The following is a 105,000-nucleotide window of genomic DNA, read 5'->3' as shown; positions in this document are numbered from 1 at the left end:
AGATAGATAGATAGATAGAGATAGAGATAGAGATAGAGATAGAGATATAAATATAGAGATATAAATATAGAGATAGAGATAGAGATATAAATATAGATAGAGATAGAGATATAAATAGAGATAGAGATAGAGATAGAGATAGATAGAGATAGAGATAGAGAGAGATAGAGATAGAGATAGAGATAGAGAGATAGAGATAGAGATAGAGATAGAGATAGAGATAGAGATAGAGATAGAGATAGAGATAGATAGAGATAGAGATAGAGAGAGATAGAGATAGAGATAGAGATAGAGAGATAGAGATAGAGATAGAGATAGAGATAGAGATAGAGATAGAGATAGAGATAGAGATAGAGATATAAATATAGAGATAGAGATGTAAATATAGATAGAGATAGAGATATAGAGATAGAGATAGAGATAGAGATAGATAGAGATAGAGATAGAGAGAGATAGAGATAGAGATAGAGATAGAGAGATAGAGATAGAGATAGAGATAGAGATAGAGATAGAGATAGAGATAGAGATAGAGATAGAGATAGAGATAGAGATAGAGATAGAGATAGAGATAGAGATATAAATATAGAGATAGAGATATAAATATAGATAGAGATAGAGATATAGAGATAGAGATAGAGATAGAGATAGAGATAGAGATAGAGATAGAGATAGAGATAGAGATAGAGATAGAGATAGAGATAGAGATAGAGATATAGAGATAGAGATAGAGATAGAGATAGAGATAGAGATATAAATATAGAGATAGAGATATAAATATAGATAGAGATAGAGATATAGAGATAGAGATAGAGATAGAGATAGAGATAGATAGAGATAGAGATAGAGAGAGATAGAGATAGAGATAGAGATAGAGAGATAGAGATAGAGATAGAGATAGAGATAGAGATAGAGATAGAGATAGAGATAGATAGAGATAGAGATAGAGAGAGATAGAGATAGAGATAGAGATAGAGATAGAGAGATAGAGATAGAGATAGAGATAGAGATAGAGATAGAGATAGAGATAGAGATAGATAGAGATAGAGATAGAGAGAGATAGAGATAGAGATAGAGATAGAGAGATAGAGATAGAGATAGAGATAGAGATAGAGATAGAGATATAAATATAGATAGAGATAGAGATAGAGAGAGATAGAGATAGAGATAGAGAGATAGAGATAGAGATAGAGATAGAGATAGAGATAGAGATAGAGATAGAGATAGAGATATAAATATAGAGATAGAGATATAAATATAGATAGAGATAGAGATATAGAGATAGAGATAGAGATAGAGATAGATAGAGATAGAGATAGAGAGAGATAGAGATAGAGATAGAGATAGAGAGATAGAGATAGAGATAGAGATATAAATATAGAGATAGAGATATAAATATAGAGATAGAGATATAAATATAGATAGAGATAGAGATATAGAGATAGAGATAGAGATAGAGATAGAGATAGAGATAGAGATAGAGATAGAGATAGAGATAGAGATAGAGATAGAGATAGAGATAGAGATAGAGATATAAATATAGAGATAGAGATATAAATATAGATAGAGATAGAGATATAAATAGAGATAGAGATAGAGATAGAGATAGATAGAGATAGAGATAGAGAGAGATAGAGATAGAGATAGAGATAGAGAGATAGAGATAGAGATAGAGATAGAGATAGAGATAGAGATAGAGATAGAGATAGAGATAGATAGAGATAGAGATAGAGAGAGATAGAGATAGAGATAGAGATAGAGAGATAGAGATAGAGATAGAGATAGAGATAGAGATAGAGATAGAGATATAAATATAGAGATAGAGATGTAAATATAGATAGAGATAGAGATATAGAGATAGAGATAGAGATAGAGATAGATAGAGATAGAGATAGAGAGAGATAGAGATAGAGATAGAGATAGAGAGATAGAGATAGAGATAGAGATAGAGATAGAGATAGAGATAGAGATAGAGATAGAGATAGAGATAGAGATAGAGATAGAGATAGAGATAGAGATATAAATATAGAGATAGAGATATAAATATAGATAGAGATAGAGATATAGAGATAGAGATAGAGATAGAGATAGAGATAGAGATAGAGATAGAGATAGAGATAGAGATAGAGATAGAGATAGAGATAGAGATAGAGATAGAGATAGAGATAGAGATAGAGATATAAATATAGAGATAGAGATATAAATATAGATAGAGATAGAGATATAGAGATAGAGATAGAGATAGAGATAGAGATAGATAGAGATAGAGATAGAGAGAGATAGAGATAGAGATAGAGATAGAGAGATAGAGATAGAGATAGAGATAGAGATAGAGATAGAGATAGAGATAGATAGAGATAGAGATAGAGAGAGATAGAGATAGAGATAGAGATAGAGATAGAGATAGAGATAGAGATAGATAGAGATAGAGATAGAGATAGAGAGATAGAGATAGAGATAGAGATAGAGATAGATAGAGATAGAGATAGAGAGAGATAGAGATAGAGATAGAGATAGAGAGATAGAGATAGAGATAGAGATAGAGATAGAGATAGAGATATAAATATAGATAGAGATAGAGATAGAGAGAGATAGAGATAGAGATAGAGATAGAGATATAGAGATAGAGATAGAGATAGAGATAGAGATAGAGATAGAGATAGAGATAGAGATAGAGATAGAGATAGAGATAGAGATAGAGATAGAGATAGAGATAGAGATAGAGATAGAGATAGAGATAGAGATAGAGATAGAGATATAAATATAGATAGAGATAGAGATAGAGATATAGAGATAGAGATAGAGAGAGATAGAGATAGAGATAGATATATATATAGATATAAAAGATATGTGCTATAATGGCTCAATACACATTTGATCCCTTGCCTCTCTCCCTCTTCCACCTTTGGTCATTCAAAGTTCAAAATCTTTGTTGACGTTGTTACTTTATTGCCCCAAACATCATTCCCACATTTGAACTGTGTTGCACAACATTTCTTTGAATCATTTATAAAACTCTCATCTTTCCCAAAGGCTGGGAAACTCTTCTGGATGGGTAGCTGGTTAGTAAGTGAAGAAATATATTATAAGACGAATGAGGAATACCAAGGAAATAGCCATAAACATCTAGCAGATGGCTTCTTGCTCATTTTTCTTCCCCTAAGAGGGAATACTGCTTTTAAAATGTCTACACTTGATAGTTCCTTTCTCAAACTGTCTTTCTCCCTAAATTTCTCGGTCCAGAAGGTTAACATTTGTGTCAGAGGCCCTCAAGCAGTTTTCTGCCCAAAGGACCATTAAAATTTCAGGCTCAGGGTTGACTCTTGAAGGCTTGCAAATTATATATAGGAGGTTGTTGCAGTTGTGGTCTTGAAGACAATTAGTCTTTCTGTCGAAAACTTCGTCTCCAATAAATGTACAACTTTTCTCACCGCTGAGCGAGATTTTGTATCCTGGACTGAACAGTTTCCCTCATCAAATCCTCATTCTTCCCCGGCAAATATTTAAATAAGGCTACGAGATTAATAATTGGGTCAGTCTGGAGGTAGGCTGAATTCTTCTGAAATCTGACTTAGCGGTATATAACCAACACATTTTCTGCCACTTTCTCTACTGGCAGAAAGGGAAGAGGAACTAAAGAGGCTCTTGATGCAGGTGAAGGAGGAGAGTGCAAAAGTTGGCTTGAAGTTCAACATTAAGAAAACTAAGATCCTGGCATCCAGTCCTCTCAATTCGCAAATAGATGGGGAAGAAATGGAGGTAGTGACAGATTTTAGTTTCCTGGGCTCCAAGATCACCGCAGATGGGTACTTCAGCCAAGAAATCAAAAGAGGCTTGCTCCTGGGGAGGAAAGCGATGGGAAATCTAGACAGCAGACTAAAAAGCAGAGACATCACCCTGCCAACAAAAGTGTGTCTAGTCAAGGCTCTGGTTTCCCCAGTTGCAATGGATGGCTGTGAAGGTTGGACCATAAGGAAGGCTGAGGGCCAAAGAATGGAGGCCTTTGAACTCTGGTGGTGGAGAAGAAGACTCCTGCATTGAGTCCCTTGGACTGCAAGGCCATCCAACCGGTCAGTCCTAGAGGAGATCCACCCTGGCTGCTCTTTAGAAGGCCAGATCCTGAAGAGGAAACTCAAAGACTTTGGCCACCCAATGAGAAGGAAGAAGGACTCCCTGGAGAAGAGCCTCATGCTGGGAACGATGGAGGGCAAAAGAAGAAGAAGGGGACGGCAGAGAAGGAGGTGGCTGGATGGAGTCACCGAAGCAGTTGGCGTGAGCTTAAATGGACTCCAGAGGATGGTAGAGGACAGGGAGGCCTGGAGGAATGTGGTCCATGGGGTCGTGATGGGTCAGACACAACTTCACAACTAACAACAACAGCAACCAACACACACACAGAGACCAGCCTCCAGAAGTTGTGGGTACATCGACGTTGGAGGCTTTTAAGAAGAGATTGGACAACCACATGTCTGAAATGGGAGAGGGTTTCCTGCCTGAGCAGGGGGTTGGACTAGAAGACCTCCAAGGTCCCTCATTTATGTGAAAGACAACTTCTTCTTCTTCTTCTTCTTCTTCCTCCTCCTCCTCCTCCTCCTCCTCCCCTCCTCCTCCTCCTCTCTTTCTCCTTCTTCCCACTCCCTTCTTCTCCTCTTCCTCCTTCCCTCTCCTTCTCCTCCTCTTCCTCTCCTTCTTCCTCCCTCCTCCCCCTCCCTCCTTCTCCTTTGTATTTCTCTTCCTTTTTGCTTGCTTTCTTTGTTGCTTAATAAATACAATGATTAAAGCTCTTTAAGCCCGGGGAAAGTGATTCCAGAGAATGCATTTCAGAAGCTGGGGTAAGAGCACCTAGGAATGCGAAATGGGTCTCCAAGGTGCATTTTCTTCTGTTTTATTGTGATGAATCCACCATAAAGTAGTTTTGCCCTATTTTATTGAACCAATACTGCGACAAAGGGAGGCCGTTTAAATCTTTGTCGATTGCATCCCTAAATCCTTATTCCCACATTTTATATTCAATTTCAAGTCTTAAGCTTTACAATTATACTCAGCTTTGCTCGAGAGATTTTGGCTGTAAGAAAAATGATAGCAAATAGCAATAGCCGTTAGACTTATATACCGCTTCATAGGGTTCTGCAGTTCGGCTGTTCAAATCTCACTGGCTCAAGTTTGACTCAGCCTTCCATCCTTCCGAGGTGGGTGAAATGAGGACCCGGATTGTTGTTGGGGGCGATATGCTGACTCTGTAAACCGCTTAGAGAGGGCTGAAAGCCCTATGAAGCGGTATATAAGTCTAACTGCTATCGCTATTGCTATTGCTAGGTGGCTGTGGACATGGTGGGCGTGGCCTAGTCGACCTCCTGCACCATGGTGGGCAGGGGTGACTTTTTCGCCTTCCCCAGGCTCCAGAGGCTTCCTTGAGCCTTGGGGGCGGGGCAAAACTGCCTCCCCTTGGCTCCAGAAGTCTTCCAAGAAGCCTGTCTTCCCTCCTCCCTGAGCCTCCGCGCGGGCCCTGCATTTAGCTCACATCCAAAATGGGCCACGTGGAGACTCCTGGGAGGGGAGGGGCACGGTGGGAGAGATGTGGTGGGCAGGGCCAGCCAGGGCTGGGATTTTGAGTTTCCAAACTGGCCATAACATTACCTCTGGGTTCTCCCGAACCCGGGAGAACACGTAGCATCTCACCCCCTGGCCCATGATCCTGGACCAAACATTAGATATAAGCAAGGTCCTGATTGACAGCTCTTGGGTTTCTGACACCTTGAATCTCCAGCAGAGGTAGGATTCAGCCGGTTCTGACAGGTCCTGGAGAACCAGTAGGGGAAATTTTGAGAATGGGGAGGGAATGGGGATTTTGCAGTATCCTTCCCCTGCCACGCCCACAGAACCGGCAGTAAAAAAAAAATTGAATCCCAACGCGGATCTCCAGGATATTTTTTTATGGGGGGATGACAAAAGTAGGGAAATGGTTTGCCGGCTGATATTTTTCAGGATACGCTTTGATTTTTTTCCCAATCTAGCCATTATTTTGTGTCTCTCTACTGGCCTCCCACCCCATCTGTTCAATAGACCTGATTCTGTTAAGACGCCAAGCCCAGACAAGGCTTAGCAGCTGCTGTCACAGAAGGAGGAACCTCTTAAATAGATGCCTGGAATGTAATCATTGGATTTTAATTAGGCCTAAATGAAGTTAAAAATCAATGTTTGTCTGAGCCCCAAGAAGTTTAGCTGGCATGCCTGCAAAAAAAAAGACCAAATGCTGCCCATGAATTGGGAAATCATATTCCTTGGGATCTGAAATCATTTTCCTTGGGATCTGGAATAATTTTCCTTGGGATCTGAAATCATTTTCCTTGGGATCTGAAATCATTTTCCTTGGGATCTGAAATCATTTTCCTTGGGATCTGAAATCATTTTCCTTGGGATCTGGAATCATATTCCTTAGGATCTGAAATCATTTTCCTTGGGATCTGAAATCATTTTCCTTGGGATCTGAAATCATTTTCCTTGGGATCTGAAATCATTTTCCTTGGGATCTGGAATCATATTCCTTAGGATCTGAAATCATTTTCCTTGGGATCTGAAATCATTTTCCTTGGGATCTGGAATCATATTCCTTAGGATCTGAAATCATTTTCCTTGGGATCTGAAATCATTTTCCTTGGGTCTGAAATCATTTTCCTTGGGATCTGGAATCATTTTCCTTGGGATCTGGAATCAGAAATTGTGAATGCTCCAACGCTGGAAGTCTTTAAGAAGAGACCTGGACAAACATTTCTCTGTAATGGTATAGGTTTCCTGCTTGAGAAGGTGGTTGAAGACCCCCCAAGACCCCCTTGCAACTCTTATTCTATTATGCTGTTTTCCTCCCTCCCTCCCTCCCTTCTCCATCACTGGAAGCTTTTAAGAAGAGACTGGACAGCCACGTCTGAAATGGAACAGGGTCTTCTGCTTGACCCAGGGGTTGGACTAGAAGACCTCCAGGGTCCCTTCCAACTCTGTTATTCTGTTATGCTGTTTTCCTTCCTTCCTTCCTTCCCTCCCTCCCTCCCTCCCTCCCTCCTTCTCCATCACTGGAGGTTTTTAAGAAGAGTCTGGACGACCATTTGTCAGAAATGGTATAATCTGGGATTTGAAGTCCACACATCTCAAACCCACTGAGGTTGAAAAACCCAGATCTAGAACAAGGCTACTATAAAGATCTCAAAGAGGGAGGGGAAACGCCCCCCTCCCCAGATCCTAAAGTTTTTCACTGAGACTTAGTAGCGTCCCCAGAGGGCTCCCCTTTGCTTACTAGGGCAATATTTATTGTGTTAGCGCTTGTAAATTTATAATTGCGTATAAACAATTTGCATTTGTTTGCCCCGAACAACTCAAAACCCATCGCAGCCATTGATCAGGAATCGAATCCCACGAAGGGAAGCTATGAAAAATTAATAAAACATTCAATAATTGTCACGAGTAAGCAGAGCTGGTCGTTCTGAGGTGGGATTCCACTTACAGCAAAGCCTTGTTGCTTAAGTAGTAAATTTACCCCAGGGAGTAGGTGACTTGCAATTTTCTGTCCGCTCTAAAGTAGCTTACATTGCCTGTACATGTATCAATTGGGATGCAAAAATTCTGCAGAATCTTTCCCTGTAAATCTCTCTCTCTCTTTCTGTCTCTCAATCTCTCCCTCTTTCTCTCTCTGTGTGTGTCTTTCTCTCTCTGTGTCTCTGTCTCTCTTTCTGTTTCTCAATGTCTCTTTCTGTGTGTGTGTGTGTCTTTCTCTCTGTCTCTCTCTCTTTCTCTCTTTCTGTTTCTCAATCTCTCTCTCTCTCTCTCTGTCTTTCTCTCTCTTTCTCTCTTTCTGTTTCTCAATCTCTCTCTCTGTCTTTCTCTCTCTCTCTCTCTGTCTCTCTCGCTTTCTCTTTCTGTCTCTCTTTCTCTCTTTCTCTCTCTCTCTCTGCATGTGTGTGTGTGTGTGTCAGTGGTGGGTTCCAGATCCCATTCCAACCAACTGGCGGCATCCACATGGACATGAACGCAGCGCACGCATACGTCTTAGTGCCTCTACGAGCCTTTGCAACGCTCCAGCTGCTCCGCAGAGCATCGCACAGGTGCTGTACGCACCACGCACCTGCGCAGAAGCGTGGAAGCCTTAAAAGACAGATAGAGATGGGCCCTCCGAAGCACTGTACCGGAACGGTATCTGGTGTTCTGGGCTGGCTCCGGTACGCCCATACCGGGGCGGGGGGTACCACCTGCAACCCACCCCTAGTGTGTGTTTTTCTCTCTGTGTTTCTTTCTATCTCAACCTCTCTCTCTCTCTCTCTCTCTCTCTCTCTCATTCTGTCTCTCAATCTGTCTCTCTTTCTCCCAGTCTCTCTCTCTCTCTCTGTGTGTGTGTCTTTCTCTCTCTGTCTCTCTCTATCTCAATCTGTCTCTCTCTCACTCTCTGTCTTTCTCTCTTCCTCTATTCCTGTTTCTCAATCTCTCCTCTTTCTCTGTCTCTCTGTGTCTTTCTCTCTCTGTGTGTCTCTGTCTCTCTTTCTGTTTCTCAATGTCTCTTTCTGTGTGTGTGTGTCTTTCTCTCTGTCTCTCTCTCTTTCTCTCTTTCTGTTTCTCAATCTCTCTCTTTCTCTCTCTCTCTCTGTCTTTCTCTCTCTGTTTCTGTCTCTCTCTTTCTCTCTTTCTGTTTCTCAATCTCTCTCTCTCTCTCTGTGTCTTTCTTTCTCTGTCTCTGTCTCTTTCTCTCTTTCTGTTTCTCAATCTCTCTCTCTCTTTCTCTGTGGGCCTTTCTCTCTCTGTCTCGTTCTCTCTTTCTGTTTCTCAATCTCTTTCTCTGTCTGTCTGTCTGTCTCTCTCTCTGTCTCGCTCACTTTCTTTCTGTTTCTCAATCTCTCTCTCTCTCTCTCTCTCTCCCTCCCTCCCTCCCTCCCCCCCCGCCTTTTTTTTTTGTCTAGGACCTCAAGCCATGTGATCCTGTCCACCATTAAACCACCTTTCCAAGCAGCCTCCATGTTTCCAGAGTCTTTTCTCCCCACTTGGAGCTGAACCCAGATGGACGTTTTCTTCCAGCATAGCCATATAACACACGATGACATCTGTCATTAAAGCTTGATAGAAAGGGGGGGGGAGAGTTTAGAAAAAAATAAAGCCTTTCCTAGGAGAATGATTTCGTTTTGCATGCGTCTACTTTGAGATTAATTTTTCAAACCCCTCCGCTTTGCAAAAGGACCGCAGGGAGGAGCAGATATGAGGCAGCAGTTTTAAATCGGTTGCAGATGTGCTGGGAGCGTGGTTTTGGGGAGCAGAATCCGAGAGGGCCTGGTCGCGCCTTCGCTTCCTGCCGAAAGCCGTTCCAACAATGACGTGACTTGCAGGAGAGGAGAAGTTACACAGGGTGCAGCTCCCCAGTGCGTTTTGCAGGAATGAATATTGTGATTTTTCTTTCTTTCTTTCTTTCTTTCTTTCTTTCTTTCTTTCCTTCCTTCCTTCCTTCTTTCTTTCTTTCATTCTTTCTTTTCCACTTACCCAAGTTGCGTATTGCGGCCAAAGAGCTGGGAAAACGAGCCGTCCCCCTTTCAATATTGATGGAGAACAGCTTTCTAACTTAATTATCTCCAGATGAGCTGGATGCAATTCCCATGATCCAAGTAGGCCTCAACAGAAGATATAACCTCCAATTTCCCCCCTCCAGCCCGAGGTGGTATGTCTAATTCTATCTTGGAAGACATTGATGTGAAATTCTTTCCTTCTTTCTTTCTTTCTTTCTTTCTTTCTTTCTTTCTTTCTTTCTTTCTTTCTTTCTTCTGATTCTTCTTCTGATTCTCCTCTTCCTCCTCCTCCTCCTCCTCTTCCATCTCTTCCTTCTCCTGATTCTTCTGATTTTTCATTTGTTCTCCTCCTCCTCTTTTCTTCTTCCCCTTCTCTTGATTCTTCTTTTCTTTTTCTCCTTCTCCTTCTTCTGATTCTTCTGAGTTTCCTCATCCTCCTCTTCCTCTTTCTCCTCCCGATTCTTCTTCGTCTTCTCCTCCTCCTCCTCCTCCTTTTGAATCTCCTCCTCTTCCTTTCCCTCTTTCTCCTCCTCCTTCCCCTGATTCTTCTCCTTCTCCTGATTCTTCTTCTTCTTCTTCTATTTCTATTTATTAAATTTATAGGCCGCCCAATCTTCCTCCTCCTCCTCCTCCTCCTCCTCCTCCTCTCCTCCTCCTCCTCCTCCTCTTCTTCTTCTTTCTCCTCCTCCTCCTCTTCCTCCCCCTTCCTCTTCCTCCTCCTCCTCCTCCTCCTTCTCCTCCTCCTCCTCCTCCTCCTCTTCTTCTTCTTCTTCTTCTTCTTCTTCTTCTTCCTGCTTTCAAAATAAACGTTGTTTTCTAATTCTCTTCCTGGCGTGCTTTTCATTCCTTAGGACACCAAATTCTACGACACGCCATGAGAAATTGCGCCTTGAATGAAACAAATAAGGTCAATTGGGCGCGCAGCGTAGATTAGGCTGGAAAGTGCATCGCACAGTTGTGAATTTTTTGAAGCGTTCTAATTTTTCTAGCCATCAAACGGCCCAATTATACCCCGAAAGAGTCATCCGGTTAGTTCCACTGCGGGAAAGCATGGCGGGTGAACAGATCAGCCGATGGGTTTTATGTTTTATCGTCGGTTTATTGTTGGATATGCAAATCTTGGCAGCTTGTATTTATGGACTGGCAAGCTGTAAATGTCAGGGGGAAAAAGGGCATAAATATATCCTTAAAACATCCCAGGATACAACAAATAAATTGAACCTCAATTGTTCTGTATTTAACAAGCAAGCTGTAGGAGAGCAACCCATTGTTGCTTTCTGGAGAACGGGTGTTGACTCGCGCAAGGCGGCTGTGTGTGGTTCGCACACAACACAACAGGCCACCATTTCGGTTTAAATTAATAACAGACGTTGCGATCATTTTTCCCCGGGATGAAATGATGAGGATGCTAATGGAGACTGACTTGCTAATTTATCATCTTTACACAGGCAGATGGGCCTCAATTCCCCAGCAAATGCATTAGCTGACGCACGGTTGGTCCTGGAGTTACGACCGTAATGGTCGTTAAGTCAAAACCATTATAAAATGGGTTGGTCACAGGGATGAGCAGATTTTATTACCTTTCTTTGTCACTAAGCAAATGCTGTGGGAAGGGTCAAGCATGCCATTAGCCTCGAGTCCCTTCACGCTCACAAAATATCTAAGTTCAACCCACCTTGAATTCCTTATCTCCCGCTCATTTCCCTTGACTGTCAGTTGTTCAGATTCTTTTTATTGAAATTTTTTAGAAAAAAAAAAGACTTTTACAAATGTTTACCTCACCCCCTGCCCTCCCCACCCGAACCCCACCCCCCCCAACCTCCCCTCCCCCCCAACTTCCCAGAACAAATACAGGCTATAAATCTTTTAACAAAGATGTTCTAAAATAAACTTAAAGAAAGTTAGTATCATCTTTCATTTGAGCTTTAACTCCTCTTCGCTAGGCCAACTCTAACAGATTATATCATTCCTTGCTTCTTCAGTCATAAACTATCTGGAATTTCTTAGTCCCGTATTTATTTTGAGTATAGTCAATCCATCTTCTCCACTCTAGTTTATATCTCTCAGTTGAGTGGTCCTTGAGATAGGCTGATATTTTAGCCATCTCTGCTAGGTTTGTTACTTTTAATGTCCATTCTTGAATAGTAGGCAAATCTTCCTTCTTCCAGTATTGCGCTACCAACAGTCTTGCTGCCGTTATTAAATGCAAAATCAAGTTAGTCTCTATAACAGTACAATCAGTAGTTATACCTAACAGGAATAACTGAGGGGGAAACTTTATCCTTTTTAAAGAACATTTTGCATAATCCACCATATTTTTATCCAAAATGCTTTTACCTTTTTACAAGTCCACGTATATGGTAATATGTAGCATCGAGACAATCACATCTCCAGCATTTAGGTTCTAAATTCGGATACATACAGGCCAGTTTGTTTGTTCAGATTCTTGTAGAAGACATAAACTAGAAATAAAACCTTTATGCGCATTGGAATTTTCTGAATCTCCTGATTTCCCCTAGTGCTTGAGATTAAGTGAAGTCATCGTTTGCTATGTATGATGAGGTTTTGTTGGAAACTAGAATGGCCAGGTAGTTTTGGGGGAACAAACATCGTAAAACATGGTCCCAGGACTGCAAATAGTCGTAATTGCAGTTATGTTGCTAAGCACCAGAAATGTAAGCACATGACCTCATGAGGTGAGGGCCTGACCATCAGGAATTTGGATCTGGATTGTAATCCCACCCTGTCCAAACAAGTTCCAACTTTGGTCACTAAGTCAAGGATTACCCATATAGGCTGGAGTATTGTCGATCAGAAAGGTCAGCAGTTCGGCGGTTCGAATCCCTAGCGCCGCGTAATGGAGTGAGCTCCCGTGACTTGTCCCAGCTTCTGCCAACCTAGCAGTTCGAAAGCATGTAAAAAATGCAAGTAGAAAAATAGGAACCACCTTTGGTGGGAAGGGAACAGCGTTCCGTGCGTCTTCGGTGTTTAGTCATGCCGGCCACATGACCACGGAGACGTCTTCGGACAGCGCTGGCTCTTCGGCTTTGAAATGGAGATGAGCACCGCCCCCTAGAGTCGGGAACGACTAGCACATATGTGCGAGGGGAATCTTTACCTTTATTGCAAGAATATTTTTTCCATGAAACTTATTTGATTTTTGCCCCTGTACAACCGGTACCTGGAGTCTCCGAAGGAACAGAAATAAAATAGAAAACTTTTCATCAGCAGCTGATGGATAATAAATCCTTGCAGGAACATGTTCTCTATAATCAGATTTAACTCTCTTGATATATATACCTTGGAGCAGATTCATAATGTGGTTTCTGCTGGCACGTACATCTCTTATTTATAGCCGAACGTGTTAATGTCTTGGAAAGACAATTCTGTGGCTGTACTCTACATATGATCCCAAACTATGGTTTGTACAACCATGGCTTGCTGTTCAAGCTACTTGGCTGGGTTCACACACATCGGCCTTCGAGCATCATTTAAAACAACCCCTATCTGGGCCCACGTGTCAAAAGCAAGCCCAAACGAAACCAAACCGTATTATAACCTAGCATTTGCACCAAGCCACGATCTGGGAATTATTTTGAGCTGACTCATTCCATGCAAACCTGTCAACTTAATGTCACTCGCAAACTGAAATGGTGGCCTCAGTGCTCTGCTAGTGAAAACAATAGCAATAGCAATAGCAGTTAGACTTATATACTGCTTCATAGGGCTTTCAGCCCTCTCTAAGCGGTTTACAGAGTCAGCATATCGCCCCCAACAACAATCCGGGTCCTCATTTTACCCACCTCGGAAGGACGGAAGGCTGAGTCAACCCTGAGCCAGTGAGATTTGAACAGCCGAACTGCAGAACTGCAGTCAGGCTCCCGAGCTCAGCTGCGACGGCCTCCTGCAATCCTCTGCCAGTGAAAACGGACTCCCGAGCGCCGTTTCAGCTGCGACGGCCTCCTGCAATCCTCTGCCAGTGAAAACGGACTCCCGAGCTCCGTTTCAGCTGCGACGGCCTCCTGCAATCCTCTGCCAGTGAAAATGGACTCCTGAGCTCTGTTTCAGCTACAATGGCCTCCTGCAATCGTTTGCCAGTGAAAACAGGTTCCCGAGCAACGGCCTCCTGCAATTCTCTTCCAGCGAAAACGGAGCCTGTTTTTGCTAGTAGAGGCACTGTGGGCTGGTCCTTCACTGTTTCCAGGGCCTCCCCGTGGGCTAAACACTCTGAGGCAGAGATTGGTTGCTCCCAGTTTGGCCCAGATCAGACAAACCAGTAGTGGTGGTGGCGGGAGGCTCCGCCCACCCGCTCAGACGCTTCTGCACATGCGCAGAAGGGGCGCCCACGCGTAACGCATAAGCAAACTGGTAGTAAAAAAAAAATGGAAACCCACCACTGCCCTGCAGTCCAGATCCTGCCCCCGAGCCTTGACTTTGGCACTTCAAAATGTTACTTTGGGCCTTGTTCTCCGATGTAGAAGTGCACAACTTTTATTGTTTTAATGCTTCGGAGGAACCAAAGCAGAATTGGCTCCACACATCACCTGAACTTGTTTGATGTCCTTCGGTCAAGACACAGGGTTTTAGGAGGAACTATCCCCGAAAAGGGACGCGGTGGCTCAGCGGCTAAGACGCCAAGCTTGTCGACCAGAAAGGTCGGCAGTTTGGCGGTTCGAATCCCTAGCGCGCTGCGTAACAGAGAGAGCTCCCGTGACTTGTCCCAGCTTCTGCCAACCTAGCAGTTTGAAAGCACGTCAAAAATGCGAGTAGAAAAATAGGAACCACCTTTGGTGGGAAGGGAACAGCGTTCGATGTGCCTTTGGTGTTTAGTGATACTGGCCACATGACCATGGAGATGTCTTCGGACAGCGCTGGCTCTTCGGCTTTGAAACGGAGATGAGCACCGCCCCCTAGAGTCAGGAACGACTGGCACACATGTGCGAGGGGAACCTTTACCTTATACCCGAAGAAGCCTGGCTGGTCTCAACAGCGTCTGGTTTCCATCCTAAGCACTTACCTTCAGCTGCTATCTTGTCACACACAGCAATTCTGGGAACGAATTCTGCATTGATGCTTCCAGGCCGACTCTGTGCTATCAACTCCAGATAAGTTTTTTGTGTACATCGGATGCTCGGCTGTGTTGTCATGCTTGGAAATGCCTCCCCCATCAAGAAAAATGTTGGTTGTGCAGCTGATCTCTCTTGCTTGACAACTGCACGTTGTCGTTACTGGAAACAACACACACCAGAAGCAGGGGGGGAAAAAACCCCCTCCAAGGGATCGTTCCGTCATATAAGGCAGATTCTAGGTAAGAAAGAGGGAAATTTCCCTTGCTACGCTAGTTGTCAACAGCTGCATTTCTCTTCTACTAAACCGTTATTGGTTTAACCATGGTTTGTTGCAAGGACAAGTTTTCTCGACTGGGAATGGAAGCTTCTTATAAAAATCAGCAGCAGCGGAGACCACAGGAGGGTCTGATTTGTGGATAGTTGTGGAAAAAGAAAGGATTTAGGGGTCAGGTGGTCGGAGGTAGACCAAAAAAAATGTAAATCAAAGTATCTTATCAGGGTCCTTGCTCCTCTCCTCCTCTTCCTCCTTCTCCTGATTCTTCTTCTTCTTCCCCTCCTCCTCCTCCTCCTCCTCCTCCTCCTTCTCGCAGACTTTTCATGACCCACTTAGGTTACATTATCAGTGCTAGAAGGGAGATGGATTTGCTGCAGATGCCTCTTCTAGCACTAATGATGTTCCCTAGTTGGGTCATGAAATGTCTCCAAGAAAACCACCAAGCTCAGAGAGCACCAAGGACCCCCCCAGTTGTCCTCCTCCTCCTCCCCCCTCTTCCTCCTCCCCCTCTTCCTCCTTCTCCTCCTCCTCCTCTTCTTCTTCTCCTCCTTCCTTCTCCTCCTCCTCTTCCCTCTCTTCTAGCACTGATGACATTACAGTACCTAGTTAATGAAATATCTTCAAGAAAACCACCAAGCTCACAGACCTCCTCCTCCTCCTCCTCCTCCTCCTCCTCCTCCTCCTCCTCCTCCTCCTCCTCCTCCTCCTCCTCCTCCTCCTCCTCCTCCTCCCTTCTAGCACTGATGATGTTCCCTAGTTGGGTCATGAAACGCCTCCAAGCAAACCACCAAGCTCAGAGAGCACCAAGGATCCCTTCATTTCAACCCTGAGCTACAAATCTTCTCCTCTTTTTATATTCCCGGATACACTGTCAAAGTACCTTATCTAAGATACAACGCAGATGCATATTAACATTCATTTTAGCATTAGCATTCTATCAGGTTAAGATGACCTGGTTTATTTATTTTATTTTTTAAAAAAGGTTTAATAAGAGAAACATGAGTTAGAGCTTCTAAAATTACAAGAGAAAGAATAATTTTATTATTAGGGTTGATTACTGTAACTTACTAATTTTGATTAATTTTGATTAGTATTAACAATTAATATGTGTTAATATTATGAGGAGGGCTCAGTGGCTAAGACACTAAGACGCTGAGCTTGTTGATCAGAACGTCGGCAGTTCGGCGGTTCGAATCCCTAGCGCCACGTAACGGAGTGAGCTCCCATTACATGTCCCGGCTTCTGCCAACCTAGCAGTTCGAAAGCATGTAAAAAATGCAAGTAGAAAAATAGGAACCACCTTTGGTGGGAAGGGAATAGCCTTCCATGCGCCTTTGGCGTTGAGTCATGCCGGCCACATGACCACGGAGACGTCTTCGGACAGCGCTAGCTCTTCGGCTTTGAAACGGAGATGAGCACCGCCCCCTAGAATATTATTATTATTATTATTACTATGATGAATATTACTCAGAAGAATTGTGACCAGACAACACACTGTCTCTATGGATTTTGAACACGTTGCTCTTTCTGTTTCTATTAATAAAAAAAATGAATTAAAAAAGGAAGATGGCATGGCTGAAAGCAGCATTTCTCAACCGATATTATAGACGCCTGGACTTCAACTCCCAGAATTCCTTAAGGCAGGACCAAAATCAGATCCCTTAAAATTGTCCAATTTATTGAAGATGCTAAACTTGAGCAGTTTTTACAAAGTTTGTGTTTTCCCAAAGTAAAAATGCTTTCAAAAGTCACTTTGAGTGGCTTCATCCTTTCAGGGCAATAATAAAGAGCAGAATCCTTTTGGAAGGAAGGAAGGAAGGAAGGAAGGAAGGAAGGAAGGAAGGAAGGAAGGAAGGAAGGAAGGAAGGAAGGAAGGAAGGAAGGAAGGAAGGAAGGAAGGAAGGAAGGAAGGAAGGAAGGAAGGAAGGAAGGAAGGAAGGAAGGAAGGAAGGAAGGAAGGAAGGAAGGAAGGAAGGAAGGAAGGAAGGAAGGAAGGAAGGAAGGAAGGAAGGAAGGAAGGAAGGAAGGAAGGAAGGAAGGAAGGAAGGAAGGAAGGAAGGAAGGAAGGAAGGAAGGAAGGAAGGAAGGAAGGAAGGAAGGAAGGAAGGAAGGAAGGAAGGAAGGAAGGAAGGAAGGAAGGAAGGAAGGAAGGAAGGAAGGAAGGAAGGAAGGAAGGAAGGAAGGAAGAGAAGAAACCTTTCCAGTTTAATTTAGAGCAGTGTTTCTCAACCTTGGCAACTTGAAGATGTCCGGACTTCAACTCCCAGAATTCCCCAGCCAGCGAATGCTGGCTGGGGGATTCTGGAAGTTGAAGTCCGGGCATCTTCAAGTTGCCATGGTTGAGATTTAGAGAAAGTCCTATTTCCCAGCAAGCTTCGCTCTCTTTACTTTCGCTTTCGCTTTCATCCTCTGCGCATCAGCTTCTGGTTGAGGCTGACGCGCAAATCTAAAACACGCGTTCTTTTCCCCACGTGTGGAAAAGAAAAAAAAGACAGCCTTGGTTTAAGAAGCAGCCGCAAAGCCCTGCGCGGATCCAACTTCCACCCACGCACTGTGATCCAAAGCGCCCCAGGCGGGGAAGGACCGGTTGCACACGTGTACGCGCGCGTGCGAGTGTGAAATGAAGGGGAAATCTCCGCCTTAACGGTCTGGAGGAAAAGCAGGATAGGAATTACACGCCAGCCAAGGTGGGGGGGGGGGACACGCATTCCGGGGGGGGGGAAATACCCGCGTCTGTCCTGGGGGGCTTAGAATAACGGGGCTGGGACAACCCCCACGCAGGCCCTTTAAAGCTGCACCAGGAGAGGAGGGGGAATCGGTTCACACGTTCGTAGCCAGAGGGATCTTGCGCGTAGATCTTGCGCGGGGATGCAAGGTCTGCTTGGTTTGGAACGTGTGAATTGGTTCCCTTTCCTAAGAGACCGGCCCACACGTACCTAGCCGAGGCGATCTTGCGTGTAGATCGTGCGGGTGGAGGCAAGATCTCCTTGGCCAGGAACGTGTGAAGCAGCCGCCCCCTCCGCCGGGACCGGTTCAATCTTCCTCACCAAGGGGATCTTGCGTGTAGATCTTCCGCGGGGATGCAAAGGCGCCTCGTTGTAGGAACGTGTGAATGGGTCCCCCACCGCCGGCATCGGTTCACGCGTCCCTTGCTAAAGGGACCTTCCGCGGGGATGCAACATCTCTTCGCCTGAGAACGTGTGAATCCGCCCTTCTCTCCGTCAGGGCCAGTTCACACGTTCTATCCTAGCCAAGGAGATCTTGCGCGGGGATCTCCTCGGCTAGAACGTCTGAAGCGACTTCTCCCCCACCCCCACTCCACCGGTACCCTTTCACACGTTCCTCACCAAAGGCATCTTGCGTGTACATCTTCCGCGGGTGTGTGTGCGTGCAAAATCTCCTTGGCTAGGAACGTGTGAATGGGTCCCCCACCGCCAGGATCGGCTCCCGCGTCCCTTGCTAAAGGGATCTTGCGCGGGGATGCAATACGTCCTGTGGTTTGGAACGTGTGAATTGGTTCCCTCTCCTAAGGGACCGGCTCACACCTTCCTAGCTAAGACGACCTGGCGTGTAGATCTTGCGGGTGGATGCAAGGTCTCTTTGGTTGGGAACGTGTGAATCCCTCCCTATGTTCGCAGGTCCCCCTCCACACGGTCCTCGCCAGGGGGATCTTGCGTGTACATCTTGCAGGAAGGGGAGGGGGGATGCAAGATCGCTTTGGCTGCGGCTTGAAGGTCCGGGGCTGGGGGTCCCATCCCATCCCCGTTACGGGAGGGAGACAGGAGGCAGGCGGGGGCGAGGCGAGGCGCGTGCCCGCGGCAGAGCCGGCAGCGCGCGTGGCGGCAGCGGCGGCTGTAACCCGAGCGGGGCCGGAGCCCGGGCGAGCCGACCGGGGAGGCGCCGGAGCCGAGGGAGGAGCTGGCCGGAGGGTCGCTCCCCGCCCCCAACTCCGCCGCTGCAGCGCCGGCCAAGCTCGGATCCTCGCGGCCGCCGCCGCCGCCGCGCCCGGGAAGTTGGGGGCCGCCGCCGCCGCCTCGCAGCGGGCGAGGGTCTCCGGGGAAGCGGCGCTGGAGCGGCAGGCGGGGAAGTGGGCTTGTGGGGCCGCTTCCTGGCTCGGCTCGGCGGGGTTTGTCCTGGCCAAACGGTAAGGAGAAACTTCGGAGCTCGACCCCCCTCCCCCTCCTCTCTTTTTCCTCCCTCCCTCCTTCCTTCCCTCTTCTTCCTCTTTCCCTCCTTCCTTTCCTCCATTCCCTCCACTTCTCTTTTCCTTCCTTCCTCATTCTTTTTCCTCTTTCCCATCTCCCTTCCCTCCCGTCTTCTCCTTCCTTCCTCCTTCTCCCCTTTTCCTCTCTCCCTCCTCCTCTTCTTCCTTCCTTCCCTCCATCCCTTCCTTCCCTCCTTCCTTCTTTCCTTCATAGGCTCTTTCCCCCTTCCTTTCCTCCCTTCTTCTCCTTCCTTTCCTTCTTCCCTTCTATCTTCCCTCCCTCCTTCCTTCCTTCACAGGCTCTTTCCCCCTTCCTTTCCTCCCTTCTTCTTCCTTTCCTTCTTCCCTTCCCTTCTATCTTCCCTCCTTCCTTCTGTCCTTCATAGGCTCTTTCCCCCTTCCTTCCCTTTTTCAGCCACTGTCTTTTCCCCCTTTCCCGCCTCCCTTCCCTCTTCCCCTTCTGGACCTCCCCCCCCTCCATCCACCTCCGTTTCTCTTGCCTCTCCTCCCCTTTTCCCTCTGGAGAGAGAGAGAGAGAGAAGAGAGAGAGAGAGAGAGAGAGAGACAGAGAGAGAGAGAGAGAGGGAGAGAGAGAGACTTTGCTTTGCCTTCGGATTTAAAGGCTGCGACTTCAGCCGGACTCGAGGCTCGTCTGTACGTCTGTATCCAAAGGCTGCCGAAGCTCTCAAGGGGGCTGAAGGAGACCAGGTAGCCATGGGACCCCCCCGAAATATGTTTCTCTCTTCCTCCCTCTCGTCCTCCGCTCCCTCTCCCCTTCCTTCTTCCTCCCTCTCTTCCTCCCCCCTCTCTCTATCCCCTCTCCCTCTCTCAATCCTTCTCTCCCTCCATTCCTCTCCCCTTCCCGCTTCCTCTCTCTCCCCCCCTCTGACTCCACCTCTCCTTCTCTCTCCCTCATTCACTCTCTCTCTCCCCCCCTCCCTCTCCCCTTCCCCCTCCCTCCCTCCTACTGCCTCCATTTAATGTCTTAACTTCTGAAAATGATAATCAAGAAAATTTCAGTCATTAATCTGGAGTCAAGACTGGCTTGAAAAGGGAGGGGGGGGAGTCAAAAACCCTTCGTGAAATAAGATTTACTTCCAAGTAAACCTAGACCGGGAACAATTGTAAGCAGCCACCCATTCTCTCTTTCTCTTTCCCTCCCTCTCTCCCTCTCCCCACTTCCATTTAATTAAAATCCTTGGACTCCCATCCTCTGCATACTTTCCTGCTAACTCTGTTGAGTTTCCCAGCACTCTGAGTAAGCCTGCATAGGATATGATGGGCCGGGTGTGTGTCTGTGTGTGTGTGTGGGTGGTGGGAGCCAGTGTTGATAGTAGAAGCTGGATCTGATTTTTTTTTTGAATTTTTTAAATTTTGTTTGAGCAAGGGAGGGGGGAGGAAAAAAGATTATTTCTCTGACTCCCCCCCATTTGCAGTTCAAAGTTTGTGTGTGTGTGTGTGGGGGTTTCTGTGTTTTTAATCCTCTGGTGCACATCCCCCCCCGCCCCCAACCAGTCGGATGTCAGGTTGACGTGACCAGCAGCATTGCCTGCCTGCCTGCCTGCAGGAGGAGAATGTGTGAGTGTTAGGAATGTTTATAAATCAAACATGCAATCTGGCCCAGTTACAGTTTTGGGAAATGCCCTGCAGAATTGCGCCTGGGTGGCATGGAAGCTGCCCTTAGCAGTGGGAAGGGGAAGAAGGAGAATCACTGCACTCCGGACCCCAAAACATGTATATGTATGTGTGTGTCTGTCTGTCTGTCTGTCTGTCCATCATATTTCTCTCTCTCTCTCTCTCCTCTCTCTCTGTCTGTCTGCTATATCTATCTATCTATCTATCTATCTATCTATCTATCTATCTATCTATCTATCTATCTATCTTATTTATCCCTCTCTGTCTGTCTGTCATATCTACCCTATCTCTCTCTCTCTCTCTAATCTCTCTCTGTTTGTCTGTCTGTGTCTGTCTGCTATATCTACCCTATCTCTCTGTTATCTATCTATCTATCTATCTATCTATCTATCTATCTATCTATCTATCTTATTTATCTCTCTCTGTCTGTCTGTCTGTCATATCTACCCTATCACTCTCTCTCCTATCTGTCTGTCTGTCTGTCTGTCTGTCTGTCTATCTATCTATCTATCTATCTATCTATCTATCTATCTATCTATCATCTATCTATCTATCTATGTATCTATCTATCTATCTATCTATCTATCTTATCTATCTATATATCATATCATATCTATCTATCATCTATCTATCTATCATCTATCTATCTATCTATCTATCTATCTATCTATCTATCTATCTATCTATCTATATATCTATATATCTATATATCTTATCTATCTATATATCTTATCTTATCTATCTCTCTGCTATCTATCTATCTATCTATCTATCTATCTATCTATCTATCTATCTATCTATCTATCTATTTATCTTATTTATCTCTCTCCTGTCTGTCTGTCATATCTACCCTATCACTCTCTCTCCTGTCTGTCTGTCTGTCTGTCTGTCTGTCTGTCTGTCTGTCTATCTATCTATCTATCTATCTATCTATCTATCTATCTATCTATCATATCTATCTATCATCTATCTATCTATCTATCTATCTATCTATCTATCATCTATCTATCATCTATCTATCATCTATCTAGCTAGCTTATCTATCTATATATCATATCTATCTATCATCTATCTATCTATCATCTATCTATCTATCTATCTATATATATATCTTATCTATCTATCTATCTATCTATCTATCTATCTATCTATCTATCTATCTATCTATCTATCTATCTATCTATCTATCTATCTATCTATCTATCTATCTATCTGCTATATCTGTCTGTCTGTCTATTTGTGTGCCTGAGTTTCAAAAGTTGCATTCTGTGCTTTTTTGGGGAGTTTCTGAATCATGCCAAAGTGGCATCAAGACCAGTTAAAAAAAACGAAAAGCAGGCTGAATGGGTGAACACAGCAGAAGAAAACCGTCGCTCCTTGATTTCCAAAAAGAGGGAAAAAAAGAATCGTGGTTATATATACAAATCATCCCGATGATTTTAAAAAAAAAGTGTATTTTGCAGATGGGAGAAAACAAAACCCTGTGAAATTTCTCTGAAGTAATCCCCCCCCCCTTTCTTCAGGGTGAGGATGGATGGGGGTTGCTGTTGGTTATGGGGGGCGGGGGGGGAATGATCATTTAAAAAGAAAAAAAGTTTTCGTGGCATTGGATAGTTTTTTTTTCTTAATCAGCGGTTATCGCATTTCTCTTTGTGTCTTTCTTTTGCTTGTTGAAAAAAAGAGATCCTTAAAAGCCAAACTTGCTGGTTGTTTTTTCCTTTAGATGATGTTTTGAATGGCTGACCCAGAATTTTTTTTGGGGAGGGGGGGGAATACACAGCTGGGGCGAAAAATGTCCTAATTTCTGCTAAATCTGGTCCCCCATCACCTTGACTGCATTTATGCCTAGAAGTTTTTAAGAAGATGTTGGATAACCATTTGTCTGAAGTGGTGTAGGGTTTCCACTCTAAACAGGGGGGGGGGGGTTGGACTAGAAGACCTCCAAGGCCCCTTCCAACTCTGTTATTCTATTCTATTCTAGCTTGATTGGCCCAAAGGGAGATCTTTTTTTTTTTTTTAAAGAAATTGAGAATTATTTCCATCTGAAAGAAGAAATAGCCTGTGGTCATGGGCAGATTTAAATTTCTCCAGGACTTTGCAGGTAGGCAAATGTGGAATGTATTTATTTCTTTTGATACCATAGGGTTGCAGATGAGTTTTTACAGCTGTTAACATCTGAATGGGACTTCAGATGCAGATGAGGGGTTGATTCCTCAGGTTGCTTCTGGTGCATTGTGACCATTTAAGTATGGAAAAGGGATATGAACTTAGATTTTATTGGGTGAAGATATTTCTCAGAAATGTTCTTTGCAACAAGCCCCCAAATGTTCTGGGGTTTGGACCTGCCTGAAGGTGAATATAAGTGTTCCTTGTTATTCTGCTTATTTATTTATTCTTTATTGGGTTTAAATATATTGGAGTGGAGTTTTTCCCCCCTCTACATGCATTGTTGAAATGCAGTATAGTTTATAGTCCTCATCTTATGACCACAAGTGAGTCCACAAATCTCTTTTAAAAAAAGTTTTTATTTTTTTCTTTCCATATACATCCACAAATATACATTCTTGCAGATACTATTAAGATTTATCCGTTGACTTCTAGCATTTATCACAATCTGTTTAAGAATATTAAAAGCACAATTGGGATCACATTCTTGCCACTTCGCCTCTCTGTCTTATTTTGCAACGACCCTACTCCTTCCTTCCTTCTTCCCAACGTCCCTTCTCTTCTTCTTTCCTCCTCTCCTTCCTCTTTTCGTCTTCCCCTCCCTCTCCCCCACTCCTCCTCTCTCCTTCTCCTTCCTGCCTTCTCTCCAACTCTTCCTTCCCTTCCCTCACTTCCTCTCTTTTCCCCTTTCTTCTTTCCCCCCCTCTTCCTTCCTCCTTTCATTGTTCCCTTTGCTTTTTTCTTTTCCACAATTTCCAAAATCTCTGCTGTTAAGCTATGCATTTGTTTTTACAACTATTTTACAACTTTTCTTGTCATCCTTTTTATATATGTGTTCAGCTTAACCCCCCCTAGTTTTCTTTTCCTCCCCACCTCCATATAAATTATCTTCTAAATATGGAATGTTAGGAATGTTATTCTCATATATTTGTAATCTGGTTTGTTTGTCATTGTTTTATCCGCAAGTTTGTCTTCTAAAAAAAATCTTTCCGTCTGGCTAAGGGTCCTCCAGTTCCTCAGTAGTTCTTAGGTGCTGAGTTTCTTATGCATATAGTCCTCGGCTTACGCCCACAAATTGAGCACCAGTTCTTAAGTGAGTTTCGCCCCATTCTACGACTTTTCTTGCCGTGGTTGTTAAGTGAATGGCTGCAGTCGTTGAGTTAGTCACACGGTTGTTAAATGAATCTGGCTTCCCCGTTGACTTGGCTTGTCAGAAGGTTGACCCCGGGATTTTGCTACCGTCGTAAATATGAATCCATTGCTAAGTGTCTGAATTTGGATTGTGTGATCATGGAGATGCTGCAATGGTCGTTAAGTGAGGGAAACGGTCCTAAGCGCCGTTGTAACTTTGAATGGTCACTAAATGAACTGTAAGTTTGGGATTCCTGTGCTCAGAATTATTATGGAAGCAGAGAGAGTTCCAGGCCATGATGGGGTCCCACTGGAACGAGGCCCTCCGGCTCTTCGCCACCAGCGGTGCTTCCCTCCAGCCTTCGGCCAAAGCCCCCCACCAGAAGGCTGAAGCAGACCCCAAGTAGGAATTTCTGCCCCCCCTCTGTCCCACACAAAAAGACCCCAAAAGGGGAGACTCTTTGCAGCAACACAAACATTCATTGCACGTATCCAGCCCAGTAGCCGTAGTTTGAGGACCTCCGATTTAGTGCAATATTAAAAAATGCAAATAATTTTTCTGCAGACCATCAAAAAATTTTCACAGACCACCAGTGGCCCATGGGCTACCAGTTGGTGACTGCGGTTCTAGTCCAGCCCCCTACTCAAGCAGGAGACCCGTCCTAAACTCAACTCAACTCAACTCAACTCAATATAGCAATAGCAGTAGACTTATATACCGCTTCATAGGGCTTTCAGCCCTCTCTAAGCGGTTTACAGAGAGTCAGCCTCTTGCCCCCAACAATCTGGGTCCTCATTTTACCCACCTCGGAAGGATGGAAGGCTGAGTCAACCCAACCATTCTAGGGAAATAGCTGTCGAGTCACTTGTCCCAAAGGTGTTTTTTCTTTTTCTTTTCAAAAGATGGATGGTGGGGAATGGAAGGATTACTATCCTGTCAGAGCTGAAGAAGCTTCTTGGATGAGAAGCAAAACATCCTCAAGGAAAAAAAGAAAGAAAGTCCAGGTGCCTCTTGAAACAAAAAAGCATATTTGAGACAACCATGACCTGGATGATGACGGAGAATCTCCAGAGATGTCCAGTCTCTTCTTGAAAGCCTCCAGTGATGGAGCCCCCAAAACATCTGGTGGCAAGCTGTTCCACTGGTTAATTGTCCTCATTGTCAGGAGATTTCTCCTTAGTTCTAGGTTGCTCCTCTTCTTGATTAGTTTCCCACCATTGTTTCCTGCTCTGGCTTCTTGGAGCTTTGGGAAATAGTTTGACCCCCTCCTCATCTTTGGAGGAGCCCCTCAAATATTGTAAGATCCTATCATGTCTCCCCTAATCCTCCTTTTTATGAAACTGGACATAAAAATGCAAATAATTTTTCTGCGGACCACCAAAACATTTTCGCGGACCACCAGAGGTCCAGTCAGTGACCGCTGCTCTAGCTCATAAGAGAAAGAGAGAGAGAGAGAGAGAGAGAAGGAGAGAAAGAGAGAGAGGAGGGAAAGAGAGAGAGGGGGGAGAGAAAAAGAGAGAGAAGAAGAGAAAGAGAGGAGAGAGAGAGAGAGAGAGAAGGAGAGAAAGAGAGAGAGGAGGGAAAGAGAGAGAGGGGGGAGAGAAAAAGAGAGAGAAGGAGAGAAAGAGAGGAGAGAGAGAGAGAAGGAGAGAAAGAAAGAGATAAGGAGAGAGAGAGAGAGAGAAGGAGAGAGTAGACAAAGAGAGAGAGGAGAGAAAGAGAAGAAGAGAAAGAGAGAGAGGAGAGAAAGAGAGAGAGAGGAGAGAAAGAGAGAGAGAAGGGGAGCCCCTCAAATAATGTAAGATCCTATTATGTCTCCCCTAATCCTCCTTTTTACGAAACTGGACATACTGCTAGTCTTGAATAGTGTGGATTGCAAGTAATCCTTGTTGTATTATTGAGTCAGTTTGCTTACAATGTAATAATATTATTTAGAATCCTAATTTCTACCTCTGTCATCCAACCATTCATAAAATGAGTTCCAGTCTCAAAAATACTTCTTTTTCTTTGGTCTTCAGTATTAATCTGTCCGTTTCTGCACAGTTTTTAAAAATATATATCGTCTTCTGTAGGTGTGTCCTTGTTTATCCAGTATTGCACAAATACAATTCTTGCTACTGTCAAAACATGTGATATCTGTTCTGGCCGAGGCTTCCAGAGAAAATGGAGCAAACTCCTTGACCTGACAAAAAAACCCTTTTATTAATAGACACTGAATTCGGCTCCTTCACATCCAGCAAAGTCTTTCAAGGGAGGATTTACGGTCACAGACCTTATCTGGCTTGGAGAGCTGCCAGGCCGATCTCTGCAGAACTTGGCAAGGAGTCTCAGAGAGTCACGAACCAATGAAGTGAACTAATGGTCTCCTGCAAACTCCACTCCCCTTTCGCTCCTCTTTTATTCCCTCTGGGAGGGGCCATTCACTGTCCACCTCTGGCCTTACTCCCAAGTCGACCCCTGTTCTTTAGCTCTTCCGTTCGTCTGGCAACTCTGCGCATGCGCACACTGGGAACAGGCTCCAGCTGTTCTTCTGCCTCACTGATGTCTGACTCTGAAGGCAGTTGATAACTGGCACACGGCTCTGGCCCCCTCTCTGCCTCCGACACAGAGCCCTCCTCCGAGCCTTCCCCAGACTCCAGGACTGGCCCATCTTCCTCCCCAACCTCCTCACTGTCTGAATCTGGCGGACTACAACAATATCAAATATACATTTCCTTTATATCATATTTTTCTGGTATTATGCCTATCAAAAGTGCAGAGAGATTCACTTGACAACTGGGTCAAGAAAAGTGTAACAACGGGGCAACCCTTCCTGAATGAATGTCCCACTTAGCAACAGAAATTCTGGGCTCAATTGTAGTCGTAACTCGAGGAGTACCTGCATGGAGTCGAACTATAAACGGGTGAATCCATTCATTTGTCTCCAGCAGAAACAGACCCGTCCGGCCAGCCAACCTTAGAAGCAAGCAAACCTTTTTCCCCCTGCCAATCCTTCTTTACGTTCAAGGGAATGCTGAATGGGCAACTGGATCCTGAAAAAAGATATTTTTAAAAAGGTCCTTTCGATGTCCTTGTGGACTTCTTATTTTCCAAATTAGATTAAGAGTCTCGGAGGTGGTAAAATGAAGGGCAACGAGTTGCTTGGAAAGCACAATCTTATTTTTTTTTAAAAAAAATAGTTTTTGTTAAACATTTTTACCTTTTAAAAACAGAAAGAAAAAATTCAACAGATACAAGACAAACATAACAATATAAAATAGTTTTGCAGCTTTTGTTTAGCCTTTGTAAGTTCTCCATTCTCCGTTGCCTTCCTATCGGTTTTAACCTCTGTAATAGCGTCTTAGCAATTGTACTAACAATTGTAATAATATTAATTGTTCCTATAGTAATTAGTAACTTTGGTTAATTTTTATTCAATACTAGTTTAGGGGGGAAAAAGACTTCTATTTCCTCTTTTTGGCTTCTCTTTTTTTAGCCACTTATAAATTCTATCCCATATTTTGTAAGGATCCGATTCCTCTCTTTCTTTTAACTCCTTGGCCATTCTGTCCATCTCCGCACATTCGAGTACCTTTCGAATTATTTAATAATTTAATTTAGTAATTCTAATTATGGGGACAGAATCTTAAATCACTCTTGGCAGACAAACAGGAAGTAACAATCTAAAAACTCAATTTATGGAGATCTGTTTTGGGGGGAATATTTCACCCACTTTTAAACTGCTGGAAATACTTTAAAAAAACTCCCTTGTTTCAATAGTTTTGGAAGAGGAAGTTGTCAAGTGGCGGGGGGGGGGTCTTTTTGAGGAGGGGGAGTGCAATTCTCAGTCTGATGCTGTCTCCAAATTGTCAAGTTGTTTGTTGATTAACTTATTCCTAGTTGCTTGGCTTAGTTTATCATGGACAATCTCTCCCATTCTTTGACCTTAAGGCGATTTTTCATCTTTAAGGAGGTTCTCTAGGTCTGCACAAGCCCCTTTTTCATGCGTAGCCATTGTTTGTGGCTTAAGCATGGCTAGGGGGTGCATTCAGCGTGCAGATAATCCTGGAATTGATTTTAAAAAAGAGAATATTTGTAGCTCAGGGTTGAAAGGAGGGTGTGACTCTGAGCTGGGTGGTTTTCTTGAAGACGTTTCATGATCCAAACTAGGTAATGTCATCAATGCTCGAGATATTATTACGTAGTTGGGTAATGAAATGTCTGTGAGAAAATCACCCAGCTCAGAGAGCACCAAGGACCCCACAGTCCTCCTCTTTCTCCTCCTCCCTTCTAGCACTGATGATGTTACCTAGCTGGATAATGAAATGTGTGCAAGAAAACCACCAAGTTCAGAGAGCATCAATGCCCCTACAGTTGTCGTTCTCCTCCTCCTCCTCCTCCTCCTCCTCCTCCTCCTCCTCCTCCTCCTCCTCCTCCTCCTCCTCCTCCTCCTCCTCCTCCTCCTCCTCCTTTCCACAAACCCCATTCCCTTCTAGCACTGGTGATGTTACCTTGCTGGATAATGGAAACGTGTGCAAGAAAACCACCAAGTTCAGAGAGCATCAATGCCCCTACAGTCGTCGTTCTCCTCCTCCTCCTTTCCACAAACCCCATTCCCTTCTAGCACTGATGATGTTACCTAGCTGGGTAATGAAACGTCTGCAAGAAGACCACCAAGCTCAGAGAGCACCAAGGACCCCTCAAACTTTGGATGGGACTGTTGAAATTAGCACAAAATCTCCCAATGTGAAGCAATATTCGGAAGGTTTTTGTTTCACAATCTCATGTCCTTCACAGGTTCAAGGTAAATAGGCGTACAGCCGAATTCGTGTATTGTGAAATTTTAAACCCCTCCAGCCACACACATACCCCAAAGGGTCCCCCAAATCCATTTCTGGCAAGGTTACCATAACACCAGACGTGAACCTTTAAACCTGCAGCACAGTTATAACTCCCCCCCCCCCCAAAAAAAAACACTAGTTTTCAGTCCCTGCTTAAATTTCCTGGCTTTGTCTAGTATAGTAGATTTTGTCTGTTAGCTCATAACCCGGCATTGCCTGGGTATTTATTTATTGGGGGGGGGGGAGAAATGTCGGGGCCAAACATAATTTCTAATGTTGGATTTTCCCCCTTACCAGAGGGAGCCCCCTTGTGGAATACTGCGAAGCCATTACCATGGCAACTCCACTGCGCTGCACAGTAGAAGCCATTTACTGCAGTACAGTAGAAGCTGTTTTGAGGCACAACAGGCTGTATCTTAATAGAACACACACCCGAGGGGTGTTAGGAGTGTCTTAACCCCATAGTGTTTTTTTTCCAGAGAGTAAGTCATCTGTGTACTAAGTTTGGTTGAAATTGCTCGAGGCATTCCAGAGTTATGCTGGAACATACACACACACACAACCATTTATATATATCTATATCTAGATTGTGCTTCTCTGCCCTGTAGGATCCGTGTATCATTGAAATCCAGCTGTCAACATTTCTTTGAGTAGAGCTGGATTTTACAGGTAGCTACAATAATTGTAGACTTGTAGTAGAGACGTCCTTAAAACCTTGATCTCTACCCCCAGAGACAGGGGCGCCTAATTCTAATCACGTTAACTTTGAATTAAGTGCAAAAGATTGACTTATAAGGAAGCAGATGTGTAGGCCAGCCCTAAAATATACCAAAATCTCTGTTTGCTAACCTCCCTTCCGTTGATTAACAAAATCACATCTTTTAAAAGTTTTTTAAAAATGGCGCATTGAGACCTCAGATTTCCCCTTTGCCAATTTGCAGAATTCTTATCTCTTAGTCATCCCAAGATAATCTGGAGTTTGCTCCTTTATGTCAGCAAACTCTTTTCTGTCTAGTTGGTTATCTTGTTTGCCGGATCTGGAAAAAAAAAAAGGACAGATCCTGATTTATTTACGGTCCTGGGGAAGATAAATGGGGGCGATTTGATCTATTTAATGCCTTGCTTGAACTTTGTCTCCAGAATAGTACCCATCTCCTCTTTCGCCCTTATTGTTCTTATTCCCAATACATTTTGTCTACTGTCTCATCTAAATAACCCACTTAGATGATGGATATTTTCTAGACTTGACATTTTTAAACATTGCATCAAGCTGTGCTCGGCAATGCTATGCCAGATAAGAGTTAAGGAAAATGGATATCAAGTGATATGGAGGTGATACCTAACACCACGTAAATTAAATCAAATAGATGTTAAATATACAAATATTTGTTGGAGGTGCGAGAGAGAAGTTGGAACATACAAACACATGTGGTGGGATTGTGATAGTGCACAAACAGTGTGGGACATGTTGTTTCGAGAAATTAGAGCACTTTTGAATGTAAATTTAGACACATATCACCGAGAGTTGCGTTACTGTTGCTGGTGGAAAAACTTGATATAATTGAAACAAAAAAGGAATTGATTGTAAATTTGATCATGGCACCATCAATATTTACTGAATATTGGGTACGAAACTGGGATATTCAAAGAAATGAGTGGTATAATGAAATTTGGAGCATGGCAACAAAGGATGAATTAGCAACAGAAGTTAAATTTTATAAAGGGATGATTAAAGCAAACAATTATAATGAAATATGGGGGCTGATTTTATAAAAACAATGTTGGTAGAAGGCAAAGGGAATAAACCTACTGAAGAATATATGTTGTTTTGGAGGGTTTAAGGGCACAATTGGAATACGTTGTATATCTTTTAGTTGTTATACAAAAAAAAATGTAAGGAAAATAATAGTCTTCAGGAGAGTGGGTACACTGTAATATTTGTATTTTTCCCTTTTTTGGGTGATTATTTGTCCCAGCTTCTGCCAACCTAGCAGTTCGAAAGCACGTAAAAAATGCTATAGAAATCCTATAGAAAAATAGGAACCACTTTTGGTGGGAAGGGAACAGCCTTCCATGCGCCTTGGGTGTTGAGTCATGCCAACCACATGACCACGGAGACGTTTTTGGATAGTGCTGGCTCTTCGGCTTTGAAACAGAGATGAGCACCGCCCCCTAGAGTCAGGAACGACTAGCACATATGTGCAAGGAGTGGAACCTTTACCTTTACTTCTTCCATGAATGCAGTCTGCTCTGTTGCTCCTACTCGATTTTTAATGCACTTCATATTTTAAGGTTTATTTAGTTATCCTTAAAAGAAAAGTGGCTGTGCCAACGGATTTTCACACTGTGCTTTTTTTCAGTCTTTAGATTTATAATCTTGGGCCAAAAAGATTTATTTTTGTTTTTTGGATGTTCGGAAGGACGTGTGCCAAGTTTTGCTAGGACTTGGGAAAAAAGAATTGTGCATTAATCACATTTAATACACCATTCATTTTCTAATATATAATGTTATATTCTGCATTTTGCCTCTGTGTGTTTTCAAGTCACTGACTGCATGTACTCTTTAACTTACGACCAACACTTCAAAATGAATGTTGCTGAGCGAGACATTGGTTAAGTGAGCTTTGTCCCATTTTACCACCTCTTGCCATCGTTGTTAAGCGAATCATTGCCATTGTTAAGCTAGTAACACGTTTGTTAAGGGGATCTTGGTTTCCCCGTTGACTTTGCTTGTCAGAAAGTCGCAAAAGGGGATCACAGTGATAGCGGGGACTCTGCAATCGTCATAACAATGAGTCAGTTGCCAAGTGTCTGGATTGTGATCAATGGTTGTAAGTGTGAAAAACCATCATAAGTCACTTTTTTCAGGGCTGTCGGTCCCCAAACAAATGATTGTATGTCAAAGCTGTATATATGAACGTGGTTTATTAATTAATATAATTGCATATTGATCTGAGAAGCTAATCAGGACCAACATATTAGTACTGTGTTTCCCCAAAAATAAGACAGGGTCTCATTTTCTTTTGACTCCTGAAATAAGCGCTTGGCCTTATTTTCGGGGAGGTCTTATTATTTTTGAGGTGCAGGAGGAGGTGAGTGTGGTCACCTCGTGGCTCATGCTTCGTTGCAATATTTTCGGGGAGGGCTTATTTTAGCGCATACGCTTAAAAGCCCAATTGGGCTTATTATGCGAGGAGGTCTTATTTTCAGGGAAACAAGGTATTTGGATAGAAAAGTGACTGAACACTTATGGGTTAGAATGAGAAGTCGGTGAACATTCTAGAAGAAGGTAGAAGTCATTGTAGAAAATCTCATGGAAGCATTCACACACAAAGTTTGAACTTAGGGTGCAAGTGATCGTAATATTGGAACTGTTCTATGGACATGCTTGGAACAACGTTATCTTTGATGGAATTTTACTCTGATCCATGTTGCCAATGTTCTTTGAACATTCAAAATTATGTTGTTGTTAGTTGCGAAGTTGTGTCTGACCCATCACGACCCCATGGACAACGTTCCTCCAGGCCTTCCTGCCCTCTATCGTCCTCTGGAGTCCATTTAAGCTCACACCGACTACTTCGGTGACTCCATCCAGCCACCTCCTTCTCTGCCGTCCCCTTCTTCTTCTTTTGCCCTCCATCGTTCCCAGCATGAGGCTCTTCTCCAGGGAGTCCTTCTTCCTTCTCATTAGGTGGCCAAAGTCTTTGAGTTTCCTCTTCAGGATCTGGCCTTCTAAAGAGCAGCCAGGGTTGATCTCCTCTAGGACTGACCGGTTGGATGGCCTTGCAGTCCAAGGGACTCAATGCAGGAGTCTTCTTCTCCAGCACCAGAGTTCAAAGGCCTCCATTCTTGGGCTCTCAGCCTTCCTTATGGTCCAACTTTCACATCCACCCATTGCAACTGGGAAAACCAGAGCCTCGACTAGACACACTTTTGTTGGCAGGGTGATGTCTCTGCTTTTTAGTATTCTGCTCTAAAGACAGTTTGTAAGGCCATGTAAGATTAACACGTGAGGGTCGTATACAAGTTCAGATGTTGTGAAAAGTAATAGTGTCAGAAGGCCAGTTGGCATAAGAGTTTCAGTTAATGCAATATTTTCCAGTGTGGAGTGTAGAGTTATTAAAGGTCAACTGTCTTCATTCATCACAATTTGGCCTGAGTTGTTGTAAAGTTGTGATTCAAGAAAGGCTTGGAATGTACGAAGCTGGAGAAAGAAAAATGAATGAATTCATGCTAGTTTGAATTCCATATATGACGCAAGCCAACGGTTTTTGGCGTGCTTTTAAAAAAGGTCGATATTTCTTTGGAAAATGGACAGCTATGGAGAAACTATGCAAGGAAAAAAAGATTTCTTTTTTTAAAGAAGAGATTGGACAGCCAAGCATCCAGAATGATGTAAGGTCTCCTGCTTGTGTGTGGGGTTGGACTAGAGGACCTCCAAGGTCCCTTTCAACTCCGTGATTCTGTTAAATTTTAACTGCTGGAAAAATTTTTTGAGAAGAAGGCAGACCTATATATTTTTGGCAGCCACCTTAATTTATCCATACTGCATGATCTCTTCACTTCCAAACTTGGATTGGCTCAAATACACCACTCTCTAATGTCTTCTTCTAGAATGTTCTTTGGCTCGTCGGTCAGCCTACCCCCATAGTTCTCAGGCAGTCTTCCACCCAACTACGTACTAATCACGTTGGTCTTGCTTCATATCTGGGACCAGCCAAGCAGTGGTGGGGTTCAAATTTTTTTACTACCGGTTCTGTGGGTGTGGCTTGGTGGGCACGGCGGGGGAAGGATACTGCAAAATCCCCATTCCCTCCCCACTCCAGGGGAAGGATACTGCAAAATCCCCATTCCCTCCCCACTCCAGAGAAAGGATACTGCAAAATCCCCATTCCCTCCCCACTCCAGGGGAAGGATACTGCAAAATCCCCTTTCCCTCCACACTCCAGGGGAAGGATACTGCAAAATCCCCATTCCCTCCCCACTCCAGAGAAAGGATACTGCAAAATCTCCATTCCCTCCCCACTCCAGGGGAAGGATACTGCAAAATCCCCATTCCCTCCCCACTTCAGGGGAAGGATATTGCAAAATCCCCATTCCCTCCCCACTTCAGGGGAAGGATATTGCAAAATCTCCATTCCCTCCCCATTCCAGGGGAAGGATACTGTAAAATCCCCATTCCCTCCCCACTTCAGGGGAAGGATACTGCAAAATCCCCATTCCCTCCACACTCCAGGGGAAGGATACTGCAAAATTTCCATTTCATCCCCATTTCAGGGGAAGGATACTGCAAAATCCCCATTCCCTCCCCACTCCAGGGGAAGGATACTGCAAAATTTCCATTTCCTCCCCATTTCAGGGGAAGGATACTGCAAAATCTCAATTCCCTCCCCTCTCTGGGGTCAGCCAGAGGTGGCATTTACTGGCTCTCTAAACTACTCAAAAATTCCGCTACCGGTTCTCCAAAACTGGTCAGAACCTCCTGAATCCCCCCTCTGCAGCCAAGGTTCAAACTAGCTGCTGCCCCTTGTCCAATTATCCCTTGAATTAATAAAACCAGTAGTTCAAAAACAGCAAACGCGACAAAACACCCCTGTTCTTTTCGAAACCAGTGTGTAATACAGAGAGTTCTGTCTTAGCCATTGTATATCTGTGAAGGCCACTCCATGACTCATATTCCTATAAGATGGAGGGATGAAGCTGGTAACCGTTGACTCTTGAGACAAAAGAGTTTCTATGGAAATGTCTTCTGAACTTCAGGAACAGCGGTTTCATAAGTCATGAAAAAATATATGCACCAGCTCCCACATCTTCATGGAGTTGGAAGTCTGTGCCATCATATTAAAAATACTCTAGCAAGAGTGCAGAGAAGAGCAGCAAAGAGGGTTAGGGGACTGGAGTCTAAGACATTTGAAGAAGAGTTGTATGTCCAATTTAATGAAAAGAAGGACTAAGGGTGAGATGATAGCAGTCTTCCAGTATTTGAGGGGCTGCCACAAAGAAGAGGGAGTCAAGCTATTCTCCAAAGCTACAGATGCAAGCTAATCAAAGAAGGAACCAATCTAGGACTATTTCATGACAGTGAGAACCATTAACCAGTGGAATGACTTGCCTTCAGAAGTTATGGATGCTCCATCACTGGAGGCTTTCAAGAAAAGATTGGACAACGTTTTGTCCGAAACTTTATTGCTTGAGCAGAAGTTTGGACTAGAAGACCCCCCCAACTCTCTTTTTCTGCTAGGAATCAGGCTTCAGCCTATCTGAGGAGGTTGTCTTCTCCTGAAAACAAACCGCCACGGAGACATCACACACTAATGATGATCAACCGTAGCGGGCATTTTTGGTGCTGATCCTCCCAAAACCATGGTTGGTTGAGCTGATTGGGCCGTGAGAGACGCATGGATGTTGGTAGCCTAATTGGTGAGTGATGGAAAAGAAAATTGAGGTGTATCTAGATCAGGGGTGGGTTCCTGCCAGTTCTAACCCCTTCTATACAAGAGGTTCCACAAATCTACAGTGCCGTTTAGAACCGGTTCCAGCTCCCTCCCCCCGCCCGTCCGCACATCATCAAGATGAAGAGCGAGAGGAGGAATTCTGGGAGTTGAAGTCCACAAGTCTTAAAGCTGTCAATTTTGAACACCCCTGGTTTTTTTTTTCTAAAGGGTTAGGGGTGCAAGGGTGTTGTAACTTGACAACTTTAAGACTTGCATGCTTCAAATGCCAGAGTTTCTGAGCCAACATGACTGGAGGAGGAATTCTGGGAGTTGAAGTCCACAAGTCTTTAAGCTGTCAAGTTTGAACATCCCTGGGTTTTTTTTTCTAAAGGGTTAGGGGTGCGAGGGTCTTGTAACTTGACAGCTTTAAGACTTGCATGCTTCAAATGCCAGAGTTTCTGAGCTAACATGACTGGAGGAGGAATTCTGGGAGTTGAAGTCCACAAGTCTTAAAGCTGTCAAGTTTGAACATCCCTGGGTTTTTTTTTCTAAAGGGTTAGGGGTGCGAGGGTCTTGTAACTTGACAGCTTTAAGACTTGCATGCTTCAAATGCCAGAGTTTCTGAGCCAACATGACTGGAGGAGGAATTCTGGGAGTTGAAGTCCACAAGTCTTTAAGCTGTCAAGTTTGAACATCCCTGGGTTTTTTTTTCTAAAGGGTTAGGGGTGCGAGGGTCTTGTAACTTGACAACTTTAAGACTTGCATGCTTCAAATGCCAGAGTTTCTGAGCCAACATGACTGGAGGAGGAATTCTGGGAGTTGAAGTCCACAAGTCTTAAAGCTGTCAATTTTGAACACCCCTGGGTTTTTTTTTCTAAAGGGTTAGGGGTGCAAGGGTCTTGTAACTTGACAACTTTAAGACTTCAAATGCCACAGTTCCTGAGCCAACATTTTGGTTGCTAAGCAAGAGTGTTGTTAAGTGAGTTTAACCACATTTTACAAGTTGGCCACGCCCACCCAGTCACATAGCTGGCAAGCCACTCCCAAAATGCAGGCCACACCTACAGAAGAGGTTCTAAAAAATTTTGAAACCCACCACTGATCTAGATCCTTCTTTATTGTCCTAGGACTGTGGTGTGTGCTCAAATTGGCACATGAAGCCATGTCGCCCAGCACATGCGGCCTTGCCTGTTTGTCTTCTGGGTTTCTGGCATGCACACTCGCACGACGATCAGCTGTCCGTATGCACAGCAGTGCCAAAAACCAGTGCGCGCATGTGCACTGGCCAACTCACTGCTGTGTGCGCGTTTGCGCGCCAGAACCAGGAAGTCCAGCTTTCCAGGAGCGCGACCCCTTCGTGCATGCAGCAGTGCTGAAAACCGGCCCGCACATGCGCGGCTGCTAGCTAATCGAAGTTAGAACCCGGAGGTTTGGCGCAACGTTTCCGCGCGAGTGCCGAAAAAGTAATAGCAATAGCAATAGCAGTAGACTTATATACCGCTTCATAGGCCTTTCAGGCCTCTCTAAGCGGTTTACAGAGAGTCAGCATATTGCCCCCAACAATCTGGGTCCTCATTTTACCCACCTCGGAAGGATGGAAGGCTGAGTCAACCCTGAGCCGGTGAGATTTGAACCGCTGACCTGCTGATCTAGCAGTAGCCTGCAGTGCTGCATTTAACCACTGCGCCACCTTGGCTCTTGGAGAGTTCGCCATCATGTCCTAGGAGATTTCATTGTCCTCTCATAGTACAATCCTTTCTCTTTCTCCATCCTCTTCTCGCTTCGTTCTCCGCACCCCCTTTTAAATAACATTTTTTGTCTCACGTAGTTTCCCCTTGGCCTACTTTCGAAGCTGTCATTCTCCTGGTTTGTCTTGGTGTGTGATTATCTTTAGATTTTTTCAGCCTGGACATGTAGAGTTTTGCAAATGGATTATGCTGATTGGGCAGCAACTCCGAGTTAAGTTGGAAAGGTTGAAAGCAAGAGTTACTTTCCTCGGAATAAGCATATTTAGTAGCAGCGCAAAATGTTTTTCGCTGCCGTTTTTCGGTGTCACGTCTAGACAAGGTGGACGCAATGTTATGTATTAAAATGTGTAATTTTTTTTTAAAAAAAATTGCAATAAGGGTGATGGACTGCATTGTACAATAAAAGCTTCCCGTAATCAAATTCCATTTTGGATATCAATATATTGAGCAAGAATGAACTATAAAGATACAACACATCTTTTTTTAAAATTAAAAGTTTTAATGAGTTTTACAATTATATACCTTTCCTCTTCCCTCCCTCCCCACCCCACCCCAATCCCACCAACCACCCAGAGCAAATACAGGGTATAAATCTTTTAACAATCATATTCCAAAATAAACTAACAGACTTTAGCATCATCCCTCACTTGTATTTAACTCGCCTTTTGTTAAGCTAACTCTAAACAAATTATATCATTCCTTGCTCCTTCAATCATAACCTATCTGGAGTTTCTTAGTCCCATATTTATTTTGAATATAATCGATCCATCTTCTCCACTCCAGCTTATATTTCTCATCTGAATGATCCTTGAGCTATGCTGATATTTTAGCCATCTCTGCTAAATTTGTTACTGCTATCTGCTATCTGCAGTTCAGCGGTTCAAATCTCACCGGCTCAGGGTTGACTCAGCCTTCCATCCTTCCGAGGTGGGTGAAATGAGGACCCGGATTGTTGTTGGGGGCAATATGCTGACTCTGTAAACCGCTTAGAGAGGGCTGAAAGCCCTATGAAGCGGTATATAAGTCTAACTGCTATTGCTATTGCTATTTTAACGTCCATTCTTGAATGGTAGGCAATTCATCCTTCTTCCAGTACTGCGCCACCAACAATCTTGCTGCCGTTGTTAAATTCAGAATCAAATTAGTCTCTATAACTCTACAATCTGTAATTATACCTAACAAGAATAACTGAGGGGTGAACTTTATCCCCTTTTTAAGCAACACATCTTTATAATGTAAAAGGTAAAGGTTCCCCTCACACATATGTGCTAGATGTTCCTGACTCTAGGGGTCGGTGTTTATCTCCTTTCAAAGCCAAGGAGCCAGCCATCTCCTTCCGAGGTGGGTAAAATGAGGACCCAGATTGTTGGGGGCAAGAGGCTGACTCTGTAAACTGCTTAGAGAGGGCTGTTAAGCACTGTGAAGTGGTATATATGTTTAAGTGTTATTTATTGTGCAAAATCCTGAAGCTTAAGATGTGGCCATTTCGATTAATTTCAGTCTTGGTGTTTGAACCGGCTGATCACCCAACGGCCCACGAGGCACCCCGTTGTGTTAAATGAGAGGTGTGTTCCAACGCCTCAATGCAAGCCAATTTTTTTTCTGGTTGTGCGCAGAGATCTGTAACTTTAAGGGAGGTGGGAATTTGGAGCCGTCTTGCTACGTGAAAAACATGTAGCGATATTTGGACAGGTAAAACATTCCAGAATTAAGTCAGTTGCGTCTCGGCAATTTTGGGTTTAGTCCTTCATGCAATCTGCCACCTCGAACTGTCTTGTTTTGGCAGGAATCCGTAGAATCGGGAATCAACTTTCACGCAGGCATAAAATATTTACTCCGGGAATATGTGGGAGAGCGCGGAGGGCTGGTTTTTTCTTATTTTTAGTGCCCACGCTGTGCATATTTAATGGAGTAGAGATTTCATTCGGAGGTTCCCCCTCTTTGAAAACACACTCCAGTTCTGCTCACGGAGAACAGATTACGGTTCTGTAAAGCGACTGGACTTCGATGCAAAAGCACCTCTGCAATTAATTACATGGAATTAAGGAATAAGAGGGGGGAAGAGCCTTGCTTGTTTTGAGAAAGGTGTTTAAAGAAAAGCCACATTTTCTACTCTGTGTTTAGTTTTATTCTGCAGAGGGAGATTGTTCTCTTCACTTTCACGCAGAAAATGGCTCACATTGAACCTCCCCAAGAGCTCACGAGCCTTATCCGGCCGTTCCCAAGATAATGCAGTCAGCCGGGCGAGATTCTTGTAAATTAAGCACGCAGCAATAATAAAGTAACTTGGAACAGCTCACTGTGACATTCTGGTTTCCTTGAACCTGATGTTAGGTAAAAGGTAAACGTTCCCACACACATGACTGCTAGTCGTTCCCGACTCTAGGGGGCGGTGCTCATCTCCGTTTCAAAGCCGAAGAGCCAGCGCTGTCCGAAGACGTCTCTGTGGTCATGTGGCCGGCATGATTCAACGCCGAAGGCGCACGGAACGCTGTTCCCTTCCCACCAAAGGTGGTTCCTATTTTTCTACTTGCATTTTTTACGTCCTTTCGGACTGCAAGTAACGGGAGCTCACTCCATTACGCGGTGCTTGGGATTCGAATCCCTGAACCGCCAACCTTTCTGATCGACAAGCTCAGCGCCTTAGCCCCTGAGCCACTCTGAAGCCTGACGGTACCATTCTTAAAACGTGATTAAAGCAGGAGCAACTTTATTGTGTGCGATTCCACAAGGCCTGGGTGCCCCGGATGACAGAGGCAGCTGCTTTAACCAGCTGCAGGGCAGCTGTGGCAAATGCGCTCCCATGTTTCATGGGAGTGGTTACCAAGCAGTGGTTCAGTGGTCTAGAGGTGGAGCTCTCACCTCACCATCAGGAAGCTGTGAGTTCCATCCTAGGTAGAGGCAGATGTTTCTCTCTCTCTGGGCACAATGAGAATATATCCGCTGAACAAAACTCCGCACTGGCGACTGGAAAGGCATCCGGCCAGTAAAAACACTCTGCTAGCTCGATTCAGTTGCTCAGACTCCACCTGCAAGTGATTTTGGGGTCATTAAAAGAAGAAGAAGATGATATGTTGAGGACTATCTGTGTTCGACATTGACCATTGCAATTAGTTACAAGTGGAAGTGTGTGTGTGTGTGTGTGTGTGTGTGTGTGTGTGTGTGTGTGTATGTATGTATGTATGTATGTATGTATGTATGTATGTATGCATGCTGGTTTTGTTGTATTCAGGTCTTTTCCTGTGTAAGATTGAGATTGTCTTGGCAATGTTTCGGCAAGGTCTCACTTGCCATCTTCAGGGTGGTGTTTTCGGCTTCGTGTTTGTGTGAGTAAGGCGTGGTCGGAGCTGTCGTCTTTCTTTAAATCTTGGTGGGGGTGTGTGGACTGCTAGCTTTGTTTCAGTAAGTGGGTGGATTGGCTGTGTGGTTGTATCATGATTGGTAGATGTGCTGATTGGTGCTGGCTGTGTTTCCGTTGTTGTTTCGTGTTGTAATGGCCTGGGTGGTGCTCATTTGTTGACTAGGGCTGGTTTCCAGATGTCTGGTAAGCGGGAGGTATCGTCACATTTATACATGTTGTGAGGGCGTTTCTCTATTTCGATAGCTTCCATTAATTCAAAATATATTTCATAAACGTGATGATACCTCCCACCTACCAAACATCTTGTTTTCGGCAGAATTTGCAGGGATTATGCGTGGGGAAAAAAAAATTTTTTTTTCAGATGCAGCCGCTCGATAAAAGCTGTGCTTTCTTGTCACCAGGTTAAGAATGTTCAGGTTCCCTTTAATGAATTTCAGGTATTAATTTACCAGGAAAGGAAAGAAAAAGGGGAAGGAAAATGAATTTACAGTTTTTTGCAAGCTGGATGGCTGGAAAAAATCCAGGCACGGTTGGAAGGAATTCGGAGGCGGGGAGGCAGGCAAGCTACAAAGCCATGTGTGGCTCCTTTATACTCCCAATCACAACCCTGGAGTTGAGTTTACTTTTACCCACTTAGCATTTTACTGCTCCGAGATTACAGAGCATTTTTCTAAAGCGGATCAGACGAATTTACTTTCTCATTGGTTGAATTGCTTAAGACCCGACTGGAAATATTTACCAGGCGTTAATTCCCAAGAGTTCAACAGGTCTCATTTCGGAGGAGGTGTATGAAAGGTTGCGTTGCACAGTTGTTATGGTAGGGATATGTATCAGTGGGCGGGAGTGAGGGGCAGCTGACTTACAAACGCATTTAGATGTGTTTAGATGTACAGATGTGTCTGCCAGACTTCCTTTGAAGAGTAAACTCAGATAAATAGGAGTCCTTCTGGAGTTTAGATGAGATGTTTGATCCTCTGGTCCACAGGAGAGGGACTTCTGCTCTGGGGCCTCCAGGCAGTTGAAATGCACATCCTGAAGAAGGCCCTCATGCCAGAATGCTGGCTGGGGAATTCTGGGAGTTGAGGTCCGGACATCTTCAAGTTGCCAAGGTTGAGAAACACTGTCCTAGATAATGTCTATTCTTCGTATGTCCATTGAAATTATTTGGCCTATTTTAAGTGGGGAAAAAATTCCTGGATTCTAGTCACAAAACTCTTGGATTGCTAATAGATTATTGTTCTCCATCAGAAGAAACAAACTGTTCCCGTGAGGATTTTCTGGAGTAGAAGATTTCCATTTTCGGAACGGAACAATAAGAAATGACAAGAAACAGAAATAGATAGATGGAGGGAGGGAGGGAGGAAGGAAGGAAGGAAAGAAGGAAAAGAATGTGGGTTAACTTAGAAACTTTCTCAACTACAAGCCAACACGTTTGATGGAATTGTCCCATAAGGTTATTTCCTGTCTCCAACAGGAAAAAGAGAGAAAGGTAGCAGGAAGATATATATTTCATATATATTTTGTATTAATGCATTACTGTACAGGTAAGTCCTCAATGTATGAACAGGGCTACCTGTATATAAAGGTAAAGATTCCCCTTGCACATATGTGCTAGTCATTCCCAAGTCTAGGGGGCGCTGCTCATCTTTGTTTCAAAGCCGAAGAGCCAGCACTGTCCGAAGACATCTTCGTGGTCATGTGGCCAGCATGACTTAATGCCGAAGGCGCACGGAACGCTGTTCCCTTCCCACCAAAGGTGGTTCCTATTTTTCTACTTGCATTTTTTTACATACTTTCGAACTGCTAGGTTGGCAGAAGCTGGGACAAGTAACGGGAGCTCACCCCGTTATGCGGCGCCAGGGATTCGAACCGCCGAACTGCCGACCTTTCTGATCGACAAGCTTAGCGTCTTAGCCAATGAGCCACCACATCCCTCCTGTATGTAGCTTCATTTAAATGATTCTCTGTGGGGATTTTCCACGTTAATCTGTTTGACTGTAAATTCTTAAATTACTGTATTTATCGCCGTTCCCAGGAGTTCTTCAAAAAGTGACCGTCGGTTTGGGTTTCTCTCAAGCCGATCAAAAACTACTTATTAAAACAGGCAACGTAATTGCTGTTGCTATAAATATGGGGTAATCTTTAATTATATCCTGCAAATGCACCGAAATCAATACTTTCCCTGTTCTTTGGATTTCGGAGCTTCATTTTATTCCTAGTACTTCATATGATAAGTTTCCGTGGCGTGTAATTTTTGCAATCAAAAATTTGTAGCCTTGTGTTTACGCTAACATTAAAACAAGTTGTAAAGATCTTTTCGTTCTTGGCCATCTTCTTAAAAATACCGGTGTTTTCCACAAAAACCTTTCCCACAATTAAAACGACAGAAGGAAGGAATAAACACAACTTCTAGATTGTTGATTTCCTTAGTTGGTTCCCTGCCCCATAAAAATCTGGCGGAACACGAACAATAATTGGGGAGATCAAAATTCCTTCTCTTAATCTTCTTACTAACCGGGTAAAACTCAATATTAAAAAAAAACGGACAAAAGCTTGATATTATAACAGCCGCAGCAAGAATTAATTACCGAGAATGTTTTATATCAAGTAAGCGAGGTTATACGAAGGTCTGATTGGGATTGTGCTGGCTTCCTCATATTGTCAAGCAGATGGTTAATTAATAAAGAATGGTATTAAAAGTGCTCTAACGAAATCTGATCCCCTAAAGATGAAGCGGTAAAGTCCAATCTGTTGGAAAAATCCCGCTGAGGCTTTTCTTATATTTCCCCTGGTGCTTCGTGTCATAACGTTTAGATTTTTTTTTCAACATGATACGGTGATGCCTTATCTAACATCCTAAATAATAAATAAAGGATGTTTTCGATGATAGAATTTAACCCAGCCATAACTCTGTAGTCTCTGTGGTTTTCTTTTTTCCCCCCACAGTGGAGTTTTCTTTAATCAAGGTATTTATTCATAAATAATTGATTGGTTCTCTTTTAACGACATGAATCCGCTGACGAGCAGCGAAAATGATTAGGAGGCTGCAGGTCAGAACATACAGAAAACAGTTATAGGAATTGGGTATGTCTAGTCTAATGAAAAGGGGGATCAGTGGCTAAGACGCTGAACTTGTCGATCAGAAAGGTCGGCGGTTCGAATCCCTAGCGCTGCGTAACGGAGTGAGCTCCCGTTACTTGTCCCAGATTCTGCCAACCTAGCAGTTCGAAAGCACGTCAAAAATGCAAGTGGAAAAATAGGAACCACCTTTGGTTGGAAGGGAACAGCGTTCCACGGGCCTTCGGTGTTGAGTCATGCCGGCCACATGACCACAGAGACGTCTTCGGACAGCGCTGGCTCTTCGGCTTTGAAACGGAGATGAGCACCGCCCCCTAGAGTCAGGACTGATTAGCACAGATGTGCGAGGGGAAACTTTAGCTTTAATAGTGAGAAAATTAACCAGTGGAATGGCTTGCCTTCAGAAGTTGTGGGTGTCCCATCACTGAAGCTCTTTAAGAAGAGACTGGAGAGTCACTTTTCTGAAATGGTATAGGATCTCCTGCTTGAGCAGGGGGTTGGACTAGAAGACCTCCAAGGTCCCTTCCAACTCCTGTTATTCTGTTATGCTGTCTTCCTTCCTTCCTTCCTTCCTTCCTTCCTTCCTTCCTTCCTTCCTTCCTTCCTTCCTTCCTTCCTTCCTTCCTTCTCCAACACTGGAGGTTTTTAAGAAGAGACTGGACAGAGTCTCCCGCTTGAGCAGGGGCTGGACTAGAAGACCTCCAAGGTCCCTTCCAACTCCTGTTACTCTGTTATGCTGTCTTCCTTCCTTCCTTCCTTCCTTCCTTCCTTCCTTCCTTCCTTCCTTCCTTCCTTCCTTCTCCGTCACTGGAGGTTTTTAAGAAGAGACTGGACAGAGTCTCTTGCTTGAGCAGGGGCTGGACTAGAAGATCTCCAAGGTCCCTTCCAACTCCTGTTATTCTGTTATGCTGCCTTCCTTCCTTCCTTCCTTCCTTCCTTCCTTCCTTCCTTCCTTCCTTCCTTCCTTCCTTCCTTCCTTCTCCGTCACTGGAGGTTTTTAAGAAGAGACTGGACAGAGTCTCCTGCTTGAGCAGGGGCTGGACTAGAAGATCTCCAAGGTCCCTTCCAACTCCTGTTATTCTGTTATGCTGCCTTCCTTCCTTCCTTCCTTCCTTCCTTCCTTCTCCATCACTGGAGGTTTTTAAGAAGAGACTGGACAGAGTCTCCTGCTTGAGCAGGGGCTGGACTAGAAGACCTCCAAGGTCCCGTCCAACTCTGTTATTCCGTTATGGAGCACTGGCAAATTGTCTATTGTAATTGAAGTTTATCTTATGCAGGCCTGTCATTCCCCTTCTTGTGCTTTTCAGTAATCAGAAAATAATCCCCACGCCCTAATCTACTTACATGTTATCACTCTTGTCAATGAATACCCCCAGCTTACTGTGGGAAGCAGGTTATGCCATTAAAATCTGGGCCACGATCCAGTTTGCTGCAGTGGGCGAATCAGTCCATAAGACTCCCTTGCCTGACCTGTCTAAAGTTGGATGAGATCCAAGAAAGGAAATTGCAGCCTGGCAAAGACGAAGCTAAGAAGGAAAGAAGGGACCCTGAAAGGTCATCTAGTCCAACCCCCCCCCCCCTGCCCAAGCAGAAAACCCTAATGGGAATACGTTTCTCATTCATTTACTAGCTTGCACCTAAAAGTTAGGAAGTAGAAAGAAGACATGGCGGGCTCAGTACGAGGTGGCGCAGTGGTTAGGGTGCAGTACTGCAGGCCACTTCAGCTGACTGCTATCTGCAGTTCGGCGGTTCAAATCTCACTGGCTCAAGGTTGACTCAGCCTTCCATCCTTCCGAGGTGGGTAAAATGAGGACCCGGATTGTTGTTGGGGGCGATATGCTGACTCTGTAAACCGCTTAGAGAGGGCTGAAAGCCCTATGAAGCGGTATATAAGTCTAACTGCTATTGCTATTGCTACTTCTGCAGGGAGGCGATGCCAGAGTGATATCCGGCCTTCGAGGTTATAGTACCAGGGAGAAAAACATTTTTCCCAGTCTTAATTTTCGGTAGTACGATCAATTGTGTGTGTCTGATTTTCTCCAAAAACCCACCGTCGTAGATAAAGGGAATTACGTGCCTGTCTAAATGCTTTAAACCAGGGGTCTCCAACCTTGGCAACTTTAAGACTTGTGGGACTTCAACTCCCAGAATTCCTCAGCCAGCTTTGCGGGGGGGGGGAGAAGCTCCAGCTTCCCCACCACCACCATCACTTTTTAAAGCATTTTTTTCCCCTGCCTATTCGCCCTAACTGGCAGGGGAAAAAAATGCTTTGGGGGGAAGCTTCTGACGTTTACTACCAGTTTGCAGAATCAACAACAATCATCCTTACTGGTTCGGTCGAAGCAGGCTGAACTGGGAGGATTTCATCCCTGGAAAAATTGTTATCTCAAACTTACTGACATTCGTTCAGGTTTTCAGGAACAAATACTGCAGCCTTAAATAAAACCTGGGCTGCCCTTTTTAAGTTTGCAAAAAGCTCTACAAAGAATTTTCTTGGGGTTAGGTTAACTTCTTGCAAAGTTGGAAAGAGCCGCTTAAATTGCTCCGTTCTGCTTTTGGGTCACGTTACTACAAACCGCTGTTCCTGGGAAGCCAGATTTTCAGGTTTCATTGTCTTCCAGCTATCGTTTTTTTTACGAGTGAGAAACTATTAACTTCATCTTTCATCTTTCCTATGGAGTGGGTCTTGAATGAATGGGGCTCCTGTATTTCTGTATGATCAGGTGAATTTGTCTTTGATTTCTTCCCTTAAAACCTTTTTTTAAAAAACTTTTAAAACAAACCACACAAATGGGTAACATTCTGGAATGAAAATAAGCGAAAGTGATTGAAGTTATCTCTCGTATCTCTATCTCTATCTCTATCTCCATATCTATCTATCTATCTATCTATCTACCTATCTATTTATCTATCTATGTATCATCTATCTATTCCATCCATCCATCCATCCAATCCATCCATCCATCTAGCCATCCATCTATTCATCCATCCATCCATCCATCCATCATCTATCTTCTATCTATCTATCTATCTATCTATCTATCTATCTATCTATCTATCTATCTATCTATCTATCTATCTATCTATCATCTATCTATTCCATCCATCCATCCATCTAATCCATCCATCTATCCATCCATCTATCCATCCATCATCTATCTTCTATCTATCTATCTATCTATCTACCTACCTACCTACCTACCTACCTACCTACCTACCTACCTACCTACCTATCTATTTATCTGTCTATGTATCATCTATCTATTCCATCCATCCATCCATCCAATCCATCCATCCATCTAGCCATCCATCCATCATCTATCTTCTATCTATCTATCTATCTATCTATCTATCTATCTATCTATCTATCATCTATCTATTCCATCCATCCATCTAATCCATCCATCTATCCATCCATCTATCCATCCATCATCTATCTTCTATCTATCTATCTATCTATCTATCTATCTATCTATCTATCTATCTATCTATATCTATCTATCTATCTATCTATCTATCTATCTATCTATCTATCTGTCTATCATCTATCTATCATCTATCTATTCCATCCATCCATCTAATCCATCCATCTATCCATCTATCCATCCATCTATCCATCCATCATCTATCTATCTATCTATCTATCTATCTATCTATCTATCTATCTATCTATCTATCATCTATCTAATCCATCCATCATCTATCTTCTATCCATCCATCTATCCATCCATCATCTATCTATCTATCTATCTATCTATCTATCTATCTATCTATCTATCTATCTATCATCTATCTATTCCATCCATCCATCCATCTAATCCATCCATCATCTATCTTCTATCTATCTATATATCCATCTAATCCATCCATCCATCTATCCATCCATCTATTCATCCATCCACTGAAACAAACGCCAGCACTCCACACCCCCACCCCCACCAAGATTTATAGAAAGATGGCAGCTCCGATCACACTTTAAGCCCAAAACACCAGCCTGAAGATGGCGAGTTAGACCTCGCCAAAACCTCGCCAAGACAATCTCAATATTACACGGAAAAAGACCCGAATACAACAAGACCACCATATATATCTATCTATATCTATATCTATATCTATATCTATATCTATATCTATATCTATATCTATATCTATATCTATATCTATATCTATATCTATATCTATATCTATATCTATATCTATATCTATATCTATATCTATATCTATATCTATATCTATATCTATCTATCTATCTATCTATCTATCTATCTATCTATCTATCTATCTATCTATCTATCTATATATATATATATATATATATATATATATAAAATATCTTACAGTTTGGGTAACTTTTTCTGGATGCTTGTCTGATTTCTGAATCTGTGGTAAATGTACTGGTAAGATTAAAATACTCTCTTTAATTTCTTGGAAGACAAACTTTATGATGTAATATGCTCCAGATATTATTCCTTTGCATGAAGGACAGAACAGTCGCAATGTTGAAATGTCCTATAAGCTTGACATAGAAGAGAAGAGAAATAGAAAATATAGAATGGAATGGAATGGAAAAAAATAGAATAGAATAGAAAATAGAATCTAATAGTATCGTGTAGAATAGAATAGAAAAAGTAGAATAGAACAAGAATAGAAATAGAGTAGAATAGAAATAGAATACAATAGAATAGAAATTGAGTAGAGTAGAACAGAATAGAATAGAAAATAGAATCTAATAATATAGTATAGAATAGAAAAAGTAGAATAGAACAAGAATAGAAATAGAGTAGAATAGAAATATAATAGAGTAGAGTAGAGTAAATAGATTAGAACTAGAATAGAACAGAACAGAATAGACTAGAATAGAAATTAGAATAGAATAGACTAGAATAGAAAATATAATATAATACTATAGTATAGAATAGAAATAGAAAATATAGAATAGACTAGACTAGAAAATAGAATATAATGCTATAGTATAGAATAGAAATAGAAAATATAGAATAGAAAATAGAATATAATGCTATAGTATAGAATAGAAATAGAAAATATAGAATAGACTAGAATAGAAAATAGAATATAATGCTATAGTATAGAATAGAAAAAGTAGAATGGAACAAGAATAGAAATAGAGTAGAATAGGATAGAATAGAGTAGAGTAGAACTAGAATAGAACTGAACAGAATAGACTAGAATAGAAAATAGAATATAATAGAAAATAGAATAGAATAGTAGAATAGAATAGAAAAAGGAGAATAGAACAAGAATAGAAGTAGAGTGGAGTAGAGTAAAATAGAATAATAAATAGAGCAGAACAGAACAGAATAGAATAACAGAGTTGGAAGGGACCTTGGAGGTCTTCTAGTCCAACCCCTACTCAGGCAGGAAACCCTACACCATTTGAGACGAAGAGAAGAGAATAAATGCTTTGATAGATGTATTGCATTACAGGATTTGCAGATGGGTTAATGGCTAAACAGAACAACCTGGTGGCTTTCCCATGAGAGAGAGGGGAGGGGGGAGATGTTTTGATCCATTCTGACACAAGATTGCTGTTCAGTGAAGATCCTGTCTGTTCTCATTTGGAATTTGGACAGCGTGATCCTTCCGTTTGTTTAGCTGTCCTGCTTCTCTCTCGTGTAAACACAACCAGGCTGAGCAACTAAATCCCTTTTGTGAAGTTTTAGTTTGATTGAAACTGGAAACTGGCCAGAATTTTGACCCAAATGGGCCAAGAGAACATGGCATTTATCTCTCTCTCTCTCTTCTCCTTCCTAAGCGTGTTCTTCAGCTATTTTCTGTTGTGTAGAACATGTTTCCTGGTCCACAAAAGAGGGCTGCTTTTGCTGATGGACTCAAACCAGTCAAAATTTGGAATTTTCTCTCTAACTCCAAGCATCCTATTCTGTGAAGACTCTCAAATCATCCAGATCATAGTTGCTCCAAAGTTGCTTTTTGACTTCCTCAAGAAACTCAAGTTGCCTTTTAGAAAAACATATTTGGGATTAAGCATCTTCCATATATATATAAAAGCAAAAGACCACTCACACATCATCACGAAATCTCGAGAACTGTAAAACTACAGAACTACAAACTTGACATTTGGCACATACGTTCCTCTTAGCTTCTAGGTGCTCGCTAACAAAGGGTTTTTCGAAATGGCCAACAGATTATTAGTGTTTCTTATATTATTACTAACACACTCTGATGCTAAGGAGTTAAACATTCTACTCCCCCTCCCCACCTGAAAAGAACTCTGTTCCAACTGCCACTTGGGTGTGGGCGTGGCCAGCACGTGTCTCATCCGGCCTGCAGGCCGGGAGTTTAGACATTCTACTCCCCCTCCCCACCTGAAAAGAACTCTTTTCCAACTGCCACTTGGGCGTGGCCAGCACGTGACTCATCCGGCCTGTGGGCTGGGAGTTTAGACATTCTACTTCCCCTCCCCACCTGAAAAATGCTCCTATGCTAAGGAGCTAGACTGAGGGACAGAAAGGATAAGATAGGAGAAGCCTGAGGGAGAGAGGGGGAGAGGAGAGGCCGATTGTAAATACTAATTTTCAGGCTGTAGATTTATCAAGGCCAATCACATAGTTTTGTAGCGGAGCATGGGTATCCAGCGTGTGTGTGTTTGTGTGTCTGTCTGTCTGTCTGTCTGTCTGTCTGTCTATCTATCTATCTATCTATCTATCTATCTATCTATCTATCTATCTATCTATCTATCATCTATCTATTTATCTATGAAAGGGACGTGGTGACTCAGTGGCTAAGATGCTGAGCTTGTCGATCAGAAAGGTCGGCAGTTTGGCGGTTCGAATCCCTAGCGCTGCATAACGGAGTGAGCTCCCGTGACTTGTCCCAGCTTCTGCCAACCTAGCAGTTCGAAAGCAGGTAAAAAATGCAAGTAGAAAAACAGGAACCACCTTTGGTGGGAAGGGAACAGCGTTCCTTGAGCCTTCAGTGTTGAGTCATGCCAGCCACATGACCACGGAGACGTCTTCGGACAGCGCTGGCTTTTCGGCTTTGAAACGGAAGTGAGCACCGCCCCCTAGAGTCAGGAACGACTAGCACATATGTGGGAGGGGAACCTTTACCTTTATATATATATGTATTCCTTTCAAAACTCTCCTTTGTGTCCATTTCACAGGCTGATCTTTTATTGACGGTGAGAAAAACACATTTTCAAGGCAATGTGCCATTTCTGATGTCATCCTGAACATAATAATCATAATGCCCTCCAGATCCCTCCCAATTTCAAACCGTGTGCCCAGGGCTCTCTCCTTTCCCTCCCTCCCTCCCTCAACCAATCTGTCTGCGCTCTGATTCATTTCCTTCCACAACGTTTTTTGTGTTTGGTCAAACACACTGTTGTGCGGCTTTATATAACGGGGTCTTTATGAGGCCGGATAAATAGCCGGGGCTGAACTTGGCAAAGGTTTTGTTCTTTGAGACTGATTGTGTTTGAAAACTCTCTGGCTCATGGCATCCTCCCCCCCCCCCTTTCTCTCTTCTCTCTCTCCCTCTCTTTCTCTCTCCGTCTCTGTCTCCCCCTCTCTCTTTCTCTCTTCTCTCTCTCCCTCTCTTTCTCTCTCCCTCTCTGTCTCCCTCTCTCTCTTTCTCTCTTTTCTCTCTCCCACTCTTTCTCTCTCCCTCTCTGTCTCCCTCTCTCTCTTTCTCTCTTCTCTCTCTCCCTCTCTTTCTCTCTCCCTCTCTGTCTCCCTCTCTCTCTTTCTCTCTTTTCTCTCTCCCACTCTTTCTCTCTCCCTCTCTCTGTCTCTTTTCCCCTCTCTCTCTCTTTCTCCCTCTCTTTCTCCCTCCCTCCCTCTTTCCTTCTCTCTCTCTTTCTCCCTCTCTCCCTCTTTCCTTCTCTCTCACACTCTTTCTCTCTCCCTCTCTCTGTCTCTCTCCCTCTCTGTCTCTTTCCCCCCTCTCTTTCTCTCTTTTTCTCTTTCCCTCTCTGTCTCCCTCTCTCCCTCTTTCCTTCTCTCTCTCCCTCTCTCTCCCTCTGTCTCTCTTTCTCTCTCCCTCTCTGTCTCTCTTTCTCTCTCTCCCTCCCTCTTTCTCTGTCTTTCTCTCTGTCTCTGTCTCCCTCCCCTCCTCCCCCTCTCCCTCTCTTTCTCTCTCCCCCTCTCTGTCTCCATCCTTCTCTCTGTCTCTTTCTCCCTCTCTTTTTCTCTCTCTCTCCCTCTCTCTCTTTCTCTCTCTTCTCCTCTCTTTCTCTCCCTCTCTTTCTCTCTCCCTCTTTCCCCCACCCATCCCCCTCTCTCTCCTTCCCTCCCTCTTTCTCTCTCTGTCTCTCTCTTTCTCTCTGTCTCTCTCTGTGTCCTCCACCCTCTCCCCCCACTCTCGTATTTCATTCTCCAACTTACGCCCATCTTGGAACTGAACTTCCAAAACATCCAGAAAACAACAAACTGGAGAAGAGGCAAATTGAAATTAAATTCAGCTTTCTTCATTGCAATGTTTTTGCGTATGTATGTATGTATGTATGTATGTATGTATGTATGTATGTATGTATGTATGTATCAATATAACTACCTTTGGGAACTCCCGAACGTTAAGAGTGTGTTGTTTTCCTTTTTCTGCCCTTGTTTGTTGTTGAAACCATGGTTAATCTAATGGAATTTATTATCTTTTCCACTGAATCAGCCCATAATGAATTATAATCACCTGTTAGAGATGATGGGGCCACCCTGATAGTGATTTTTTTAAAATTTCAGCCATTATTAATCTCCAAATACAGAGAGGAGAGAATTATTTATAGCTCAGGGTTGAACTGTGGAGTCATTGGTGCTCTCTGAGCTGGGTGGTTTTCTTGCAGATGTTTATTTACCATCCCAAGCATCTATTGTGACACCATCTTATTTTCTCTTTCTTTTCTTTTCTCTCTCCCTTCCTTCTCTACTTCCTTCCTACCTCCTCTCCTTCCCTTTCTTTCTTCCCTTACCTCTCTCCTACTCTTACCTTCTCTCTTCCCTTCCTACTCTCTCTCCTTCTCTTTTTTCTCCCTCCCTCCCTCCTCTCCTTCTCTTGCTCTCCCTTCTACCCACCTTTCCTTGTCTCTTTCTTCTTCCCTTACCTCTCCTCCACACTTCCTCTTCCTTCCCTACTGTCTCTCCTTCTCTTTCTCTCCCTTCCATCCTCCTCTCCTTTCCCTTCTTTCTTCCCTCTTTTCACTACTTCCTTTCTCCTCTCCTTCCTTCTTCCCTCTCTTTCTTTTTCTATTATTATAGGTGTCTCTTTCAAATCTCAATTTGTGTTTTCTCGGGGATGGTATTTTGGTCATTTTAATTCAGCCTCGCATATGGAAATTTGTTTTCGGTCTGTCAACAGGATTTTTGCAATCTTCTGTATCTCGGTCCTCAATGGAAGACAGGCTGTCCGTCATTGTTTTTTTCCTGCAGTTCTGATTATCCGTTGAAGTCCGTGTCTGTCTTGTTGGGTTGCAGAGCCAAACCAGACAATTATGGAGGTGCAGATAACAGGCTCAATCATTCCTCTCTAGAAGAGAATCGGCAGATCTTTGGGCAGTTTGAGCTTTCTGAGTTGGCGCAGAGAGAACATTCTTCGTTGTGCTTTTCTGATGACGTTTTTGATGTTAGGTGTCTGTTCTGACACCCCCCCCCTCTCCGTCCGGTGATTAACACCGACACAGGCTTACTGATAGCCATGCTTTATGCACAGCAATTACTCACAGGCAAAACATTGCCAGACTCCCACAGACAAGAGATACAATACAAACAAGAGCTTCTCCAGCTTGTTTGAACGGTTGTGTCCTGCAAAACGACTCCTCCCAATGTCTCTTCTTATATACTCTCTTGGGAGGAGCCAAGCCACAACCACCTGTGCTTGATTATCTCTTATGAGTCTGTCTCCGTAACTGCTGCCTCCGTTTCTCCGCCGTTTTCTGCCTGGCGTCAGGGACAAATTCCCTTTGATCTTCACCACTCCTCCATGTCTCAGGTACCTCCTGGTGGCCAACCAGCCTCTCTGGTCCCTGCTCTGAGTCTGAACCCTTCCCAGGTCCTCCACATCTTCCATAGCCGACTCATATCCCCGCTATCGGAGTCCATTGGCAACTCCAACGGCTCCTGCTGGGCCACAACAGATGTACATTTTAGGTCTTGAGATACGATAGAACACGGAACCAGATGTTTGTAAGGCCTTGTCGCCATGATTTCCCTCAAAGGAACCTGAAGCTGTTTGAGATACGAGCACGCGTCCTCTAAAAGTTTGTCCTCTCAGCAAGTCCCGTGTTTCTCCGTGCTAAATGGCCCCTTAATTTTGACGAAACGAGTTTTTAATCATGTTGGTGGGACTGAGACCAGCCAGCCGGACTCCGTTGTGCAACGTAGGAACAGATGGGAAGGTAAATAGTTTGTAAACCCAAGGATGATGACAGTTGTGATTTTAAAAAGACCCCTGTCAGCATATTAGAATGAGAAACAGATAATCTTTTTTCTTTTTTTGAAAAAAATCTATGCTAGTTGAATTTTACAATGTTTCTTAAGTGCTTTTCCCCTCCTTTTTTTGCTTGGCCTTCATTTTTGCTGCTTCAGAAGACATAAAATTGTTTGGGAATAGTACATTTGAAATCAGCTTACTCAGGGACTAACTTACTCCTCTGGAAAATGTCTTTGGTGTTTGGAAAGTTGTTTTTCCGAGGAGTTAAGTGCTTCCCGCGTTGCGTGGAGAAACGTCCTGATTTTCCTGATTTTTACGGTTGTTATCCTTTGGGGCATAAGCATTTGTAGGAACTAACCGATGTGTTGTTGAGTTTGGAAATGGATTTCGAAGGGATTTGGTGCTCTCTGAGCTTGGTTGTTTTCTTGCAGGCGTTTCGTTACCCAAACGAGAGAACATCATCAGTGTTGGTTGCTAGCACTGATGGTGTTACCTAGTTTGGTAATGAAACGTCTACAAGAAAACAATCAGATTCGGAGAGCAAGGACTCCTCATTTCAACCCTGAGCTACAAAGATTCTCCTTTATTCGTACTGATGATGTTACCCAGTTGGGTCATGAAAACGTATGCAAGAAAACATCCAAGTTCAGAGAGGACCAAGGACTCCTCATTTCAACCCTAAGCTACAGATGTTCTCTTTTATTGGTACTGATTATGTTATCTAGTTTGGTAATGAAATGTCTGCAAGAAAACAATCAAATTCAGAGACCACCAAAAGCCTCATAGTCATTGTCGTTGCCGCCCTCCTCCTCCTCCTCCTCCTCCTCCTCCTCCTCCTCCTCCTCCTCCTCCTCCTCCTCCTCTTCCTCCCAACCAAATGATCCCTTGAGGGCAACTGAATGAAGCTCTCATCAGCTAGCCATACTCTTACTGGGAATCGAACCTGGGCTGTATTGCATATTAGGCATATTGAGCTAAATAGCTTGAAATAGATCTATACTAGTCTCCCTTTATTTATTTATCAGCACAAATACAACACAAATGTAACAATTTCAACAGTTTAATATTCTTTTTGAAAACTTCAGAAAGAAACCCACAGGGGAATTAAAAAAAAACACACATTGTGCAAAGTCTGGAACTTCGGCTAGCAGAATGCGACCGGATATTCCTGTCTATTTCCTGGAAGGGTGGCAGTTGTGTTTCTTTTCCTTTTTATTTTTTATTTTTTTAAAAGTGGGGGGTGGGGGACGTACTGTGGCTTCACAATCTCTATCTCAATTCTTTGGGGTGGGGAAAGAACGGAAGTCCCGCGACTTGGAAAGCCTGAAAAATGAGCCCCCTTGGATTCAAACTGCTGGATCTCTAAACCACTTTTTTCCCCCCTTCTGTCGATGATGGACTTAAACTTTGTGTTGCAAGAACAGAAAGTTCAAGTAAGATCTATCAATTTTCACTCAGCTCCAATGTCTAAGTCTATTTCTGTCTGTCTGGAGAGAGAGAGAGAGAGAGAGAAGGAGAGAAAGAGAGAGAAGGAGAGAGAGACCAAGAGAGGAGAGAAAAAGAGAGAAGGAGAGAAAGAGAGAGACAAGGAGAGAGAGAGAAGGAGAGAGTAGACAAAAAGAGAGAGATGACAGAGAGAGGAGGGAAAGAGAGAGAAGGAGAGAAAGAGAGAGAGAAAGAGAGAGATGACAGAGAGAGAGGAGAGAAAGAGAGAGAAGGAGAGAAAGAGAGAGAGAAAGAGAGAGATGACAGAGAGAGAGGAGAGAAAGAGAGAGCGAAGGAGAGAAAGAGAGAGGAGATGTCTGAGTCTATTTCTGTCTGGAGAGAGAGAGAGAGAAAGAGAGAGAGAGAGAGGTTGACAAAAGGATATTTTTTGAAGATTAGGGAAAGAAAGGAGGGGGGCGTAGGGAAAGAATGAAATATATGATTTTGTGGCTGCCAAGGAGAGGGGGAGGGATTGCTTGATGGAGGGAGGAGAATATTTGCAGCTCAGGGTTGAACTGTGGGGGTCCTTGGTGCTCTCTGAGCTTGGTGGTTTCCTTGCAGACGTTTCATAACCCAATTAGGTAACATCATCAGTGCTAGAAGAGAATGTGTGGTTTGCAGAAGGGAGGAGGACTCCTCCTCCATAGGTTTTCCCCATCTGGTGGGGTGATCCCGTCCAGTGAGGTGGAGTCCTCCTGGGGGACCCTGGGGGCATTTCAGGGCGGCCTCCTGCCGTGCAGAATAAGGACACTTCACCCGGGAGTTTATATTGGAAAAAAGAATAGAAAATTGATAACATCTTCACATTGAACTTAGCTCCTCCTTGCTAGGCTAGCTTTAAATTTATATCCTTCCTGATCTTAATCACAAGCTATCTGGAATTTCTTAGTCCCATATTTATTTTGTATATAATCAATCCACATTTTCCAGTCTCGTTTATGACCTTGTTCCCTCTTCTTTCTCCGTGCGTCCCATCCAAGGTCGGAAGTATTTCTTTTTAGGGACATCTGTGTTAATCTGTTCTAAACCGTTAGCTTTCGGAGATGGAAAATTGCGGTGAATTCTACTGTTCGGCGCATTCTGCATTCCTAACCACCTTCTCCCTCTTATGCTTTACCGCTTCAAAAAAAAAAAGGGGGGGGGGTTCTTTTTTTAATGGAAATCAACTCACCGGTGACTTTATAAGAGCATATGTTCTTCCTCCCCAGCCTGTCATTTGTCACATTTGAGTGAAAAGTGGCTTTGATGATGTGAATCTTTTGTGAGAAGCGGGGGGGGGGGGGGGGGGGAGAAAGTGTGATTGGCTTGCCCTCAGGTCTCTCTTGCTAAGGATGCAATTTGAAATGGTGCTACTTGAACAGAAGATCAGGATTGTGATCAGCATTGTTGTGGTTCACTCACTGAGTTGTGTCCTACTCTTCCTGACCCCATGGACTACAACATGCCTTCTGTAGCCTCCCGGAGTTTCCCAAATTCACATTCCAAAGGGGCTTTTTTCAACTGGACTTTCTGGGTTTTTACAGATCAACAGAGTTGGAAAGGACCTTGTAGGTCTTCTAGTCCAACCCCCCACCCAAGCAGGAAACTCTACACCATTTCTGACCGATGGCAGTCCAGTCTCTTCCTGAAAGCCTCCAGTGATGAAGCTCCCACAACTTCTGAAGGCAACTTCTGTCCTATGGATTGATTGCTCTCATTGTCAGGAAATTCCTCCTTATTTCTAGGCTGAATCTCTCCTTGGTCAGTTTCCATCCATTATTCGTTTTCCGGCCTTCAGGTGCTATGGAGAAAAGCTTGACCCCTTTCTCCTCTCTGTGGCAGCCCCTCAAATATTGGAAGATGCTCTCCTGTCTCCCCTGGTCCTTCTCTTCACTAGACTAGCCATGCCCAGTTCCTGCAACCGTTCTTCATCTGTTTCAGCCTCCAGAAGCCTCATCATCCTGGTTGCTCTTCTCTGCACTTTTTCTAGAGTTTCTAGTTTTTCCTTGAAGACATTTTACTTCTTGTTCAAGAAGCTTTTTCAGCTCTGAAGAACAAGTTGAAGAAAAACCAAGAAAGTCCAGTTGCCTCTTGAAAAAAGCACCTTTGGGACAACCATGACTTAGATGACCGAAGAATCTCCATAGACAAATTCATGTTCATTGGTGCCACTGACCCTATCTATCCATCTCATCCTCTCCCAGCCACTTCTCCTTTGGCCTCCCATCTTTCCCAAAACTGCCGATGTAATCCTAGGCATGAACAGAGGGATAGAATCAGGATTGTGTGAAGTGTTAATACTGCTTTATAATGTCTTGGTAAGACCATATTTGGAATACTTATAGCCAGTTCTGGCCAACAGATTGTAAAAAAAGATTTTGAGACTCTAGAAAGAGTGCAGAGAAGAGCAACCAAGAGGATTAGGGGACTGGAGGCTAAAACATACGAAGAACGGTTGCAGAAACTGGGTATCTCTAGTTGAATGAAAAGAAGGACCAGGGGAGACATGATAGCAGCCTTCCAATATTTAAAGGGTTGCCATAAAGAAGAGGGAATCAAGCTATTCTCCAAGGCACCTGAGGGTAGAACAAGAAGCAATGGGTGGAAACTAATCAAGGAGAGAAGCAACTTAGAACTAAGGAAGAATTTCCCGACAGTTACAACAATTAATCAGTGGAACAGAAGTTGCCTCCAGAAGTTGTGAATGCTCCAACACTGGAAGTTTTTAAGAAGATGTTGGATAACCATTTGTCTGAAATGGTATAGGATCTCCTGTTTGATAAGGAGGTTGGACTAGAAGACCTCCAAGGTCCCTTCCAACTCTGTTATTCTGTTATTTTAGGCGTTTATTTTTTGTAGAAACCTTGTTCAAAACATTTAGCCAATTTTGTTGTGTTTAAGTACAATGACAATGAAGATTATACTTACACTTATAATCAGTGTTCTTCATAGCTGGGCAGCTATAACAAATTTGAAATAACAACAACAACAACAACAACAAAATTCTTGATGGCACTTAATATTGTTGCACATAAAAATATTGTTTGTTGCACATTTTTCAAGCTCAAGAATATTTTATGGCATAATAATTACATCTCGATCTAACGTTTGATTGGAGTGCCAATATAGCCTTCCAGGATATTAGAATATTGGCAGTGCTTATCTAGGTTCTTTTCTTAAGAGATTTCCAATCAAAATGCAATTTTCTGCCCCCTTCTCTCCCCTTCTTTGCAGCAAACTCAGAACACTTTCATTAAGCTGTCTGCTCCAATCCCTAAATCCTTCTACCAATGGCTACACATTTTTACACACCCTTTTTTCTTCTTGCCTTGAGCTTATCTTTTTAAAAACAAATGATACTTTGAATATTTTACCCTGGCTTCAATTATTAAATGAGCTGCTCTTTTTGTACAGTTCCCCTGAGCCTACTCAATAATTCTCCAATTTATCATTCTACTGGAACTCGCAAAAACAGATCAGCTGATAAGAGTATTTTGGAGCCTGTGATGTGTTGGAAAATATCTGTAGGCTTGCTCCGTTTGCTTAAAAGTGAAGGATAACTGTCGTGGTTGTATTAACTCTTGGGAATGAGCTTTTCTATTTAAACTCAATTCGCTAGAAAATCATTTATCATCTTGGGTGGAAGGCCAGCCTCCCTTCACATACTTCATAATCACCTTATGTTGGTACAGCCTATTAAATTTTGTGTGTGTGTGTATTCACAGATGTAATAATAGATACTGTAGATAGACAGAGAGAGGGGGAGAGATATGGATGGATGCCATAGATAGATGGACAGACAGACAGGTAATAGAAATAGATGATAGATGATGCAGATAGAAGATAGACAAGAGATAAATGACAGACAGATGCTGTAGATAACTGGTAGGTAGGTGGATGGATGGATGGATGGATGGATGGATGGATGGATAGATAGGTAGATAGATAGATAATGGCTAGATGGATAGACAGATAAACAGACAGATGGACAGATGCTGTAGATAGCAGATAGATGATGGATGGATGGATGGATGGATGGATGGATAGATAGATAGATAGATAGATAGATAGATAGATAGATAGATAGATAGATAGATAGATAGATAATGGCTAGATAGACAGACAGATGGACAGATGCTGTAGATAGCAGATGGATGGATGGATGGATGGATGGATGGATAGATAGATAGATAGATAGATAGATAGATAGATAGATAGATAGATAATGGCTAGATAGACAGACAGATGGACAGATGCTGTAGATAGCGGATGGATGGATGGATGGATAGATAGATAGATAGATAGATAGATAGATGATAGATAGATAGATAGATAGATAATGGCTAGATAGATAGACAGATAGACAGACAGATGGACAGATGCTGTAGATAGCAGATAGATGATGGATGGATGGATGGATGGATGGATAGATAGATAGATAGATAGATAGATAGATAGATAGATAGATAGATAGATAGATAATGGCTAGATAGACAGATGGACAGATGCTGTAGATAGCGGATGGATGGATGGATGGATGGATGGATAGATAGATAGATAGATAGATAGATAGATAGATAGATAGATAGATAGATAGATAATGGCTAGATAGACAGACAGATAGATGGACAGATGCTGTAGATAGCAGATAGATGATAGATGGATGGATGGATGGATGGATGGATGGATGGATGGATGGATGGAGAGATGGATGGACATCATAGACAGATGGACAGGTACTAGAGATAGATGATAGATGATTTAGATAGAAGATAGATAAGAGATAGATGACAGCTAGACAGATGCTGTAGACAGCTGGTAGGTGGGTGGATGGATAGATGGATAGATAATGGATAGACAGATAGACAGAGGCAGAAAGAGACAGATGCTGTAGATAGTTGGTAGGTGGGTGGATGGATGGATGGATGGATAGAGGAGAGAGAGAGAGGATTGATTATACAGACATTGACATAGAGATTAAATAGATGGATGGATGGATGGATGGATGGATAGAGAAGAGAGAGAGAGAGGATTGATTATACAGACATTGACATAGAGATGGATGGATGGATGGATGGATGGATGGATGGATGGATGGATGGATGGATGGATGGATATCGGTATAAAGTGATTATGATGAAAAATCCCTAGGCTCTGTTTTTCTATGTTGCTACTTTTGGTGGCTTTTTAAAGGCAGCTATTGCATAATTTATCACAGGCAGGCTGTTTTTCACTTCCTCTCATGAACAAAACTTTTGAATTACTATTTCTTACATTGAGATCCTCCCAAATCGCTAGAATAAGGATTTAAAAAGTAGAGGACGCCTGAAAAAGAGTTGTTTTACTTAACATTTTATAGCTATTTTCTTTTCCTTCCTCTTTGGGCTTCTTTTTGCTTTTGTCCTTTGCTTTTCTTTTTAAATCTTTTCTTTTTTTCCCTTTGAAGGTTGTTTTGTTACAGGAAAAAATAACAACCCAAACTTGCGGTTGTTTCCACTTTAAAAAGTTTGAAGGCTTTTATTTATTTTTTTGGAATGTAATTAAACTATTCTGGGGAGATTTGTCATCAAGAAAGCTTGGAGGGCCATTTATTAAAATTCTGCTCTGCAAAAATCTTGATATAAGAAGGGGAGAAAGGAAATAGCAGGGACCACCCAGAGGGCTTTGCCATAAATATCGGCAGCCAGCACATTTCTCTGCATTTCAACCCCGTCAAAAATGCAGAGATTTTTCATCCAATATCCTACCACCGATTATTTTGAGAAACCTCTGCACGCAAACGGTTCTTTTTTTAAGGCAGGGGTTGTGGGGGGGGGAGGAACTTTTCTCTGTGTAAATCTGGGGACTTGCTAATCTCTTCGAGATAGAAAAGAAAAATAACTGGAAATATTTGGGGTTTTCTCTGCATACCTAAGATAGTGCAGCTGTTGGGAGGCAAAATAGAACCAGGGCTCTCCAACCTTGGCAATTCTAAGACTGGCGGACTTCAACTCCCAGAAATCTCCAGCCAACCGGCAGGGGAATTCTGGGAGATAGAGGACAGATAGATAGATGCTGTAGATAGCTGGTAGGTAGGTAGGTGGATGAATGGATGGATGGATGGATGGATAGAGATAGATAGATAGATAGATAGATAGATAGATAGATAGATAGATAGATAGATAGATAGATAGATAGGAGAGTAGATAGATATAGATATATAGAGAGAGGGAGGGAGGGAGGGAGGGAGGGAGGGAGGGAGATAGATAGATAGATAGATAGATAGATAGATAGATAGATAGATAGATAGATAGATAGATAGATAGATAGATAGATAGATAGATAGATAGACAGACAGATGAGAGAGTAGATAGTGAGATGATAGATAGATAGATAGATAGATAGATAGATAGATAGACAGACAGACAGACAGACAGACAGATGATAGATATATAGATAGATAGATGAGAGATAGATGAGAGAGTAGATAGTGAGATGATAGATAGATAGATAGATAGATAGATAGATAGATAGATAGATAGATAGATAGATAGATAGATAGACAGACAGATGAGAGAGTAGATAGTGAGATGATAGATAGATAGATAGATAGATAGATAGATAGATAGATAGACAGACACACAGACAGATGATAGATATATAGATAGATAGATGAGAGATAGATGAGAGTAGATAGTGAGATGATAGATTGATTGATAGATAGATAGATAGATAGATAGATAGATGATAGATATATAGATAGATGATAGATAGATAGATAGATAGATAGATAGATAGATAGATAGATAGATAGATAGATAGATAGATAGATAAATAGATAGGAGAGTAGATAGATATAGATATATAGAGAGAGGGAGGGAGGGAGGGAGGGAGATAGATAGATAGATAGATAGATAGATAGATAGATAGATAGATAGATAGATAGACAGATGAGAGAGTAGATAGTGAGATGATAGATAGATAGATAGATAGATAGATAGATAGATAGATAGATAGATAGATAGATAGGAGAGTAGATAGATATAGATATATAGAGAGAGGGAGGGAGGGAGGGAGATAGATAGATAGATAGATAGATAGATAGATAGATAGATAGATAGATAGGAGAGTAGATAGATATAGATATATAGAGAGAGGGAGGGAGGGAGGGAGGGAGGGAGATAGATAGATAGATAGATAGATAGATAGATAGATAGATAGATAGATAGATAGATAGATAGATAGACAGACAGATGAGAGAGTAGATAGTGAGATGATAGATAGATAGATAGATAGACAGACAGACAGACAGACAGACAGACAGATGATAGATATATAGATAGATAGATGAGAGATAGATGAGAGTAGATAGTGAGATGATAGATAGATAGATAGATAGATAGATAGATAGATAGATAGATAGATAGATAGATAGATGATAGATATATAGATAGATGATAGATAGATGAGAGAGTACATAGTGAGATGATAGATCGATAGGTAGGTAGGTAGGTAGGTAGGTAGGTAGGTAGGTAGGTGGATGGGTAGATGGATGGATGGATGGATGGATGGATGGGAGAGTAGATAGAGATAGGTAGGCAGGCAGGCAGGCAGGCAGACAGACAGACAGACATTGGTATAACCTGCCAGCCAGCAGGGGAATTCTAGGAGTTGAAGTCCGCCAAGCTTAAAGTTGCCACGGTTGGAGATTCCTGAAATAGAATACTTTTCTTCCCCATTTTTTAAGGGGCTGCTTGGATACAAATATCCCAGTTTAAACCCGGGGCAATTGCTCTGAACAGTTGCTTTCGGGAAATCTGTTAAGCCACAGTTTACGGTTGCAGGAATTGGGTATTCCTGCAATCGTAGTTTAATGAAAAGAAGGACCAGGGGTGACATGATAGCAGTATTGTAATATTTGAGGGGTTGGACTAGAAAACCTCCAAGGTCCCTTCCAACTCTCTTATTCTATTATACTGATTTCCTTCCTTCCTTCCTTCCTTCCTTCCTTCCTTCCTTCCTTCCTTCCTTCATTCATTCATTCATTCATTCATTCATTCCTTCTCCATCACTGGAGGTTTTTAAGAAGAGGCTGGACAGAGTCTCCTGCTTGAGCAGGGGGTTGGACTAAAAGACCTCCAAGGTCCTTTCCAACTCTTGTCATTCTTCTATTTTTGTTTTCCTTCTCTCTGTTTAGTTTTCACCCTCTTTCATTCGATGTGCACAATGGGGGGGGGATGGGGGTGGGGGGGAGCCAGGGGGCCTTCTCCTCCTCGGCGCTTAAGCCATTTTGGCTGCGTTCGATTAATTTCCTTTCATTAAGCAAAGGAAAGGTTATGCCCGCCTGACAGCTTTCACAGCATGGAGAAATAACAGGCTGGCAAGCGCATTCTTCAAAACTGACATGCCTTGTTTTGTTTTCCATGTCATGATTTCATTATCAGGGCTTTTTAATTGGGTAGCTTGCACAGCCCCGGTTTCAAAACATGCCCTCAGATGCCCTCGCCCAGATTGGCCAGAGCTACGGAGGGGCTGCGTTGCCTGGTAAACACGGGGACCCATTGAGTTCAATCACAGCGAGTGGGGGGGGGAAGATAGGTAAAAATGCCATTTTTCTTTCTCTCCTTTCTCTCTTTCTCTCCTCTCTTTCTCTCTGTCATCTCTCTCTTTGTCTACTCTCTCCTTCTCTCTCTCCTTCTCTTTCTCTCTTTCTCTCCTCTCTCTCTTTCTCTCCTCTCTCTTTCTCTTCTCTTTCTCTCCTCTCACTCTGTCATCTCTTTCTCTTTGTCTACTCTCTCCTTCTCTCTCTCCTTATCTCTCTCTCTCCTTCTCTCTTTTTCTCTCCTCTCTCAGTCTCTCTCTCTCTGTTTCCCTCCTTTCTCTTTCTCTCCTTCTCTCTCTTTCTCTCCTCTCTCTCTCCTCTCTCCCCTTCTCTCTCTCTCCTCTCTCTCTCTGTCTTCTCTCTCTCTCTTTGTTTACTCTCTCCTTCTCTCTCCTTTTCTTTCTCTTTCTCCTCTCTTTCTCTCCTCTCTCTCTCCTCTCTCCACTTCTCTCTCTCTTTCTCTCTCTCCTCTCTCTCCTCTCCTCTCTCTTTCTCTCTTTGCTCTTTTTCTCCTTCTGTCTCTCCCCTTCTCTCTCTCTTTTTCTCTCTCCTCTCTTTCCTTCCTCTCTCTCTTTCTCTCCCCTCTCTCTTTCTTTCCTTTTCTCTCTTTCTCTCTTTCTCTACTTCTCTCTCTCTTTCTCTTCTTCTCTTTCTCTCCTCTCTCTGTCATCTCTCTCTCTTTCTCTACTCTTCTCTCTCTCTCCTTCTCTCTCTTTCTCTCCTTATCTCTCTTTCTCTCCTTATCTCTCTCTCCTCTCTTTCTCTCCTTCTCTCTCTCTTTCTCTCTCTCTCTCTCTCTCTTTCCCTCCTCTCTCTCTTTCTCTCTTTCTCTTCTTCTCTTTCTCTTTCTCTCCTTCTCTCTCTCCCTCTCCCTCTCTCTCTCTCTCTCTCCCCCTTAAAACTTCCTGATTATGAGCTAGAGCAGCAGTCACTGACTGGACCTCTGGCGGTCCGCGAAAATTTTTTGGTGGTCCGAAGAAAAATTATTTGCATTTTTTATGTCCAGTTTCATAAAAAGGACTAGGGGAGACATGATAGGATCTTACAATATTTGAGGGGCTCCTCCAAAGACGAGGAGGGGGTCAAACTGTTTCCCAAAGCTCCAAGAAGCAAGAGCAGGAAACAATGGTTGGAAACTAATCAAGGAGAGGAGCAACCTAGAACTAAGGAGAAATCTCCTAACATTGAGGACAATTAACCAGTGGAACAGCTTGCCACCAGATGTTTGGGGGGCTCCATCACTGGAGGCTTTCAAGAAGAGACTGAACATCTCTGGAGATTCTCCATCATCATCCAGGTGGTGGGTGTCTCAAATACGCTTTTTTTCCAAGAGGCAACTGGATTTTGCCCCGTTTTACAATTTTTCTCCGCACGTTGGTTTAGTGAATCACTGCAGTTCTTAAATCAGGAGCCTGGTTGTTAAGTGAGTCTGCCTCCCCATTGTCTTGGCTTGTCAGAAGGTCACAAAACAGAATCAAGGGACCCCGGGGCATTGCAACCATCCATAAATATGACTGAGTTGGAATGCTGCGGTGGCCTAGAGCTCTCGCCTCACCATCAGGAGGCTGTGAGTTCGATCCTAGGTAGAGGCAGATATTTCTCTCTCTGGGCACACTGGGAATATCTTATCCTCGACAAAACTCCGCTCTGGCGACAGGAAGGGCATCCGGCCAGTCAACACTCAGCTCCATTTAGTTTGCCCAAGATTCCATCCCGCAAGGGGGACTCTTGGGTCATTAAAAGGAGATGATGATGAATATAAGTCCCTTGCCAAGCATCTGAATGTAAATCACGTGGCTATGGGGATACTGCAGCAGTCATAAGTGTGAAAAACGGCTATAAGTCACTCTTTTCGGTGCCCTTGTGACTTTGAACTAAGAAACCGTTTAGTTCTTCCCCTGAAGTCCCTTGTCCATTAAGCCTAAAAGAAAAAAAAAGTATCTGGTTTTATCTTTAAATTCCCTTTAAGAATTTTCGATACGAAGATGTGACTCTTCCTGCAATATTTCTTTGCTTTATCGCACATCCGCCATAAATGGTAAAAAAAAAAAAAAGTTTCTCCTTTACATCTCCTCTGAAGTACTTTACATTCGCGACCATTTTTCCAATGTGAAATGCCAACAGCACACTATAAAAATTGGGGAAGTTCTTCAATTCTCACGGTATGTGACGGGCTGTGAAAAAAAAACCTGGTGGATTTAACTCAGAGCTACAAATATTCTCGACTGATTTAACTATTTTTCAGCAGTGCCTTCACTGCCCCAAATCTCCAAATCCTTCGCTCTAAATAATCATTTTTCCTAATGGCAAGAACTATGGGAGAGAAATAGAAAAATAACATTGGCAATACTGTATAACGAAAATGAGTCCGTCTTTCTCTCTCAGTCTCTCTGTTTCTTTCTCTCTCTCTCTCCTTTCTCTCTGTCGGTCTCAGTCTGTCTGTCCGTCCCCCCTCTCTTTCTCTCTGTGTCTTTTTCTCTCTCTGTCTTTTCTCTGTCTGCCTGTCCATCCTTCTCTCTCTGTCTCTTTCTTTCTCTCTCTCTTTTCTCTCTCTCTCTATCTGTCCCTCTCTGTCTCTGTCTCCCTCTGTCTGTTTCTTTCTCTCTTTCTCTGTCACTCTCTTTCTCTCTTTTCTCTCTCTCTGTCTGTCTCTCCCCTCCCTCTTTCCCTCTGTGTCTTTTTCTCTCCCTGTCTCTTTTCTCTCTATCTGGCTGTCTATCTGTTTCTTTCTTTCTTTCTTTCTTTCTTTCTTTCTTTCTCTGTCACTCTCTCTTTCTCTCTCTCTCTTCTCTCTCTGGCTGTCCACCTCTGTCTCCCTCTGTGTGTTTCTTTCTCTGTCACTCTCTTTCTTTCTCTCTTTTCTCTCTCCGTCTGTCCGTCTCCCCCCCTCTGTCTTTTTCTCTCTGTGTCTCTTTTCTCTCTCTCTGTCTGTCCATCCCCCCCCTCCTCTGTGTCTGTTATGATCCTTATGAGAAACGATGTTCGCACCCAAACATCTGGCACAGAGGAGGTTTATTGATTCCAGATATTTTCTCTGAGCTTAAAAAAAGAGCAAGCTGCACGATCGTCTTCACATTTCTGTATCTATTGATCTGATCTTCTCTGCAGTGAGCAAAAATAGTTCTCAGTCGTCTGCAAATTAACTTCAGAAAAAAGTTACCCAAGAATTAGGGGAATTGATATCCGTATTCATACTTTGGACGGTGAATGGCCCCTCCCAGAGGAGATAAAAGAGGAGCGAAAGGGGAGTGGAGTTTGCAGGAGACAATCAGTTCGCTTCATTGGTTTGTGACTGTCTGAGACTCCTGGCCAAGTTCTGCAGATCTCGGCCTGGCAGCTCTCCAAGCCTGATAAGGTCTGTGACTGTAAATCCTCCCTGGAAAGACTTTGCTGGATGTGAAGGAGCAGAATTCACAGTAAATTAATAAAAGGGGGTTTTGTCGGGACAAGGATTTTGCTTCATGCTCTTGGGAAGCCTCGGTCAGAACAGCAACTAACTCCGATGAATTAAAATTGGAAAGAACTGGAAACCAAGGCTGATGTGTCCCGTCAGTCTTTTAAATTCTTTTAAAATTTTTGCAGATTGGGATTTCTGCAGTGTTGATTAAATAATTGCTTCCATGATCGCTGGGATACAAAGGGTGTGGGGGGACATTGAGGGAATTCTCTCTGAGCTTACCAGCAGGACGCGTATAACAGAATGAAATTGCAACCTTGAGCAGTGAAATCTGTCTATAACCTGCTCGCCTAACCATCCTTAATCAGTGCTACAGGTTGGAAAGGAAAGGTTGCAGGAAGGATCAGGGCTGGGAAAACGTAACCACAGAGAAAGGCTGTTATCAATCTGCAGAAATGCAGATTCGTTGAATGGGCCCTCAAAATACAACCTTCGTCTTACAAAAGTGCAAATAACAAATTTAAGCATGCATGTAAGAATTGAGTTAAACTTCTCCCTCGTTTGGTCTTTCGCTGTCTCTGTGGTTCCTTTGAACCTGTCGGCTTTTCATTTAAGAACACTGTGAACTGATTTTAAAGTTTTTAAAACTTTTAAAACTGCCCATTTTAGTAAACTAGCGATAAAGAAAAGAAGGGATAACATCTGTGGCCAGCTGAGCATGAATTCAGCCAGGAAATACGAATGAAGTCTGTAGACTCCAAACTCCTCCAGTGGAGCTGGGAGGAGATTTGGACAGGGAGAAGGTTGGGGAGGAAGATGGGCCAGTCCTGGAGTCTGGGGAAGGCTCGGATGAGGGCTCTGTGTCAGAGGCAGAGAGGGGGACAGAGGCATATGCCAGTTATCAGCTGCCTTCAGAGTCAGATATCAGTGAGGCAGAAGAACAGCTGGAGCATGTTCCCAGTGTGCGCATGCACATAGCTGCCAGAGGAAGGGAGCAGCTAAAGAACAGGGGTCAACTTGGGAGTAAGGCCACAGGTGGACCTTGAATGGTCCCTCCCAGAGAAAATAAAAGAGGAGCGAAAGGGGAGTGGAGTTTGCAGGAGACAATCAGTTCGCTTAATTATTGTGAAGATTTGTTTGTGGCTCTCAGAGACTCCTTGCCAAGTATTTTCTTGTACAGCCTGTTGCATTTGGAAGATATCGGCCTGGCAGCTCTCCAAGCCTGATAAGGTCTCTGATTGTAAATTCACCTTTGAAAGACTGTTTGCTGGGACTTTGCTGGATGTGAATGAGAGGAATTTACATTAGCTTGATAAAAAGGGGTTTTGTCGGGACAAGGAGTCTGCTTTGTGATTTGGTGAAGCCTCTCCCAAAACTCTGTCTTCCAAAACTCCAATCTTTCAAAAGTCCAATTTCAAAAACTCCCATCTTCAAAAACTCCCATCCCCCCCAAATTCATCTTCAAAAACTCCGTCTCCCAAAACTCCCATCTTTCAAACTCCCATCTTCCAAAAGTCCTATTTCAAAAACTCCCATCTTCAAAAACTCCATCTTCAAAAACTCCCATCCCCCCCAAATTCATCTTCCAAAACTCCGTCTCCCAAAACTCCCATCTTTCAAACTCCCATCTTCCAAAAGTCCTATTTCAAAAACTCCCATCTTCAAAAACTCCATCTTCAAAAACTCCCATCCTCCAAAAATTCATCTTCCAAAACTCCGTCTCCCAAAACTCCCATCTTTCAAACTCCCATCTTCCAAAAGTCCTATTTCAAAAACTCCCATCTTCAAAAACTCCATCTTCAAAAACTCCCATCCTCCAAAAATTCATCTTCCAAAACTCCGTCTCCCAAAACTCCCATCTTTCAAACTCCCATCTTCCAAAAGTCCTATTTCAAAAACTCCCATCTTCAAAAACTCCATCTTCAAAAACTCCCATCCTCCAAAAATTCATCTTCCAAAACTCCGTCTCCCAAAACTCCCATCTTTCAAACTCCCATCTTCCAAAAGTCCTATTTCAAAAACTCCCATCTTCAAAAACTCCATCTTCAAAAACTCCCATCCTCCAAAAATTCATCTTCCAAAACTCCGTCTCCCAAAACTCCCATCTTTCAAACTCCCATCTTCCAAAAGTCCTATTTCAAAAACTCCCATCTTCAAAAACTCCATCTTCAAAAACTCCCATCCTCCAAAAATTCATCTTCCAAAACTCCATCTCCCAAAACTCCCATCTTTCAAACTCCCATCTTCCAAAAGTCCTATTTCAAAAACTCCCATCTTCAAAAACTCCATCTTCAAAAATTCCCATCCTCCAAAAATTCATCTTCCAAAACTCCGTCTCCCAAAACTCCCATCTTTCAAACTCCCATCTTCCAAAACTCCCATCTTCTAAAACTCCCATCTTCCAAAACCAAAACAGATGGAAGTTTTGGAAGATGGGCGTCTTCCATCTTCCAAAACTGGTGACACTTCAAGGAATTAAAAAGCTCTTCATTGCATCGCTTGACCCTCAACGAAAGGATATCAAATATGATCTTCTTACTGTTTTTTTTTCTCTTTTTGGCGTAAGGATAATTGGGGGGTTTCTGGAAGTTTCAAATGGAGAAAGGGCTTTTTATGCTTCCTTGGCTCTTGGGTCTGCATCAGATTTGTTCCTCTGCCAGAATTTTTATGGATCGACATCGTGTTCTTTTCTTTCAAAAGGTTTTTGTGTGTGTGTGTGTGTGTGCAGGTAAATTTGTTAGGGAAGAGCTTATATCTGTTATACTGTTCAAATGTTGGAAAAATAGTTTTTCCAGTCTATTCCCCCCCACCCCCGGCTGAATTTTGAGCCTTTTGTTCCGTCAGCGAAGGCTGTTATGTCTGCCATAAAATACAAAATATAATCAAGAATGACTTGTTTGGGCTTTTCAATTGATTTTTCTTCCTCAAAAAAAAGAACATTGGCCAGGAGGGGGGCTCAGTTTAGCTAAGTCTCTGAGATTTCTGTTTTCCAGGGCCCTCGTTCAGCATCTCCTAAGACCACTTCCCCTCTTTCTGTGGAAGTTCACAATAATATGAACAAATGAAATGTGAAATACCTGGACAACTTAATGATACTTACATTTGGCTCTGTTGGTTTTTTTTCGAGAGAAAGATTCGGTTCTTTCTAGTCTCTTTGCTAATTGATTTTGTTTTTTCCCCGTGATGCAAGACATGTAAAATCCCTTCTTTCTTTCCTTTCTTCCTTTCTTCTTTCCTCCATTTCTCTTTTTCTTCCTTCCTTCCCTTCCTCCAGTTTTCCCTTTCTCTTTAGCCTTCCTTCCTTCCCTACTCCTTCCCTACTTTTTGCCTTTCTTATCTTCCTCCCTCCCTCTTTCCTGTCCCTCCCTTCCTTCCTTCCTTCCTTCCTTCCTTCCTTCCTTTTCCCTTTTTCTGTTTCCTTCTTCCCTCTCCCTCTTTTTCCTCCTTTTCTCCTTCCTTTCACTCCTTTCTTCCCTTCCCCGCTCCTTTTCTCCTCCCTCCCTTCCCTCCCTACTTTTTTGTTTCTTGTCTTCCTCCCTCCCTCCCTCTTTTTCTTTTCTCCCTCCTTCCTTTCCTGTCTTTCTTCCTCCTTCTTTCCTGCCCTCCCTTTTTTCCTTCCTTCCCTTTCTCTCTTTTTCCTCTCTCCCTCCTTCCTACCTATCTGCCTATGGTATTTTTTTACCGTTCTAATTTTAACAGAACTCTGGTTACGAGTGAAATCGAATATGTGTGGTAACTGTGATTCTTTTGTTTGCCAGAATCTTTAGTTTGCTTCCACGTATTTGTAAAATGCTGCCTCAAAGTTCATTTGTTTCATTTTCATTTTAAGCTGTAGTGGAAACAGCTTAGGCTCTTGACATCCTTGTATCTCTGTATCACTTTCAGCTCAATAAATCTTGTTAAGAAGACTCTGTGTGATACGCATCTAGTTTGCGTCTGCACCCTCAAAGGCTGATGCTTAACATTTTCTCCTATCCAAGCTAGATTGAATAATTTGTGGACTCTCCTCCATGCCAACATAATGCCAGCTTATAATACCATGATTTAAGAGTACCGAGATTGCAGTGTCTTTCCGGGAGCACATCAAAAGTGGACCAGATGCTCTAAAATAGGTAACACAAATAGTCCTCGGCTTACAACAGTTCATTTAGAGACCATTCAGCACTGAGAAAAGCAACTCACTGCCATTTTTCCCAGCACTTATGACCTTTCCAGTATCCCCGTGGTCACGTGATGCAAATTCAGACACTCGGCGACCGCTTCGTGCTTAACGACCGTGGCTGTGTCCCAAGGTTGGGCAATTTCCCTTTGCGACCTTCCGACGGGCAAAACCAGCGGGGAAGCTGGATTCGCTTAACAGCTGTTGTCGCCGACTTGTCAACTCTGTCGATTCGCTTAACAACCCCAGTGAGAAAGGTCGTCAAATGGAGCAAAATTCACTTCACCGATGTCTCGCTTAGCAATGGAAATTTTGGGGTTCGGTTGCCAGAAAATGCCCTGTGCACTGTTTTAGAAAGAAACTCCCCGATTCCTGCAAGACAGGAACACCCCCCCCCAAAAAAACCCAAATCTCTTGTCAACTTTAGAAACCCCCAGCTCGCTTTTCGAGCTGTTTGATAGACCCATGTTAAAATGTTGGGTTCCATTCAGAGGAGGTACTCAGCCGGTTCGGACTGGTTCACACGAACTGGTAGTGGAAATCTGTGCATGCGTGGAAGCCACGCGCAAATTGAAGCGCATACATGCGAAGGCCGAGCACATGCTTGGACGGGGCGTGCTCATATTTGCAAACTGGTAGGTAGGCTAAGACGTTGAGCTTGTCGATCAGAAAGGTCGGCAGTTCAACGGTTTGAATCCCTAGCGCCGCGTAACGGCGTGAGCTCCCGTGATTTGTCCCAGCTTCTGCCAATCGAGCAATTCGAAAGCATGTAAAAAATGCAAGTAGAAAAATAGGAACCACCTCTGGTGCAGTGGTGGGATTCAGCCAGTTCGCACCACTTCGGGAGAACCGGTTGGTAACTTTCTAAGCAGTTTGGTGAACTGGTTGTTGGAAGAAATCATTAGGGCAGCGACCCGGTTGTTAAATTATTTGAATCCCACCACTGCTCTGGTGGGAAGGGAACAGTGTTCCCTGCGCCTTCAGCGTTTAGTCATGCCGGCAACATGACCACGGAGACGTCTTCGGAGAGGGCTGGCTCTTCGGCTTTCAAACGGAGATGAGCACCGTGGCACGACAAAACCGCGCTCGACTAAAGCGCGCCCGATTAAACCGCGTCGCTGACGTCATCAACAGGGCGACAACAGCGAGCGCGGAGAAAGAAGGGCGCTTTAAATAGCGCTTTGAAAGTAAGCTGATTCAAGTTAAGGTAAGGGTTAGGGTTAGGGTTAGGGTTAGGGTTAGGTTAAGGGTTAGGATTAGGGTTAGGTTTAGGGTTAGGTTTAGGATTAGGTTTAGGGGGGGTTAGGTTTAGGTTTAGGGGTTAATTTTAGGTTTAGCGTTTACAGCGTGCTTCTGTCTCCGCGCTGTTGTCGCCCTGTTGATGACATCAGCTACGTGGTTTCGTCGAGCGCCCTTTAGTCGAAAGCGGTTTTGTGGTGGAACCGATGAGCACCGCCCCCTAGAGTCGGGAACGACTAGCACTTATGTGCGAGGGCAACCTTTACTTTTGACTTTAGGGAAAGTAAGCGAATACCCCTGTTGGCTGCATAGTTGTTGAATGCTTCCCATGTTAAAAATTCACCCTTTTCCACTTAACGAGGCATCCCTAGCTGGATTTTAATTTTGTTTTTAAAGACATTTCTTCTTTGCTTTGCTTGATGTTTTAGTCAGTGATCGCCTGTCCAAATGTCCTTTGTGGTCGGTTTTGAACCTCTCTTAGTGTTTTGGTTTTAGTGTGTTAAAAACGTCTTTTTGAAAGTGACCGAGGCTTCTGCCTTCAGGTTAGGCGTTGCTAAGGTAGCTTTGCTCTTGAACAAATACTGGGTGAAGAATTTCACATATACTTGCTCATCTTCGGAAAAAAAAATGTACAGTTTGCTCATCGGCTTGCAAGGCCGATGCACCGTACATTCATTGTGGGTGGAGATTTTAGCATTTTTTACTAACAGGGTTACTAAAAGGCATCAACTTACTAATGATACGATACACCCAATTCGTTTCAGTTGCATGATGAATAAGCCACAGTTAATGAAGCTTAAAGGTAAAAGTTCCCTTCGCACATACGTGCTAGCCGTTCCCGACTCTAGGGGGCGGTGCTCATCTCCGTTTCAAAGCCGAAGAGCCAGTGCTGTCTGAAGACGTCTCCGTGGTCATGTGGCCGGCATGACTCAACGCTGAAGGCGCACGGAACGCTGTTCCCTTCCCACCAAAGGTGGTCCCTGTTTTTCTACTTGGATTTTTTACGTGCTTTCGAACTGCTAGGTTGGCAGAAGCTGGGACAAGGAAGGGGAGCTCACTCCGTTACGTGGCGCTCGGGATTCGAACCGCTGAATTGCCAACTTTCCAATCGACAAGCTCAGCATCTTAGCCACCGAGCCACCGCGTCCCTTAATGAAGCTTACCTTTCTGTACAATGTCCAAGGAACATCATCAGTGCTATAAGGAATTGGGATTTGAGTAGTAGAGGAGGGAAGGAGGAAGGAGAAGGAGGAAGGAGAAGGAAAAAAGATAAGAAAAAAACACTGGGTCCTTGATGCTCTCTGGGCTTGGCGCTTTTCTTGCAGATGTTTCATGACCCAGCTGAGTAACACCATCAGTGCTAGGAGGGAGGGAAAATGCTCTCTATTTATATAACCCGACTGCCTTCTTGCACTGATGAAGTGACCTAGTTGGATCATGAAATGTCTGCAAGAAAACCACCAAGCTCTGAGAGCACCAAGGATCCCACAGTCCTCCTCCTCCTTTAACTCCTCCTCCTTCCAGTCCCACTCCTTTCTAGCACTGATGAAATGATCTAGTTGGGTCTCGAAACGTCTACAAGCAACCCACCAAGCATGTTAAAGTAACGTGACTGCACTTGTATACTGTTGCTCTTTAACTCCAGTGTTAAAATAGGACAAGCTGAATATATTAATAGATAGTAGAAATACACCGAAGGGAGGAGTAGAGGGATAGAAGAAAGAGGGGTAGAGAGGGTGGGAGAGAGGATTGGAGGGAGGGTGAGAAGGAAGGGAGGGAGTGTACCGGGAGAGAGGAGTGATAGAGCGGGAGGGGAAGTAGGGTAGAGGGGAATGATGGAGGGAAGATGGAAAGTTGGAGGGGGGGCGAAAGAAAGGGTGTATGGAGGGTTGAAGAGCTACATTGGGATTCTATTTTGAAGGGTATTATTGACAAGAGGAATGGCTGTGTTTATTGTTTAATGTTATATGGCCCCGGTTCGGCACAGTATATATGTGACTGTACGAAAATGAAAATGGAAAATAAAAACACATTTACATTGGAAGAAACCCACCAAACTCAAGTCATCACCAAGGCCTCCACCCCGAAGTAAAACACACAATAAAGCCACATCCTCGGTCCGCTCCATCCCAAATCCACCCCGTATGGAAATAAGAGACCTTCACACCACCACGAGCCTTATCTTCAGAGCCGCGTTTATTCCTGCACCCTGTTGGATATTAAAAAAAGATTTCACCCCATGTTTGGATAAATGGCATCACCTTCGTTTACGCCACAATGGCCTTCGGAGCTCGTAGGCCCTTGCTGGATTTCTTCCCCTTTCTGGAAGACGTAGCGGGCGAGTTCCTCGGACAGGTCGTCTCCTCGGTCAGGACGCCCCCGAAGACAGACTGGAGCTCCGAATCGTTGCTGACCGCCTGGCGCAAATGTCCGGGAGCGATTCGACGCCGTCCGTCCCCCATCGCGATGTTCCCGGCAATGTCCACCAGGTCGTAGGTCAAGTACTGAAGCACGGCGGTCATGTAGACGGAGGCTCCCGAGCCCATGCGCTCGGCGTAATCGCCTTTCCGAAGGAAACGGTCGATGCGGCTGACGGGGAATATCAACCCCGCCCGACAAGAACGAGATGTTTTCGGCTTCCTGCATCCTCTTCGGTAGGATGGCTCTGGTTCGAGATCTTCAAAGCTCTCCGTGTCACATTGATCGTCAGACATACTTGGTACCCCCACCTTGAGGTCTTTCCCCCCCCTCCGCTGCCTGGTTCGCGACGGTTTTCAGTTGTTTTGCTTCTCCAGGTGGTCCCGTTTCTTTTTGAGTCTGATTTTGCCCTTCTGCCCTTTTGATCTTCCAGCCTTTGGGTTTTTCCTGGCCTTGCGGGTTAAGCTCTCATTTGGAGGGCTAGCAGGAGAGAAAAAAACTGACCCACAGCATCATTTCTCAGAGCCCTTTTTGTGACGTCATTAAGGAACGGCAACAAGGATGCTGATAGGCCGGAGGGCAGCAAATAGGATGCCCGGGGCATTGTTACCCAAGCTGAAGACAGAATGATCCTGGCTTGATGAGGTTGGAGTTGAAATTTCCTTCCCTCTTTGGCTTCCTTTGCCTCTCCCAACAATTTCTGGTTTTGGGGAGATGTCCCGCGACCGTCAACACCAACGGAGATGCAAAAAAAGAGAGATTTGGGCAGTACAATGAACCACCGTGAAGTGTCCACTATGTCACCTTTGGTGTTTGACACCCAGCAGTCACAAAAGTCAACACAATCCTACGTTGCTTCAAGAGAGAGAGATATGGAAGATCATGTGAAGTTCTCCTACAGTTTCATAAAGCCTTGGTAAAGCCACACTTGGAACTCTGCGTCCCGTGAAGTGTCAACCATGTCACCTTTGGTGTTTGACACCCAGCAGTCACAAAAGTCAACACAATCCTACGTTGCTTCAAGAGAGAGAGAGATATGGAAGATCATGTGAAGTTCTCCTACAGTTCCATAAAGCCTTGGTAAAGCCACACTTGGAATTCTGCGTCCAGTTTTGGTCACCACAATATTAAAAAAAAATATGTGGAGACTCTGGAAAGAGTGCAGAGAAGAGCAACGAAGATGATTAGGGGACTGGAGGCTAAAGAATATGAAGAACGGTTGCATGAATTGGGTTGGTCGGTCTAGTCTAGTGAAAAGAAGGACTAGGGGTGATGTGACAGTAGTGTCCCAATATTTGAGGGGAGAAGAAGAGAGGACCCACCTGTTCTCCAAAGGCAGGAGAAGAAGCAATGGGTGGAAACTAATCAAGGAGAGAAGCAACCGAGAACCTATGGAGAACTTTCCTGACAGGGAGAACCATTAACCAGTGGAACAACTTGTCTTCAGAAGCTGTGGGTGCTCCATCACTGGAGGTTTCCAGGGAGAGATTGGACAGCTCTTGGTCTGGAATGGTAGAGGGTCTGCTGCTTGGGCAGGGAGTTGGAGTAGAAGACTTCCAAGGTCCCTTCCAACTCTGTTATGCTGTTTTCCTTCCTTCCTTCCTTCCTTCCTTCCTTCCTTCCTTCCTTCCTTCCTTCCTTCCTTCCATCCTTCCCCATCACTGGAGGCTTTTAAAGAAGAGATTGGTCTGGAATGGAATCTGGTCTCCTGCTTGAGCAGGGGGTTGGACTAGAAGACCTCCAAGATCCCTTCCAACTCTGTTATCCTGTTTTCCTTCCTTCCTTCCTTCCTTCCTTCTTTCCCCATCACTGGAGGCTTTTAAGAAGAGATTGGAAAGCCATTTGTCTGGAACAGAATCTGGTCTCCTGCTTGAGCAGGGGGTTGGACTAGAAGACCTCCAAGGTCCCTTCCAACTCTGTTATCCTGTTTTCCTTCCTTCCTTCCTTCCTTCCTTCCTTCCTTCCTTCTTTCCCCATCACTGGAGGCTTTTAAGAAGAGATTGGAAAGCCATTTGTCTGGAACAGAATCTGGTCTCCTGCTTGAGCAGGGGGTTGGACTAGAAGACCTCCAAGGTCCCTTCCAACTCTGTTATCCTGTTTTCCTTCCTTCCTTCCTTCCTTCCTTCCTTCCTTCCTTCCTTCCTTCCTTCCTTCCTTCCCCATCATTGGAGGCTTTTAAAGAAGAGATTGGAAAACGATTGGTCTGGAATGGAATCTGGTCTCCTGCTTGAGCAGGGGGTTGGACTAGAAGACCTCCAAGATCCCTTCCAACTCTGTTATCCTGTTTTCCTTCCTTCCTTCCTTCCTTCCTTCCTTCCTTCCTTCCTTCCTTCCCCATCACTGGAGGCTTTTAAGAAGAGATTGGAAAGCCATTTGTCTGGAACAGAATCTGGTCTCCTGCTTGAGCAGGGGGTTGGACTAGAAGACCTCCAAGGTCCCTTCCAACTCTGTTATCCTGTTTTCCTTCCTTCCTTCCTTCCTTCCTTCCTTCCTTCCTTCCTTCCCCATCATTGGAGGCTTTTAAAGAAGAGATTGGAAAACCATTGGTCTGGAACGGAATCTGGTCTCCTGCTTGAGCAGGGGGTTGGACTAGAAGACCTCCAAGGTCCCTTCCAACTCTGTTATCCTGGAACAGCCAAAGTGAGAATCATAGAACCACGTGGCTGGAAAGGAACACAGAGATCTTCTAGTCCAGCATTTGCTGGCTGGGGAATTCTGGTAGTTGAAGTCCAGACATCTTCAAGTTGACAAGGTTGAGAAACACTGTTCTAGTCCATTCCCTGCCCAAGGTAGGAATCCTCATACAATGCCAGCTGGCCTTTTTTTCTTACAGACTTCTCTCACCGTCGTTGGCATCTTCAGAAATGTAAGCCAGCCGAGGAAATGGAAAACTATCCACGGAGCATAAAGCTTTTTAGACATCCCGAAATACGTAAAATGTTTTGTGGGAGGATGGAAGTTTCGAAACCAAACACTGAAATGCAAACACTCCATCTGCATTAAAAGGGTGTGGGGGGAAATAACAAAGTTATATTTTGAGAACCAGGTTTACAAACAAGGGCGGATGGTTAAACAAGGATGTTTATCCACAGTGTATCATAACTCTTATGTGTGTATATATATAATGGGGGGGGGGAACCCCTTTTAAAGATTTCACAAGCCTGAAACGGGATGGAAAACATTTGTTCTGCAACTTTCTCTTCCAAAAAAACGCTAATGAAAGCATCTGTTTCCCTTCAAAAATGTAAGTAATTTAACTTTCGCTGATGCTAAACATTTCTCTGCTTTTTGCTCTCTTTTTTTTTTTTGGCCAAAGTTTGATCCAAAATGCAAACCCCGAAAGGAAAAAGGTTAGCCTGAAAAAGCCAGTGCAGGCTTCAACACCTTGTCACTCTTTGTATGAAAACAGCTGGGTAATTTACTCTTTAAATTTAGATTTCATACAAAGGGGGGCCCTCTTGGCAGAGAGAGTAATAAATATACACAGGTTTTGGTTGGGGAATGGAAGAAATAAGTGATTAATTAGGGCCTTCTTCCCTCCTCTGGCCTTTTTTTCCCAATTGCAACAGCAAATTATTATTATTTTTTTGCTAGTGGGGTGTTTCCTGATTTGTAGAAGAGGTACCTTTTGTGTTTTAGAGGATAACTTCTAACAATATTAGCAGTTATAGCAGTTAGACTTATATACCGCTTCATAGGGCTTTCAGCCCCCTCTAAGCGGTTTACAGATTCAGCATATTGCCCCCAACAACAATCCGGGTCCTCATTTCACCCACCTCGGAAGGATGGAAGGCTGAGTCAACCCTGAGCCGGTGAGATTTGAACCGCCGAACTGCAGAACTGCAGTCAGCTGAAGTAGCCTGCAGTGCTGCATTTAACCACTGCGCCACCTCGGCTCTTCCCTTTTTCCCCCAATATATTTTTATTATTTTTACATTTAAAACTATGCCATACCGCGAAGTCGGAGTGACTATACATTCACATTATATACAGCTAGTCACAATTATTGACAATTAACCTACTTAATACATTATCCATCCTTCGGTCCAATCACAACATATACAGTTTGTTCCAGTCTTGTCACCTGGTCTTATACCAGTCATAAAATCTGTTCCAGACTTCAAAATATTCTGATTCCTCTTTATTTTTAAGTTCAAGAGTGAGCCTATCTCCTTCTGCGCAGGCCAACACTTTTCTGATTATATCTAGCTCTGGTGGTGTGTTTTCTTTTTTCCAGTATTGTGCATAAGTTACACGCGCCGCAATTAGAACATGTATAATTAAATAAAGTGTATATTTGTTAAACCCCTCCGGTATTATACTTAGCAGAAAAAATTCCGGTTTAAACAAGATTTTGTCTCCCACCATTTCTTCTAACCACGATTGGATCATTTTCCAATACTTTTTTGCCTCGTTGCCTCCCTTTTAATGTCAGAAGAAGTCAAGGGGAATTCCCCAGATATGTCCGGACAAACATCTCCTATTATCCTTAGCTAGAGATGATGGGGACTGTAGTCCAGGAGCCTTGGATTGAATACCGGTCTCCTACGTTAAAACACTGCATGGATTCAATAAAGGAGAAATTTTCAGCTCGGGGACGAACTGTAGGGTCCTTCGTGGTCTCGGGGGGGGGGGGGGTTCTTGCAGACGTTTCATTACCCAACTAGGCAACATCATCAGTGCTAGAAGGGAGGAGGAAGAGGAGGACTGTGGGTTCCTTGGTGCTCTCTGAGCTTGGTGGTTTTCTTGCAGATGTTTCATGACCCAACTAGGCAACATCATCAGTTCTAGAAGGGAGTTCTCTGCTTATATTCTAGTCTCTACTAGAATTCCAGGAGAATATGAGCAAATGGATTCTCCTAGTAGCACTGACATAAGCTAGTTGGGCCATGAAACGTTCTGCAAGAAAACCACCAAGCTCAGGGGGCACCAAGGACCCCACAGTTCAACCCTGAGCTGCAAATAATGGCAGTGTTTCAAGGAGGCCAACGACTGGTTGATTTCTCCAGTCCTTAGGGGCTTAGGGGTCCCCAAACTTGGCAACTTTTAAGACTGGTGGACTTCAACTCCCAAAATTCTTCAACCAGCTATAAGTTCTGCCTTAGACATACCGTAAGTTCCAGCAATGGGACAATTCCACTTTTCAAGAGTTGAATGACAACCAAAGTTGGTGAACTGCACCCAGTACAGTGGTGGGTTTCAAAAAAAAAATTGGAACCTACTCTGTGGGTGTGGCCTCCTTTGTAGGAGTGGCTTGCCGGCCATGTGACCTGGTGGGAGTGGCTTGCCAGCCATGTGTTTTCTTTCTTTCTTTCTTTCTTTCTTTCTTTCTTTCTTTCTTTCTTTCTTTCTTTCTTTCTCTCTCTCTCTCTCTCCCCTTCCTTTTGTCTCTCTGTTCCTTTTTTCTTTTTTTCTTTCATCTCTCACCCTTTTTCTTTCTTTTTTATTTATTTCTTCCTTTCTTTCTCTTTCTCTCTCTCTCTCTCTGTCAGTCTGTCTGTCTGTCTCTCTCTGTGGGGGGGCATAGGGGGGTTTCAAAAATTTTTGGAACCTACTCTGTGGGTGTGGCCTCCTTTGTAGGAGTGGCTTGCCGGCCATGTGACCTGGTGGGAGTGGCTTGCCAGCTATGTGTTTTCTTTCTTTCTTTCTTTCTTTCTTTCTTTCTTTCTTTCTTTCTTTTTCTCTCTCTCTCTTTCCTTCCTTTCGTCTCTCTGTTCCTTTTTTCTTTTTTTCTTTCATCTCTCACCCTTTTTCTTTTTTAATTTATTTCTTCCTTTCTTTCTCTTTCTCTCTCTCTCTCTCTGTCAGTCTGTCTGTCTCTGTGTGGTGGGGGGCAGTGGGGGGTTTCAAAATTTTTTGGAACCTACTCTGTGGGTGTGGCCTCCTTTGTAGGAGTGGCTTGCCAGCCATGTGACCTGGTGGGAGTGGCTTGCCAGCCATGTGTTTTCTTTCTTTCTTTCTTTCTCTCTCTCTCTCTTTCCTTCCTTTCGTCTCTCTGTTCCTTTTTTCTTTTTTTCTTTCATCTCTCACCCTTTTTCTTTCTTTTTTATTTATTTCTTCTTTCTCTTTCTCTCTCTCTCTCTCTCTGTCAGTCTGTCTGTCTCTATTTGTGTGGGTGGGGGCAGTGGTGGGTTTCAAAAAACTTTTGGAACCTCTTCTGTAGGTGTGGCCTGCTTTCCGGGTCCACTGGTGGGACCTCTTCTAACCGGTTTGGTAGATTTGACGAACCGGTTCTACTGAATAGGTGCAAACTGGTAGGAACCCACCTCTGACCCAGTAGTAGTAAGCACCAAGAAGATTTAAGACAAAGTCACTCCTTATCCATCAGTCTTGAGTTAGAAGTCAGAACTGAAGAAGCTTCTTGGACGAGAAGCAAGACGTCTTCAAGGAAACAATGAAGTCCAGTTGCCTTTTGAAAAAGCCCCTTTGGGGACAACCCTGATCATGGATGACTGAGAACTTCCCTAGACGTTTAGAAACTCAAAACCACCTCTTAGTGGTCCAACCTGGGTCTCCTTCACTCTTTTTATGTGTAAAATGTGTTTTTATTTTCCATTTTTCATTTTCATACAGTCACATATATACTGTGCCTAGCCGAGGCCATACAACATTAAACAATAAACACAGCAATTCCTCTTGTCAACAATACCCCCCAAAATAGAAACCCAATATACCTCTTCGACCCTCCATACACCTCTTTCTTTCTCCCCTCTCCAACTTTCCATCTTCCCTCCATCCTTCCCCTCTACCCTACTTCCCCTCCCCCTCTACCACTCCTCTCTCCCGGTACACTCCCTCCCTTCCTTCTCACCCTCCCTCCAATCCTCTCTCCCGCCATCTCTACCCCTCTTTCTTCTATCCCGCTACTCCTCCCCTTGGTGTATTTCTACTATATGTCAATATATTCAGCTTGTCCTGTTTTTACAGTGAAATTAAAGAGAAACAGTATACATGTGAAGTCGCATTACATTGAAATCTAACACATACTATATATCCCCCCTCCCCCCCTAACACCCCACCTCCCTCCCCCCGACTTCCCAGAGCCCGTACACGGTATAGATTTTTAACAAACACAGTCTAAAATATATTTTAAAAAAAGAAGTAAAAAAAAAGAAGTTAATAACATCTCTACATTGAACTCAGCTTCTTCCTGTTGCACTAACTTTGAACAGTTTAGATTATTCCTGATCTTAAGCATCCTTCCCTCTTGATTCCCTTATGCTGAGAATATTCTTTTTGTCCTGAAGAATTCTGAGTTCTTCAGAACTCAGCACATCACTTAATACTTTTTCGGTCGTCCTGGAAAGGTGTAACTTTACTTTAACCTTCCATCCATTTTCTTGTTCATCCTGGATTAAGCTGGTTAGCTTCTAACCCTCGGTGCTGCTAAAACTTTAAGCCGAAGAGTGGCACGTGAAGGATTAGGATTAAATGGACCACCTGTCCCATTCATTTGTCCTCTTTTTCTCTTGAGTAACATCGAAAGATAAACGATGTGGAAGAGAGGATAATAGTACAGGAAGCTCTCAAGTTACGACCACAAACGAGCTCAAAATTTCTTCTTTTTTTTAAATATATATTTTTATTCTTTTTCTTAAAAAAACAAAAAAAACAAAAGCAAGAAAAACAACTTTCCTCCATTTCATCAAGCATCATGTTTTTGTGCATCAATTCTTAAGATTAAAAATAACCACTAGTTTTGCATTAAACATAACTGAATATTTCGCTGTCATGGAGCATTATGTGTTCAGATTACCATTAATATTCTTTCATTTGTAACAACCCTTATTTCCTTGAATTCATAATTATCAAATAACAATAAGTCTTTAAAGTATTATAATATCACCTATCTCCAAGGAGAAAAAGCGGAGATTAGAACAAAGAATTCCCCTTAGTTTATAATATACATTCACATTTTCAATTGGCCATAATGTCACCAATCATCCAGAGTTCCAAAAATAGTTTTCCATTATTAATTATTAATCTATATAGTGGCTAAGAATTTCAAATCATATGTATATCAATTGTTCATTACGTCATCATTGGCCCGTTTCATATACAAAGATCTTTCTAATATAAAATGGTCACGACATGCAATTATACCAAAGTCTTCAAATCATCCCACTCTTATACATTGAGATCATTATTGAGCTTTATATATCATGTGAATAGTACTCTGTATCATAACAAGAAGGAAAAAGCTTCATAACGATAACTATAACTTTCTATTACTACAACATAAGTAAACAGTTTCATTCGCAGGTTTTTTTAATCTAACCATTAGTAAAACAAGTCCCATACTTTATAATATTCCTCATCCTCCCGTTCTCTAATTTCAAATGTAAGCTTACTCATTTTGGCACATTCCATTATTTTCCAAATAGTTTCCTCCTGTGATGGTACTTTCTCGTTTTTCCAATTTCGGGCAAAAGCGAGCCCAAAATTTCTGTTGCTAAGCGAGAGATTGGTGAAGTGAGTTTCCCCCCATTTTTTTTACTTTTCTTCCCACCGCTGTTAAGCGAATCACCGCAGTGAAGTTAGTAACATGGTTGTTAAGCGAATCTCTTTCTTCATTGGCTTTGCTCATCACAAGGTTGTAAAAGGGGGATCCTGTGATCTAACAACCATCACAAATATTAACCAGTTGCCAAACGTCCAAATTTAGATCACATGACTTATCAGGATGCGGCAACGGTCTCAAGTATGAAGAAACTGCCATATGGCTTTCTTCGGTGCTGTTGTAACTTTGAATGAACCGTAATAACTTGAGGACTACCTATATAAATACAAATGGTGGAAAAGCTTTTTGTACACATTGGCGGGGAGGAAAAGAGAGAGAGAGAGATGGAGCGAGAGAAACAGAATGGGAGAACGAGAAACACAGAGAGCGTGAAAGAGAGAACGAGAGAGACACAGAATGAGAAAATGAGAAAGAAAGAATGAGAGAATGAAAGAGGAAGAGAAGGAGACAGAGACAGAGAATGAGAGAATGAGAAAGAGACAGAAAAAGGGAGAATACGAGAACAAGAGAGACAGAGAATGAGAGAACAAAAAAGAGAGGCAGAAAAAGAGAATGAGAGAAAGACGGAATGAGAGAATGAAGAGAGACAGGAAAAGAGAGAACGAGAAAGGGACAGAGAGAGACAAAAAATGAGAACAGGAAAGAGAGACAGAAAAATAATAAGAGAATGAGAAAGACAGAGAGGAAAACGGAATGAGAGAATGAGAAAGAGACAGAAAAAGAGATTGAGAAAGAGACAGAAACAGGAAATGAGAGAAAGAGAAAGACAGAGAAACAAAGAGAGAATGAGAGAATGAGAAAGAAAGAGATACAGAAAAAGAATAAGAAAGCGACAGACAGAAAAAGAGAGAATGAGAAAGGGACAGAGACAGAAAAAGAGATTGAGAAAGAGAACAAAACAGGAAAAGAGAGAATGAGAGAATGAGAAAGAGAAAGACAGAGAAACAAAGAGAGAATGAGAGATTGAGAGAGAGAGACAGAAAAAAAATAAGAAAGCGACAGACAGAAAAAGAGAATGAGAGAATGAGAAAGAGAGACAGAAAAAGAGATTGAGAAAGAGACAGAAACAGGAAAAGAGAGAATGAGAGAATGAGAAAAAGAAAGACAGAGAAACAAAGAATGAGAGATTGAGAAAGAGACAGAAACAGGAAAAGAGAGAATGAGAGAATGAGAAAGAGAGAGAGACAGAAAAAGAATAACAAGAAAGCGACAGAGAAAAAGAGAATGAGAGAATGAGAAAGAGAGACAGAAAAAGAGATTGAGAAAGAGACAGAAACAGGAAAAGAGAGAATGAGAAAGAGAAAGACAGAGAAACAAAGAGAGAATGAGAGATTGAGAAAGAGACAGAAACAGGAAAAGAGAGAATGAGAGAATGAGAGAATGAGAAAGAGAAAGACAGAGAAACAAAGAATGAGAGAATGAGAAAGACAGAAACAGGAAAAGAGAGAATGAGAGAATGAGAAAGAGAGAGACAGAAAAAGAATAACAAGAAAGCGACAGACAGAAAAAGAGAGAAAGAGAAAGAGACAGAGAAACAGTGTAGATTAAACGGTACAAGAAAAAAAAAGCAGATTCAAGGAAACGCCAGAGTTCCTTTGGTTAAAACATCTGTTTCCTCCCAGTGAGAATATTCTTTTATTTAACAACTTTAACGGCGATGGTTTGTTCCTTGATTCTCTCGAGATTTAGCCGCCATTTCGCTGGTACAATTCAGAATAAAAGAAATAAAAACTATTTATGGGGATCAAAGTGGAGCAGTAACTGCATATAACATGACACTGTGATGTGTTCCTGAATATAAAATACAATTTTGAAATTTTGAGGGCTACGGGTAACCATTTCCAATCATCTGGCTACCGTCATAGGTGCTGAAACTGCTTTATATCACCAACGTTATCATTTTCCTATAGTTTAAAAATGATATTTATCTAATACAGGTGGCCCTCGGCTTTACAACGGTTTGTTTAGTTCCCATTCAAAGTTACAACGGCACTGAAAAAAGTGACGGGGATTTTTTTCACACTTACAACCGTCGTGGCATCCTCTTGGTCACACGATCCGAATTCAGAAGTTCGGCAACTGACTCCTACTTACGACCGTTTCAGTGTCTCGGGGTCGCCTTTTGCAACCTTCCCATGAGCGGGAAGCCGTGTTACCTTTGACAAGTGCAGTGATTCACTTAACAACCGTGGAAAGAAAGTTCATAAAACAAGGGGAAACACCCCCCCCCCAAAGAACTGTCTTGCTTAGCAATGGACAATTGGCGTTCCACTGTGGTCGTAAGTCGAGGATCACCTGCATGAGTAATAGAAATGCCCGTGTTTATCTGCTCCCTCAGAAGAAAGACTCGGCCACTAAAGCAGGGACACACATATAAACAGTTTTGTTTCCGTGCAAAATTAGTTGTGGGAGACAAAATTGTCAAGCGAGAGTCAATCCGTGGTGAAATTCCGCTGCTATTCGGGTTTTTTTCCAAATTTTCTTTGCCACGGCAGTTTTGTGAGTTGTGTCCACGCAACGAGGATTTCGGAGATGACACGTGGATGTGATGTGGATGTTTTTGGATGCGTTCTTACTTCAAAAAGATTCGAATGCCCTCTTCGCAAGAGCCCCTTGTGAGAGGGATAAGTAGAAAGTACTCAAACCGGAGGACAGAAGGCAACCCGCCGTTTTCATCACCAGCAGAAGCATCTGACAAGCGTCACTCCATTGTCAGAATTTATTATCTTTTAAATCAAGCACCGTCCTGTCACATGCGCAGACAGACACTTGTTAGGGAATGAGTCACTGCCATCCAGAAATTGAATTCCGGTTGCTAAAATGTCTTTCTAAAATAAAAAAAAGGATCCCAAATTGGGTGCTTTTTCTGGAGGCAACCAGACTTTCTGGGTTTTTTTTCCTTTTGAAAACGTTTCGCTTCTCATCCAAGAAGATTCTTCAGCTCTGACTGGATGGTGGGGAATGGAAGGATTTATATTCCTTGCAGACAGCTGGTCGTTTGCATCCTTTTAGAGGGCCGTTGAAGCACTTGATGTTGTGACCTGCAGCAGATTCGGACAGGGAGGAGGTTGGGGAGGAAGATGGGCCAGTCCTGGAGTCTGGGGAAGGCTCAGATGAGGGCTCTGTGTTGGAGGCAGAGAGGTGGCCAGGGACGTATGCCAGTTATCAGCTGCCTTCGGAGTCAGACATCAGTGAGGCAGAAGAACAGCTGGAGCCTGTTCCCAGTGTGCGCATGCGCAGAGCTGCCAGACGAAGGGAAGAGCTAAAGAACAGGTGTCGACTTGGGAGTGAGGCCACAGGTGGACGGTGAATGGCCCCTCCCAGAGGAAATAAAAGAGGAGCGAAAGGGGAGTGGAGTTTGCAGGAGACAATCAGTTCGCTTAATTGGTTTGTGACTCTCCGAGGCTCCTTGCCAAGTTCTGCAGACCTCGGCCTGGCAGCTCTCCAAGCCAGATAAGGTCTGTGACCGTAAATCCTCCCTCGAAAGACTTTGCTGGAGGTGAATGAGCAGAATTCACAGTCAATGAATAAAAGGGGGTTTTGTTGGGACCAGGAGTTTGCTTCAGGCTCTCGGGAAGCCTCGGTTGCAGCACTTGGAGGTTTATCTTGGATTGCAATTTTAAAAGCACAAATTGTATGTGGGGAGAAAACTCTTAAACCCCTGAAATACTATGGTGAATATAATTTGCATTAAAGAGCCTTTTCCCTCCTTTGTCATCTCCAGATAATAATGCCCGCAACAGGTTGGCACTACCACACGTAGTTGTAAACATGACCTGACAGCCGGAAGATTGTCTGCATGGCCATCGGGTGATCTGGAGACCATGGAGCTGAAAGTCTGGGTCGACGGAGTCCAAAGGATTGTTTGCGGAGTCACGGAAGTGACAACGTGCCAGGAAGTGGTTATAGCCCTTGCCCAAGCTATCGGTGAGTTTCCGCTCCGGATATTTATATTCGGAGGTGAGTGGGAAGGGGTTATCATTCATTCTGTTAGGCCAGGGGTGTCGAACTCAAGGCCCAGGGGACGGATCTGGCCTGCGGGGTGCTTAGATCTGGAAACACTCTGGAAAGAGTGAAGGGATGGCCAGCTTAACCTCACTGTGTCGGGGGAGGCCTGTAGCGCCCTCGAGGGAGGGCAGGATAACAGTAGCAGTTAGACTTATATACCACTTCACAGGGCTTTTATAGCCCTCTCAGGCTTTTATAGCCCTCTCTAAGCGGTTTACAATGTCAGCCTAGTGCCCCCAACAATCTGGGTCCTCGTTTTACTCACCAAAGGGTGGGAAACGAAAGTCAGCCTTGAGCTGGTCAGGATCGAAACCCTGGCAGTGGGCAGAATTAGCCTGCAATACTGCATTTTAACCACTATGCCACCAGAAAGGAAATTGAGAAAGGGAAGGGAGGGAGGGAGGGAGGGAGGGAGGGAAGAAGGAATAGTACTTATATACCAGTTCTCAGTGCTTTTACAGCCCTCTCTAAGCAGTTTACAATGTCAGCATTGTGCCCCCCAACAACCTGGGTCCCCCATTATTTTACCCACCTCGGAAGGACGGAAGGCTGAGTCAGTCAACCTTATCGAGACACCTTCTAGGAACAGAACATTACCCCACCTCTAATTATGTTTTTCTTTTTTTAATTGGACAACCGTCCTCAGATCCGTCTCCAAGCTTCACGGGAGAGAGAAAAACATTTTGAATTTTGAACCGTTTTGATCTTGGAGAGCCCTACTTCTAAGACAGTGCGGAGTTGCGTTGAGCTCAGAATAACATCAAGGCTCCCTGGGGTGGGAAGTCCTGTTTTGGATTCAACACGGTCTCTCTCGTGATCTTGTCTAGTTCTGAATTCGAAATGTTTTTGCTCCCACATTCTTGGAATACAGAGATAAACATTTGACAAATTTCAAGGCCTGGAAGATTTGAAGGTTGTTCCTTGTATCCTGGACGTAACCCCCAAGTCTTCCTCTGTTCTGATGAAGGAGACCGGAGTCCTCATTAGCTGGAAAATAATAATTCTTCATAATTGCAGGAGTGTTTTTTCTGCAGAAATCTACCATATTTTTCAGAGTATAAGACGCACCTTTTCCCCCTAAAAAAGAGGGCGAAAATTTGGGTGCGTCTTATACACTGAATACAGCATTTTTGGCCTCCTGAAACCCCACCCCTTTGCAAAAATTGAGGTGCAGAGGGTTTGGGACACTTGCAAAGTGCTCCTTGGGGTTGGGGAGGGCAGAAATGAGCATAAAATGGGCCACTTTTCCTTCTTTTTGCCCCCCCAGCCCCCAGGAGCACTTTACAATCCTCCCAAACCCTCTAGATGCCCCCCCCCTTTTTTTAAAGGCCAATTTCTGCAAAAAAACATGCCATTTTTTTGCTCGTCCCCCACCCCAGCCACCAGGAACATTCTACAAGCTCTGCATGCCCCCCCCTTTTTAATTTACCTCTTGAAAATAATGGTGCGTCTTATACTCTTGAAATCCTGCATCCAGTTTTGGTTGCCACGATATATAAAAGATGTTGAGACTCTGGAAAGAGTGCAGAGAAGATCAAGAAAGTGGATTAGGGGACTAGAGGCTAAAACATATATGAAGAACAGTTGAATGAAAAGAAGGACCAGGGGAGACATGATAGCAGCCTTCCAATATCTCAGGGGCTGCCACAAAGAAGAGGGAGTCCAGCTATTCCCCAAAGCAGCTGAAGGCAAGACAAGAAGCAATGGGTGGAAACTAATCAAGGAGAGAAGCAACCTAGAAGATAAGAAGAAATTTCCTGACAGTGAGGACAATTGATCAGTGGGGCAACTTGCCTCCAGAAGTTGTGAATGCCCCAACAGTGGGAGTTTTTAAGAAGAAGTTGGATAACCATTTGTCTGGAGTGGTGTAGGGTTTCCTGCCTAGACAGGGGGTTGGACTAGAAGACCTCCAAGGTCCCTTCCAACTCTGGTTCTTATATACTTACCACTGCAGTAGTTTTAATGTTACGGAGTGAATTTTATACATGCCCCATCAATTTAGCTTTTGTAAATACGGCTTGTTAATTTGCAGAACTCGCTAATGTAGATTCGGGTTAAATTATCATGAACTGCTTTCCCAGTGCATTAAGTAATTTGTTGATGTTAAGAAAGTGATTATTTTTACATATATATTCATGCCTCATCCCTACGCTTGTCGATGTGGCTTGTTAGTTTGCAAAGTGGTGGTGCTAATGTGGCTTCCATTAAGTTACCATAAACTACTTTACCAGTGTAGTAAATTGTTTGATTGTCTTAGCAACTTTTAAAATTTGGGTCTGGTGCACTTGTGGTGCGATTCTGCCCTCTGCTGGCTGATCCCTGCCATTGCAATGACAGTTAGTCTTCGACTTGCAACCACAATTGAGTGGATTTTGCTCCGTTTTACGACCTTTCTTGCCACATTCGTTAAGTGAATCTCTGCAGTTGTTCAGTTAGTAAGATGGTTGTTAAGTGAATCAGGCTTCCCCATTTCACATTGTTTGTCGGGAGGTCGCAAAAGAGGATCACCTGACCCCGGGACACTTTATAATATTCATAAATACGAGTCAATTGCCAAGCATCTGAATTTTGATTATGTGACCATGGGGATGCTGCAATGGTCACTAAGTGTAAAAAACTGGTCCTGTCACTTTTTTCAGTTCTATTGTAACTTGGGTCACTAAATGAACTGTCGTAAGTCGAGGACTATATGTAGATCCATGCTCTTACAGGTAGTCCTCAATGTAGGGCCACAATTGAGCCCAAAACCTATGTTGCTAAGTGAGAAATTCATTAAGTGGGTTTTTTCCCATTTTATGACTTTCCTTGTCACAGTTGTTAAGTGAATCACTGCAGTGGTTCAATTAGTAACACGGTTGTTAAGTGAATCCAGCTTCCCTGTTGACTTTGCTTGTTGGAAGGGAACACGCAAAAGGGGACCACGGGACCCTGGGAACCTGCAACCGTCATAAATGTGAGTCAGGTAAATCAGGTAACCATGGGGCTGCTTCAGTGGCCATAAGTGTGAAAAATGGTCACCTTTTTCAATGTCATTGTAACTTTAGTCACTAAATGGACTGTCATAAATTGAGGACTTCCTGTATGTCCATGTCCTTATTTCTTATTTCTTTTTTTCATAGGCCGTACGGGGAGGTACACCCTGATTGAAAAATGGCGGGATACGGAGAGACATTTAGCACCTCATGAAAACCCCATCATTTCTTTGAACAAATGGGGACAACACGCCAGCGACGTCCAGCTCGTCTTACGACGTACCGGCCCATCGCTTAGCGAGCGGCCGACCTCAGACAGTGTCGCTCGGATCCCGGAAAGGACTTTGTACCGCCAAAGCCTCCCTCCCTTGGCCAAGCTCAGGCCCCAGAACGACAAGTCGATCAAACGGAGGGAGCCCAAACGGAAATCGTTGACCTTCACCGGGGGGGCCAAAGGCTATTGTAAGACCACGACGGACGAGTTGAAGAAGCTCGTCCGCCTTCAGACAGAGAAGCTGCAGTCAGTGGAGAAACAGCTGGACTCCAACGAGGCCGAGATCCGATACTGGGAGCAGAAGTTCAGCTTCAGCCTGGAGGACGAGATCCTGAAGCTGGAGCAGAAGCTGAAGCGGAATGAGGTGGAGATTGAGGAGGAGGAGTTCTGGGAGAACGAGCTCCAGATCGAGCAGGAGAACGAGAAGCAGCTGAAGGAGCAGCTCCAGGAGACCCGTCAGCGGGTGGCAGACTGTGAAAGCCGGCTGAGGGACTATGTGGCCAAGATCCGCCACATGGAAAGCGGCTTGGAGGCAGAAAAGCTGCAGCGGGAAGTCCAGGAGGCGCAAGTCAACGAAGAGGAAGTCCGGGAGAAGATCGAGAAAGTCCGAGGAGAACTCGATCTCCACGGGCAGCAAAGCCTCCGCCTGGAAAATGGACTCAAAGCCGTGGAGAGGTCTCTCGGGCAGGCGACCAAGCGGTTACAGGTGGGATCCGTTTTTTGGTCTTCAAATATTTTATTAGTGGATTGAAAGAGAGAAATGCAAAGAGAAATAAAGATAAGGGGGAAAATAAGGGAGGAAACGGGAAAGAAGAAAAAGAAAGGGGGAAAGAAAGAAAAAAGCATTGAGCGCCGACTCCTTTCGCTGTGGTAGAATAAAATAATAACATCAAACCTAAACTTTTTACTTTTACATAATAATATATACCAAGGGTCCCCTACTTGTGGGCTATGGCCAACTACAAGTCCGTGCCCTAATCCCCACTGGGACGTGTGAGTGGCCGGGTGATGCGCGGATTTTCGCGTGCTCAATGCCCCACTTGTGTGAGTGTTGTGAGCATCGTGGGCAGTCGTGGCCTCACTCGTGCAAGCATAGAGGTGGCTGATGAGGAAGAGGAGGAACAGCTGGGTCCTGTGCCTGATGCACAGATGCGCAGGAGGCAGAGGAGAGGAGAACAGTGGAAATCTATGGGCCGGTCCTCGGGATGGAAGAACCACTGCTGCTAGTGAAGCTCCGTCCTAGCTCTGGGGATCAAAGGCAGGGGGCATAGATGAATAGAAGTAGCAGACAACTATTCATCTCCCTTCCGGACAGACTTGTTAGCCTCGGTGAGAGAGAAACTTGCCAAGGCTGCCGGCATTCCTAATAAAGGAATCTTTGAGTTCGCTTCAGAGTGTTTGTCGTGTTTGGGGAGCCGGGTCCAAAAGGTTGTAAGTTGAGGTCTACTCTACAGTTTACTAAAGAGAACCGGGTGGTTGAAATGAGATCCCCTTCAGTTGATGGCAGCTGCCAAAGTCATGGAATAACTGGTGTTTTGGGTGGAGCAAGAATGGAAAATTGTCCCTGATTTATCTTGGAAATCCAGCTGTTTTCATTTCTCTCCAAATCCTTCAGAACTGTCCGGTTGAATCATTTCTAACAGTGAGAATAATTAACCAGCGGAACAAATTGCCTTCAGAAAATTGTGGGTGCTCCATCATTGGAGGCTTTTAAAGACAAGACTGGACCGGCTCCTCTATCAGAAATAATCTTTGGCGAGAGCAGAGGGCAGGTCTGGATGGCCTCCAAGGTCCCTTCTGATCCGTTTTTTTTCCCTTTCTTATCCTTCTCAGGAAAAGGAACAAGAACTGGAGCAGCTGACAAAAGAACTGCGTCAAGTCAACCTTCAACAGTTCATCCAGCAGACGGGGACGAAAGTCACAGTCCTCCCAGCTGAGCCCGTTGAATTGGAGACGTCGCACCCAGAGCTTGAGAAAGGTACTTTTGAGATGACCACCCACCCTCCTGCCGCCTTCCTCCAAAACAGATCTTAAGAGAGATCTGTTGAAAGTTCACCTTGGTCTTTTGAGGGTTGGGCAGGAAAGCTGGGGTAGATGTTGGCAGGTTCACAACTGATTTGGACACAAGCAAGGAAGTCCCTTCCTTTATACAGAAGGGCGAGCAGGTAATGGGAGAAGGTAGATGTCAGGGTTCCAAATAGCCTCCAAAAATAAATCAGAGTCCGAGGCAAAGGATTGCTCAAAGTTCCAATTGATGAAGAGAGACATATTGGCACATCTGGGGAAACCCGAATCTGAAAGCTTCCCAGTTTTCCCCACCCAGTTGAAAGTTCAAGATCTTGCCCACACACCCACAAGGCTATCCCATGGTCCAATCTCCCACTGCCACGCTGGCAGTTCCTCCCATCCGCTCAGGTGCAGAGGTGCAGAGACAAAGGATGACCGTACTGGCACAGAACTGGGAACAAACAGAGATCGATTCTAAGAAGGAAAATCTATGAATGTGCAGAAATGGATAGGCTGTCTATGGAAATGAAGGAGAAGGAAGCAACAGAGTGCTATCGAATTTGGAATAGATGGTATTCCTGGCTTGAGAGTAAATGCCAAACTTAATGCATAAAGTAAATATATAAATGTATCGAGAGTATCTAAATAAGGATATAACTTAGGATAATGATATAGAAATAGAATTTTTTGTAAATAGGATTGTTACGGAAAATATGGATGCCCATATGGAAAATCTGTTACAAGTGTAGATTTGTTTTATGTGTTTTGTCTTTTAAATGTTGAAAATTTAATAAATGGTATATTTTTTAAAAATGAAATCCACCTTCAAGCAGAACCTGTTAAAGGTAACCGTGTCCGAAGACTTTCGTACTAACTTAGTTCTCCTCCCACAGAATCCGTGTTTCAAACCAACTCCCTCAAACGCCCGAGTTCGTCAAGACAGCTTCCCAGCAATCTTCGGATTTTGCAGAACCCGCTCTCGTCTGGTTTTAACCCCGAGGGCATTTACGTATAACAGCCCACAGGTTCTTCTTCTCGACGGGACCTTTGAAGATAACCAAGGACCTCAGCCCGGTTCCTCCATGGTGAGTTTCTTCTCCCGGGGACCTGTGGCGGAAGAAGACGAACCACCAACTCTGGCATTTGAAAACTCGCGGGGGCATTTCATTGCCCTTTTTTTAAATCCGATCGGCGACACAACGTGGAACTCTCGCGCCGGGCGCTGATTATACGACGGAGAACAGAAACTCAGCGGTGGAGGCCATTGCGGCCCGAACCAAGCCATGTCAAAATAGCTTCCTTTGTTTTCTTTTCTTTTGTTTTAAATATTATTATTGCTATTTCTGAAGCATAAATATTTCTTAGCAGGCATCCGTGGCTGATCGGAGAGCCGCCCCCCCCCCACCAAAAATGCTCACTCTCTATGCCAGTTGTATGTGGGAAAACGCTGGCCCTTTTAATGACGTGTGGACTTCAACTCCCAGGATTCCCGAGCCAGCATCGCTGTCTTAGGAATCCTGGGTGTTGAAGTCCCTCATGGCTGTGTCGGGAATTCTGGGAGTTGAAGTCCACACGTCATCCAAGAGCCACCGTTTCTCCAAATCTACTATGTCATTGGATTGTTAGGGATTCATTTATGGACGTCTGAATGCAGGCATATAGTTTCTAGTCACAGGCCTTGCTTTAGAGTAGGCCTGAATTACTCTTCCATCCATGGCTGTTGCTAAAAGACGCCATTTTGAATTAAGCGTGTCCTTCTTCACTCCTCTGTAGCATCATTTACACCGTGTGTTGATAATTTGGTCACTTACACCGTGTGTTGCAGATCCTCCCCAACCTGTCGCTAGTTGGGGATGTGGTAATGAAAGTGCAACTCGGAGTGAGGGAGAAGTGAAAAGAAAGCAAACATACACCATCCCCCAGCTACTACTAGGTTGCAAGCTTTAGTATGTTTCATAATTGGTTGTGCTAGGGATGTCTACTCTTGTAAGGTGGCCATTTGCCTTTTGAAAGAGAGTTGAAAGACAAAAAGTTGGATAAAGTCCCATTTTAGGTCAGGTAGAACTTGGGTTTTGCCCATGACGATGCCGTGCCGCAGTGTGAAAAATGTGTTTGTGTATGTGTGTAGGTGCGTAAGAGAGAGAGGGAGAGAGAGAGAGAGAAAGAAAGAATCTGCAGAGGTATGAATGAATTGTGATAATCAAAACAATGTGTTTTGCTCCCCCCAGAAAAAGCCACAATATTCAAAAGTACTGAAGCTTAAAAGAAAAAAAAAAGTGTTGTGGTTTTCTTGTGTTACAGCCATTGTGGGATATATTGTTTTCTTCCCTTTTTTTTAACAGCCGATGGATTTTCCCACTCAAATGTCCTCAGGCCCGAAACTCCACAGTGTAAGGATTACAATTAGCATTTGACGATCTCCTAGTTAGCGTTTTATGATAGCGACGTTTATATTTGAGATATTTTGCCATAATGGATACGCCTATCAAGGAACAAAATGCTCTTATCTTCAGTCCAGTGTCTTGCCAAAGGAATTTCTCACCGTTTATTTTTATTTTTATGATGATATGATGATTTTTACCACTACAGTGTTCTTGTATTATAGCCATGAAAGACACAACCATCCATTATAATGTGGATTTGTGCCACTTACAATTTGTTGAGCCAAAAACACTTGTGTATGGTAGTTGGCCAACCGCATAACACCCTATTTTATTTTATTTTATCTTTGCAAAACCAGGTTTTTCCATCAGTCCAGATTGGTTTCAGGTGTACATAAAATGGATGAAAAATGCTCAGGCCGTGAGATATGAAATAGTTAGACAGCTCCACCCTGATGCCTTGCCTATAGAAAGAAGACGTATATAATATATACATATATATATATATAAAATATATGCATATATATATTTGTATAACTTTGCAAAATTATTTCAGTCCCGAATGTGATGATACAAAAAAGGGTTCTTGAAGAAAATGGTCATTTATTTAAATAAAAGCACATTTATTTCTAACGTAGCTCGTCACCCAATTACTACCCAAAATAATAGAATAGGTTTTACCGGAGAAAAATGCATGTCCCAGAACGATAGGAGTAATAAGCACATAAAGTTCACAATTCATGTTATTTTAGCAGTTAGATTTCTGTACCGTTTGAAGCATTATGTCAAACGGAACACGGGAATACGTTTTGAGCGTTTCAGGACGTTTCTGCGTTGTTGAATATTATGGAAATGTCTCACAATGATTTGAAGATGTTCATTTTGATGCACTGTAAAATCAGAATTCAGGCCTTATTAATTGCATTCCTTTTTTTCTAAAAATAGGGTGATGAAGGAAATGACCTTGTGTGCTTTGGGGTGATAACACATTTACCTGAAAAAACAAGGTGACTCCAATTTTAAGATAATCCCCGTTTTCCCAAGACAGGAGAAAACAGACAAAGAACTCAAAATACACATATCTTGTGCAGTGCCCAATCCCAGCCAAAACCAGCAGAGTATGTGTCTGTACAACTTTGTCAAAAGTTTTGTTTCGGCGAACGAGAATTTTTGATTCCCCCAGTAAAAAAAAAAAAATTTTTTTTTAAACCTCTTCGTAAATCCTTCCTCTTTCTTTCTTTTAATATTCTGGATTTTGCTGGTCAGATCTCCCGTTAGAGAAATCTAATCTCTCCTTGCCTAGAATTGCAAAAAAACAACAACAGGATTTGACACCAGGAAACTAAAAAAATAAATAAAAATATTGGTTGATGTTGGTGGACAGGTTCAAAGGACAACTGGTTTGGCAAAGGAATTTCCTTCTCCAATGTCCATTCCGCGAAGGCATCCGAGTGCATTTGGCGATGTCTGAATGATATCCCACCGCCTGCCCATCTTCCAGTGGGCCCAGAACCTCTGTAATAGCTGTCTCCAGATGTGCAGGGGTCAGTGTGTGCAGTCTTCAGATGTGTACGGTTTCAATTTCCAGAATTTAGCAGTAGGGCCAACCGTTGGCCCATGTTTCTAAGATGGAGACAGGCTGAATCTTCAGCCAAGATTTGCTCCACCCAAAAATGATCCTTTGTGTTCCCTTGAGAGCAGACTCAAGAGATGTTGAAATGCAACCATTGTTGACTTCACGTTTATTCAGGTAATTACTTCACCCAGTGCAAAGTACAAGCCACTAGCTAAAGAACTCATCCCAAAAGTTAGGTTGCACTGACACTTAACTTGGCCTCTTACAACGCTTCTCCAAACCTTCTCGGTGAAGACCTTGTTTTTTTGCTGTGAAATTAACCATCTGCCAACATTTGAATATTTCCTTCCAAAGCCTTCAATGAGTAAGTTTAGTTTAGCTGCTCACAGAATTGTCTTAAAGCTGCAACGGGGAGTTCTAAAAAGTGTGGATTGAATCCCTTACTCCGCCTTTAGTCCTTGGAAATTAAAAAAAGTCCTCAAAGAGATGTAATTAAAGGGGGGGGGAGTTCCAATAATGGTAAACCATGCTCTATGGAGCTATTATCTTTCTTCTTAGGGTACAGCCTAAATCATCCTACCTCATTCCTTACCCTCCTTTTTAATTTCCCCAATTCTTCCCATTCAACTATTACGAAGTCTGCAGTCTGATATTGCATTCGATGAGCGATCCACTTCAAAAGATACGCAAGAAAATGAATTGTGCAGGTATGATGAGCCCAGTGGGGAATGGAATAGAATAGAATAAACAAGAGTTGGAAGGGACCTTGGAGGTCTTCTAGTCCAACCCCCTTGCTCAGGCAGGAAAATAGAAGACTTCACGATTTTTTTTAATTGCTTCGCCATTGCGCATGCCATCTTTAATGAGAATGGAAACAAAAGTAAAAAACCTTTCATTCTATTTTGTTTTTTTGAAGGACAAGAATTCTGGCAGCTCTAGGGTGATATTTATAGATCATTGGTTTAAAGTAGGAATGTCCAACTTGGCCACTTTAAAGCGTGTGGACTTCAACTCCCAGAATTCCCCAGCCAGCCATGCCAAGTTGGACCCCCCCCTGCCCTTAAGGGTGGAGAGAAGACCATCAATCCATAAGGAAGGGCAGTGTTTTGTATTTTCTAGCCTTCAAACCACGTGGACTTACGATGTGCAGCTCAGCTGAAGGCTTCAAATGCAGCCATTAAGCGGGAAATAATCCATGTGGGTGAATAGACCAGCATCCTGTCTTATCAAATGGATTGGTCCTTGAGTAACGTTGCGTATTTTCTCCATCAATCAGAAGATCAGTTCGGTTTACTCGCTGGCACAAGGTTGCACCTTGACGGAATCACCCAGGCAACTTCCGTCTCCGTTTTCCTCTTGCAGACTCTCCGAGTCGAACAAAATTCCTAACGTGCTTTATATAAATGTGAATTAGGCCTTAATTGTTGTTACACATAACAACCCTGTATTCTGATTTATTTTCCATTATGGAATAGCTCTGTGCTGTATTTTATTAAATGCATTATCAAATAGCTCTGTGATATATCTATACCTATATATCTGTATATCTATATATCGAGATAGAGGTAGGTAGATAGATGATAGATAGATAGATAGATAGATAGATAGATAGATAGATAGATAGATAGATAGATAGATAGATAGATAGATAGGAGAGAGAGAGAGATAGGGTAGATATGACAGACAGAGATAAATAAGAGATATAATAGATAGATAGATAGATGATAGATAGATAGATAGATAGATAGATAGATGATAGATAGATAGATAGATAGATAGATAGATAGATAGATGATAGATAGATAGATAGATAGATAGATAGATAGATAGATAGATAGATAGATAGATAGATAGATAGGACGGACAGATATAGACAGACATAGATATATCACAAAAGTATTACATTTGTATTCCAGTTGGATTTTTTTTAAAGCATTAATTCATGCACATTTATTCTATTTGTTACAGTATTTTTATGTTTTGGATGAAGGCCATCGATTGTATGGAGATGACAAAACAACACTTCTTTATTTATTCGCTCGGTATTTTTGCTGCTTTACTATTTTTTGAATAAAATTTCCATTGCCAATAAAAGAGCCAACGGATCAAACATCCTCGTTATTTAATGAGGTTTTCAAACACGAGGCTTCCCAGCTGGGGGTCTGGTGTGGTGTGGGGAAACCAGATCCGCTTAACGACTGTAAGTAGAGAGCCGAGGTGGCGCAGTGGTTAATGCAGCACTGCAGGCTACTTCAGCTGACTGCAGTTCGGCGGTTCAAATCTCAGCGGCTCAAGGTTGACTCAGCCTTCCATCCTTCCGAGGTGGGTAAAATGAGGACCCGGATTGTTGTTGGGGGCGATATGCTGACTCTGTAAACCGCTTAGAGAGGGCTGAAAGCCCTATGAAGCGGTATATAAGTCTAACTGCTATTGCTATAAGTGATTCGTTTAACAACTGGGAGGGGGGGAATCAAATATGGTCGCGACTCGCTTTAACATCAGCTTGCTCAGCAACGAAATTCTAGTGGTTGTAAGTCAAGGATTTACGCTAGTGCATTACACGTTACATGGTAGCCTAGAGGTGGCACTCTCCCATCACAGTCAGGAGGCTGTGAGTTCAATCCTAGGTAGAGGCAGATATTTCTCTCTCTGGGCACAATGAGAATTTATCTGCTGAACAAAACTCCACGTTGGCGACAGGAAAGGCACCTGGCCAGTAAACACTCAAATTTCATTCAGTTGCCCAGACTCCACCCCGCAGGGGATTATGGGGGTCGTTAAAAAAAGGATAGTTGATGATTACACATTACGTAGGGTTCATTTTGAAGAACATCTAAACCTACAATTGTTACAAAATGCAGTACAGGAGTTTCCAAGATGGGCCACTTCTGAAAGTTTTCAAACACTTCCAGGCACCTGAAAGGTTCTCCATGCACCCTGTGAGATGTTTTGAGGCCAAAACATAGATGTTTTGTATATATATTTTTTTAAAGGGCTAAAATGTGCAAAGGCCTGAGTTGTTTTATAACCTTGTGTTCTTCGGTGATCTCGTAGCAAGCCAGGGATAACTTCAGCAGAGCAAATCCATAATTAGCTAAAGAACTTCAATAACTCAGCCGGCCACACTGTGTATTAAAAAGGATCTTTTTATTATTATTATTCAGCACGATCTCTCAATCTTTTACGTCACAAAGTGTTCTGGGAATATCTGGACGGCAGAAGTCACGATCAGCTGAAAGTACCCAATAAAAAGATTTAAGATCCCATCCTCTCTGATTTTTTTTTTTTAGACAGCTTTAAACCACCTCCCTCTCTGGCAAGCAGCATTTTTTTTTATTTAAAAAAAATAATAATTTAAAGACAGCATAAGCTTGTATCGAGCAGTGCAACTTTTCCGCTATTTCCTTTCCAAGGAAATATTTTTTTTAACTCAAAAATAGCCCGTCTCTTCTACAAAAATACCATGTGGGAGGTATAATCATTAATCGGCTGCATCGAACAACTATTTACAATAAATAAATGGCAGGGCCCACAAGAGAGGTGGCTCACCGCTTATATAACATTCAGGCGAGATTTCTCTTCTCTGTGCTACCTTGGTAACAGCCTAAAAATACCGAGATGAGGTTTTGGGGCTTAAGCCTTATTAAGAAAGCTGCTTTCACCGCGCGAAGATCTGCCTTCTGTCAACCAAAGCGGGGACACAAAGCGGGTTTTGGGAGACCGAAAGACTTTACCGCGGAACCTTAAACCACCTTTTGCAAACACGGTTTGTTCAGGACAATAAACCTGCATTGTTGGGCAAATTTTCTACCTTGAGCTATAAAAGCCCTGTGAAGTGGTATATAAGTCTAAGTGCTACTGTTATCCCGCCCTCCCTCCCTTCCCTTCCCAGTGGTTAGAATGCAGTATTGCAGGCTAAACTCTGCCCACTGCCAGGAGTTCGATCCTGACCGGCTCAAAGTTGACTCAGCCTTCCGTTCTTCTGAGGTGGGTAAAATGAGGACCCAGATTGTTGGGGCAAGAGGCTGACTCTCTAACCTACTTAGAAAGGGGCTGTAAAGCAGTTGAAGCAGTATATAAGTCTAAGTGATGTTGCTACAAGGGCTGGGAAGCACTGGGAGTGATGTCATCCACCCCATTTGACCTACAGCTGTTTCTCTCCTCTGTGTAGTCAATTACCCTCATTGCACTTGATCCCTGATCTGAAATCTCACTAATTATTTGTAACCCAGGGTTGAAGCGTGGGGTGCTTGATAATCTTCATGGTTTTCTTACAGGCGTCTCATTACCCAACTAGGTAACATTATCCATTAGGACGGTGTACAGTTCACTCTACACCAGTGGTTCCCAAACGTGGCAACTTTAAGACTTGTGGACTTAAAGAGCTGGCTGGAGAATTCTGGGAGTTGAAGTCCACAAGTCTTAAAGTTGCCAAGTTTGGGAACCACTGCTCTAGATAAATAGAAAGCTAACCTCTTTATATTGACCAGTGGTGGGATTCAAATAATTTAACAACCGGTTCTCTGCCAGAATGACCAGCTGGGTAGGCATAGCTCGGTGGTCATGGGACAATGTGGCTGTCGCCAACTCACGTTGATGGGCCTGTTACAATGTAATAAGGGTTAACCGGAGAGGCAGTTTCTGTAAGCAGGGCAGTAAAGATTAGGCTAGAAACAACGCCAGAATGTTTCCTTCCTGCCTTCCTTACAGGATTAGCCCTGCAAAGTGGGGGGAAAAAATAAAATAAGATTTCTTCCAACAACCGGTTCTCCGAACTGCTCAGAAATTTAAGAACCGGTTCTCTCGAATAGGTGCAAACCGGCTGAATCCCATCCCATTGACCATAGCTGGAATAATGCATCCAGTTTTGGTCCCCGCAATTACACACAAAAAAAGGTTGAGGCTTTGGAAAAGTGCAGAGAAGAGCCACTAAGATGATTAAAGCCTGGAGATAAAAACATTTGCAGGATTTGGATTTGGGCAGTCTAAAGAAAAGAAGGACTACGGGGAGATGATAGCAGTCTTCCAGTATTTGAAGGGCTGCCAGAAAGAGGAGGAGGAGGCCAATTTATTCTCCAGGGCACCTGAAAGCAGGTCAGGAATTGAATTTGAATTGGATTTATTGAATTGAATTTATGGAATTTATATGCCACCCAATCCCGAAGGAAGCAATGAATAGGAACCTATCAAGGAGAGGAGCAACTTGGAATTGAGGAGAAACTTCCTAGCAATGAGGACAATTAACCAGTGGAACAGCTTGCCACCAGAAGTCGCGAATGCTCCATCACCGGAGGTTTTCAACAAGAGATTGGGCAGCTCCTTGTCTGAAATGGTCAAGGATCTTCTGCTTGAGCAGGGGGTTGGACTAGAAGGCCTCCAAGGTCCCCTCCAGCTCTATTCTGATTATTATTATTATAGTACCGTATTATTATTAATATTATTAAAGAGAAACTTCCTAACAGTGGAGACAATTTAATCAGTGGAACAGTGATTCATCGCTGGAGGTTTTTAAGAAAAGCAGAAGAGAATATTTGCAGCTCAGGGTTGAAATGAGGGGGTCCTTGGTGGTCTCTGAGCTTGGGGGTTTTCTTGCAGACGTTTCATGACCCAACTAGGTAACCCCATCAGTGAAAGGGAGCAAGTTGGCAAACCACTGCTACTCACAACCTTACAAAAGGTTATTAGATTCAGCCTCCATCATCGCTATGCTTCTCTGGAGCTCAACTTCTCACCAAAGGTGCTAAGATAATTTATTTCTGAGTAAACATTCATAAATTCGAACTTTTAACGGGAGGTCCCTAGGTTTTTGGTTTAATTATAATCCTGTCTCACAAATCAAGGGAATTTGAAATCGAGGAGGTCTCCAAGCGACGCGGCCAAAGCAATTGTGTTAGTGTGTAAGGGTGGGAGTGCATGCACTAGCCCACAAGCACAAACACAATTCTTACGTTGCTTGAATGCCACAATAACAAGGCGGGGAAGGGCTGGTCGGAAGGGGTCTTGGCTTCCATGATTTCAGGCGCCATTTTGACTTTTTTGACCTCCAACTCCACGTCTGGTGAAACCAGAAATAAGTTTGAACCATGTATGGCCTGTATGCCTCAGTAAAGTGCTAGTGCACGTGTTAATTATTACTTCCTCTCTCTTCTCTTCCTGTTCTCCACCAACGTGCAAAGCTGCTCACACTTGATTGCTTCTCAGAAGTGCCTTATAATCCCGCGCAAGAATTTTGCTGAAGCTTCCAGTCGATCGTTTGCATCAGGCCTCAGGAGAGAAGGTTGGTTCCTGTTGGTCTTACAGGACAGACCACACAGAAACGCAGGCAGATGAGCTAATTTTACCTTATTGTACGGCTTCTTGAACAAGGTCTGACAGTATAAAGTTCCCAAACTCTCCTTTGCAGCCTGAGAAATTAGGATGGTTCCCTGTTGACGCTCTTTCCCTGACCCATTAGGTAGCTGTGGGCTGAGTGGTCTCTTATCTAATCAATCCTTCAGCAGATTTTGGCTTCATATCCCAAGGTCATTCACACATATCATTTCATGTCTATGGGGATCCTCTTTCATACAGGTCAGGGGTGTCCCAAACATTTCTTTTCTTTCTTTCTTTCTTTCTTTTTTCTTTCTTTCTTCTTTCTTTCTTTCTTTCTTTCTTTCTCTTTTTCTTTCTTTCTTTCTTCTTCTCTTCCTTCCTTCCCTTCTTTCTTCTCTCTCTCTCTTTCTCTTTTTTTCTTTCTTTCTTTCTCTTTCTTTTCTTTTTCTTTCTTTCTTTCTTTCTCTTTCTTTTTCTTTCTTTTTGCTTCCCTTCTTTCTTCTTTTTCTCTTTCTCTCGCTCTTTCTTTCTTTCTTTCCCTTCCTTTTTCCTCCTTCCTCCTTCCTTCTTTCTCTCTTTCTTCTTTCTTTCTTTTCCTTCCTTTTTCCTCCCTCCTCCTTCCTTCCTTCTTTCTTCTTTTCTTTCTTTCTTTCTTTTCCTTCCTTCCTTCCTTCCTTCCTTCCTTCCTTTCCTTTCTTTCTTTTTTCTTTCTTCTTCCCTTCCTTCCTTCCCTTCTTTCTTCTCTCTCTCTCTCTCTTTCTTTCTTTCTTTTTCTTTCTTTCTTCTTCCCTTCCTTCCTTCCCTTCTTTCTTCTTTTTCTCTTTCTCTCTCTCTCTTTCTTTCCCTTCCTTTTTCCTCCTTCCTTCTTTCTCTCTTTCTTCTTTCTTTCTTTTCCTTCTTTTTCCTCCCCTCCTTCCTTCCTTCTTTCTCACTCTTTCTTCTTTCTTTCTCTTTCTTTCTTTCTTTCTTTCCCTTCCTTTCTTCTTTTTCTCTCCCTAATTTCCCCAGGGAGGGAGGATTAAATGCTGGGCCCAAGACGCTCCAGTTGCAAAGTTAAAGGTGGAGCCCTTGCCTCCCAATCAGGAGTTGTGAGTTCGATCCTAGGTAGAGGCAGATGTAGGGTCTCCTGCTTGGGCAGGGCGGGGTTGGACTAGATGACCTTCAGGGTCCTTCCAACTCCTTCTGCTAATCTGTCTCTTCTCCCAGCCAGACTGCAGATCGAGCTTCGAGAAAGGGCTCAGTTCCACCTTTGGGTTTAGCCCGGCCGGCTTGCAAGGGAGAAGGGGGCAAGAAAGCCGGGGAGGGGTCTGAGCAGCGGGGGGCTCCCTCCCTGGGAAAGCGGAGGCTGCCCTGGAAGCGAGCTCCCTTTCTCAGCAGGGCAGCCATGGCGAAGGAAGGCAAAGCAGCGGCAGCCCTTGGATGGGACTCCCCTGGGTGGATAAAGGGGAAGGGTCCCGCAGCCCCCCTGGCGGGGCAGAGTGCCTTCTCCAGGAAAGGCTGCAGGTAAGCCGCCGATGGGGCCACGAAGTAGAAAGGCAGGCAGAAAGGGGCGGCAGGGGCTGCTTGGCCCAAGAGAGACCCCCCCAGACCCCCAGTGGCCCCAAGCCCAAAGCCACCAGGGGGTTCAGAAGGGCCGCCTCCGGCCTCCCCACGACCCCAGCCCCTTGCCCCGCACAGTTCTCCACCCTGCGCCTTTTGCCCCCCTCGGGGGCTTCCCCCTCCTCCCCGTCACCCGCGGGCTCCCTCTTGACTCTCAAGCCCCTTGGGGGGTCTTCTCCCCTCGCCTCCCCTCCGTAGCCGCTGTCTGTATCGGTGTCGGGCTCCCCGGCTTGCTCCGGGCCG

General features: G+C 43.5%; 2 protein-coding genes across 2 annotated transcripts; one reads left to right on the top strand and one right to left on the bottom strand.

The window, feature by feature from the left end:
* The first annotated feature begins 18,868 nt into the window (after window positions 1-18,868).
* Window positions 18,869-96,185, top strand: RASSF8 (Ras association domain family member 8). Its single transcript, XM_087722378.1, has 5 exons — window positions 18,869-19,017; window positions 87,353-87,555; window positions 90,756-91,588; window positions 92,716-92,860; window positions 93,783-96,185. The coding sequence occupies exons 2-5, from the start codon at window positions 87,453-87,455 to the stop codon at window positions 93,902-93,904; spliced, it is 1,203 nt and encodes a 400-aa protein (XP_087578504.1). The 5' UTR covers window positions 18,869-19,017; window positions 87,353-87,452; the 3' UTR covers window positions 93,905-96,185.
* On the bottom strand, window positions 74,894-75,528 carry LOC106552971 (late histone H2A.2.2-like). The gene has a single exon (XM_014071384.2). It carries the CDS (start codon window positions 75,401-75,403, stop codon window positions 74,957-74,959), a length of 447 nt encoding a protein of 148 aa, XP_013926859.2. The 5' UTR covers window positions 75,404-75,528; the 3' UTR covers window positions 74,894-74,956.
* Window positions 96,186-105,000: the final 8,815 nt, after the last annotated feature.

Source organism: Thamnophis sirtalis, unplaced genomic scaffold, assembly GCF_051295495.1.
Source record: "Thamnophis sirtalis isolate CommonGarterSnake01/CBP01778 unplaced genomic scaffold, rThaSir2_p1.2 scaffold_9, whole genome shotgun sequence".
Classification (NCBI taxonomy): domain Eukaryota; kingdom Metazoa; phylum Chordata; class Lepidosauria; order Squamata; family Natricidae; genus Thamnophis; species Thamnophis sirtalis.
Note: the sequence above shows the minus strand (reverse complement) of the source record. Positions and strands in the feature narration are given on the sequence as shown.

Coding starts and splice junctions, on each gene's coding strand:
- LOC106552971 (XM_014071384.2), bottom strand. CDS start 75,403: ATGTCTGACGATCAATGTGACACGGAGAGCTTTGAAGATCTCGAACCA.
- RASSF8 (XM_087722378.1), top strand. CDS start 87,453: ATGGAGCTGAAAGTCTGGGTCGACGGAGTCCAAAGGATTGTTTGCGGA. Junction 87,556..90,755: donor AGCCCTTGCCCAAGCTATCG/GTGAGTTTCCGC, acceptor TTTTTTTCATAG/GCCGTACGGGGAGGTACACC. Junction 91,589..92,715: donor AGGCGACCAAGCGGTTACAG/GTGGGATCCGTT, acceptor TATCCTTCTCAG/GAAAAGGAACAAGAACTGGA.